The sequence below is a fragment of the Megascapheus bottae genome, chromosome 8, assembly GCF_031878675.1.
Source record: "Megascapheus bottae isolate mThoBot1 chromosome 8, mThoBot2.hap1, whole genome shotgun sequence".
Lineage (NCBI taxonomy): Eukaryota > Metazoa > Chordata > Mammalia > Rodentia > Geomyidae > Megascapheus > Megascapheus bottae.
The window spans coordinates 12,749,123-12,871,018 of record NC_143516.1 but is presented as its reverse complement, the minus strand read 5'-3'; the positions used below and the strand labels follow the sequence as shown (position 1 = coordinate 12,871,018).

The following is a 121,896-nucleotide window of genomic DNA, read 5'->3' as shown; positions in this document are numbered from 1 at the left end:
CACCGCCGCGGCCGGCGCTGAAAACCGCGCCGCTGCTCAGCCGCCACCGCTACTGCTCTCCGGCGGGGCGTCGAGGGGCCGGGAGGCGGAGCGGCTGAGGCGAGTGTGTGTGTGTGTGTGTGTGTGTGTGTGTGTGTGTGTGTGTGTGTGTGAGGGTGAGCGTGAGCGGAGCGGGGAGAACCGGAGGCAGGCAGCGAGGGCGGGCCCCAGCGTCGGAGGAAGGAGGCGGCAGCGCGGGGACCCACCCGGGCGCCCTGCGTGCGATGCCCGGCGGGCGGCGGCGCTGAGCGGCTGCCCGACGACGCCGCCGCCGCCGCCGACGCGGACGAGGAGGAGGAGGAGGAGGAGGAGCAGGCGGCCGCGCTGAGGGACTGCGGGTCGGGCCAGACCCGGGCCGGGGCGGGCGCGGAGCGGCAGGGGCCGCGGGGACATGGACACGGCCGCGGCGGCGCGGGCGAGCCGGGGCGGCAGCGCAGCGCGGAGTCCGCGCGCGGCCAGGTGAGGCTGGGCAGAGCGGGCTCCGGGCGCCCCGCCACGGCCGCCGCCCCCCTCCCGGGGGCCTCGGGGCCCAGGCGGAAGCGGCGCCACTGCGGCCTCGGAGGCGGAGGGCTCCCCGGAGGCGCCCGGCGGGGCTCCCGGCCGCCGTCGTCGCCGCCGCCGCCGTAGTTCCTGTGCGGATCCCCCTTCGGCTGCTCCGCCTCGGGGGACGGGGGGCGGGGGTGTCCCCCGACTCCGCTTCGTCGCCCCCCCTCCCTTGCCCTCCTCACCCGTCCCCGGCTGGTCTCCCGCCGTCCTCCCGCCCCCGGGGCCGCCGGGGAGCCCCGCCGCGACCATGAGGAAATTCAACATTCGGAAGGTGCTGGACGGCCTGACGGCCGGCTCGGCCTCGGCCTCGCAGCAGCCGCCGCCGCCGGCGCAGCAGCAGCACCCGTCCGGGACCCGGGAGCCCGAGATCCAGGAGACGCTCCAGTCCGAGCACTTCCAGCTCTGCAAGGTGGGCGCCGCGCGCGACGCCCTCGCCGCCGAGGCCGCAGCACACACCTTGGGGTGTCCACAGTTATTAGTTTGGGGGTCGGGATGCGGGGGGGGGGCTCTTCCACGGGTGACGATGTCAGGGGCTCGGCAAGCATTTCCTCGATGGGCTACTCTGCAGATGGACACCCGCCTTTATTATTATTATTATTATTATTATTATTATTATTATTAAGATGTTGATTCCCACACCCCACACCCCTCTTTTCACATGCAATAATCACAGCGAGGCGGTTCCACAGGCATTGGTTATTTGACCTTTAATTCGTACCCCGATACTGCTGTCCATAACCGGGGGGCCGGGGAGGGGCGGGGGGGGGCGGCGGGCCGGGGAGCTTTTTCTAGTCCACATTTTAGGATCCTTCACTAACTTCCACCAGCTTTTCCTTTGGGAAACCTGGTCTGATGATTGTCGTTCATCCGGAAGGCAAACCTGTTCCTCCAGATCAGAGCTCATCCCTCTTCGCTTAAAAAGGAGACCGAGGAGGAGACCCGCGCGGGTCTTTATCAGGATGGGGGGCGAGGGGGGGCTGAAAAAGTTACTGCTGTGATTTCTAGCCGGGGCCTGACATCATGATTGCCGTGGCCGTTCTGTAATTCAGAAAGAATGATGCAGCGAATTAATTCAGCAGCTGCTCAATGGGAAGGACAGACTCGTCTTGGTTAAATACCTGCCTTTCTCCGAAACAGCCTTGTATTCCTTCACAGTTCAGTTTCTTAAAAGTGTGGGTGCATGCATTTTTGTTGTTTTTTTTTTAGCTCTCATATCCTAAAATCATTACAGACTTAGTAGTGCATTGCAAAAATAGGGGTTTTTTTTGTACTCCTTTTCTTCTGTTACAATAGCAAAATGTTGCTATGTTAGGTTCTTTTACCAGATCCTTGACGAAAATGAAATAATTATATGGCAATGTACTCTTAGAAGTAACTTGGATCTAACGTTCAGATAAGGCAGTGGTGGACTGGAGATTAATTGCATTTTTATAAATGAATATGCATTTTGTAAGTGATGTTTGTATCAGTAACTTGGGGTCAGACTTATAAAAGTATACAGTTGTGAATAAGAAATTTTTATCTATAAAGTATCAGCGTTAGGGAAAAATAGAAATTGTGAAATGCTAGTGTAGATTGTGCAGGTAAATTTCCCTGTTTTTTTGTAAAGCAGTTTGTGCCCATGTTTGTGTTTTGTATGAGGTTTTCATCCTGATGCCTTTTGTTGACGTTTGTTTTGAAATTCTGCTTGCTGCCTGGGTTGCTGTGATGTCACTTGTCCATCCTTAGACTGTTCGCCACGGATTTCCCTACCAGCCCTCAGCCCTGGCCTTTGATCCTGTGCAGAAGATCCTGGCAGTAGGAACTCAGACTGGTGCTTTAAGGCTGTATCCTTTCTTTCATTTTACCTTTTCTTTCATTTTAATTTTCCCTGTTGTCTTTGTATTGCTAAAATTGATTACATTTAAAAAAAAACTTGCTGTTTAATCCTAAAGAAAGGGTGTTAATCAGGTATTGTTATGAGAAAATGTAGTTTTGTTGGCTTTTGTCTTGATTATATATACATATATTTGGTGCTCAGCTTTTAACTTATAGTACTGAAACACTTACTGAAACATGGATCTCAAGTTTTTTTGTGGTACCTGTAGAAGTTTCTAAAGGGAAATTCATCTGCCTATACTAGTAGTTTGTTGAATGAGGGATGTTAGAGATGAGGTTTGAGTACCATATAGTATGTTAGACTTTCTGATTGCTTTAACAAATTATTGTGCATAGTAGATACTGACCATTTGTTTACTATCCTAATGAATTTGAGATTGGATTCGAATTTGAATTTGGTGGGTTTTCCACACATACACCTAGAAACTTCATTAGTAGAAGATAAATGCAGCAAATTAATTTCCTATGTATGAAGGGTTAATATTTCTACAAGTTTTAGATCAAGAACTTTGTAAAATGCATAGGGATTGATTTTTATTTATGTGTTAGGTAACAAGTATTGTTACCCAAAGAATTACTTTTATCATATGCAATTTAAAGATTTTTTTCAACAGTATCTCCTCAGTCTGAAGACTATCTTATTTGCTTTATGTAGTGTTGAACTTCCTACAAAATTTGGTTGTTTTACTGTGACCTTTAATCACACTTAAATATGCATACTTTCAACTTAAAATACAGTTTTAAAAGAGAATACTTTGCTCATCCCTGTATGTACATCTGCTTCTTAATGAGTATTTACTGTATTCATGTATTTACTGAGATTCTAGATCAGTAATCATCTGAAAAACCACTAGATAACCTCAGGAGATTTGTTTGTTTCCAAAAAGAACTAGCAGGAGCTTTACTTTGAGTCAAATATATGCCTTACATTTTACTTACAAATTCTTTATGTTTCATATAGCATTCCTTCTTCAGTGTGTTTTTTTTTCAAAATGCTATCTGGTAGGCTATTGAACTTGGTTACTGTAGTTGAGATTGAAGTCTCCTTTACATAGTAAATACCAGTAGTGCAATCCTTTCCATGTAAGTGGTGAAATCTGACCAAGTTCGTCTGAGTCTGTTAACTGCCAGAACAGTATCTCAGCTGCTCTTATTCAGTGGTTTACATAGCTGAGACTCAAATATTTTTTGGTTTCTGTTGTTCAGATATTTTTATTCCTAAGTGCTGTTATTTGAACTCTGTAGTGTAGACTTCCTATTTTAGTCTTATGAAGATAAGGATAGTAAATTTTGTTGGTGTTCAGCAAAACAGGGTTGTGTCAAGATTAAGACATTGCTCTAGAAGGCTTTTTGGAACTAAAAGCAGTATTTTCTCTAACAGAAGAACTGCATCACTAGACCAGGGGGAAAATGCAAACTTGAATTTATTTTTAGAGTATTTTACTTTTCTTTAAAATGAGTTTTTGTTGCTTTCTTAGTGTGTCCTCAACAGTTTCATGGTATATGTTTTTGTAACAACCAATCTGCCCCTATTATAATTTAATTATAAGTTCTACAGGCAAGGCTGATTTTTATAAAACTGGATGTTATTCTTAGCTACTGCTTTTAAACCTAATACACTTGAGTAGTTACCAAGTATACACAAAAGTATAGTTCAATGTTAGGCCTAGTGTTAATTGCTAACTAAAAAGCGAGGACCAGATGTCCCAAATGATCACTTGCATCTGACTTTTAGTACTTACATTTTTGTAATTAGATATTGTATAGAAGTGGACTTGCAATTATCATTTATCATTTACAGTTACCTTCTCATTGTTTTTTTTTGTTTGTTTTAGAATCTCCTCACTGTACATTGAGGGTTTGAAAAATTGTTTTACTAAATGTCTGCTTTTCCTTTTTGTGAGATTTGTGTGAACATTCCAGAGTGACTTGCCCAGCAGTAATTCCAGGTAGTCATTTAGTCATTTCTTCTGTTGCTTTAAATAGATGAGCTTATGAGCTTTATTTGTTATGGCTCTGATTTATAGAAAATAACTAAGACCATTTTATTTTTATCTCCTTTTCTACATATGTGGTTTAAGATACTCCTTAGATTGTTGGCTAAATTTTGAAGTTGGACATCTAAACTTATAGGTTCTAACTTAACACTTTCATATTGGTTCAGCATACATATTTATTATGTCTATTTGTTGATTTTTACCATTGTGTTTGTCCTTGTTGCAGCTTATTTCTTTTCATCATTTCTCTTTTGTTTACCGTATTAGACTTTTACAGTCTGTAATGTATTTTCTCAAAAATGTGTCTTTAGGGGAGATACATACATCTAGATAAAATTTTAAATTAAATTTACAGCAAAAAATAGGAAAGGTTTTCAAAAGTACCCTTGGGCCAGCTATTAGAATTTCAAATGCATTATTTATTGTAGTTGCCTAATATACTTTTCTAAAGGGAGGATAACTTGATCTTCCTGTCTTGAGTTCAAAACAAAACTAAATGCAGTTCACCTCACAAACAAAACAATGAGGAAGCTATATTTGATACTTGTTTATAGTCCTTAGTGAAAACTTAAATTCTTAAAAAATACCTAGCCAATCAGCAGGCAAAATGGATTTAATCAGTTTGCCATATTAATTTAAGGAAATGAGTGATGGAATAATTGTGCTTGTCTAATACTCAACCTGTGTGTCTCCTGGAGAAACAGGAGGTTGGATTGTATGTCTTGATAAGAAACAGTAAAGCATTCTGAGTGCTGTGATCCTAGCTGCTCAGGAGGCTGATATCTGAAGATCACCTTTTGAAATCTGCTTATGCAGAGAAACACTTAACCAACAAAGAGCCAGAAGTGGAGGTGTGGCTCAAGTGGTAGAGTTCCACGCTTTCATGAAAAAGCTAAGTGAGAGTGTTAGGCTCTGACTTCAAGCCCCAGTAATTATACAAAAAGTAAAAAGAAGACGACTAATCAGGAAAGCATAACTATATATACCAAGTCATAAAGTACTTGATATAATTAATTTTCCAATATTTTTTGCTATGTAGACATATGGTTTATATATTTATTTATTTTATTTAGTTTGTCGGTCATGGGACTTGAACTGTGTGTCTGGGTGTTGTCCCTCAGCTCTTCAGTTCTAGGCTACTGCCCAACTCCTTGAGCAACAGCGCCACTTCCATTTTTGTGGTGGCTATTGGAGATAGGAAATTCATAGACCTTTTGTGCCCAGGCTGGCTTTGAACTGCAATCCTCAGATTTCAGTCTCCTGAGTAGCTAGGATTACAAGCGTGAGCTACTGCACCCAGCCACAGTTTACTTTTTCAAAGAATAATCTGGCAGTCAACTTTGTGATAAAACTATCTATTATCAATTTGTATTTGGAAACATAAAATAAAAAAGTCATATTAAAAATGCAGGTAGTTTTAGTGGTGCTGTTAGTGTCTTTACCCAGACTTGCACTTTACTAGTATTAAAATCATTAAAGAACATCACTTATTTTCTTTTCTGACTTGTAGAAAATATAGTGGAGTAGGCAGTCTTTAATAAGACATAGATCTTAAATCACAAACTATATTGCTAGATGCAGTTTTACAAAATGACTTTTATATCTAGAGTCCTTTACCAAGAACTTAAGAGTCAAACAGCTTTAAATTAAAAATTAAGGTTTGGGGCCTGGAGTTTGGTCTAATGGTAGAGTGCTTGCCTAGTTGCACAAAGACTCCTCGGTACCACATACATAGAAAAAGCTGTGACTCAAGCAGTAGAGCTGTAGCCTTTAGAAAGCCCAAGGATAGTGCTCAGGCTTGAGTTCAAGCCCCAGGACTGGCAATAATTATATATATATGTATATGTGTGTGTGTGTGTCTTAAATTCTGGTTCTTTTCATTAAGGATTTTTATGTCTTTGAATTATTTTGTTCTGGCTATAAAAGACTTTTTTTTTTTTTAAGACAGTTCTTTGATTTCAAGTAGCTACCTAGGATTCCGAGAAATGAAAATGTGATTCTTACCTCCTAACGGTTTCCACAGGATTAGAACTAGATGAAGATATCTGACATTCCTGCACATCAGTAGAGGAGTCAAAATGGTAGAGAGGAAGAAGTAGGAAGAATCTTCTGGGTGAGCAGAAGTATACATTTGTGCATAGTTTGACGGAATGCTAAAATAGTGACGAAGACAAACATACAGTGATCCTAATTGAGTTGGAGTAGAAAAAGCCTTTGGTGAAAGGCCATGAATGTGAACTTGGGTATCTACTCAATATGTAAACATGCTCAACTACTTGATTATGTTATTCAATTAGTAACCACAGTTTGATAAGGAAATGCTTTGTGGGAAGAAAATGTGATATTTAAAAAAATGTATGGTTACTGGAATATTGGTGTCATGGATGAAAAGAATGTACAAGTGAAACCTCGTGGTTACTAGTCATTATATAGGTAATATAAAGTAGACCTTAAACAGGTGTGGTCTAATGAACTTGGAGGATTTGATAATCCTCTGTGTATAAGGTTTTCAGGAGTGACTAAAGATGATAAAGATTTTTATATATAAAGCATACAGGGAATGACAACTCAGAAAGGGAAAACTTAGCAAACAGGTGGTAGAGAGGTATTGAGTTTGTAATTATGTCATCTTTTGCTTTTATTATGTAGATTTTTTGGTTTTTGGTTTTTGGTTTTTTGGGTTTTTTTGCCAGTCCTGGGCTTGAGCTCAGGGCCTGAGTACTGTCCTTGGACTTTCTCAAAGCTAGAGCTCTACCACTTGAGCCTCAGCACCACTTCCGGCTTTTTTCTATGTATGTGGTACTGAGGAATTGAACTTGGTCTTCGCGCATGCTAGGCAAGCACTCTACCACTAGGCCAAACTCCCGGTCCCTCTGATGTAGTTTTTAGAAGGCGGTTTATACTTATTACTTAGCAGAGAATTTGATACAGCCTACTTTTGATTTCAATTACAAGCTCGTTGTTGGTGATTTCCTGAAATTTGGTTTTGAATTTATATTTAAAATCATTATTAGTGCTTAGGTTTTGCCAGTTTATTATTCTGTGTTTCTCAATAGTTGGATGCAATTTAATTCTGTAAACTTTTTCAGAATATTTCAAAGGAATATTTAATATTCCTGACTCCTACCTTAAATGCCAGTTTTGCCTTCCCACTCACTGTGGCAACTGAAAGACTTTCACTCGCTTCAAGGTATGCCTGGTCAAGTTAAAATGGAATGGACATCTCACCTCATGTGACTGTTTTAAGAGGCCAGCATCACAGAATGTGTGCTCCTTTTAAGATTATTCTCAGACATTTTGGTGAATGCTCAGTATTATGATGAGTATTACGAGTTTGGCTTTAATTTTCAAGTCATTCATTCACATGTTTCTGCAACTACTTACTGAGAGGCCTCTAGTTCACTTGCCACTGTTTGGGAAGGACTCTTGGATTTACTGCTATAGTTGGTGCAGTTTTGAAGAAAAGATTTTCATAATTACTGTTTTTCTCTGTCAGTTTGTCCTTTTAAATAGCTGTGTTGTTCTCATCGACAATTTACAAAACGGCTATGTAGATGTCATAATACATATAAATTCCTTATATATAGTAGATCCTCAATAAATAATTATTTAATTTTAAGATAGCAGATCCTCAATAAATAATTGTTTAATTGTAAGATAGCAGTAGATTGTTTTAACTTATATTTACCAATTTCATTTTACAAAACATGATTTCTGCTATTGTAAAATGAATTGGAAATGACTTGTTTGACACAGTGAAAATTAGTTGAACTGTTATTTAGCTGTATTTTATGCAGCTTCTTCTCCCATCATGCTTTTTGTTCATAAAAATTTCATCATTTGAAATTCTAGCAGTAGAGGAGAAGGAAGGACCTTGGAATACTTTTTATTTCTTAACTCTTGGCTCTGCAAGAGTATTGAACTAGATGTAAGTTGTGTTCTTCTGCAACTGTGGAACTATAATAATGGAACTACAACCGGGGAACCAGCATAGTGATTGCAGAACAACTACAAGCAGAGTTTCTTGGAATCACTTCATTTTGTAGTGGATTCTTTGTGAAAGCAAATAAAATGAGATAGCATATGGAATTGGAAAGGATATTTTAAACTATTGAGATAGTCAAGTCTGCCTTGTAAGCTCTGTTGCCTTAAGTAAGATGGGTTTTATTACTTTTTAGTATTCTGTTTCTCATTTTGTTTTAGTATAATGTGTTGGAAGATTAACGTGTCACCTTGTCATTTTGAAGTGAAGGAGTTTTGGAACAATTGCCTTACTAGATTTCTGTTCTAGTTTTCAGACTATTTTGTATTAATGGCCTACAATCTCTGTGTTTCAATTCCTCTTTCTGTAACCTTTTTTTTTTTTTTTTTTTTTCCCCTAAGAGTTTGTCCATCTTGAGGATTTGGGAGTTCTTCAAACTGTGTTTGTCTAGAGAGGATCTTCAGACAAATTGTCATGAGTACCTGTTAAAGGGGAGAAGTATTAGATTCCTCTCTAACTTGAATGTCATGATTGCATCATAGTCTCTTAGTAGGTGTTTATTAAACAGGGCAAGGCTTTGTTTACAGAAGAGATCAGGGAAGAGTATATGAATAAGTATTTTTCTCAAAACAGCAGGTTCTTGTTAAATACTACTAATGTGGTAGGTCATAGTGTTTTTATTTATTTTTTTCAATACTAGAGATTGAACTCAGGTCTGGGCTTGTTAGGTAATTGTTCTGCCACAAGCATTTCCCTGGTATGACAATGCCATGGCCTAGGAAAGTAGGGTATAGTTTACTAACGTTCACGAAGCTTTCTTTCCTTGGTTATTAATGACTGAGATACAAATTTAAAATGTGTTCACATTATAAATAATACATAATTTTATTAATTTTTCTAAAGAAGTTCATTACTACAAATAGTACACAAAATATAATAGCACTGAATTTAGTATTTGTATAGTAATATGAAATATTTTAACTGGTAAGGGTATAAATGAATTACTGGCCTAGAATTGAACATCACTGAGTAACCAATGAGCTTATTTTTTTCTTTATGTGCCTGTATAGGGGAATAGTACACACTCAACTGGGTAACATCCCTTAGCTTTTTTGCTCAAAGCTGATGCTCTACTTGGTGTGCACTTGAGCCACTCCCGGCTTTTGGTGATTAATTAGAGATAAAAGTCTCATGGATTTTTTTCTGACTGGGCTGGCTTCAAACCATACTCAGCTTCCTGAGTAGCTAGGATTACAGGCATGAACCACTGACATGCCAGGCTAAGTCTTTTATTTTTGCCATTAATTTGGCTTTAATATCTAATTTTCATGCATTGGAAAAAACACATTTAAAAGAAGGTAATAATCAGAATGTCAGTGGTAGTTTGTTTTACAATGTTTATCTAAGGATTTTCTGGATTGGTTTGGCATATTAGCATCATCAGAGGGGACACTTAGTGTCTTGGGAATGAAGAGGAAAGGAGTAGATCTTTTATTTGCCCTATACAGAGAAATATCTTAGGAAGTTATGAAAAAGAGAGCATTTCGCTACATACTAACTTTCAGATCTGAATACCATTTATTAAGATACTTTTATAGTACATGACATACTACTATAAATCTTGGGAAGCAAACCTAAGTGATTGTTGACTGAATTTTCATGAGATAAATTTAGACTGCAAGAAAGTGCTAGATGGCCCTTTTTTTCCTTTATTTACTGTTGTTGTTGTTGTGCGTTTTGGTGTTGTTGTGGGGGGGGTGGGGAAAGGAGGGTTTGGTGCCAGTCCTGGAACTTGAATTCAGCTGCACACCTTTCCATAGCTGGTGCTCTACCACTTGAGCCACAGCTCTACTTCTCCTTTCTCCTTTAGTAACATACAACTAAATTGTTATCAGGGACAGAAAATGGCAACTCCTGATTTCTTTACTCAGATTTCTGAAGAACACTTCAACATCTATATAATTTTGTACTTTGAAAGTAGTTCACTGATTTTACATATAGCTACATTCTTGTTTTAATGTTTTTGAAGAATTTAAAAGTTTAGCTTTTAACCTTTTTCAGACTTAACATTTCACATTGCTTTAAACTCATTGCCCTTTAGGTTTTTGGAGGGTAATTTTTTGTGTTTATCATGGAGCTTGAACTCAGGGCCTGAGTGCTGTCCTTGAGTTCTTTTGCTCAAGACTGGTGCTCTAACACTTTGAGCCACAGCTTCACTTCTGATTTTTGAGTGATTGGTCAGTTGAAGGTAAGAGTCTCAAGGGGACTTTTCTTTCCCAGGTTGCTTCAAACCAGTGTCCTTAGATCTTAGTCTCCTGAGTAGTTAGATTAAAGGCATGAGCCACTGGTTCCCCCACGTCCTAATTTTTATTGTAAAGAACTTTTGGATACTAATTCTGTGTAGCATCTAACTTTTCTGTTTTCCTTCTCCTTCCCAGCCTCCCAGGTATGGGTGGAATGTATGCTGAGTGGTAACGATAAAAAGTAGAATTGTTCACTAGTAACAATTGTTTGTTAAACATTTATTATAGTTCACTGCTTACTACTTAATATTCAACACTGGGACATGCAGTTGGTGATTTCTTAAGCCTAGACTATTCTTTTCCCTCTTTTTTATTGACTTTGTGTCTAAAGCTTAGTGTCTTTATGATGTTTTCTACTTTGATTGCATTGCACTTCCAACTACATAGCCATCATATACTTAGCTCAGAATATACATTTTTATGAGTTATATCATGTAGACATTAAAAAGCCTGATAATAAACCTTTTGGGTTATTATAGATACAGTATTCTGTCATATTTTCTCTTAAAACAGATTGTCAGTGTTACCTATATGTGAAGATGCACTACAGTCCAAATAATTCACACCAGCAAAGTCAGCCAGAAATTAACGTTTGAATAAAATCAATACCCAGAAAACATTCAGATTCCTAATTGTCAATTTACATGTTCTCTAATAAAGTTCCGTAGGAGATATGTGTCACTGGGAGTGTGTATGTGTGTGTACACATATAATATCTCAATTTAGGAATCACATACTTTTTGAGAAGGACTAAATAGTAAATTATTTTAGGTATTATGATCACTGACAACTATTAAGCTATTAAACAACTACCACTGACAGCTCTGTCTATACAAAACACAATGACAACCATAGACGCATGTTTGTAAAGGAGTATCAATAGAACTTTGTTTTCAAAATCAAGAGGCAGGCTGAAGTTTGCCAGTCTCAGCTTTAGCTTTATTATATAATCCATGTAGAGTGGAATGTGCAAGAAAACATTACTAATTATATTTTAATAAGTTTCATAAATTGTATGTGTGTTATACCAGTTGAAATTTAACTTTTCAGTTAATGTTTTTTGTTTTTGTCAGTCTTGGGGCTTGAACTTAGGGTCAGGGCACTGTCCTTGGACACTTTTTACTCAAGGGTAGTGCTCTGCCTCTTGAGCCACAGTGCAACTTCTGGCTTTTTCTGTGCATGTGGTACCAAGGAATTGAACCCAGGGCTTCATGCATGCTAGGTGAACATGCTACCATTAGGCTATGCTCCCAACCCCTTAACCTTTTAGCTATAAATAAAAAGCATTTCTAGAAGTACAAGTAATAAACATGTCCATTCATATCAGAAATATGGAGTACCTATGTTGAAAGTTGAGTTTTTTCATGTTTTTCTTTATTCCTTGAGAAGGCATTATCTTAGTATAATAGTTAAGATGTTTAATTAGTCAACCTTTACAGTAGTTCAATGATCAGTTCTTTCATGGAGTATTCCATTTGTTTTATACCTTGGCTTCCTAATTGTAATTTAAAATGTATTTGAGTTTATAGCTTTTTCATAACATTTTCTCATATCGATATGTGTAGTTATATGTGTAGTTAAAATAAGTGAATAAAACATTTTACTGTAATATTTTCACTTGTTAAGTATGTGCACACTTTCATCAAAACAATTCTTTCACTTATGAAACCAAACAACCTGAAGAATGAATAAGGTGTTTACAAAAAGAGCCAAACCCAGAAAGGTCTTAGACACAGTTTCAGCTGCTTGGTTACTTGTTTTATAATCAGATATATGATAAGCTCCTTCATGGAAGAATGCATATGATACTGTAATTGGAAAATGAAGTTATATATCCTTTAAAAACTTTAAAACTACCCTATGCTTGCATCATTTTACAGTATTAACCAATGTAAAGTTCAGTTTCTCTAATATTAATCATTTTGTAAACATCTATGCATATGTGTACGTATATACATAAGATATGTAGATACATATACAACATGCATGTGACAAATTAGCAACATGTTAGCATACTTCTTTAATATATTGGTGCTGTGAATTTAAAGAAGTACTAATTGAGAATAGCCTAGATTCTCTTAAAATGGGGGACATAGGTAATACATTTTTTTGAAAAATAATTTTTGTTACGAAGGTGATGTACAGAGGGGTTATAGTTATGTAAATCAGGTAATGAGTACATTTCTTTATGGACAATGTCACTCCTTCTCTCACCCTCCCGAGGAAATATTTTTAATAAAAACTAGCTGGTAGTCTTGCTTTTCATAGTATTTAATTGTAATAGTTTTTTTTTAATTTCAGAGTATTTTTTGTAATTATCAGTATTGCTTCCCTTTTAAAAAGTTCATCTTTAAGATGCCCCATACCCCGGCGGGAGGTTTGTCTATTTAGTGATTATTCCTATCTTTTTTTCAAAGTACAACTCTTTCCTTGTTAGAGCAATACCTCAGATTTTTTTGATAGTAGGTCTCTGCTGGAGGTTACCATAAATCTGGAGGCCTCAGCCCTTGTAATACTTTCAGCTGAATTGATTTCCTCTATGTGTTTTTATTCTTTTAATCTTTTGAAAATGAGAGTCTTAGAACATTTTTTCTATCATGTTTTTATATTATATTTTTCATAGTGTGTTATACTTTTAAAAAATAATTCGCTTTTACATAAAGAAATCTACACCCATCACAGGAGTCACATTCCAGACAAGGATAGGTGAAAATCTATGAAGTAGCAGTGTTATGTTTATTTATATACATTTTAAACCTTTATAAATCCTTCCCATTTTCCTTTCCTATAAACCTTTCCCACTCTCATTAACTTTAACATTTATATATAGTTTTAAAAACTTTAGGAAAAGTAATTAGAATTATAAATATCATGTTAATATATACTGCAAATCTCAGTATATAGCAAAAGATGATTGTACTTGAAAAAGAACTTAGCCATTAGATCTCTGAGAGTGAATGCTAAGACAAAAGAGTGCTTTTACTTCTTTGTGAGAATGTACATTTCTTCTTATTCATTTAACCAAAACTACAATTCGTGATTTTGTTTCATAGTACACTGAACAAGTAGCTCATTTAAAAATATAAAAGAGGGCCAGGAGCATAGCCTAGTGGCAGAGTGCTCACCTAGCATGCATGAAGCCCTAGATTCCATTCCTTGGTACCACATACTCAGAAGAAGCCGGAAGTGGCACTGTGGCTCAAGTGGCAGAGTACTAGTCTTGAGCAAAAGTGCCCAAGGACAGTGCCCAGACCCTGAGTTCAAGCCCCAGGACTGGCAAAAAAATAAAAAATAAAATAAAAATGTAAGAGTATAGCAAAATCCATTCTAAAGTGTTACTTGTGACAAAATGTAATCCATTTTGACCTCTGTAGAAATAATGTTAACACCAAAAAGATGAATAATAAAAATGAGTCTATTCACCTACTCTAACTGGTTTATGAATAATAATAATATTTTTTTAAAAAAAGGCGAATTGGGAGAATGATAGCTGAAGATCGTGGTTCAGAGCCATCCTGGGCCAGAAAGTCCATGAGATTCATCCAAAACTGCCAGAAACCTGGAACTAGAACTGTGACTCAAATAGAGCACTAACCTTGAACAAGAATAACAAAACATGCCAGGAACAATGCTCCTGCCTCGAGTTCAAGGCCCAGTATTGGCACAAATTTAAAAAGTGTGGTAGTGGTAAGGGAACTAGATGTCAGATGCAGTCCTGCTACATCGTGACTTAAGATTTTCACCAAAAATTAGCTTTCATTAATTTCAACTTGAATAAGTATCCTGAACTGAATATTGTATCACTTGGAATATTTATTCTTTACATAACTTACAAATTTCTTTAATGAAAAACCCATACATACCATAAACTCCTTAATGGAACTCTAACAGCTTCGGTCGTCCCGGAGTAGAATGTTACTGCCAGCATGACAGTGGAGCTGCAGTGATCCAGCTCCAGTTCCTGATTAATGAGGTAAGCAAAGTGTTTTCTTCCCTCTGCTCGGAGCTGAAATCGGGCCATGTCTTGTTTCAGATTTTTCTTATGCATCCATATTTAAATATTTGAAAAAGGTAATTATTTCTGGGTCAGAGATAATAATAATTCATTTTAAGACATCATTACAAAACATTGTATTATATTTTCTCAAAAGAGTGTTACAAATAAAATGGTACGAGGTAAATATTTTTGTTACTTGGTACTGCAGTTTTATTTCAGGATTATTGAAATTTATATATTCTAAGTCGATAGTACAAGGTTTTTAAAATTGGATTTAAAATAGGTTACAAAATGCATTTTAGTGAGTTGCTTTAATATTCAGCCAGGAAACTATCTTCTTTTAGAAAATGATTACTGGTTCCAGTTGTTCCAGTTGTGATTATGATTCAAGTCATTGATTCTTTTCTTTTTTCTAAAAATGTGAAGTATAGACAGCTTGAGAAAACACCATTTTATTAGCATAGGAAACACTGAGTTTACATATTTTAAATATATATACTCACAGTCTGACTTATGGAATTATAAACTCTTTGTATACCTGCTTAAAAATTAAGTATATATAAATATATATATCCCACACTCATGCAAACATGCAGCTTAGAATTGATGTTTTATTGTAGATAGTGACAGGTATGGATTGATGGTCAAGGAAGGAAAGAAAACAGAATACTCAAGATAAACATTCTAGACTCTTCTGTATGAGGATAGTTGCAAAAATGATTTTTATTCCTAAATCCTTAAGATTCGTGGAATAAACGCAGAGGAAAATAGACCTAAGAGGATACTTGCTAGTGAAGAGGAGTGTGTGTGTGTGTGTGTGTGTGTGTGTGTGTGTGTGTGTGTGTGGACTTGTCTGTTTCTGTTCCACTTATGCTGTAGCAAAGTGGCTGCACAATAGAGCAATTCTTTTATAACTTTGTACAACTTGGAGAAACCATGTAAATCTTACTTTGACAACAGCTTTAAAGTTCCTGGAGAGATGAACAACTATTTAAAACAGAGAGTTAAAAAATTTTTAAACCTTTTTCATAATAATTTAAAGGATTGGACTTTTGAATCTTTTTTGAAATTAGTGCAAATTCTGCATGCTTTAGTGCCTGTTCTGGTCTTTGAGTCTATGATAAAGGTGCCCGGGCACTCTTTTAAGAAAAATACTTAGATGTCTTAATAAATCAATCCTTAGCCTAGAGATTCTTCATCTTACTTACATATCACAAGGTCCTCTTGAGATTCTAAAATTTTTTCCTACATAGCTCCTTGTTCTAAAACTTCCGATATCTTGTATCTGGTGAGACTGAGATATCTTAATGACTTTCCACACTGCTGGCCATTTTCTACTTCATGAATAATAGTATCATGTGTTTTTTACTTTCTAAATTAGATATCCCAACCACTCAGACACTAAGTTACAGTCTTTGTTCTCCATGCCATCTAGAATTGGAAGAAAATATGCATATTACTCTAAAAAATTTTGATGTACAGAGGGGTTACAGTTATATGAGCCAGGTAATAATTACATTTCTGTTTGAACAATGTCATCTCCTTCCTCTTTCTCTCCAAGGTTTTCCTTTACTTATCTCCTCTGGAAGTTGTATAGTTCATTTCTGGTAGGTTTCACTGCTGAATTGGCTCACCTATTTTCTCACTATTTCTGTGCTTCCCTTTCCCCTCCCCAAATCAGAAATCAGATAAATTTATATATAAGACAAAGGGTACAGAAATCGTAAGTGGCGACAGAAGGGAAAAAAAAAAACAAAGGAAAAAAAAGAAAGAAAAAAAGAAAAAAATGCAATTAAAAAAGTACAATTAAAAAACCTCTTGCTTCCATTTCTTGAAGTTCATTTTGATAAGCATTTTATATGATCATATGTACATAGATATTGAACCCTTGCAATCCTCTCCTAAGAATATCTTCCTTCATTCTCACTGTGTGAATGCTTAATTAATCATGTCCAGGTGTAATGATTTGTCTTTTACTATCCATTGGGTTTATTTAAAGATTTGTAGGTACACTCTAACTACTCCAAATGAGGGAATCATGCAGCCTGTTTCTTTGAGTCTGGCTTACTTTTACTTAGTATACATTTTTTCTAAGTCTTTCCACTTCTTTATGAATGGAGCAATGCCATTCTTTCTGATGAAAGGAAATTGTGCAAATTGTGTACACATACCACATTTTCTTGATCTATTCTTCATCCGTTGAGGGGCATCTGGGTGGATTCCTTATCTTGGGTATGGTAAATGGTGCTACAATGAGCATGCTTGTGCTGGTGGTGTTATGGGCATTCTGTTTATCTTGTGAGCTGTGTTCTTTGCCATGCAGAACTGCTTCAGTTTGATGCAGTCTCATTTTTCTAGTCGTTCTTCCATTTGTTGTGATTCTGGATCTTAGGAAGTTTCAACATGTGCCAAGGAGATTTAATATTTTCCCTCTCTCTTCTTATATTTTCATGTTATCTGGTTTCACACTGTGGTTGTTCATCCATTTGGAGCTGATTCTCTTGTAGGGTGGTATATAAGGATTTAGCTTCAGTTTTATGCATGTGTATAGCCAGTGGGTATTAATCTTTTATAACAGTCTTAAACCAAGCAAATTAAACTTTGTATCATTTTGCTTTAGTCAAAAAGTATGTACAGTAGTGATTATGTAATTTATTATCTTTTCTCTGGTTTTAAATAGCTGTCCCAACCATACCATATCACAAAATACAAGCATTCTTTTGGTTTGTTAGATAACTAAATTATGTTTGAGGTTACTGAAAATGTTAAAACATTTTTATGCACATCTAAGGCATTTGGATAAGTGTTCCTTAGAAATAAACATATTGGCACTGACTGGAAATCTGAGACGGTGTTCTGGCAGCAGAATGAAACACCAATGCTTGTAAAACTAATATTCTTTGTTTTCAAGGGAGCACTTGTGAGTGCCTTGGCTGATGACACTTTACACTTATGGAATTTACGTCAAAAAAGGCCTGCCATACTACACTCACTTAAATTTTGCAGAGAAAGGTAAGAATTATCTCAGTATTCCTCTGTATAGGATATTTTCTATTCTGTTTGGATGTATTCTTTTTGCTTTTATGTTTTCGTTATGGATTTCATGTATAATCTAAAAAATAATTGCACTATCAAAAGATATAAAATGAAGCAAAATTTCTTCCTCTTCAGGCTTTTGTTTTTCTTGGTCTACATCTTGCCTGAGGAGGCAGATGATTTAAGTGATTTATTTGAGTCATGTCTGAGCTTCAAGTCAGGCAGATGAGAAAGTGGAATTCATAGGAAAGATGGGTGAGGTAGGGAGGAAGAGTAGGTAAAAAGCAGGTTTCATCTGTTTCCTACCTCTGAGAACCACATAAATTTCTTTTGATTTTTCCAGAAATCACTTGTATCTCTACATAAAACCAAAAATATATAGCTCCCATTTCTTGTTTTTAAGGAAAACCATTACATAGTATTCATATATTACATAGTAATGGCTTCACTTAACAGCATAGTCAATAAAGTTACCTACATTGACATGTTTAACTTATTTTCAGTCATTTTCATTACTATGTACTATTCCATTGGGTATTGTTCAGTCTTCATCAGTGGGCATTTATATCATTTTCAATCTATCATTTATTTTTATTTTTTTGTCTTTTATAGCTTTTTTTTTTTTTTCCCCAGAGCCGGGGACTGAACCCAGGGTCTTACGCTTGCCAGGCAAGTGCTGTTCCGCTGAGCCAAGTCCCTGACCCCTCTATCATTTATTTTTATCATGTTACTTAGGTGTCTATATTCACATGTACAAATATATACACAAAATAAAATTTTATAAATGGAATAGCTTAGCTAAATTAATCTCTTCTAATATGACTTGTGAACTTTTAGGTATTGATTGAAATGACTTTTTATCCTAATTTTATTAAAACTTGTTTTACACATTTTTTTCTTTGCTGTGTTTTGCCTTGTTTCTCATGAGCATTTTAACTTCTTGTTCTTACATTTGAGCCATGCTTCCAACATTTTGTGTATTTCAGATAGAGACTCATGCTTTTTCACATGGGTTTATCCTCTACACCTCCTGTATAACTGCATGAATGCCTGGTTTGTTGAAATGAGAACCTCATTAGCTTTATGACATAGCTAATCTTAAACTACAGTACTCCCAATTTCTTATGAAACTCGTACATTTTCATGGTGTGTTACTATACCTTTATTCATATTGGAATTTATTTGATGTACAGTAAGTGTAAGGCTACTCATAAAGTCTAGCAATTCCCCCCAGCTTATGTGACTTTTTTTTACATATTATGTTTATAGACTTGGTATTGGAGACATTTTTACCTTTTGTCCAAGATCCTACCATACTCCTAGTATGATAAATGTAAGTTAGTCACCTGACAGGGAATATGTCTAGAATCATCTGTGATTCTGTCTTCATAGCTTATGCCTTCAGTGACCCTCCAAAATAGGCAAGCTAAAGAGGAAATTTACCCAATTGTCCAGACACAAGGACATACTAAATCCACTAGCACAACGATGTTCATTGCAGCACTATTTACCATAGCAAAGATATGGAACCAACCCAAATGGCCCTCAGTTGATGAGTGGATCAGCAAGATGTGGTATTTGTACACAATGGAATTCTATGTGGCTGTCAGAAAGAACGACATCACCCATTTGTTAGGAAATGGAAAGACTTAGAAAAAATGATATTAAGTGAAGTAAGCCAGACTCAAGGGAATTTAGGCTCAATGGTTTCCCTCATTTGTCATAACCAGTAGAAACCTTGGGCTCTCCTAGCAGAGATTTGCAATAGAGCAAAACCTAGATACATAAGGCCATATAGTATGATGCTAAATGAACGGACCTCCAGGATATTGAAACAAAAGCCATATAATGAGTGATTGTTGTCCATAATGTACTATGTTATCTCTCATCTCTCTTGCTGTCCCTTGGTTATCTTATATTGTTACAGTATCTCACTTTGTTATCTGATATATTGTATATATGTGGTTTTGGTTATTTGAAATTGGATAGGGAAGGGGGGGAAACAAGATGAGGGGTAGGGGTGGTGGGGAGGGAAATGGGGACCAAGACATGAGAAAGGGTATCAATGTATGTGAATTAACGCACCTCCTATCTGGCAAATATAATGTAACCCTTCTTTTAATTACAATAAAAATATATGAAAAAAAAATTAACAGTTCAGTTAGCTGAACTCCAGATTCTGTCGACATTATATGGTAGTGAGTGAGCACATAGACCAGACCTGCAATGAGGTCAGTATTGGTTTGCTATCTTAGAAGATGAATTATGGTAGTAGTAAACAAGGAACTGTAGTAATTTTGGAATGACTCCTCTGGATGAAATTCCTAGGATGTCTAGAAACCTGTGTGGCAGGGGTTATCCTTAAAATGCCAGCAAATAGGCCCAGCTTTCTTGGTGAAACCTGATGTACTTTCTCAAGGTGGAATATTTCATCCAGTGGCTACAAGGATAGGGGAGGCATTAGAAGGATTCTAGTTTTCCTGTGTATTTGGCTGCTAGTGGTGAGGGAAGATGGACTGAAGATTTTCTTTTCCCAGTTCTGGGGAACAGCCCATAGCAGCAGTATACATCTCTCCCCAGCCTGAGTTCTTGTTAAGTGCAGTACTTCTGTATTACTCTGGTAGAACTTTGCCAGAGCTCATTTCCTTGGCAGGAGAAGGGAAAGAACCTAGTTGTTCCTTGTCCACATTTCCACTCTTCATGTGTGGGAATCTCTTTTCTTAGTACAGACACTGTATCTGTTGGGATTTACTCTGGGCCAGACTGTGGTACCATACTCAAAAACTCAATGACATAATAGAATAATTTGGTCTAACATTGAATTAATATGACCAGTGTTCTCAGCCCTGTTAAAATTTTTGCATGAGATTTGAAGTAACAGTATAAAGTAATTTGAAACTGAAGACTCATTATGCATGTGTCGACTTTAGTGTCTAATATTATTGTCCAAATGCTTATATCTCTTGATCATATAGCTCTTTATTGGTTATGAAATACCTTTACATAGTTGTTATTTCATCCTAGGAGTCAAAAATTTCGATATTAAGTATTCTAGAATGGATTTATTTCCTCATGAGTATTGTAAATCTATCTGGTTAACTGAATGTTGGTACTGAGCTTATATAGTTCTAAAGATGTTTTTATAATTCTCAGATTTATAATACATATATATATATATACACCATATATAGAGGCACATACATATACATACAGATATAGTTATATAGATATATCCACATACACAAATGGCTGTTTCATTGGTGATTGATGCATTTTGAAAATTTTGAGAATAGACATATATGCAACTTAAAGGAAAGGAAAATACAATATTAGATGGAATATATATGTATAAATATATATATATGGGTTTGTTTGTTTTTGTCGATTCTGGGCCTGGGCGCTGTCCTTGAGCTCTTCAGCTGTAGGCTAATGCTCTACCACTTGAACCACAGCACCATTTCCCGGTTTTCTGATGGTTAATTGGAGATGAGTCTCATGGACTTCTTAAAAGAAATCTTGAAAAAAAAAAACTATTTTTCACTAGTGGATTAATGCACTGATAACACAACAGTGAGAGAGTATGCCTCCTCCTCCTTCCTTCCTTCCTTCCTTCCTTCCTTCCTTCCTTCCTTCCTTCCTTCCTTCCTATGGTTCATGGGGCTTGAACTCGGCCTGGGAGCTCCCTGAGCTCTTCAGCTCAAGACTACCACCCTACCCCTGGGCCTGGGCATTGTCCCTGAGCTCTTCAGCCCAAGGCTACCACCCTACCCTTGAGCCAAGCCCCGCTTCCCATTTTCTAGAGGTTAATTGGAGATAAGAGTGTCAGGTCCTTTTGTGCCTGGCCTAGCTTTGAACCTTGATCCTCAGATCTCAGCCTCCTGAGTAGCTAGAATTACAGACAGGAGCCACCATGCCCAGCAAATGTGTGTTCTTTCTTTTAAGGTGGTCAGGAACTGGCGGCTGTTCTGGCATCAGATTTCCTTAGCAACATAAATAATATAGAAACAAAAACTCATTCATTGCATTATACTTTTATTATTATGTATTTAAAAATTGTGATTTGCATAGTTTTAAAGCTTCTAATTTGTTCAGTAGGCACATGAATTGGGTGAAATTAAGATAGTATAAAAAATATTTGGCCAAATACCATCCGTAAGAACATCTATACACATCTTTCAAAGACTTTGAGTTAATTCACTGCATACATTAAGCAAGGGAAAATAATATTGGAACAAACATCTGAGATTACAGTTTGTGTGGAAATTATATCATATTGTCAAAATACTATCCTTTGATAGCAGGATAATGAAAAGAGTACAAGCATGAGACTGGTTTGACATGATGAAATTAAGAACTAGAATACAAAAGTGGAGTGATATCAAGGATATCCAGGAAGATAGACGGGATATACTCCTTTATTTGATCCAACAAAGAAAATTGGTTATTGCTGTGGAAAGGATGAGTTATTGTGGAAATTCTTTGTATTCAGACAAAATTTTAAAAGAAGAAAGAAAAAGGGGTTGGGAGTTTGGCCTAGTGGTAGAGTGTTTGCCTAGCATGCATGAAAACCTGGGTTCAAGTCCTTGGTACCACATACATAGAAAAAAGCTGGAAGTGGTGCTGAGGCTCAAGTGGTAGAACTCTAGCCTTGAGAAAGTCTAAGAACAGTGCTCAGGCCCTGAGCGCAGGCCCAGGACTGGCAAAAAAAAAAAAAAAAAAAAAAAAAAGAAGAAAGAAAAAATATTAATGTTCAGAGAAAAAGACTTTGACACTGGGAAAAGAGAGATGGTAAAAACATATTGGATAATTTTATAGTTAATTGCCTATAATAACTAGCAGATTTGGATAAGGAAAGTATTACCCCACACTTAAAGGCTACTGCCAGTGAAAGTACAGGAACATGAGTAAGGAACATGTTATTTGAAACTGGAAGAAGTGGTCCCTTGCTGTGCTAGGAATGAAAGCTGAACAGAACTTGCTCCTTCAAAATCTAAGTGATTAACTTGTATATTTAGTTCAGATTTCTAAGGAAAATGTTGAAGGTGTGACCTGAGATATTTTTTGTTTCTGTTTTATGGTAAATTGTGAGAGAGGGAGGGAGGGAGGAAGTGGGGGGATGGGTAGGCTGAGGGAAGACAAACTTGTTACTTGGAACAAAGACTTGGTTTGGGAAAATTCTTGCTATGAAGCTCTTGTCAAAAAAGAGATTACTTTTGAAAGTGTGATTTCAATAAAACCATGAGACTGAAGCTATGCAACTTTTATTAAAAATCTCTTGAAGGGGTCCGGGAGTTTGTCCTAGTGGTAGAGTGCTTTGCCTAGCATGCATGAAGACCTGGGTTTGATTCCTTGGTACCACATATATAGGAAAAAGCCAGAAGTGGTGCTGAGGCTCAAGTGGTAGAGCTCTGGCCTTGAGAAAATCCAAGGACAGTGCTCAGGTGCCGAGCTCAAGCCCAGGACTGGCAAAAAAAAAAAAATCTCTTTAAGATCAAAAAGGCAGGGTGTGTGGTTATATAATAAACTGATTGGATATGCTTAGATGGACCTCAACTAAAGTAGAGAAACTCTAGGAAGTTTAAAAATAGCCTACTGACATCTCAGCAGGAGCCAAATTAAGAGATTGTCCTGAAAGATTTGTGAGTATGACTTTTCTCTAATGAAATTCTGTGTATTTTAAAAACCACCACGTTTCTTGAGAAAGCATTTTAGTAACTATAGCAGCTTCAGCCACACAGGATAGAGGGAGTTAAAAAAAAAAAAAAAGGAAGCCACAGCCTCCTTTGATTAAAAACAAACAAAAAGTTGATGAAAAAGTACTCAGCCACAAACAAGTACTGCCTTCCATGAAAAAAAATGCTCATTTATTTTACTAGCTTCATGGTTGACATTAATTTTATTTTACTTCGAGTAGTGGTTCCCATACCTTACCTAAGTAAATGCTCAAAAAATATGTTCACTGACTGGTTAATACCAATTGCCTTTGTAAAAAGAGGGGGATCCCTCATCCACCAAAGCCAGAGAACTGCACTATTGTAGTGTTGATTCCCTGGGAGATAGGTGTGTAAGAAAGAGCCCTCGAACAAACAACAAAATATATTGGCTTCAGGCTAATTCTGATGTAATATTCCTTCAGTTAGATCCAAAACTAGCTTGGTACTTGATTTTTCTTGGTTCTTCATCCTATAAGATCCTATTATGTTTATTTGTTCATTCATTCATCCATTCATTTGTGTGTCTATTTATAAAAATAAGATAGGAGAAAGTTTTGAGCAAAGTTTTTCTTTTTACTAACCCAGTATTCTTGGAAGGTGTAGCAAACTTTCATCTGGTAACAGTTTGTGGTGATTTTTAAGATGGAGACGAAAGCTTTACATACTCTTTTTTTTCTCTCCATACTGTTTTGGTGAGAATTTGTAGAACAGTGTTTTGATGGTATTGTTAGTGTACCTTTATTTTTGTTCTCATTTTTTTTTTGCCAGTCCTGGGGCTTGAACTCAGGACCTAGGCACTGACCTTGGACACTTTTTTTCCATATATTTTTTATTGTAATTAATAGAAGGGTTACATTATATTCACCAGATAGAGGTGTATTATCTCACAAACATTGATACCCTTTCTCATGTCTTGGTCCCCATTTCCCTCCCCCCACCCCCACCTCTCATCTTGTTTTTCCCCTTCCCTATCCCATTTCAAATAACCAAATAAGCATATATACAGTATATCAGATAACAAGATAAAAATACTGTAACAATTTGAGGTAACCAAGGGACAGTAAAAGAGATGAAAGATAACATGGTACATTAAGGACAACAATCACATGGCTTTAGTTTCTATATCCAGGAGGTCCTTTCATTTAGTGTCATCCTATATGTGTCATGGTTTTGCTGTATTGTAAATCTCTGCTAGGAGAGCCCAAGGTTTCTACTGATTATGACAAATGAGGGAAACCATTGAGCCTATCTTCCTTTGAGTCTGGCTTACTTCACTTAATAAGATTATTTCTGTCTTTCCATTTCCTTACAAATGGGGGGCAATGCCATTCTTTCTGACAAGGAGCATAGAATTCCATTGTATATAAATACCACATCTTGTTGATCCACTTATCAACTGAGGGCCATCTGGGTTGGTTCCATATCTTTGCCATGGTAAATAGTGCTGCAATGAACATCGTTGTGCTGGTAGATTTAGTATGTCCTAGTTTCTTGTTCTTGGACACTTTTTGCTCATGGATAGCACCCTGCCATTTGAGCCACAGCACCACACCTGGCTTTTTCTGACTATGTGGTACTGAGGAATTCAACCTAGGGCATAGTGCATGCTAGATGAGCACTCTACCAGTAAGGCTACACTCCCAGTCCTTTGTTCTCATTTTTAATAATAATGCTTTACGATTCAGTAGATATTTTCTACTTATATAGTCTGTTGTTCTAAGAAAGAATTGTTTTCTTTAGAAATTGCTTATAAGTATGGGTGTCAGATTATTTTTTGGTCCGTCATGGGGTTTTGAACTCAGGGACAGGGCTCTGTCCCTGAGCTCTTTTGCTCAAGCCTAGTGCTCTACCACTTTGTGCCATCATTCCACTTCTGGTTTTCTGGTGGTTAGTTGAAAATAAGAGTTTCAGGGACTTTCCTGCCCTGGCTGGCTTTGAACTGTGATCATCAGATCTCAGCCTCCTGAATAGCTAGGGAGCCACCAGTGCCTGGCTGGTAGTTACATTTTAATTAAATACTTTTTAGCATTTATTTATATTAGCATGTCATCTTTTGGCTTTTGAAAACAATGGATTTAATTTATGATATGAATAGTTTCTGTAATACTAAGCATCCTTTTACTCTGGAGAACTTTAAGTAATGTTGGCAATGCTTTTATTATAGCTTTGCATGTAATTGATAATATAACCTTGAGCATTTTATTTCTATTTATGAGATTGGGATGAACTTTTCTTTACTGTCAATTTGATATCAGGGTATGTTTCCATCAGGATGAAGCCAGTATCATGTCTTTTTTACTCTCCCTTTCCTCCTCCCTTTTCCCTTCCTTCTTTTTACTTATTGTAGGACATAGAGGTTCACAGAGAAATCATCTATTTTGAAATATTTTAGAATATACCTATAGATTTTAGGATTTGACTTTTTATATATTTAATTCGTGTGTGTGTGTGTGTGTGTGTGTGTGTGTGTGTGTGTGTGTCATGGGGTTTGAACTCTGGGCCTGGGTGCTGTCCCTGAGCTCTTCAGCTCAAGGCTACTGCCACACCCTTTGAGCCTCAGCCCCACTACCCATTTTCTAGTGGTCAATTGGAGATAAGAATCTCACAGACTTTAGTGCCCAGGCTGGCTTTGAACTGAGATCCTCATATCTCAGCCTCCTAATTAGCAAGGATTACAAGCATGAGCCACTGCGCCTGACTGTATATGTAATTCTTAAAACAACTTGACGCATAGTTATTGGTCATTTTCTTTCTTGTTTAAATGTTATGATTCAAAATATGATGAATTTCAATAGAATTACATGATTATATCCTATTATATTATTGCATACTTATATTCACTTTTATGCTCACTGAATTTCTTTAGTGATGATATACCTTATTTCTACTAATATGGTTTGTCAGAGCATGGTCCATTTGTCTACGATAAGTAGTTTATGGCTTGTTGTGGCTCATGTCTATAATCCCTACATATTCCCAGAGGGAGGAGATTGGGAGAATCACTGCCCGAGGTTAGTCTGGGCAGAAATTTAATGAGACCCATAAACTAGATCAGTAAACTAGGCATGGTGATTTGCTTCTATAATCCTAGATCCTCAGAAGCTGGAGACAGGAGAGTTCTATTCTAGACTGTCACCAGGCCAAACAAACATTTGAAAAAAATAACTGGAGCAACAGTGACTTGAGGCATAGCTCAAGTGATAGAGCACCAACCTAAAGTTCAAAACTCCAGATCTTTTGCACATGCACATGTGTGCATACACACACACACACACACACACACACACACACACACACACACACACACACACAGAGTGCATGCAGGCTTTATTAGGTTTTACTGTTTGAAGCACTGCTGGGGTTTGAATTCCATGTTTTTTTCCTCTCTAGGTAGGTGTTCTACCATTTGAGCTATGATTCTTCCTTTCATTTATTAATATTGATTTTTACCTCTATTTTCTACCTTTTTATTGTAGTGATTGGGGTTTGAATTCAAGGTTTTTTGTGTTAGCTAAACAAGCTCTACAGCTTGAGCCATACCCACAGTTATTTTTAGTGTTCCTTCCTGATCAGGTGCCTGTCTGAGCCACCATCAATAATTTCAGGCTCCCTATTGTTGCTGCAATGACAAGTGGGTGCTCCACTGTTGAGATAGAGACTTGCAGAATTTTCTGTCTGGACTGGTTGAAACATGGTCCTCCCATTCACAGCCTTTTAAGTAGCTAGGATCAAAAGCATATATGGGTACCTAGCTTGCTTTTTGATTTTGACTCTGCTGATTAAGCTTAAAATTTCTTTAATTTAATTAAAATAAACACAGTGGGGCAAGGGAATGAATAAGATGAGAAAATCAGTGGTAGAAAAGAAGGAAAAGTGATTTCTTCTGGTTGTATGGCAGGAACATTTTGGTGAGGAAAATAGAACAGTGGAGGGAAGAATAATGATTAAAGACAAAACTGAAGACAATTTTGCAGAGCCAAGAAATCTTGACATTGAACAGGCTAATTCTTGATGTGTGTACATGCATGGTTTGTGTGTTCTGGTACTGGGATGTGTACTCAAAGCATTTTGCTGTACTCTTTTGCTCAAGTCTATAGCAGTTTACCACTTGAGTCATAGTATCATAGCTCGACTTTGGACTTTTTGCTGGTTAATTGGAGATAATAGTCTCATAGGACTTCCCCCTTCCTGGGCTGGCTTTGAAATGCAGTTCTAGATCTAAGCCTTCTGAATAACTAGGATTACAGGTGTGAACCACTGACACCAGCAAACTTGACATAATTTAATAGAATTAAAAAGGAACTTTGCAGTTATATTCTGATTGTCATTCATTGTCAGATGCCGTTGTCATTTGCAAAAGAATTTAAAAATATAACACATAGCTGATATTTCTGCCTTCAAGTGCTATTTTTTTTGTCCAAATGAAGGCTATAGAGCTAAATATGTATAAAGGAGTATAATATCTAAAAGAACAGTAAATATGAAACAAAACCATTAGAGCATGGGAAGAGAAGAATGGAAAAGAAGAATCAGTAATGATCAGGAAAGGAGATCAAGTGATGGGAATAAAGATGCATAACAGTTAGAAAAAGCACATTGGTAAACTATAATATATGCCACATTTCTTTGAACTTCGAGAGTTTTCAGATTATACTTAAAGATATTCAACAAAACATAGCTACTATGCCATTTATAGTAATATCCCTAAAATATATTTTCATAAAGTTAGAAATAAATAGGAGTAATGAGGCAGTTCATACAGAAGAATAAATATATTTATGTGGAGAAAATACTAAAGATTTATTGAATAGTGAAAGAATAAGCAATCAGTACTTTATAGGGAAGAAGAGTAAAAAGTTTAAAATATTACTTCTTTACAGATTAATCTATAAATTGAGTAATATTTCAATCATAAATTTAACATGGTTTTTCATGGTTCTAAAATTGACATGATATATAGAAAGGCCTAATGTCACCAAGACAGTTTTGAAAAGAATATGAGACTGGCATTTGTTTTATTTGATGTCAAATGTTTCGTGAAGCTATGATAATAGTAATTGCTAAAGGAAGACAAAAGGACTAAAGCACAGTATATGATATGCACATCTGCAAAGAGAGCCACACCCTAGATGGATGACAAGCCACAGGGTGCAGCTGGTAAAAGGTAGGTGACAACTCTTATTTAAATGAGAGTGAGAGCTATAGCATAACTAAAACCGTTCATTACTTAGCAACCTTATGGTGAAAACCCCATTGACAAGGAATGCTTAATTGGCATGTGCAGGGTACAAACTGTGATAAATGTCATTTCTGTGTCAAAATTTTAAATTTCTGTATAGTAGACTTAGCCATAAAATTAAAAAACACTACTTGACCAGGTGCCGAAGATAAGAGCACAAGATTTTAAATAAATTATATTTATTACTTCTCCACCTACAGTTTCTCATGGATTATTAACTTGTGTATTTTATGAACATGAAAGAATGATGTGGAAACATATTCCAGTTGTTAGTAAGACTCAGAACAGATTTTGGGGAAAAGAAGAAACAAGAAAAGAAGACTTAATTAAAAGAAATAATGTGTGTTTACTACCTTGTGAATATAACTCTAACCCCTCTATACATCACCCTGATAATAAAAGAAAAAAATTGTTTAACATGGAAAGTTCATTTAAATGCATAAATTAGATGATATTTGTGTGTGTGTCTTTGTGCACATGTGCACAAATGAGAAACGTTTTTGATGAAAAGACATATGCCAATAGGCCATAAAATATTGAGTACAGCTCTTTAATAAAGTTCAGTAAAGCATGTATAATAGAAAAATGGATAAAGGGTAACACTCCTCATGAAAAAGTGAAAATAAATGCTACTAACCCAGTGTCTGTTGTGTAATATAGGCCCATGGAGTTTTCATTTACCAAGGCCATTAACAAAAGAAGTTTTAGGAATGCAGTATAAAAAAGGGACAATTTCTTCACAAGTTATCATTTATTATTTCTGTGTTACATTCCTGTTTGATATTCAGTGTTGCACCTGTTGATACTTTGTTACTTTGATAGTAACTGATGTTACATTAGGATTTGTTCTTTTGTTGTTTTTTTTATTTGGGAAGGGGGGTCTAGGTGGTTGTTCCCTTGTTTTCATTGTGTCAGTACTACAGCTTGACATCAGGACCTCACTCTCTTGCTTGGCTTTTTCACTCAGGGCTGGGGCTCTACCATTTGAGCCACACCTCTGCTTCTGACTTTTTTCCAGTTAATTAGAGATTTCTCTGCTCTGGCTGAATTCCAACAATGATTCTTACATCAGGAGTGATCTATAGGTGCAAGGCCAACATTGTTTTATTTAATGAGAAAGAGTAATGTGTGGCTTTCCTGGAACTTCTAAAATTTTTAAACACTTAAAATATTGATGTTATATAGTAATAAAGAATATCTTGAAATTAACATAAATGTGAAAGTATGATTTTATAAATGTGAGGCTTTTAAGAATCTCTGAATTGCTTATTTTGTGAAACATTTACTTTAATGATACTGAGTTATTTATAGGATGAAGATTGCTTTAAAGTTGTTGTGACAGATTATCAGAAATGATACATGGTGCTGTACATAAAATGGAAATCATTTTAGCAGATTTATAAATTGTTTCGACTCGATGCTGTTGTTTTTAATATATTTCTATGCTCATTAATGCAGATGTAAATTTTTATTTATAACAAGATAGTCAATAACTGTACAATTAAGTGCATACCAAAGAATATGTACTGCTCTCCTACTTATTTAGTAAGCTTATTGCCCATACAAATATGATAAATTCTGGATCTACATAGATGTCATTGTCTAGGGAAGATAAAATGGCAAACAGCCATTGGCAGACAGTAGAAAGTATGATATAAATATAATGAAATTGGTTGTCTGAGATTTTAATTATTAAATAGAAAAGGATGCATCACTATGTTTGGGAAATTTTAAGTAAAATGTTTAGAAGCCTATGAGACCTGATTGAAAGATGAATAGGATCTTACACTGACAAATAACAGTGGAAGTTTATCATGTTCTAAAGCATAAAATCTCAAAGTTTTGACATGTATTTAGGGCACTGGAGTTAAGGCATGGTATATACATATTACAGAAAGAAAAATTTTGACAAGGTCAGAAATGTATAGTTTATACAGAAGCTTTCTCTGCAGTGATAAGAAAGATTCTCAACCCTTTTTGAGCTTTAAATCATTAAGCAAATATTTTAACAAGATTCATTTCAAGATGACATTTGATGGTCACTAAAAACTATAATTTAGTTAAGTCATGAATTAGATGCATTTCTTTGCTCTGTTAAGATTCAGATACAGGAACAGAACCCATTGTCACATAATTAGCATAAAGGTATTTGATACAAAGACCTGGCTGTTTACAAATGTTCAGGAAAATACACCCCATGTCTGGAATCCAGAGAGTAGGAAATGCCACTTTCATTGGACCTCCTGAGAGTCCAGGAGCAACCTGGGATTAAATAACTGTGTTTTGCTCCACTGTTGTCATGCATTTCTTATACTACTTAGGTCTCCACAAACAACTTTGTCAGTAACAGAAACAGCAGAAGGATGGTGTTGATTGCATTTGTTTACAAATCTCTTGCACATCCAATTAGTATGAATATAATCTCGTCCTCCATTTTCGCCACTCAGAGTCTAGGACATAGGAATTTTTAGCTTTTCAGCATCTGCAGTGTAGGATTAAGCTACTGACCAAATCTAGCATACTATACCTATATTTCTCCAGTCTTTTCTCAGAGGTATATAATACAAAGTAGTACTAACTATTGCTTAAGAACTAACATGGCAGAACATAGAAAGCCATTAGAATTTCAACAGGATCTCTCTTTTCTTTGAAAAGATAGCTCTTTTGACAGTTTGGAATGCATGTAACAGTCCGCACTTATAGTTTGAATTAGGTCTAGTCATGAGGGAAGAGGGGAAGTAATTTTTCTTATTTAGTTCATTTGCTTCTTAACCAATACTTACTAGTTATAAGATATTGTGATGTTTACCGAGAACATAATAATAGATTTCCTGTTGAATTACTATGATAATAATAAATCTACATACATGCTGTAGAAGGCACATGTAATTGTATAAAACATTCAAAATACAAATGCGTAAAACTTAAGTAATTCTCTGGTTAGAAGAATGAGAACATGAGTTATGTATGTGTTTAATTCTTAGGTATTTTCATTTGAAAATCCTGTGTAATTACTCTTTTTTATTTTATATTTTTTATTGTAATTAATAAAAGGGTTACATGATATTTGCCAGATAGAAGGTGCATTAATTCACATACATTGATACCCTTTCACATGTCTTGGTCCCCATTACCCTCCCCTCCACCCCTCCCCCCATCTTGGTTTCCCCCCTTCCCTATCCAATTTCAAATAACCAAATACAAATAAATCCAATATATCAGATAACAAAATGAGATACTGTAACAATATGAGATAACCAAGGGACAGCAAAAGAGATGAGAGATAACCTAGTACATTAAGGACAACAATCATTCATTATATGGCTTTTTGTTTCAATATCCTGGAGGTCTTTTCAATTAGCTTCATACTATATGGCCTTATGTATCAAGGTTTTGCTCTATGCAGATCTCTGCTAGCAGAGCCCAAGGTTTCTACTGATTATGACAAATGAGGGAAACCATTGAGCCTAAGTTCCTTTTACTCTTATGTTAATGGGAAAGGCAAATATTCTTCACAGTCTATCCTGCCTAGTGGTAATATTAGAATTGACAATCTAACAGTCATATTATTGCTGTGTATTATTTGTACACTTTCACCAAGAGTAATCTGAGTATTGGAATTAATAGCTATGGCCAAAAAGCTATGTTTGTGATGTGCCCGTGTTTACACAGTAGATGACATCCAGATTTGAAATGTCTCCTAACTTCAAGACTCACTTTCTTTTGATCCTACCTTACTGCTTACTATCAGGTCTTCAGTTTGATTTGTAAGTTGAATTAGCATAATTAAATGTCAGTCACATTGGATATATAAATCTGATGGTTGTATATTATTTTTGCCTTTTCTGAGTTACATGTATTTTGATTTCCCCTCCAACAGAGTTAATAAAATATACAGGCATTTTTCTAATCCCTTTTGGGGTGCCCTTTCTCTCACAGGGTTACCTTTTGCCATCTGCCTTTCCAGAGTAAGTGGCTCTATGTGGGCACTGAACGAGGTAACATTCACATTGTCAACGTGGAGTCCTTCACACTCTCAGGCTACGTCATTATGTGGAATAAAGCCATTGAATTGTGAGTCTGAACAAATACTTCATTTATGAAAGTATCAGTACCTTAGTAGGTGATAACATTATGTAACAGCCTATTGGTAAGTCCTGGTGGAATTACTATGCCTCAGGTATTTTTAATATTAGATTCACTGGTCTTTTGTAATTCTTGTCCTGTTATAGTATTTTATAAATTCAGGTGCTTTATATCTTCCAGTTATCTTTCTGTTAAATGTTGTTATGACCCAGAGTGGGTCTCCACTAGTGTTTAGAAAACAGTGATCTAAACTACCCTTTAAACATTTGGTTTTGTTGGAACAAGGTGCATTGCTGTGTGTCTTAGCCTGCACTCAGTGTATGTCTCCTGTGTCAGTCTGTTGAGTGCTAGGATTATAGATGTGCAGCTGCCATACTCTGCACTTGGTATGGTTCAATAATTAAGAATTTGCTTGCATGTATGTATGTATATATGCTAAAATTAAAATGCTACAGAATTAATTTCAAAACCAACTCTATTTAATTTGGATAAAATTATAATTTTTAAACTATATTAACAAATTGAAATCCTAAGGATGTATAGTGCTAACTTGCACTTTCTTAAAGTGTTTGTTACCTTATCTCTTTCTGCATGGTTTTTGTTTTTGTCTTTGCTTTGTTTTTCTTTGCTATTGTTTGGTGCTAGTAGTAAGGCTTAAACTTGGGGCCCTGAACAATGACACTTAGCTCTTTCACTAAAGGCTGGAGGTGAGGGCACTTGCCATAACTCTCCCGCCTGTTTTTTTGATGGTTAATAGGAGATAAGTATCTCAATGACATTCTTGCCCTCAGCTAGCTTCAAATTGTAATCTCAGCCTCCTGAATAGCTAGGATTACAAGGATGAGCCAACAGCTCTCAGCTCTGGAAGTTTTTGTTAGATTGTTTAAGCATAAAAATAAATGTTTAAAGTATTGGCAGGTATCTTAAATATTAAATATGTACATATTTATTTATTTTGTTGGACATAGAGTTTGAACTCTGGGCCTGGGCGCTGTCCCTGAGCTCTTCAGCTCAAGGCTAGCACTCTGCTGCTTGAGCCACAGCTCCACTTCCAGTTTTCTGGTGGATAATAGGAGTCTCTTGGACTTTTGTGCCTGAGCTGGCTTTGAACTGCGATCCTCTGATCTGAGCTTTCTCAGTAGCTATGATTACAAGCATGAGCCACCAGCGCCTGACTTAGTTTTTTTTATTTTTAAACAAATAGTTTTCAGTTGGATTCCACAGTTTTTGCATTTTTGGACAGCATAATTTTGTGACCTCTCATGTATATATTGGCATAGCTATAATATTGTTTTCCTTCTTGTGGCAGGGATGTTATTATCATATCCACCAGTTCCTAGGTACTATAGGTTTTCAATTTGCTGCTGAGTTGACCACAACATATAGTGAATCAAGCTGGTGCAAACGTACCTATAGTTTTGCCAATGAGTTTCATGAAGTGAAATTTTAACCTGCATAGACTATGAACAGTGTTATGCTTGTTTTCCTTGCAAAGGTATAAGTGATGTTATTCTCCATTCCAATTGAAGGTTAGTAAAATAAGATGCTAATATCTTAAATGCTGAATTGTTTAAGGATATTAACATTAAGAATTTTATGATGAAAATACATTTGCTGTGCTGACTACATTGAAGATTCTTTCTTACACAGAAAAAAATTTTTTCCAGTTGCTCTATTGATATATATTAAGAGTGATGTCCACTAATGACTGTTCACTGAAGTACTTCTGTTATAAATCTTTATTTTTATTGCAGTGAATATGTACCTATATTGAACGTTTAAGGAAGAAAATCTTTTGATTTCTTTTTCAGGTCATCTAAATCCCACCCAGGACCAGTTGTCCATATAAGTGATAATCCAATGGATGAAGGAAAGGTAAAAAAAAAAAGAGTTTCTAAGTAAATAATTGTTATTTAAATGTTTAATGTTTTCATTTTTCATGTTCAAACACTCCTCAGACCACAACTGAACCACAATGCTGAGATTGCTAATGAAGTTGGGCTGTCATAAACTTTATACTTGCTGACTTGTTGTTCCTTACGAAGAACCAGTGAAAACATTAGAATGATTTGTAACTGGAGGGACAAAATATGCTGAAGCATAAGTAAATTAAATACAATGATAAGTTATTAATCTGTACTTAATTCATTCAGAGCATATTCCCTAATTTTATTATAAGATTTTAGCACTTTCTGTGAACAATTTTTGTGATGTTTTTCATATGTTAGAACTACCAATGTATTTTATCTTTCTTGAGTTTTCTTTATAAGTAGTCCTAGGTAATAATGTGGAAGTTTTGTTTGTTTTAATGGTGCTGGTTTAAACTCAACCCTTGTGCTTGCTAGGCAGGTATTCTCCTACTTGAGTCCACTCCCAGCCCTTTTGTTTGTTTCTCAGATAAGGGTCTCATATTAGCTTTGCCTCAGCTCATCTCAGACTACAGGTATCCTTTCATCTCCACTTCTCGGGTAGCTGGGATTACAGGTGTGTACCCTCATGCCTGATCCTAGAGATTTTTTTAAATAAAATTCAATTTTTTTGTAATGTGAAACTATTTCAGAGCCAATATCTAACTATTATTAGCTTAAGCTTGTTACTACATTTAAAATCATGAATTTTATTTTCTGTGAATCTTTTATTTCCTAATTCAAACTGCCTTTCAAGGAGTTTTACTAATGATTTATATCTTACCTGGGTAGTATTATTACGTTAATCTGAGTAAGTACCAGGAAGCTTATTGCTGACAAAGATCAGTGAAGTAATACTTCATTTTGTAAAGGGATTTATCTCAAGTTTTCATTTCAGTTAGTGGGACAGGTCAACCTTATAAATTATTTAACACTTCGTTGGCACTTGGCAAAGAATAAGATCACTGGGCTGTTTTCAGTTAACATATAATCATGAAATTGTATGACTTGAAAGCAGTTTATTTATATAAAGCTGAATTCCCATCCCATCTTTTTTCATAGAAGATTTTTTTGTAAGTTAAACGTTTTGAGTGGAAACCATGGTAAGAGAATGAAAACATCCCTCCACTATGGGATTGCTTACCAAGATACTTCTATACATCCTGCAAGTGAGCATTCTTTCTCTGGTCAGCTTCATATTGGCTACCACAGTTCAAGCGCTGGTTCCAGCCAGCTGATTCTGGGGTGAGGGATGAAGAAATGCCCCTGAAGTCATATAATAGTTTTATTATTAAATACGTAAGAATCCAACACCACCATGGGATGAGGAATGGGTTAATCAATAGACATAATTAAACCCCAAAGGTGTCTCCCCAACCTCTGCTTTTGTGGGCCCAGATTGTCCCTAGGCTAGCTTACTACAGGAGTTCTGGATACATTCCAAGAGGCAGATAACAAATCAGGAAGTAATGAGGTAGGCAGTTTCAGTGAAGAGCCAGGATGCCAAGAATCACTGAGATAAATACAGAGACCACAGCGATGTTTCCTGTCCTCGTATGGGATGACTGCAGAAGGCCAAAAAGTCAAACACACAACTAGCGTTTTCCACTGGTATCCATCCCAACACTAATCAGATCTTCAGCATGATTCACAGTCAGATCTCCTCCATCATAGTCACCATAGCGTTCTAGGGCTCCCGCATCCAGATGTTCAGTCCATTTTTAATCACTTCCTATTTCAGTTTTAATTTTTAATCACTTGCCATTTCAAACTTAAAGTTGCCCACCTGCGAAGTTGCCCATAAGTCTTCTGTGTCTCACAGATTAAATGATATTTTCTTAGGATATATCCCTGTTTCCTTATCTTTCAGAACTTTTTTAACCAAATGGTATGCTGAAGCAAATAGTTATTTCTCAGATTTCAACTACAATTTTTTTGCTGCATTTGCAGTTCTCTCTCACCAATCTCTCAGCTGAATTCCTACTCACATGAAAAGGCCAGACTAAAAAGTTCTGTATGATCTCTTTCCTTACAGTCCTGACAGAAAGTATCCTCTCCACATCTTTATTCATTAGTACTCCAGTCATGTTTCATCTCACTTTTTAAAAATTCATTGCCTTTTTAAGAAATGTATGCATATCTCAGTTCTCCTGAATTTAAAAGACTTTTAGCACAGAGGTAGTTTTAATGCAGGTCAGTCTATATGTTTCATAGTATCCAGTATATTGTTATAATAGTATTATTTGATATGTACTTGATTTATGTAATAAATTATGTGTAACTATATCAGCCTCAGTTTTTTAATCTAGCTTTATATGCTTCGTTCTATGGTTTATTTTCATTGAAACGTTTTTGAAATATTAGAATGCTAAATATATTTTCTAGTCATCAGTTTCTTACAGAAAAGTGTTTCCAAAGATCTGACATTTTTCACTATAACCTCGGAGAATCATTTGGCTCTTTTCTCATATGTGCAAATTCACTTAGGAAAAAAGTATGAGTATGATACAAGGTGAGAGAACACCGTCCTTCAGAGGTAACCTCATGTTTGCCTAACCCCACATGAAGCAAATGGTCTAGGTAAGAAAGGTTAGACATTAGTAGAAAATGACTTAAAAAGCAATAAATACCATTTAGTGAATTTATGCATCAGGCTGTGTGCTATTTTAATAGCACAGGTCTCTTTTTTTTAAGATTTTTATTACACATACATTAGTTTTGCACAGAGAACAATTGGTTTTCCGTAACCGCTTGTTCAGTAGTTTTCAGTTGGTTCCTTTATGCCATCTCCCTACAATGACACATTTCTTTATATTATTTATCTTCCATCATTCATTTTCCCTCTTCTTTCTTTCTTTTGTTCCCATTCTCACAGTTATATTCATGGTGTATTGGTGGAGGCATTTTTATTCTGAAATTAAACAAAAACATTGAGTTAGTTAATTGGGCATATATTGCTCAATGATGATATCCAGTTGCATCTACTTTACTGTAAATGATCATTTCATTTTTCTTTATGACTTAGTAGTCCATGGCATATAGGTGTTTCCTTGTCCATTTAAATTCTTTGAACAGATTTTAAATTAGAACTCCCAATTTTCCCAGTGACAAATTAGGCATTCTGTGTTCCACAGTGCACTATGTACACTGACTTTGCTAATTTCACCATTAAATATTTTTTCTCTGATACAGATGATTGATAATATAGACAGCTGTATCCATATACAATGTACCCACTGATGCTGCTTTCTCAGAAATCTCTCTTAAGTGCTGAGGATTAAGTTTAGGATCTTTTCCATACTATGCAAGTGTTCTACTACTGAGCCCTAGCTCTTGCTTTATTAAGACAGGGCCTCACTATATAACCTCAGCCTATGCCAAGGTTCTCTTGTCTTAGCCTCCCATTATTTAGACCTTCAAATAGTACTGTTTTCTTTTTAAAAAATCAATTCTATTTAGGGTCCCTAAATATCAGAGGCAAGTAAGTATGCAGTGAAATGCTGTCATTTGTCATTATGTGGTTTGCTATCTATACAATTAATTATAATTTTATGCTTAAAGCATATAAATGACTTAAGCTTTGTTGTTATCAAGTGTACATTTTGTATAATAGTTATATTATTTCTTTTCTTTTTATTATAGCTTTTGATTGGCTTTGAATCTGGAACAGTAGTCTTATGGGACCTCAAGTCAAAGAAAGCAGATTACAGATATACATATGATGAGGTAAAAGCTAATAAAAGATCTTGTTATTTCTCTAATTCAGAGTACCTTCTCTAAGAACTTAATTTTTAATTTTGATGTAAGTTTAGTTGAGGTTAGGATTTCTTACAGATTATAGATTGTAATCACACAAAAATAGTTTAGGTGTTCTTGCTTCCATTTATATATTCAAAGTTCTCTCTAACCCCTCACATTTGTTCATCTAATTTCCTTACAATCATTACATTTCCAGACTCTGTTTTCCCTGAGAGATTCTGTGCATTTGAAAACAGATTCAAAAATATATTTTCCCTTTTATAGAAATGAGAATATTTTGTAGACATTTATAGTTGCTTAAAGATCCAAATGAAAACTCTGGCCAATAAATCTGAAGCCTTTTCCTTACTTATTTCTTCATTTCCTTCTTTATGGTTACTTATTTATTGAAGACAGAGTCTCCTAGATCCTGGATATTTCTGTCTGTCTCTAGTATCTTTCTTCCTCAGATTGCTAATACATTGGGTAGTTTACTAAGGCTTGATGAGATAGAGTTTCTTTATTTTTTTTCTTTTTCTTTCTTTCTTTCTTTTTTTTTTTTTTTTTTTGTGGGTAATGGGGCTTGAACTTGGCCTAGGCACTTTTCCTGAGCTCTTCATCTCAAGGCTTCCACTCTACCCCTGGGCCTGGGCATTGTCCCTGAGCTCTTCAACTCAAGGCTACTGCCCTACCCTTGAGCCAAGCCCCACTTCCAAAGAGTCTCAGGTTTTTTTGTGCTGGGGCTGGCTTTGAACCTTGATCCTCAGATCTCAGCCTCCTGAGTAGCTAGGATTACAGGCATGAGCCACTGCACCGTCACCCGGCTAGAGGTTTGTTTTTTATGTGTAGGAAAAGTACTTCAAAATGTTGTTCATGTTGTTCATACTTTTTTTTTTCCAGTCTTGGGCTTGAGCTCAGGGCCTGAGCACTGTCCTTGGACTTTCTCAAGGCTAGAGGTCTACCACTTGAGCCTCAGAACCATTTCCAGCTTTCTTCTATGTATGTGGTACCGAGGAATTGAACATGGGTCATCATGCATGCTAGGCAAGCACTCTACCACTAGGCCAAACTCCCATCCCATGTTCATACTTTTTTGATAAATGGAACCTACTCCTCTTTCAGCTGTTGCTGACACTGGAAGCCAGTATTACATAGGACCTGGGTCTTTTATGTATAGTAATTGCAAAATATATTCTTTACTCCTTGTTAGTAGCTGGGATACTTTAGTGAATGGAAATTTCCTATTACATGCTTTGTGGTTGTATTTTGGCTATATAGTAATGCAGTTCATAAGCCAAGGCAGGAAAAATGCTTAATTTTTTCAGTACAGTAATCTGAAATGTAAAATGCTCTGAAATCTGAAGGTTTTATCATTATTCAATAGGCTTGGGATTATTTTTTATTTGTGGATTAAGAATGTGCCATGGAAAAAAATTATGCAGGTATTTCAGAACCTGGGAGATGGTGACATTTAAAACACTTTTGATTCTGAGTATTTCAAATAAAAGATACTCAACCTGCATTCACTTCAGATTATTCCATAGTAATTTCTGAGGTAAACAGTTTATTTTTATTTTTAGTTTCTCTGTGTACTTAATGTTATGAGCACATTTTTTTTTTTTCCAATCATGGGGCTTGAGCTCAGGGCCTGAACACTGTCCTTGGACTTTTCTCAAGGCTAGAGCTCTACCACTTGAGCCTCAGTGCCACTGCTGGCTTTTTCTTTGTATGTGGTACCAAGGAATCAAACCCGGGCCTTTGTGCATGCTACGCCAGCACTCTACCTCTAGACCAAACTCCCGGCCCGATGTAAGCACATTTGATCCACCAAAGTTGTTTATTTTCAAATTGTCCAATCTCCTACCTTCTCTACCTCCGAATCCTTTGAATGACCTTATATTTCAGATAGCTTTCTTGTAATGTGATATCACATAATATGCCTACTAATTGTGTATATTCTCAACCAAACTTAAAATATAGTTTTTTATGAAACTATGGCTTCTTTCAGTGTTAAGTGGAATCTAGAAACCATGTTTTTAGATAGTGATAAGGTTTATAGTTTCTAGTTCAGTGACTGGAGCTGTTGCTAGGAAACAAGTAAGTTGTTTTTCCTATTTGTTTAAGATAAAATATTCTTTCAAGTTGAAGAATTTGATCATTTGAATAGAAGTTGCATTACTAATTATCCAACATAAGCATAGTAATCTTAATCAAAAGCTGTTTCCTTTCTCACCAATCAAGATAATTAAATTTTATTTATTTACTTACTCATTTATTTTTGGAGACTGAAAGTATGTGGTTCTCCTGCCTCAGCTAGTTTTATAGGCATTTACCACATGGCCATCTTTCAGACTGAAGGTCAGTGATAAAAATTTAGATCTCAGGGCTAGGAGCGAGGTAGCCTAGTGGTGGAGTAAACAAAACCTTTCTTATTTTGTGGGTCTCTTTACGAGGTTATTATTCAAGCACTGTAAAAGCTTGTACCACATAGGATTAAAATATGGTCAATTGCCTAAAAGGCAAAAGAGAATACTGTTAGAATATTATCACTATAATTGAATCACTATAATAGTATATAAAGGCAAAATATGGTAAGATGAACACTGTAGTGCATATCCTAAAGTAGCCATAGCATTATTTCCAAAAGATGAAGCAAAGGAGGAAAGAACCTTTTTTTTTCACTACACAAAGCAAAGCAGCAGAAGAAAAAGCCATGAAAGATTAGATTGAAGACATAGAGAACAATTTGTGTCATTATATCAATTTCTATAAGAAATCCACTTTTAAGGATACAGATGTACCATAAAAGGATAGAAAAATTAATATTCACGCTAATCAATAATAGCTGAAAGAGATATCAGTAAGAGTATGTGTCGAAGTTGTTACTTAACAACAATGTAACTGTACATGGACCTCTGATGAGACAGTTCATGTTCAGTGCCCTGAAGGTAATCTCAGCAACTTTAAAAAGATTTAAATAGATTATTTTACTGTGTTGGAATTAAATTAGTTATCAATTAATATAGAATACATAGAAAAATCTGTAAGTATTCCAAAGTGAAACATATACTTGTAAATATAAAGATCAAAGAAGAAACACAAATATTTTGAACTGGAAAAATGTTGTGAGGTATGTGGATTGCCACTGACAGGTTCATTTTAGCATTGAAAGCTTATATTAGAAAACAAGAAAGGTCACAAACCAGTGGCTTCAGAGTATACCACAGAAACTAGAAGATAAAGAAGAAATTGAATTCAGAGTAAGATGTTGAACTGAAATAGAGAACAAAGTTTATAAAATAGATAACAGTAGCAAAAATTAAGAAAATAAGTTAGATTTTGTGATGATCTTTAAAATTGACATAGTCAAAGTGATACAAAAAACAAAAATTAGTGATACTGGGCATGAAAAAGAAGTTATCACTTTGTTTCCTACTGAAATACAGAGGAACTAATGAGGAAATGCAATGGTGAACCATGACAGCTGTTGCCATCATAACAGTCTTGGCTTGTGTAAGCACACTAGTCACTGAAGTCAGCTAAGAAATTGGACAATGATGGATTTCTTAACATGGGTTAGTTTGTGACTGAGAAGCACAGTGAAAATAAATTCAGCATTTTAAAAGAAATGAGTCATGTCGCCAAATGCCTTGAAAGTATAAAAGCTTATTCTAAAAGAAATATTTTGAGCAACTGTGTAACATTTATCGCTATAGAGGAAATTGAGGTAACTTTGCAACTGTAGTACCTGTCCAACTGGCAAACTGCTCTTCCTTGATTATGTCAGAATGATAAATGACACCCTTTTTAATTTTATTTTATTGTCAGGGTTATGTTCAGAGGGGTTAGTGGTAGAGCACTAGCCTTGAGAAAGCTCAAGGACAGTGCCTAGGCCCTGAGTTCAAACCCTAGGACTGTTAAAAAAAAAAAAGTAGTAATTCAAAGGCATAGTGACTTTATTTTTTGTTGTTGTTATTTTTCTTTATTTTTTTCTTTTCTTTTTTTCACCGTACTCCTGAGACTTGGACAGGGCTTGGACATTGTCCCTGAACATCTTTTTCTCAAGTCTTGTGCTCTATCACTTGATCCAGCTTTTTCTGAGTAGTTTATTGGAGATAAGAGTCTCACAAACTTTTCTTCCTGGGCTGGCTTTGATTCATGATCCTCATACCTGTACCTCAGCCTTCTGAGTAGCATGAGTACAGACATGAGACACCAACACCCTGCTTTTTTTTTTTTTTTAAACAGTACTGAGGTTTGAACTACACCGGAGACTTGTTTTATTGACTGGCACTTTTACCACTTGGGCCATGCCTCTAGTCCTGCTCTTTGCTGGTCAATTTAGAGATGGACTTTGGTAGATTTTTCCGCCTCTGCTGTCCTCAAATGGCCATCCTCCCTATGACAGCCTCCTTAGTATCTAGGGTTACAGTGGAACCACTAGTGCCCAATAGGAGTAGTGATTTATAAAACTGAAATTTGAAAGAGAAAAGATACTAGAAAAAAAATCTAATCTTTTTTATTTATTTTTGTTGTTGGTGGTGGTGGTTGTGGGGCTTGGATTCTGGGCCTGGGCATGGTCCCTGAGCTCTTCAGCTCAAGGCAACCACCCTCCCCTTTGAGCCACAACCCCACATCCCATTTTCTAGAGGCTGATTGGAGATAAGAGTCTCACGGTCTTTAGTGCCTAGTGCCGGGCTGGCTTTGAACCAAGATCCTCAGATCTCAGCCTCCTGAGTAGCTAGGATTACAGGCGTGAGCCACCATGCCCAGCATAATCATATTTTTAAAGTATTTTTCAGATTATTTTTCTTCAGTTAGCTTAGAAATATAACTTAATTTTCCAGTTTTATCTACCAATGCATCTGATTTTTTTTATTCCCAATGGTATATTGGCGTAATAACCTGGCAGTTTATATTTAGGTATGATTTATTTTGAAAAAAAAAATCTGTAAAAGTGGTGCTATATATCTTTGTTGTGTCCTTGTACTGGCTCAAGGAGTCAGATAGTTAAAAGGAATTAAAGTACTCTCATTGTGAAATAAAATCTTTTTTATATTATAGAATGTAGAGTTAATGATTACTTTAGCTTGGAAAATACTTCATTTAACAATTCACATTAATGATAAACCCATTTAATAATGGAACCTTTAACATTCTTCTGTAGGCTATTCACTCTGTGGCTTGGCACCATGAAGGAAAGCAGTTCATTTGCAGTCATTCAGATGGCACTTTGACCATATGGAATGTGAGGTCACCCGCCAAGCCTGTGCAGACAATCACTCCACATGGTAAGAGTAAGTGTATCTAAATTGTCATGGACAGGAGATTGTTCTGTTTAGGTTTGCATTTGGGTTTGCTCTGTGGTTTTAATGAATGAATATTATTTTATTTAACAAAAAAATATAGTTGGGCACTAGTAATTGTTGCTTATAATCCTAGCTCATCAGGAGACTGAGATATGAGGATCACAGTTTGAAAACAACCCAGGCAGGAAAGTCCATAAGATTCTTATCTTCTATTAACCACCAAAAAGCCGGGAGAACTCTGGCTAGTGGTAGAATGAGAGCTTTGAGCAGAACAGCTCAGGGGACCGGGAGGTTGGCCTAGTGGTAGAGTGCTTGCCTAGCATGCATGAAGACCTGGGGTTCAATTCCTCAGTACAACATACATAGAAAAAAGCTGCAAATGGTGCTATGGCTCAAGTGGTAGGGCGCTAGCTGTGAGAAAGCCCAAGAATAATGCTCAGGCCCTGAGCTTAATCCCCAGGACTAGCATTTAAAAAAAAGAGAGAGAGAGAAAAAAAGAAAAACAAAACAAAAACAACTCAGGAAAAGTATCTAGGCCCTGAGTTCAAATGTTCATACATATATGTGTATGCATATAGACATGTATGTATATGTTTATATAGACACATATATGTATGTGTATGTAATATGTATGTACATATATGTTTATAAAGAAAGCGTTTGACATTTGCTGCAAATTTATTTGAAGTGAATGTAGCGGATCCCTTAGGCTAGATTTCCAGTTTTTCTGACTACATATTTTTTCCAATTAGTTTTAGGGTCCCTAGCGTTGTTAGAACTCCAGAAAGTACCTACACCATTTGATTTAGAAATCCAGTGAACCAAAAAAGCAAGAAGCAATCAGTTGAAAACTTTTCATTCAGTTGCATAAGAAAATAGAGTTAGTTGAATGATGGTATAAATTCATCAAGTTTCACATCTTTTAAGTTCATTTGCTTTTTATTTTATTTTTTAATTATTAAAAAAATCATTCAGCAGAAGGATTACTTAAAGAATAGTACCAGGAGTAGAGGTAGCTCCGTGACAGAGCATTTACTTGCTTAGCATGTGTTGAAACACTGGGTTTAATCCCTAGCAAGAAGAATCAAAAGTTGAAAGAAAAGATCAAGGGTCTCTCTCTCTTTTTTTTTTTTTAAATATTTGAGAGTGAGTTGTCCACATGGTGCCAGTCATCTCAGATATTCATTGTATATTTTCATTATACTCAGGAACATTTTCCTTTAGGTTTTGCCTTCTTTGAAATCTGCATGTGAAGAGTCTGTCTTTCGAATCCTTAAAACTGTATTAGCATCTGAGCTTTCATATCTGGTAAATATAAAAATTATAGGCCAGCTATTTTGTATAGAATGCTTCAATATGGCTTTGTTTGCCTATTCCTTCATAATTAAATTCAGGTTACACCTTTCAGCTGGCCTATCCCAAAACAACTGATATACTCCTTTTGCATCTTCTTAAATAGAGCTTGTTTATTTGTTTCATATTAGTGATTATTTAATTAAAATTCTGTGAACTGTATCTGTTATAAAGTTACTCTATTCCCTTTTAAAATTAATAAGCATTAGCAAAAGTCTTATTTGAAATAAATTTTTTAAGTTTGGGTATATGGTTCCTTATGAGACTTTACCTTCTTATCTTAACATCTGTTGATGTTTCTTGGCTGAATTAATTACTAATGTGATATTTCCAAATGAAAAAATATGGCTTAATCTTAATTTCTTTTTTGTGTGCCGTGTAGTTAAAATCTTTGAGAACAGACATTAGGAAATGATATAAGTTTCTGCAATGCTTTCATTGTGTTAGCTCTTTCTTAGTAGAAAGGAGTCACAGCTAAAATTATTTTTAAACTAGGTAGACAAACAGTATTTAATTTACAATGCTGTCTCAAAATTAGAAATGCAAGTGAAATGTAAGTAATTGATTTTTTTTTTCTGGTGGCCCGTGTTAAAAAACATAGGATGGCTTTTATATAAAATGTAGTAGAGTTTTACTAAATATTTCATTTTAATCATATAAAATAATGTACACTATAGTACTGATTAACATTCATAAAATATCAGTTCTTTTCAAGAATTGTAATATTTTCTACTTAATCATTAGTTTACTGTTGGTGGTAGATATCAAATCTAAATTTATGTTTATAACTGAGTCCCATGACAAGGCAATCCATTTTGATAAATCAAACTACAAACATATACTTAGCATACAACTATCAGGTGTTATCTCTTCTGTGTGTGACATATTTTATGGTATATCATTTTCAAAATATTTGCTGTCTTATTATTAAAATTTAGTTATTTCTTTCTCTTTGTTTTCTTCCGTTGTGGATTCTTGGTCTTAATTTTTAGCTACAATACTTATGGTAAATTATTTTAAATGTACTAGACTTTTTTTATATTTTTAATTTTATTTAAACTTATCTAATTATTATTTAAGTATCTGGATCTTTAAAAATAATTACAATATTACTTTGAAAGCCAGGAACTGATTGAATGTTGAATACTACTAGTACTTTACAGAATGTGTAGTATTTATGCTGTTTCATGTTAAAGTAAATTAAAACATTCTTGAAAAATGTATTCTGAAGACATATCAGCTTGATATGAAATTTTAAAATCAGAACACTTGTGACCATTGGAAAATGAGCTGACATTGCTAACTTTATAATTTTTATCTGTAAATGGAGATAATAATGAAATAATCTAGTCTTCTCTTGTGGCTTTGAGACATATTTATTCATTCAACAAATATTTGTTAGTTCTGTTATGTTTATAGATATTATCTGTATTGAACCACTATCAGATAAACAAATGTATCTTAAGAACTTAGAAATTATGATGACTATGTGTGATTCTAGTAAATATAAATTTGGGAATTAATATTTATTTGATAGAATAGATTAGTAGTTTTTTGTTGTTGTTGTTGTTGTTCTCTTTGTTATTTGATTTTTTTTTTTTTTTTGTCAGTCCTGGGACTTGAATTCTGGGCTTGGGCGTTGACCCTGAGCTCTTCAGCTCAAAGCTATCATCCTACTTCTTTGAGTCACAGTGCCAGTTCCCATTTTCTGGTGGTTAATTGGAGATAAGACTCTCAAGGACTTTAGTGCTTGGGCTGGCTTTGAACCACGATCCTCAGATCATAGCCTCCTGAGTAGCTAGGATTACAGGCATGAGCCACCAGCTTGATTAGTGTTTCTTGAAAATGTATTTCACAAGTATGTTTTGGTTTATGTGTTTGTGTGTGTGTTGTTGATACGTTGTAAGTATAAGAAGAGTTAGTTTAGCTTAAGAAGTGCCTCCTGGTTAATAACCAGTTTAGAACATTTATAAAGTTCAGTGTCTTACCATACAGAAAATAGTTGGGGCTATTTAAAGCAAAGCAATCTAACTTGGGGCCTAATTATAAATTTATTTTTGTGAAGAACTTTGTGGAGATAACATCTGTTCTCTAGAACTTAATTTTTTATCAAATTTAAAATGATAAGACTGAATAAGATGACTTTACTAAAGTATCAACTTTTGTGAAAATTTAGTTACATTCCACACTGTTCATTAACTCAAGACATTTATCATGATTGGCTATGGATTCCATATATTTTTATAGTAAGTATAGAGCAAGTTCTGCTTTTGTCTACTGACCATATTTTTTCCTATGACAAATAGGTGTTCATCATTTAGAATGGAATAATTGTGGCAGGCATTGCATCAGTAAAAGCCAGTTAAAATAGGATGAATCATATAAAGAATTTAAATTCTTTTAAATTTTACCAGAAGCATAAAAATAAAAATAAAAGTATGCCTATGAAAGGACTTACTAGAAACACATAAGTAACTAACTCTTCTTATACTTGCAAGGTATCAGCTACACACACACAGACACACAAACCCAAAATATACTTGTGAAATATATTTTCACTAATCAAGCTGGTGGCTCATGCTTGTAATGCTAGCTACTTAGGAAGCTAAGATCTGAGGATCGTGGTTCAAAGCCAGCCCAGGCACTAAATAAGGAGTTCACTTAAAGGTAGAAAAAAAAACTTAGGGCAACCTTTTAAAACATCTCAGATGCAAATTGAGTGGGCCACCAATTGAGTGGGCTTCTAAGAAGGTGCAGCAGAAACTTCCAGGAACACACATTAAATGATCGAGCCATTTAAGCCAGTCACTGTGTGCAAAGTTACCCAGGGAAGTTTCTATATACATCATAAACCAAGAATCAAATCCCAGATATGCAGGCATGCCTAATTCCTAGCTGTAAATGAACTGTTTCCAACTTCACCAAGCAAAGTACATTCTCTGTCACTTCAAACCAGTATTGTTCACATCAGCAATGTAATGTTTCCATTTTCATTTATTTTATTGTCGGAGTAATGTATAGAGGGGTTATAGTTACATTCACCAGGTAGCAGGTATATTACTTCTCATACATTGATAGCCCTTCTCATGCTTTTGTCCCCATTTATCTCCCCCCACCCTCTCCCAGTCATCTTATTTTCCCCTCATTTTATTTTTGTATAAAATTTCTATGCAGTCATGTGAAGTTGACTTGGTCATAGTAAAGACAGTAAAACAAGTCAGGTAAATTAATTTGAATAGTGAAATTATGTAACCTGAGATGTGCAAAAGCATTTCATTCCAAAGTCAAGCGTACAAATGAGACAGTTTGCATTGTTTTGTCCTCTTGAAATTCAGTGTGTATTTTCCTTTCACATTTCCAGACACATTTTGAGTATTCAGTAAGCACATGCAACTGTTGTTGCTGTATTGGATATTTGCTGTTTCAAGAACATAAATGCAGTATACCAGCTGTATTAGTTAGAAAATTCATCCTCTATTCTAAATGGCAAAATTTAAAGCTCAAGAGAATTTTATTAATAATCTTCATTTTTCAAATAAATACTTAATCATTTCATAGACATTTATTGAGTACCTCATGACACTTCTGGACCAGATATTAAATGCTGAAAATACATTGCACTTAAAGAGCTCAGAGCTCAGATTTAGTGAAGATGATCTATTAACTGAAAACATTGCAGTGATTGTTGATAAAGGCAAGCATACTATGATATAGAAGTAGAGAAGTAGTGTCTCTGGTTTTAGGTGAAGTACATAGGGTACTTCACAAATTTAGGAAAGCAGAGTTAAGTCTTAAACGAAGATGGTGCTTTAGAGTTTGACCTACTGGTAGAGTGCTTGCCTAACATGCATGAATATACCTGGTTTATTTATTTGGAATGGGGAAGGGAAGGAGGAAAACAGGGTGATTGGGAGAGGGTGGGGGAAGGGAGATAGGGACAAAAACATGAGAAAGGGGTATCAGTGTGTGAGAAGTAATGCACCTACTACCTGACGAAAGTAAATGTAACCCCTCTATACACTATTCCAACAATTTAAAAAAAAATATGTAGACTTTGTCCAGACAACCATGGCTCACACTTGCAATCCTAGCTTCTCAAGTTGACTGAGATGGGAGGATCACAGTTTGAAGCCAGCCCAGGCAGGAAAGTCCTTGAGACTTATCTCTAGTAAACTACCTTACCCTTTCACTGCCCCCTCCCCCAAAACAGCACCAGAAATGGTTTTCTGGATCAAGTGATAAGAGTGCTAGCCTTGAGCAAAAGAAGTTCAGGGACAATGTCCTGATCTTGAGTTCAAGAACCAGGACTGGTATGCGCACATGCACGTGTGCACACACACACACTTTATGTTGGACACCACATAAATGAGCTAGTTGTGAGAAACATAAAGATTACATCTCAAAAATACTACCTAATAGTTGTGTGTCAGATGACTGAGGACAGAAGAGGATGGCCATATTGGAAGCTATAGCATTAACCATATATGGCGATTTCAGTTATGACTAGAAATGGGAAAGGAAGATACACATGAATGAAATTTTGGAATTTGTGTCATCAGGATTTTGACCAGTTCATTGTAGCTGAATGGTTAAAAGCAATAGAAAAACAGGCATAGTAAACACCACTAAGAAAGCAGATGTGGCGTAGAGGATTATGTGATTTGTTAAACCAGGTTTTGTTATTAGGAACATGTTCTCAGTGATTTGTCATGGCCATTTAAAGGGATTTGTTATTATAATGGCAAAGTGTGAAGTAAGGTGACATCTAGTGGTGAAATCTGATGAGTCTCTAAATGTCCTTTAGAGGTGCTGTCTAAAATCATACCTTTATCACTTAATTCTATTTAGAAAATAATTAATATATGATTAGAGATGAATAACTAGCCTATATCAAGAGCAGTAATCAATGACACTTAAAACACTGAAATTGGGAAAGAATATCAGAATATTCGGATTAAAAGGACTTACTGTTCTAAGCACAATTGAAAAGGAACCATCACTGTGAAAACATCAACAGGAGGAAAAGGGATATTCTTATATGAAGAAAAGATTAGATGTTCCACTACTAGTTTATAGACATGAATTTATTCTTAAAAATTCACATAATAAAGGTCATATTTCCTATCAGTAGAGAAACAATGATAGTTCCATAAATAGTGCTGGTAAATGAATGATAGTGTCAGAACTCAATCTGTGTTTTTCAGTGTGTTTATTTTACTGCCCACAGTTATAACTCAAAACTATGGACGTTGAGCTGGGAGTTTGGCCTAGTGGTAGAGTGCTTGCCTAACATGCACAAAGACCTGGGTTCAATTCCTTGGTAACATATACATAGAAAAAGCTGTAAATGGTGCGGTGGCTCAGTGCTATCCTTGAGGAAAAAGCCCAAGGACAGTGCTCAAGCCCTGAGATCAAGCCCCATGATAGTTTACTAATTAGGACAAAGATACATTCCCTGAGCAAAATATTCATAATAAATTAATATAACAAATGAAACTATAAAACAGGTATGAGGAACCTAAGAAAATGGCATGTGATTTGGGTGGGATAAACCTTACTAAAGTATTAACTAAAAAGGCTTTTTTTATACACACACACACACACACACACACACACACACATTTAATCATCATACAAAAGTTACATCATAATACAGTCTCTTCTCCTGGGACTTTACCATGTTAGAGACCTACCAATATAAGTTAGGCCAAAACTCAAATAGACATTCTTTCAAAAGGTATAGATTTCTAAAATTAGTATGTATTAATATACACATAAGCAGGAGGTTTGTTTTATTGTCATTGTTTTATAAAATGAAGAGAAATCTAATTTTCATCCTATTCTTGTGAATCCACACTATTTTATGAAAATCCCCTCAGATCCTCTGATACAGCTCTAATTCTTTTATTTAATTATTTTAATAGGTGGTGATTTGTACCACTACTTACCGTTTCAAATTACTGTGTATTGACTTGGTCTCTAGCTTTTTATCATTGAAAATCAAGATATAATACTGTCCCTATATATATTCCCTTTATTCCTTTTCTTTGTAGGGAGTAAATATATAGGAGAACAGTTGCTTCTATTTCTAATAAATCTTAAACCTTCTTGTAGAAAACTGCCACCTTCATAAGCACAAGTAAAGCCATCTAAGTCTGGGCCTTTCTTTATGGGTAGTGTTTTTGTTTAATAAAATATTTATAGCTCTTTATTAGTTACATTACTTTTTAGATTGTCTATAATTAAATTGGTTCAGCAATAATGTCTTTCTGTTAATTTGTTCTTTTCTTCTAAGGTATCATTTTGGTTGACATATAGTTGTTCATAGATTCTTTTGTAATTTTTTTCTGGTTCTGCAATTTTGAGTCTTAGCTCCTTGTTTCCTGAGCAGTTACATAAATATTTGCCACTTTTGTTGTTCCATTTCAGAGTCTTGTGATTTTTCTCTTAATACTCTTTTAATAATTTTAATTTTTACTTTTTAAAGATGTCTCCCATATTTCCCCACTATGCATTTATAACTTTATTCTAATTTGATTGGCACATTGGTTTTTATATATTCTTTAAATTTTAATAAGGTATATTTTATAGTCTAACATATGGTCTGCTCGTTATGTTTTATCTACACTGAAAAAGAAAGATGTCTGTTAGGTCTGCTTAAAATTGTTGAAACTTCTGTTTTCTTGTGGATCTTCTGTTCAGTTTCTGATGTTATTGAAAGTAAAGTCTTAAAGTTTCTAACAACTGCTGTTGAATTATCTGTTTTCTCCTTACTTTTCATTAGCTTCTATGTATTTTCATGATTTGTTATTAGGTATACATTTTCCCATGTACTGTCCCTTGGCAAATAGACCTTCTAGACTGCTGATGGAAGTTCCAATTAGCACAAGCTTTCTGGAATTATCTCATAGAAAGTCATTAATTTATTCACTCGTTAAGCATTATTAGATGCCATTGTATACTAAGAGTGTTTGCCATGACAGTTACAACAGAATATGCATACATGTGTTTAAAAAACTTTGCTTTCCTGGAAAGCAAAGCCAAATGATAAACAAAACAGCTGAACTGTAAAGGATATTAGAGTGTGATATGTGCTGTGGAGAAGAAATAATTCCATGAGAGAGGACAGGTGTATTGAAGATGTGTTCAGGATTCTCAAAATGCACCCAAGTATTGTGGCTTGCCATAGTAAAGAAATATAGTGGTATTGAAAACAATCTCTACAGCAAGCTTTTCCTTTTTTTTTTTTCAGTTTTCGGTAGTTTCTATTATGAATCTCTAGAAATGTGTAACTAATCATTTGGATCATTAAAACACTTAAATGAGTTTCTGATACTTATAAAGGTAGATATGTTCTACAGTCTTGGTTAAATGGGTGGATTTACTTTGAGAGATTATGAATCAAGTTTTTTGTTTGTTTGTTTGTTTGTTTGCCAGTCCTGGGCTTGAGCTCAGGGCCTGAGCACCGCCCTTGGACTTTCTCAAGGTTAGAGCTCTACCACTTGAGCCTCAGCACCACTTCGACTTTTTTCTATGTATGTGGTACTGAGGAATTGAACCCGGGTCTTCGTGAATGCTAGGCAAGCACTCTACCACTAGGCCAAACTCCCAGTCCTGAATGAAGTTATTTTTAAAAGATTAATTTTATAGCTTATCATTTTGGTGAAGGTGAAATGTAAGTTTATTGTCTCAATTTTGTGGTATTAAAGTTTTTATTCATTTAGCAAACTGAAATTCTATTTTACTTAACTGTAATTAAGAACAGTAGAAAGACTGTAACTTTCCCATAGTAAGATTTTTATCACATAAATATTAAATTATTCAGCAGTGGATTTCAATTTTTTATTATTATAAAAATATTTTATACTAAGTACTATTACTGAATTATTTAAAATGTTTCATGGTAGATTTCATTATATTTCATTCTTATTGTATAAATTACAAATGCTAAGAATTTAGAGTAACTTAATTTGATGGTGAATTTAATTTCATGTCACTTTATATATAGTATTAATAGAAGAATGTAGAGTGACTTAGGACTTTAGAATTTAATTCAGGAATATGTATTTTAGGAAAACAGATAAAGGATGGGAAAAAGCCAGAGCCATGCAAACCTATCCTCAAGGTGGAATTTAAAACGACTCGATCTGGGTAAGATTTTCTTTCATTGCCAGTATTTGTTGTTTGTAGTTACTCAAATGGCATTTTACTATTATTGAAGACCTGTTTTAAAATACCCTGCCCTCGCCACTGGGAGTTTAGCCTAGTGGCAGAGTGCTTGCCTAGCACACACAAAGACCCAGGTTAGATTCCTTGGTACCACTTACATAGAAAAAAAAGCTGGAAGTGGTGCCGAGGCTCAAGTGGTAGAGTTCTAGCCTTGAAAAAGTCCAAGGACAGTGCTCAGGCCCTGAGCTCAAGCCCAGGATTGGCAAAAAAAAAAAAAAAAATACCCTTCCCTAATCTTGAGTTTCATTGTATCTTTACTTTAAACCAAATAACAAAATCAGGTAAATTTAGGAAGAGATACTTCTTTTCTTGTTTTTAGTAATCATGGAAAGTCATAATTATTCTTGTCAAACTTTATACATTTTGTTAAACTTTGGAAATAGAAAATTTTATTTCCTGGAGAAAAATATAGTATAAGCAGTTAAAAAAATTTATAATTTGATTTATGTATAATACATATGCTACTTTTAAAAGCTTCTCTCTTTAGCAAGTAAATCCCATAATAATACTTGATAATCACTAATGTAAATGCAGTATAATACAACAGGAAGTTTGTTAGTCATTTGAAGACATTGTCATTATGAGTTAGGTATGAGAATGAGATAAATTTTATGACAAAAAAATATTCTGTAGTACCCAATATTATATTTAAGTGAAAACATATCAAATGTAACTTTTTAAATTCTTTAAAAATTCTACATCTCTGGAGCAGGGAGCCTAGTGATAGAGTGCTTGCCTAGCATACATGAAGACCCAAGTCTAATTCCTTGGTACCACATAAATAGAAAAGCCAAAAAGTGGTGCTGTGACTCAAATGGTAGAGCCTTGAGAAAGCCCAAGGACAGTGTTCAGATCCCTGAGTTCAAGCCCCAGAACAGGGGAAAAAAATAGCTTATTTTGCTGATTCTGTGTCAGTTCCATAGGTACGTGTACATACATGATTCTATGGTTTGGGTAGGTGTCTCCCAAGTCCCATGTATGCGATACCGAGAAATCAAACCCAGGTCTTCATGCATGCTAGGCAAGCACTCTACCACTAGGCCAAACTCCTGGCCCCAAATAAGCTTTTATCTTTTTAAAAAAATTATGAATTTGATGCCAACTATTAGGGTATAGATTTTAAATTAATAATCATTTACATTAGAAATTTGTCAAAATTGTATTTCCTCCTCTGAAATTGAATTGAAATGTTTGTCTAAAAATGCTGAATGTGTATAAGATTACTAATATAAGCAGAAATGCAGAAACTGTCTATGAGATTGACCATTTAAAGCTTAATCCTCAATTTCCAATATATGTAGAGGAAGTAAATATCATAGAAATACTACCCATATTCTAGCAATTTCATTGAAGTCCATAGGCATTCATTTGGTCAGATATAGATTTAGAGGTGTTAATTGATTTTAAAAAGGCAAAATATAGCCAGGCTTGGTGGCTCATGCCTGTAATCCTAACTACTCAGGAGACTGAGATCTGAGGATCTTGGCCCAAATGCACCCAGGCAGGGCAATACAAAACTAAGAGATACTCTTATCTCCAGGTGGGGCTGTGGCTCAAGGGCAGGGAGGTAGCTTTGAGTTGAAGAGCTCAGGGACAGCACCCAGGCCCAGGGGTAGGGTGGTAGCCTTGAGCTGAAGAGCTCAGGGAAAGTGCCCAGGCCAGAGTTCAAGGCCCCCCCCCCCAAAAAAAAGGTAAAATATTTTTGATGGCTCTTATTATTTGACTCTTTTTAGCTTTATTGACTTTTGGTCTTGGTTCAAAGGATCTGTTTGATAGCATATCTGCCAAAATACTTAGAGGGAAAAAAAAGTTTTCAGGTTGATAGGAACTTACTTACTTTAGTGGCCCTTTGCTCAGTTGTCAGGAGTAATCTGTAGCAGATTCTTGATGTACCATGAAAGGTCAGTGCAAGTCAGACAAGGTGGCTCACACCTGTAATCCTAGCTAGTCTGGAGGCTGAAATCTGAGGACTGTGGTTCAAAGCCAGCCTGGACAATAAAGACCGGGAGGCTGTTTTGTTTTTTACCTTTTTTTGATTATTTGAGGTAATGTATAGAGGGGTTATGGTTACATTTGCCAGGTAGTAAGTGCATTACTTCTCACACACTGATACCCCTTCTCATGTTTTTATCCCCATTTCCCTTCCCCCACCCCTCCTAATCATCTTGCTTTCCCCCTTCCCTTTCCTATTTCAAATAAGCATATATACAATATGCCAGGTAACAAAGTCAGATACAGTAACAATATGAGATTAACCAAAGGGTAAAAACAAAAAAAAGAGAAATAGCATAGTATATTAAGAATATCACACAAAACAAAGCTCTAGTTTCCATATCCTAGAGATCCTTTCATTTAATCTCATCCTGTATGACCTTATGAACATTTGAGGTTTTGAGCTATTGTAATCCGCTACTAGGAGAGTCTTAGATGTGTACTAATTATTATAAATGAGGGAAACCTTATCTCCAATTAACCACTGAAAACCAGAAGTGGCACTGTGGCTCTAGGGGTAGGACAGTAGCCTTGAGCTAAAGAGCTCAGGGACCATGCCCAGGCCCAGAGGTAGGGCAGTAGCCTTGAATTGAAGAGCTCCAGGACAGTGTCTGGGCCCAGAGTTCAAAACCCAGAACCAACAAAAAACTAAAAAACAAACAAAAACAAAACTGGTCTGTGCATTATTTAGTGCATGACTGAAGACATTTAAGATTTTTCTGTGAGCTTTGTTGACCAGTCCTGGGAAGGGCCAGAGAAAAAGCCATACATTGATACTTTAACTACAGAAATCCAGACAAAAATTTTATTAGTATTTTCTGAAGGGAATAAAAGTAAAGTGATAGAGATGAAGAAATCTGAAAGTCAAATTGGGTTACCTATCATTTTTAATGATGTTTACTTTTTTTGTGTGTGGGTCATGGGGCTTGAACTCAGATTGGGCGCTGTCTCTGAACTCTTCAGCTCAAGGCTACCATTCCCCCTGGGCCTGGGCATTGTCACTGAGCTCTTCAGCTCTAAGCTACCACTCTACTCTTGAACCAAGTCCCACTTCCCATTTTCTAGAGGTTAATTGGAGATATGAGTCTCAGGTCCTTTAGTGCTTTGAACTGTGATTCTCAAATCTCAGCCTCCTGAGTAGCTAGGATTACAGCTGTGAGCCACCAGTGGCTTTAAGCTATTAACTTTTGTAAGAATTTACTTGGAATTTATGTAACCCAATTAGAGATTCCGCATGGGATTATTCAACTCTAAGGTGTGTAAACATCTAGATTTAAGGTTTCATTATTTTACTATATACAATTATGATACATCAAAAATTAATGTCTTTTATGCCAGTTTATAATCCTAACTCATTTTATTTTCAGGGAACCTTTTATTATTTTATCAGGGGGTTTATCATATGATACTGTAGGAAGAAGACCTTGCTTAACAGTGATGCATGGAAAAAGTACAGCTGTACTGGAAATGGACTATTCAATTGTTGATTTCCTAACACTCTGTGAAACTCCATACCCCAATGGTAAGCTTTGTGAATTTTAATCTCATTCTTTATGACCATTGGCATTTAAAACAAAGATCTCATTTGCCTTAAGTAGTTTGTTTAGCCTATCGTGCTAATTCTTTCAGGAAATAGATGCTATCTTAGACTGCAGATTTTATTTCAACAATTTGTTTTGATTAGTAAACTTAATGTTTAATATCACGGATTAGTACGGGTAGATTTATTTCATCAAAAGCTTAAATTACTGGAAATATAGAATCAGAATTTTAAATACTTTAGAATGAATAAAATAAAACCAAGTAGCAACTTTTTACCATCTATTTTGTTGTCCTATTACATACTAAAATTTGTTTGTGTGTTGTTTCCTTTTATAGATTTCCAAGAACCATATGCTGTGGTTGTTCTTCTAGAAAAGGATTTAGTACTGATAGACCTTGCACAGAATGGGTAAGAACATTGGGTGAGCAATTCCATGTAGTGGAAAAGATCTCGTATAGTGTAGGATTAGCTATTTTATTTCTTTGAAAACTGCATTTATATCCACAAACTTGTTATCTACTAAAATTCTAGACTGATAACCTAATTACTTGTTAAATTCCTCAATGATATTGAATCTCATATAATTTAAATTCTTTAAGTCAAATTTGGTTGAATTTCTGGCATTTTGAATGTCATCCTCATACTTCTATATCCTGATACTTCCATATCCTGAGTACACAAAATCAACATGTCTAAAATTGATCCCATCACATTTTATCTATACTAACCTTTTAGTCTTTCTATTACTGTTCCCTTTCTTGTGCAATGTGTTTTACATACCATTGTCAGATTAATTTTTATAAACATTGCTAATCTTGGCACTTGTCTATTTAAACTATCATTTGCTGTTGGATTTTTTTTTTCTATTTGCTTTTTTGACCTGTTACTTGAAAAAGTGATCTTTTCGAAAAAAAGAGATATTTACCATCTGGCCTCTTACTGTTTTTACGTAGTGACATTATTTCATAGGAAAACTGTTAAAGAGGCATCACATTTCACACTTCCATAATTGTCATCTGGCATGGACTGCCCCACCCAAATTGTTCTCCTATTTTATGTTAATCTCTTTCCTCCCACTTATATCTAGAGAGAGAACATTTGGTATCTTCTTTCTCAGTATGGTTTATTGCACTTAACAGGTTAATCTTTAGGTTCCTCAATTTTTAGGGGGGATGTATAAGTTTAGTCTTCTTTATAGCTGAAAACTTTTGTTATCCATCCATCAGTTAATAGGCTCCTGGGTGGATCTAAACAGTTTTTTTTATGAACTTCCTTTTCCTCCACATCCTTGCTAGCATTTGTTGTTGCTTTCCTGATAATAACCTAGAATAATTTATTGTAATCAGATTTTGCTTTTCTACTACCATAGGAAATAAAATAATTGAGTCTTTTCACATATAGTCTGCTCTGATCTGAGTCAAAAATAATACTGCCCGAGTAATGTGATAGGACGTTCATTTTATTTATTCATTAATTAAATACATGGAAGAGTAGGGTCAGTGAGCTAAATAAAGATTTGTCCTACTAATAGAAGAAAAGTTGCCTTAGTTAGTGCACATTTTGTTTGTGTTTTGCCCTCTATTTGAGGATAGTTGATTGTTAGGTTTCTTTGGTGGTCTATAAAGGACATTTCTTAAGGTATTTTCTACTTCTTTTAAATCACTGTCAGGGTAAGCTAATCGATATGGCTGTTAATTACATAATAGACATGTTTTTACTTTTAAAACATTTGAGCTAGTTCCTAGTTTTCAGAAATTTTTAAGTGATAACTCTCCATTCTAAGGTCTGTTACAAGTATGGTTAGATAGGCTTTCGCTTTAATTTTATAATTTTAAAGGGTAATTTCGCTTTATTGAATAAAATTCCTCATCTAGAAAGCTTTTAAAGTACACTGACAGTTTATATTATTAAACATGCATTAGTCAGTTTTGTTGCTATGACAAATACATAAAAACTTAAGGGAGGAAAGATTTAATTTGGCTCAGAGATTTCAGCCCATCCATGTGGGCCTGTGGTGAGGGAGAGCTTTGTGATGGGGAGTGTGTATTACAGCAGAGACAGCTCAAAGCCGTGAAAAGTAATCCCAGTACTACAGGTTTTCCTTCTTCACCATTTGTACCAGTATAGCTTCCAGCAAACCATATTTAGATCAAGTCTTTCCTTTCCAGATAATTTTAGGGAAAAGCCCCTCACAGAGCCACCCAAAGTGTACTTATTCTCCTAGGTATCTCTTAAATCCAACCAAGGTGACAATCAAAATTGTATCAGATCATATTTTGGTTTTAATATTAGACTACATATGTTGATGGGGAAAAAAACCTGAAAATCTATATTAGTTCCACCGATGTAAGAAGTGTATTGTTTTGTTGAAAACTATATAACTTAATAATTAAGAACAGAGCTTAAATTCTTCTGATGGTACTTTCTGGCATGCCTTTGGCACATTACTTTTCATTTGTCCTTCAGGAAAATGTCTTTATTCGTATAGATTTTGTGCAGTAAATAAATGAGAAAGAAAGATGTATATTTAGTCCTTGTGGGGAAGGGACCTTTTTATCTGCCAAGGACAATTTGGATATTTATAACAGCATTCATGGGACATACAGAATTATTGATACAGGCATGGGCTGCTATGGACAAGCATTATTAGAGCGTGTGTGTCTATCCAGTCCTCAGCAAATGATTTCTCAGTCATTACACAGCTCAAAGGCCATAGGCTTCCTATATTTGCTAGTGTATGACATGTGGTATATAGCTACAGTTTATTTATTTCTTGTTATAATTTAGCACCTTTTATTATTTTAAAAGCGTGTTAGTCTGTTTACAAACTATTTGTAGCAGAATGCATATTTGTAAAATGTTCTCGTGTCATGTTATTGCTCATTAAATAATGCTTTTCTTTTTCCTGTTATTAAAGATATCCTATATTTGAAAACCCTTACCCTTTGAGTATACATGAATCCCCTGTTACATGTTGTGAATATTTTGCTGACTGTCCTGTGGACCTTATTCCTGCACTTTATTCTGTTGGAGCTAGACAGAAACGTCAAGGTTACAGCAAAAAGGTATTAACAGGACTTTGAATACTTAGTGTGACATTTCATTATTTTAAGTTTATAACCTTGAGATGTGATAAAAAGAGGTAAATACAATCATTGTTTAATAAAAATGTTTTTTCTGTCTTCAGTTATGTATCATATAACACATCTCTATAGTACATATTAAATGAATATGAAAATATGTAGAACATATTTGCAAATAGCTTTATACAGTGACTTTTTCTTTTTTCTAAGGAATGGCCCATTAATGGAGGTAATTGGGGCTTGGGTGCTCAAAGTTACCCAGAAATAATTATTACAGGGTAAGTATATGTCTATTTTTACCAAGTAAATGACTAGTAACTAAATGTAATGAAGACTACCTGAAGCTTAGTTAATTTGGCTGATAGAGTTTTCTTTTTGGTATAGCACAGTGAGATATAAACTGTTGTCAGCAATCTGTCTATTTATTCAATTTTTACCTTTACTCATCTTGGTGATTTTGCAAGAAGAAGAAAGAGTGTTTTTTTTTTCTTCTCTTCACATTTTCAACCCCTTTGTTTTTTTTATAGGCATGCTGATGGGTCAGTTAAATTCTGGGATGCTTCTGCAAGTGAGTGCTTTGAGTACTTGTCACTTGGTCACAATTCATCACTTTCTCATATCTTGTTTTATAATAAGTAACAAGTATTAGCTGTTTTATAATTAAACTAGTATATGTTTTATAATTAAACTAGTATATTTATAGGCTATAAATTTAACTTACTAATTTATCAAGTTATGGGTTTCTAGTTTTAAAGAATAACAATACTTTTGAAGTTAACAGTGAATCAGGAGTATTTCTTAATGGAAGTATTCCAGTACTTCCTTTAAAATACCTTCAAACCTCTTCAACACCAGAAATAGGAGAAAGTATTTCAAATCAGTAGAAATTTCCATATTCTAAACTTATAATACAAATGTTTGCATTGTCTTTATGAAATATATGTAGTGATTTGATAATATCGAAAATGGAAGGAAAGAATGCCTTGACTATGTGTGCCAATCATACAGACAAGTACTCATAATAATGCATTTATTTATGATATTCTGTTTTGTTGTGTGTTGCATATCCGATAATACCCCATTTTCTAGAGAAAATATGTAGAAAATTAATCTCTTGATATTTTTGTTATATTTGCCTATTTTTCCAAAGTCTTTTGTTGCTCATTTTCTTCTCAGATTATCTTATCACTCATAATAGAGGATTTACTCTTTTTTTTTTTGTCATGGGGCTTGGACTCTGGGCTTGGGTACTGTCCCTGAGCTCTTTAGCTCAAGGCTACCACCCGACTCCTTGAGCCTCAGCGCCACCTCCAGTTTTCTAGTGGTTACTTGGAGATAAAAGTCTCACAGTCCTTAGTGCCTGGCTGGCTTAGAACTGTGATCCTCAGATCTCAGCCTCCTAAGTAGCTAGGATTACAGGCATGAGCCACCACGCCCAGCTAGGATTTATTTTTTTAATGAATATGAAGAGTACATCTTTTTTTTCCTCAGTGAGCAAATACATGCATTGTTTAATTGTATAATAAACTACTATAACATAGAGAGGGAAAAATAAGCTATTGGTTTAGATATTAATGATTTAACTAATTGATTCTTTGTACTAAAATGTGTAACAGGACATCATCTTTTTTCTAGTAACCTTACAAGTACTATATAAATTAAAAACATCTAAAGTATTTGAAAAGTCAAGAAATAAAGATGACAAACCAAGCACAGACATTGTTGATGAAGACCCGTATGCCATTCAGATCATCTCCTGGTGCCCAGAGAGTAGAATGCTGTGCATAGCTGGAGTTTCAGCTCATGTCATTATTTATAGATTCAGCAAACAGGAAGTGATTACTGAAGTCATTCCGGTATTATTAATCTTTTAAATTGATTTCCATGTCAGTAGTTTGATATTTTTTAATTTGCAAATTGTTTTTTCCATAGACATTTTATAAATATCTTGTTACTTATATTACATCTCTTATAAAAATATACAAACTGGTGTGGAAATATTACCCCAAAATCCTTTACCCTTGTATAAATAATGTGTGCAGATAAAACAGAAAGAAAGAAAAATACCATTTGATGTATATTTTGAAGTGAATGTTTCAGTTGTTAAGTATATTGTATGTTTTGTTTAAGAAAAACTAAAACTAATAGTAGCATGAGTACTAATTTGGTGTTCTTTAAATTGTAAAATCGTATTTGTGTATGGTATGCTTTATTTTTTAAAAGCCTAATTAGAAACTTTTTACTTTTAATTCTAGAAATCATGCCAATTTTTTATCTTTAGAAATATTTTTTCACTGAATTATAGCTTTGTGTGCGTGAATTAAAATAAGATGATGATTAGTAATTACTTTTATGACAGATGCTTGAAGTTCGATTATTATATGAAATAAATGATGTGGAAACTCCAGAAAGTGAGCAGCCACCACCCTTGTCAACACCAGTGGGCGGTTCCAATCCACAGCCCATTCCCCCTCAGCCTCATCCGTCTACTAGTAGCAGTTCATCTGATGGGCTTCGTGATAATGTACCCTGTTTAAAGTAAGTTATAAAAGAAATAGATCTCTTTTGCATTGATGTTTTAATTTAAGTTGTAGGTGCTACAGTAAAGCTACAGTAAAGTTTCCTTACATTGGAAGAAGTGGCATGAGAATGGCTATTCCTCTGTTCTGCTGTAGTTAATATGATTTATTTTGGCATTATAGGAATGATGGTTCCATTTAATATCCTTGAACCTTGATCCTCCAAATCTCACCTTCCTCCATAACAAGCATTACATGAGCCCCTGTCCCTGGCCTCATTCATTATTTTTAATTGTTACTTAGTTTTAACTGTAGCTTATTATTAGTAGGTATTATCCTGAGAAGAATCAAACTTTTAAAGGTAACGTATTTTCTCTTTTTCAGAGTTAAAAATTCACCACTTAAACAGTCTCCAGGGTACCAGACAGAACTAGTTATTCAGTTGGTATGGGTGAGTGGTGAACCCCCACAACAAATCACCAGTCTGGCCGTCAATTCTTCCTATGGCCTGTAAGTATTCGATGTTCTTCTTCATCTGTGTTACTGCAGAGAATGGATAGTTTATCTGCCAAGAAAAACAAAAACAAAAAAAACCAAACATGAAAGTCTTAATGGCATGGATCTGGAAAACAGTGATACAAAATGATTTTGTAAATAACTGATTTGTAACTATGTCATTCATTCACTTGTAGAAAGTGCAGAGACAGCAATACTGAATCAAAATATTCTTTTATACAGTGTTTTAAGTATTAATGTTTGCCTTTGAGTATGAAATGCTATTGATACATGATTTGTGTTAGTATGCAATACTTACGTAAGGCTTTTCTTGTTTGCTTATTCCAGAAATCAACACTGCAGTCTTTGGTACTAACATACTGTCACTGATAGCAGGTGTTGGTCCCTTTTATTCTCCAAGGTGTAACCTTAGAGACTCCTCTATCTTTTTCTTGATAGCTGTCTCCACCTGCTCTAATTCCTGCAGTTCATCCCATAGAGAATGTTACAGTTGGAGATAGTCTATTCTGATACCTTTTTTTTTTGTTGTTGTTGTTGGTTGTGGGGCTTGAACTCTAGGCCTGGGCACCATCTCTGAGCTCAAGGTTACCACTCTACCACTTGAGCCACAGTGCCACTTCTAGTTTTCTGGTGGTTAATTGGAGATAAGAGTCTCATAGACTTTCCTGCCCAGGCTGGCTTTAAACTATGATCCTCAGATCTCAGCCTCCTTAGTTCCTAGGATTACAGGCATGAGTCACTTGTACCCATCTCTATTCTGACATCTTTTATCTGCTGCATTACAATATAAGATCACTGGGTCTATAAAAATTTATTTCCCCAAAACAATAAAGAAAACAGAACATGGAAAAGAACCAATAAAAAAAATTTCAGAATGAAACCACGCATTGGTGGCTCACACCTGGAATCCTAATTACTGAGAAGGCTAAGATAGGAAGATCACGGTTTAAAGCCAGCTTGGCAGAAAAGTCCCCAGGAGATTCCTATCTCCAATTAATCTCTCAAGAACTGAAAGTGGAGCTGTGGCTCAAGTGGTAGAGTACTAACCTTGAGCAGAATTTCTCAGGAGCAGTACCCAGGCCTGCCTTAAGTTCAAGCCCCACAACTGGCCAAAAAGCGGAAATAAAAACAACCTTTTTCAAAATGAATTGAAAGCCAACTGATATTTTGATATTTTGAATACTCCAGATGATGATGTCTTCCAAGGTTTATACTTTTTTATTCCTGACAATAGGAATTACAAAACTTCCTCCAGTGTATAATTCCTTATTTTTCTAGTTAGATGGGACTGTCTTCCTCTAAGGTGCTTACAGTGCCTCTAGAACACAAAAATACCTACTTCATTGACTTCTGGGGAGACTCATACCTTTGATCAAGTTACAACTTCTGTGTCAATTTTAATAAATGTGGTATAATTATTTATTGATGTTAGATACTTAATGTGTGCAGATTTAAATAGCTCCATGAGAGACGGATGCAAACTCCATTTCTTTGTCTGTCTTGTTTTCTAAGATATTTCTGAAAGACTTGTCACACTTCTTTCTTTACCCATATGGACAGTATTACATTTTCTGATACCATTTGTGATCAATGTTTTCCTTTTTTTCTGTTTTCAGTGTGGTTTTTGGCAACTGCAATGGCATTGCTATGGTTGACTACCTACAGCAAACAGTCTTACTCAACCTGGGGACTGTCGAGTTATACGGCTCAAATGATCCTTATCGAAGAGAACCTCGGTCTCCACGTAAATCTCGACAACCTTCTGGAGGTAAAAATAAAAAAATATCGGGAGCATTAGGATTTCTATAAATGCTGACTTATTTCTGTCAATGCAAGTGATTCCATTAGATAAGTAGCTCATCTGATGTAGACAATCAAACATCATCTGATACAATTCTTACTTTTGTTTTTTATTACTGATTTTTGTTTCTGTTACAATATTCCAGGGTTTTGTTTAACAAACAAAGAACTTCCAGCCAAGTTATAATGTTAATGACAAAAATATTTGTCTTATTATTATACAACAGTTAATTTCCAAGTTTTGCTCTTTATATTATTTAGTTTCTGGAAGAGTAATAATTTCATTGTCTGAACCATTAAATTCACAGGAATCTAACATTTTTTAATGTGAAAGCAAAAAAGATCATAAATGTGTTAAGTATATGTTACATTCTTAGCTTGATTCCATGTAAGCCCAGGTTCATTTAAAATTCTAGCCATTACTGTGTCTGCTAGATGATGAGTCTTAATTAATGCCTCATAGAACAAATGCGTATAGTTAGACATTTATCCGTTTCTTCTTGCACATTTTTTGTGTCATGATTCATAGTACGTGGCACACAGGGCATATTAATGAGAGCTCTTGCAATAGCTGTCATGTGGCTTCAGTTTTGCCTTTCCACCAAGAATGACGAGAACCCTGTTTGTGACATTTGACTCATTTTTGCAGAATACTATATTGGTTTGGAACACTTAGGGAAAATGGTGTATAGTTTATCAGTCTCTCTAAATTAACATTCTCAGAGCTCAAGGTGTATAGCTTAGTGATAGAATGCTTGCCTAGCATTGATACACAGGAGTTCAAAGAATATAAAAGTTCTTATGTGAAATTTATTTTAGTTAGTCTCAACAATATATTAGATGCTAGTAGTGGTTATTAGCATGTAAAACAAGAAAGAAAAAGAGATACTATAGACCTTTCTGTCTTATTGGATTGACAATTGAAATTTTCTTTTTAAAGTTTGCTTTACATTTTTTTATTTGTGAGTCTGATCATTTGTCATGTGATATCTTTAGCAGAGATTACTATACCAGCATTCTAGTATCTCTGTCTCCTTTGTTTCCTTTCCCTTTCATTGCTTCACTAAGGTATGCTGAATGTGACTTGCATGTGCGGCCTTTCTAGCTTATATTCTGAGTCTGTGAAAAAGCTTCGTTCTTCCTTTTTGAGTAAGTCATTCATGTCTTAGCATGTTTGTTTTTTTGTAAAAATCATTGTTTTCTCTCATTAATTTTAACAGTATATTAACTAAAATATTTTATGTATAAAACACTACACCCATTACTTAAATTCATCTCATAACATGAATGTGAAAATAGCTGTTTGTTTTTTTCTTTCTGTGCTGGTACTAGGGCTTAAACTCATGATCTGGCACTTTGGGTTGGCTTTTTCCTTGGAAGGCTGGCTCTCTACCACTTAAGTCACACCTCCACTTCTGACTTTTTGCTGGTTAATTAGAAATAAAAATCTCAAGAACTTTTCTGGCTTACTAGCTTCAAACAAGGTTGAGATTTGAGCCTCTTAAGTAGCTAGGATTACATTTGTGAGCAACCAGCATCTAGCCGAAAGCAGCTATACAAGTGCTGTGTTTCTATCCAGTTTATTAGTCTTAAAATTAATTGCTTTCTCCTTTATAATTTATGATAGCTAACATGAAATTGTTAATAATTTAATGGCTATGTTATCTAAGGATAGAGACCAGTTTACGAATTTCATGGCATTGTATTGTATTCTTGTGTTGAATACCATAGTACTTTTGCATTACTATTTGCTTCTTTTTGTGTTATTAGATGTTAAATGTAGAACTGCTTGAGTTTTTCTTAATGGTTTAAGCTTTATTAGTTTAAGGTTTATTAGTTTAACCCATTGTTACTGTGCCTTAGCATTTTAACATTTAGGGTTTCTTAAGTAAACATTAAAGACTTAAGGCTGAAAATGGACAAAATTTGCTTGGCATGCCAAGCCCTGCATTTGGTCCCAGCACTGAAAAAGTTTTAAATTATGCTTTAAAATAACGTTAAGAAGGGGATGGGAGAAGAGAAAGTAGCAAAAAAGATAAGGGGTAACAATGTTGAAGAAGTAATGTACTCACTGACTTACAAATGTAACTGTAACCCATCTATACATCATCCTGATAATACAATTTAAATTTAATTAATTTATTTTTTATTTTTGTTTGTCGTGGGGCTTGAACTCGGGCCTGAGCACTATTCTTGGACTTTCTCAGGCTAGAGCTCTACCACTTGAGCCACAGCACCACTTCCAGCTTTTTTTCTTTCTACATATGTGGTACCAAGGAACCGAACTCGGGCCTTTGTGCATGCTAGGCAAGCACTCTACCACTAGGCCAAACTCCTGGCCCTACAATTTAAATTTAAAAAAAAAAACAAAACATTAAGAATATTTGAGCCTTGGGTCTGATGATACTGTTTTTTTTTTTTTTCAGATAAAATTAATTGTAGAATGATTCCTAGTAAAATTCTTCAAATCTTTTTAATTATAAGTCTTAATGGAGAATATTTTTACTGTTTATAGATAATAATGTATTTCTACTATGAATCTAGTGTCACTCATGCATTTATCTTACAGGTACTTACACTTCAGTATTGTGGTTTTATCTTATTACTGTTGAACCAATGGCTAAAATAAGGCCTGTGGTTTTATAATGAAAATTCTAGAGTTACTATTTAGTTGCTACAATTCTTGTTTCTATTGAAAGTGAACTTTGGATTATACAGGTCTTGTTTTGTTGTTTGTTTGCTTTGTTCAGAAAGTGAATGGAAAATAAGAGAAGTTTCTATTCTGCCTATAATTCTGAAACATAAGTAAGATGTTAGAGAGCTTGAAATAAGACTTGTGAGAAAACTGCTTGTCCTTGGAAGTTAACAACTCAAAAAAGGAAATAAGCTACCGAAATATTTATCTAGATTTTCAGAAAGTTTTTCAAAAATCTATGAGTAGAATGCTATGCAAATGAAAATTTTAAATTATAATTGCAATTGTTTTGAAGTCTTCAATGTTTTCAATAAAGTAGAAAAGGAGATATCAATATGACACCCAGAAATATAAGTTAAATTTTTTTGTGTATGTGGTGTAATTATGAGAAATTACAGGCCCTTTAGTAGATATCTGAAACCCTGGAATATGTCTAACCATATATATGCACCCCTTTGATGAAGTTTACTTTAGAAATTAGACACAGAAAGAATACAAAAATAATGATAAAAATTATTATACTATAATAAAAAGTACTATAATAAAAAGTTTGTATGTAGCTTTTCATTTTTGTGAGGGTATGAAATGATCTTAAAAAACTACTAGTGGGGCTGGGAGTTTAGCCTAGTGGTAAAGTGCTTGTCTAGCTTGCACAAAGACCCTAGTTCGATTCCTCGGTACCACATACATAGCAAAGAGCCAGGAATGGTGCTGTGGTTCAAGTGGGTAGTAGAGCTCTTGCCTTGGAAAAGCCCAAGGATAGTGCCCAGGCCCTGAGTTCAAGGCCCAGGACTGGCAAAAAAAAGCAAACAAACTACTAGTGGCTTTTGTTTACATACCAACATCACTACTCTTGTCAATTAATTGTATTATACCTGTTGCTTTCATTTGAATAGATCCATAATGAAACAGCAGTTTTTATATTATGCTGATATAATGGGTAGTGGTGTGTAGGATATTGAGAGGCTTCATCACTTAACTCAGAACGGTGCCTAATTTAAAACTCATTAATTATTTGTTGAATTTTCTCTGTAACATTTTAGATTGGTTGAATGAATATTCAAAACTGTAGAAAGGGCCACCACTGGTACCCTTAAATTTAAAAAGATATCCTAAATGGATAGAGATCAAATATTTTCCCGATCAGTTAATTTGGTATACAAAATAGTCACAATTCTAGGATGAGTTGGTATATATGTACTTTTGTGTCTGTGTGCATATAGAAAATAAAGATGGGGGTAGTGGGAGGAAAGTGGGAGAAAAACATGGGAAGGGATAACAATGTTCAAGAAGTAATGCACACACTACCTGGTGAAAGTAGCTGCAAGCCCTCTGCATATCACCCCAACAATAAATAATTTTTTTAAAGAAAAGAAAGATGATTAACTGATGGCAGCAGAATCACTACTGTGAATTTTGTGAGCAAAATCAATTTTACTGTCATAATCTTGTAACTACATTAGTGGTTTATGACTATTGACGTAGTATTTCCTGGAATTGATAACATATTTTATATTTAAAAATTAGGCAATTCTGAACCAATGTGACAGTAATCTCAGTCCCTAGTTTTCTTTGATGATTGCAGATTGATTAAACCTTGAGTTAGCAAAATACTATCTATGGACCATATCTGGCTCACAGCCTGAATTTTTAAATACAGTCTTATTGAAGCATGCCATTTTAATTTGTTAATGTATATATTGTGTTGTATAACACATGGTTCTGTATGTTGAGTATTGAAAGAAATCAGATTCCTATCTAAAAGAGATGGTAGATGTATCAAAATAGGCTCTTTTGAGAGGTTAATTATACATTCCATAGTAGAGTAGATTCAGAAAGTTATTTGTAAATTTGAAACTATATTTGCTTTGCTGGTCTTAAGTCTATGATACTAGGGAGATACTCTTCTTTGGCTTTGCCTCCTTATGTGAAATGGACACCATCTTTCTCCTTCATCAAGACAGTGTGACTCCTGGGCCAGGGGGTTTGGCCTAGTGGTAGAGTGCTTGCCTAACATGCACAAAAGACCTGGGTTTGATTCCTTGGTACCACATACATAGAAAACAAAAATGCTGGAAGTGGTGCTGTGGCCAAGTGGTAGAGCTCTGGCCTCCAGAAAGCCCAAGGACAGTGTTCTGGCCTTGAGTTCAAGCCACAGGACTGGCAAAAAAAGGAAATGGAAAGACTTGGAAAAAATCATATTAAGTGAAATAAGCCAGACTCAAAGGAACATAGGCTCAATGGTTTCCCTCATTTGTCATGAATAGGTATAAACCTTGGACTCTCCTAGCAGAGGTTTACAGTAGGGAAAAAAACCTAGATACATAAGGCCATATATTATGACGCTAAATGAAAGGACCTTCAGGAAATGGAAACAAGAGCCATATAATGTGTGATTGTTGTTCTTAATGTACTATGTTATTTCTCATCTCTTTTGTTGTCCCTTGATTATCTCATATTGTTACATTATCTTACCTTGTTATCTGGTATATTGTATATGTTTTTTTATTTGAAATAGGATAGTGAAGGGGGAAAACAAGATGAGGGGCTGGGGTGGTGGGAGGGAAATTGAAACAAAAACATGAGAAGAGGTATCAATGTGAAGTAATAGATGTTTTATCTGGTGAATATAATGTAATCTTATTAATCACAATAAAAAAGAAATGCAAATTAAAAAATAAATATGTGGTGTGATTTGACTTTTGTGTTTTCTTGTTGTTTTTAGCAGGTCTATGCGATATTAGTGAAGGGACTGCTGTCCCAGAGGATCGCTGCAAATCTCCAACTTCTGGTAATCTGTTTTTCATTTCACTAATAATTAAGACTTTTATGAAAACGAACATAGATTATCTTTATAGACAGACATGTGAAATAAGTCTTTGAGAAACTTAGGTCACATGTAATCTTAAAATCATAACTTTTTTCCATATTAAATAAAAAGAAACAGCTGGTAATAGCTAAAACTCCATTGATTTTTATCTATTCATACATATAATTGTTTCGTTTCATATTTATGCTGTTACAAGAAGATACATTTTACTTCTGAACATTGAATCACGTGCATTAAGTACCTGCAATCTTTGCACTTGGCATTCGTAGAGTTATCTGGTAGAATTGAATAAAATAAAATGAAAGTTGATGTAATCTGCTTTTTATACTTCTTGAAATGCCATGAAAGATTTCTATTTATTTATTTTTTCTGTATGGTGCTAAGGATCAAGCACCAGGACCTTGCATATGCTAGGAAAGTGCTCTACCATTGTGCTCTACTTAACCCCTAAATTCTGTAAAAATCTAAGAATGGGTATAGTTAGCTTTGGTTTGGGCTTTGATCAAAGTAATTTAGGATGCATTAATAGCTTTATTAAGGTAATTCTTTTTATATTAATGGGTTTTTTAGCATGTATTAATATTTCACAGGAACATGATTTCTAAGAATTTTACAATACCTCAAGATTATTTAAATGGACTGAAATGTTGGTATTTTTAATAAAGTTGAATTAACAGTTTTATTTATATTGGTTAAATTGTTATTACTGCAAATTTTTATCAAGTTTCTACTTGAAAGCTGGTTTGTAACATAAGTAACACTGTTTTTATGTTTTTGTCCTTCAGTGTGTTCCTTTTTTTTCATGTCAGAAAGAATTGTAAGAACAGGACATATTGAGAAGAACTTCCCTTCCCCCTCTTTTTATTTTGCGTTTTGCTAGTTATGTCTATAAAATTTTCTTTTTTTTGCCATCTCTGGGCTTAATCTCAGGCATTGAACATTGTCCTCGGGCTTTCCTCAAGGCTAATGCTCTACCACTTGAGCCACAGCACCACTTCCAGCTTTTCTATGTATGTGGTACTAAAGAATCAAACCCCCGTCTTTGTGCATGCTAGGCAAACACTCTACCACTAGGCCAGTCTCCCACCCCAAGTCTGCGAAATCTTCTGTGATTCTTTTTACAGTTGTTTTTTCCTTATGTTATACAACTGATCAAATGTATCCACATGTTTTCCTATTCTTTAAACTTCATCCTTAAGTTTTTTCTCAATTTCACGAACAAATATAGGCACCAGAACCACATTAGTATCCAATGATAAGTCTTAACCTTAGTAGATCAAATTTTCTCAAACTAGAGAAACTGCCTCTCTCAAAGTAGAGAAACTCAAGCATGCTTTGACATCTTAAAATATATTTTCTTTTTCTGGTCCATGTGAAATTGTTTCTTAGCAGTACTAAGATTCGAATTCACAGAATGGCTTTTACTAGGCATTCTGCCACTGAGCTATATGTCTGTCCTTTTTTTACTCTGGTTATTTTTTGAGATCGGATTTCAATCTTGCAGTGGCAAGGATGGGCCACAATCCACTTGTTTAGACTTCCCACTGTAGCTTGAATGACAAGCACATACCCTGCATCCAGATTTTGGGACAATAGATTTTGTGTTTAAAAACACAAAGTAAAATTTGATTTCGAAAAATAATTGATGAGTCCGGAACTCTTAATTATAGAAACCTATATTTTATTCAATTTAACCTATATTTTATTTAATTTAACCTCAGTAAACTCTGAAAGATTGAAGAATTCTTTGAGAAATTTTTATGTATCAGAAAAGATTCATTTTTAAAGAACTCAATTGTATGTAAATAGTTTCAAATGTCACTCAAGCATAGGTGCTATGAGTATTACAGTGGAATCTAGAGTGAGGTTTGAGCAGGTTTTCTGACGTTTGTCAACCATTGCAAATTCTACAAATGGTCAAAAAAATGAATGAAATGTACTTAAGGCAAATGTAAAAAGCCACAGTTTTTGTTTTTAGTAACATGTATTTTAAGCAAAGGCAAAAATACATAAAAATGGATTAGAACTGTGACTCCATAGTTTTTTGTTGAGGGTAGGACTGGGTCTGGATGCTGTCCTAAGCTATTCAGTTTAAGGCTGTTGCCTACCCCTTGAGCCACAGTGCCACTCCTGGTTTTCTGGTAGTTAATTGGAGATAAGAGTCTCAGAGACTTTTGTGCCCAAGCTGGCTTTGAACTATGATCCTCAGATCTCAGCTTCCTGAGTAGCTAGGATTACAGGTGTGAGCCACCAGTGCCTAGCTGACTCCATAAGTATTAAGAAAATAACATAATTGGCATGTAGTCACATGGCTATTATCAAAATGTTTTATCAAAGTTTTTACTGAAAAATTAATTCATAGAAATGATAAATGTTTAAAGTAGCTTTCACACTGCAGAATCTAGAAGTATAATTTTGATTGGCTACATAATTAATAAGAAAGGAGAAAACAGAAATAATAAATAGAGCTTACCATTTTTTAAGTTCCTTAAAATAAAACAATTATCTCTCTAAAAAGAAGTTAATTCTGCCTACCAGACCTACATGTATTAGCCAATAACAGTGGTGGCCTCCATTTGTCTTCATTTCAAAGAACTCAGAGACCATTTCAGTAATGATGGAATTTGTAATGCATCCATATGTATGTGTATAAGTGTACATTCATATAAAATGTTACAGAAATCTTTTCAGAAATCTGTTAGGTTATTTTAAACTGAAGGACTATATGTACCATGATACAAAGGTTGCCTAATGGAGTTTGTATGTGACTTGAGAAAATAAATAACCTGTGATGTTTTAGACTTAATTATATTAATTTGGTGATTTTATTCAAATGGTTGTGTTGAAAACCATCACATTTTTATAAGCTATCACATAAGTGATGACAAGCAATACTAGAAAATTTTAGTTAGTATAAAAATAAACCAGCTCCTTTGATTGACATTTAAAACCTATATTGCCTATTTTTATTTTGAAAATGAGAAACATTTTTATAATTTTTCATATATATATTATCCTGTTATTCCTCTAATATGAAACTTATTAAATAAAACTGATATCCGCTCTCAATACTTATGTGGTTATTTAGTATGTGTAATTATGGTAATATTTTAAAATGTGCAAAACATATCGTGACAATTTTTAAGTCTTAAGTTTTATTTATATGGAAAAAAATAGCTTACGTATAATCCTTCCTGGACATGTTATAAAGTTCAGTGTTGCTTTTGTAATGTTTTTGATATGAGATTTTTCAAAGAATAATCTTTGTTTTTATGTTTTTATTTTTGTTTTTTGTGCCAGTCCTGGGGCTTTCATTCAGAGCCTCGGGACTGTCCTTGAGCTTTCTCAAAGCTAGTGTTTTACCACTTCAGCCACAGCACCAGCTCTGGCTGTTTCTGTGTATGTGGTACCAAGGAATCAAACCCATGCTAGGCAAGCATTCTACCACTATGCCACATTCCTGCCCCATTAATAATCTTTTTTTGTTTTATTTTTTTCTTGGTGGGTCATAGGGCTTGAAATCGGCCTGGGCCTGGGTGTTTTCCCTGAGCTCTTCAGCCTACTGAAGTAGTGTAGGCTACTACCCTACACTTGAGCTGAGCCCCACTTCTCATTTTCTTGAGATTAATTGGAAATAAGACTCTCAGGTCCTTTTGTGTCTGGGTTGGCTTTGAACCTTGATCCTCAGGTCTCAGCCTCCTGAGTAGTTAGGATTACAGGCCTGAACAGACACCTGGCACGAATAGTCTTTTAAAGCTGAGTGGAAGTGATTGGATTCATTGTTGAGGTTTTTCTTGAACAGAGATTTTCAAGGTATTTGCAGTCAGGATAAATAAAGTATTATTTGGGGAGGGAAAACAGATAAGAGTATGTCAGATTTTTATCTAATTTATTATGCTTCATTACTGTTATAGGAATTGCTTTTAAGCCCAGAAAAGCAGCCTGTAATTAAATTCTAGTCACATTTTCTGCATTTATTTCTAGCTACATTTTGCATTTATTCAGCAAATATTTATAGGATGCCTACATATAAAACACTTCAGTGATCAAAAGGGGATGCAAAAATGGCTTAGTTGTCCTACCATAGTTTTTAGTTCATTAAGTGAAGAAAGGCATATATATGTAATTCAAAATATAGGATGTTAACAGTTATTTTAAAGTATTGCAGAAATTCAGAGGTAGAGAGTAATTCACAGTTAGGAAGATTGTATAAAGTATAATGGAGTATATGCAATTTTATTAAGTCTTTGTAAGTTATATTTTTCTTTGTTATTTTATATATCATATACACTGATTTTTGCCAAACTGTTGTTCCTTAAGGAAAAACTATTAGTTAATATTTGCATATGTTAATGTGTGCCATGCAAGATATTGTGGATCTGTGTAATCAGAATTGTTAGGAACTGTATAATTGGCCTCTCTTTGTGGCCAAATATGTAAGTGCTTACTTTCAAAGTTGCCAGGTCTTTTATTTGTACTTTTTTTGTGACACCTCAATGTTTGTGACTGACTATGTGCCTGTTCCTTCCATTGTCTTCATTTGTGTAGGTTCTTCATCACCACACAATTCAGATGATGAACAAAAAATGAATAATTTTATAGAAAAGGGTATAGTATCTTTGTTTCAAAATATTTTTATTTGTTTAATTTCTTTAGTTTACTTTGAATAGATTTTGACATTTTTATATCAAAATATTATTTTCAGTGAAGACCAAAAGCAGAAAGTTTTCCAAGATGGTAGCCAGTGATATAGGTAGGAAATAGAAATTTCTATTTTGTTTCTAATCCTTGCTATATGCAGTGCTAACCAGCAGCAGAAAATTATCCAGTGGATTGCATCTTGTATATATTAATTTATTGTTCTTATGCTAAGCAATAATCTCTTGGGCTATATTTCTTCTTAACTCATTGGGACAATAATTATTCAAATCAGTTAAATTGGGAATGCAGTTCTTTCTCTTGACTTACAGTGTGTTCTGTTAACTTTTATTTTTTGTTTTATTTTCAAACAAAACAGGGTTCAATTTATGCTATAAATAGCAAAGTTTTATACTCTCAGACTTTGAAGTTATATATTCTTTTTTGTTTTATTTGTATTTTTTCTACCTTTATCCCATAATTCCTCACATTTGGAAGACTCCAAATTTCAAGCAAATAGTTTTCCAAAAGTTTTTATTGACTTTTTTAGTTTATAATTTACACCAGTTTGCATTTAAATGAGATTTTTTTTTACCTTCCCTACATTCTCCAGGAAAAACACTGAGCTCCCTCTAGTTGCTTTTATGAATAGACTTTGGAATTAATTACTCCTCATATTCTAAAAGTAATTGATATTTATGATTCTCAAGTTTAAAGACTGACAAATAAAATATATAATAAAACTTGGAGGACTTGATCAGAAAAGTTTGAATATTTTCCATTTAATGCCTTAAAAAATACTGTTATAAAGAGGATATAATTCATTTTCCACAGGCCCTCTATCACGTATTCATTGATCGCACCTAAAGTAGATCCACTTCCACAGCTAGAAAACATTACCTTTTCTCAGCTCCCAATGTTTAAGAATTTCTAGAATGACAGCCATCTTGTCTGTGTGCTGTAAATTGAACCCTGTGTTGCCATATTCACAGTGGTGGCGGTAGCCCCTCCACACATTTTTTGGACATAAAGTGATTTATTCTTTGGCAAAGGGCTTTTCATTTAAAGAGACTCAATTACTTACCTTTACATATTTGTGTTCTTAAGTGAATCTTCTTATAATGGTTAAATCATTTTAATTATGTACTAGAACCATAACAATACTTTTCAACCAGTTTCCTTCTTGGCACGCTCTATCCAAAGAGTATGCTAAAGGTACTTTTATTGTAACATAATACAGAAAATTAAAACTTTTCTGCATATTTAAGTGAGCAGCTTTAGAATTAAATTACCTAGGAACTTTACTATAAATAAGAGGGACTTAGAATAATTAAATTTGTAAAATAAGTTTCAGCATTTGCTCTTTAGGTTATCTTTATTTAATGCATTAGCCACCTTCTTGTATTAGAGCTGAAGTATTTGAAACACTACTAACAAATTTACTACCTCTGAGGATATTATTGGAAGGATAGTTCTTTAGTAACTTTCTTGATTATTTTTCTATATTAACAGTGAATTTATTATGCCAATGTTTGTAGTTATATTTTTAGAGCCTATTAGTCTTTTCAAAGTTAAGTTAGTGTATATGTGTGTATGTGTAGTAATTTTTAACATATAATTTTGTTTGTGTTAAAATCTTCCTCTTTTATTTTTTGGGTGTATTTGTGCTGATCTTTGTACTTTTGTGATAACGGCTAGTACTGTATCACTTGAGCTACAACTCCATTTAGAGTGTGTGTGTGTGTGTGTGTGTGTGTGTGTGTATCTGTCTGTGTGTCTGTCTGTCTGGTTAATTGGAGATGAGATTCTCATGGACTTTCCTTCCCTGAATGGCTTCCAACTGTAGTCCTCAGATCTCAGCCTCCTGAGTAGATGGAATTACTAGACATGAGCCACTAGTGATCAGCCTCACTATGCTTTTCTGCCTCACTATTTAATCATATGATTCTGTTGCATAGAAGCAGAGCTAATGTCTCAACTTTTTCTTTTTTTAAGTGGAGGTTGCCCTATTTTTGCCTTGTCAAGTACTTTATAAACTGACATAGTTTATTTCTCTATATCCAATTTTGTGATAAGATTTAACATCTAGGGGCCGGGAGTTTGGCCTAGTGTTAGAGTGCTTGCCTAACATGCACAAAAACCCGGGTTTGATTCCTTGGCATCATATACATAGAAAAAAGCAAGAACTGATGCTGTGGCGCAAGTAGTAGAACTTTAGAAAAAAAAACCCAAGGACAGTGCTCAGGCCCTGAGCCCAAGTCCAGGACTAGCCAAAAAAAAAAAAATTAACATTTAATCTACTATTGAAAAACATAAATTGTCAGTGAAACAAAAGAAATCTCATAGATCCCCTGAAGAGACCTCTGTCAGGACTGGTTGGAAAAGAATTTTATTAAGTCAGTGATCTTAACTCCTCTATCACGGCATACTGAGAGAGAAATCTGAACCTAGAGTTACTAGAGGTAGTGCAGAATCTATAGATGTTTATCTCTGTATTTATACAAGAAAGACCCTAAAGGGATGTTCAGCTAATCTTATTTCTGCCTGGTAGAATGTTAAACAATGTTTTAAAACATGTGCATTGTTAAGCTGAGAGTTTGGCCTAGATGTAAAGTGCTTGCCTAGCATGCATGAAGATCGAGGTTCGATTCCTCAGTATCACATACATAGAAAAAGCTGGAAGTGGTACTGTGGTTCAAGTGGCAAAGCTCTAACCTTGAGAAAACCCAAGGACAGTAGCCTGGTCCTGAGTTCAAGGCCCAAGACTGGCAAAAAAAATGTGCACTTTTAAAATTCTTTTTACTAAGAATGAATTCGTTTTTCAAAAACAATTCTTAAAATGTACTTTGAGTTTTATTAATGACATGTCTGATTATTAGCCAGTACCTTGTTTAGTTACTTGAGCCATTACCATAAAATGAAGGAACATTAGATTACTTGAAAGTATAATGACAGCTTATTTGTGTAGTGTTTTATTATCTGTAATAACCCAGCTTATTAATATTAATAAGTAACATTTATTAAATAATTATGAGTCAGGTATTCACCTCAGTCATTTGTTTATATTGTCTTACAGAATCATCTCAACTTTCAGCCCTTATTTGGCAGATTGTTGAGGTCTAGAAAGTTAAGCGATTGGCCTAACATTGCATATCTAATTATTGGTTGAAGTGGATCAAATCTAAAGTTAATGTTTCCAAGCTCATTCTTAACCAATACACTTGATATATTTACATTTTTATCAAGCTAGATACTGAAGCTTGGCCATAAATTTGTTGTGAGCTTAATAAGTGCACACACACACACATACACACACACACCACAGTTTAATAAATTTGTCTTGGTTCCTACCCTGTAATTGTAATCTAGGGCTCCTTGTCACTTAAACCGGGGTCCACAGACCAACAACATCACCATCTGCTTGTCACTTTTGAGAAGTTCCTCTGAGGCCCTAGTGCAGAACAAAGTCAGAATGTACAGGTCAAGAAGATCCTGTCCTGTGATAGGTGTGCACATTCAAGTTTGAGAAGAACAGGTCCCTGTGACTCAGGATAAGTTAAAGCTGAGTTAGAGTTTGAAGAAGTGGCATCCATATCTTCTAGTTCTAGGAAAGCTGTAGAATGTGTCAGGTTGATTTTCTACTTCTGATGCCATTCATATTGTATAGTTACTACAAATTAATCTATGTATGTTAGACTTATAAGATTTGACACACAAAAAAAATTGATTTTTTTCCAACTCTTAATATTGCTTAATAGAGGACTGTTTAGAGATATAATTTTGTGTCTAGTTTTAAGTATATTGCTTATCAAATACAATAGCAACCATGTATGTGAAATCAAGCTACCATCAATTTTATCTACTTAAATTTTGTGTTGCATTTTATTTTTTAACAAAATTTTACTAAGTTAATGGAATTGGGGTGATTGATACATAAATTTGACCCATTGTTGTTGTTGAAGAATACTAATTAGGTTAATGAAGCTTGAGGTAACAAGGTGACACACCCTTGTCCCTGATCCCTTCCAATCTGCCTAATACCTCCTTCCTAATGCTGCATTTGTCATTTTTTTAGATGTGGAAGTTATATACTATGACTGGATTTCTCTTTGTTTACATGGCGCCCTTATGGACTAGCAGGGTCTGTGCTTTAAATATCTCCTAACAGTCCAAAATTTAACCAAATATATGCATCCGTATATTAACAAATACCTTTTCAAAATTTCATATCAAGAGCACTATTCTGTTACGCATGCACTACCACTAACATAATAGATATAGTGCAACAGCTGCTAACTTTAAATCACTTACAGATTAAGACAATAACTGATTTTAAGGATGGAAAGTGAATTATAGTAAGTTTACATGTTAGCTCTTAATTTTTCAAGTTCTACATAAAAATACTTGTAGTTTTGTAAGTACCATAATTTTGTGTTAAGCATGACTTGATTTTTCTTTATTTTCACTGTATTATAAATGGAAGTGTGAACTTTTGTCAAGTGATGGTATTGTCAGACATTTCTGTGATGTAATCAAGTAATTTGTAGATGTAGGTTTGCCCTATCTTCTAAAAAGTAACTTTAAAGAACAAGCCCAACAGCTATGAAGGTGACAAGTTGGGAAGATTCTGTTACATACCTGAGCTTGGTCTCATGTCTCTGTTGCCTTATCTGCAGCTTTTCTTTCTCAGTGGCTTTTCTCTGAGAAAAGTCTAGCACTTTCCTGTAAACCTAACCAGTAGCTCAATGTTAACATTAAAAGGCTCCCTTAAGAACTTCAAGACAGAAAGATATTACATAAGTACAACTTTTTGAAAGTTGGAAGTAAGATTTACTTTCCACTCTTAATATTATTAATCATACTTTAGTTCCTGTAGCATTTAGTCTTAGTATAAAAAGTTATTCACTTCTATCTGGAAAATTAGTTGGTATAATAAGTATGAATTAAATGTTTTTCTGATTTTATTAAAATGTATTTTATTTTTCAGCAAAGATGTCAAGGAAGTTAAGTTTGCCAACTGATCTAAAGCCTGATTTAGGTAAGTAAAACAGCTAACAAATATAGAAAGTAAAGGAACTGAGCTAGGTGAGGTGGCCCACACCCATAATCCAAGCAACTCAGGAGGCTGAGATCTGAGGACCTCTGTTCAAAGCCAGCCCAGCACTAAAGAACATGAGACTCCTATCTGCAGTTAATCACAAGGAAAGGGGAAGTGGAGTTGTGGCTCAAGGGGTAGGGCAGGAGCCTTGAGCTGAAAAACTCAGGGACAGTGTGCAGGCCCTAGGGTAGAGCAGAAGCCTTGAGCGGAAGAGCTCAGGGACAGTGCACAGGCCCAGAATTCAAGCCCTATGCCCCACAAAAAAAAAAAAGAAGAAGAAGAAGAGGAAGAAAGTAAATGAACTAACTCTTTATAACAGAAAAACTAGGAATTATAATGCAGATTATATAATTTAATGACATATAATGATATACATTATAGCAATGTAATAATAAACAGTAATTATAATTTTATAAAAGTTGAAGCAAATCAAAATAATACATTCAGCCCTTTCATCCTTTTTTATGTGAACATGATTGATATGAGATTCAAATTTGTGCAAATAGATTTTGATCAAAAACACTATGTCCATCCAACCACCTTAAACCTGTTTGGAAATCTATAACTTATAAACTTAATTTTGTACTAACAGAATATTTTTTAAACTAAATTACTAGTTTTCTCCATTGCAGCAAATTGCTCCTGGTAAAAGCCATCCTTACTGGCTTTGGAGTGAGAATGTGATAGGCACCATTTCTTCTTTCACAGCAGTTCTTCCATGCTACTTCTGGATTTTTGTTTGTTTGCTTTTGTTTTTGTTTTTGCTGCTGGGGTTTGAACTCAGGGTCTTTTACTTGCTAAGTACTCTACCATACCACAATACTTTTTTATACAAATAATTCATTAAATAAACAGTGAATATATTCACACATTCATTTGCTTTATATCCAGTATTAAAGTTTTGTACATATAGAGAAAAATGGTATTTCAGTAAAGCTAAAATAAAATTTCATGTAGCACATGGAAAGCAGTATTTCTTTTTAAATGCATTTTGGTTTAGATACTGATTTTGATTGAATAAGAAGTGTGAATAATTAAGGATGGTTTCACCCACCCCAGTCTTAAAAGAACTGGTTTTCTTGCATCCTCCTACCCATTACACTTTCCCCCTATTTATTTTATGGATTCTTTCACTAGGTTTTATTTCTGGGTATGTTTAGAGAAACTCAGATTGCTGTATTGAGATTCCACAATGAAGTGAACTAGTATGACATAAGGAAATAGAGCCAAAAAGTACATTGAAGCTATTTTGTGAGCATGATTAAGTAGACAAATGGAAGCCCAGAGAACTTTCTGAACCAAAGTAACAAATTTGTAACGGTGTCATATGAAATATAATTGGATTGTGCTAACTGTGAGAAACTAAAGATGTGTCGGTCTAGGTATATTTGCAATGAGACCCTGAACTCAGAGTGATCCAAGTCAATTGCTAATGGAAGAAAGGAAGCAACACTGAAATAAAATAGCCTATACAACTTGTCATCCCAGCACTCAGTAGATAAAATGGAAGAAAAGAATCAAATCTGAAATTGTCATTAACATAGGTGTTCGTTAATATCGTTACTTGTTAGTTAGTATTGACAAATTCATGAAAAGAACTCGGTGTTTTGGTTATGGATATGACTTGATCTTGCTTAGTATAGAAAGTAGAGGGAAAATGTCCCGTAAGCATTTGGAATGCAGTCCCTAAAGAAACAAGTCCAGGACTTGAGATAGGCTTGGGATTGGCCACAGAAAAGTAGCTGAAGAGAGATTTATTATTGTAATTTTTAAATCTCCACATTATAACAGTCAAAGCTGGGTAAAGGAAATATGCCTTGTATATTGAGATACCAGTTACACATGTTGATGAATTCCTTAGAGGGCCAGGAGTGTACTCTAGTGGTGGAATGCTACAAAGCCCTGGGTTCAATTTCTTGGTACCATATACACAGAAAAAGCTCAAGAACAGTGCCCAGACCCTGAGTTTAAGCCCAAGGACTGACCAAAAAAAAAAAAAATCCCTAGATAACTGTTTATATAGTTTAGCACTGAAGAAAACTGGAAGCTTGGACATTCTCATGGACAGATTGGGAAAAATAAGTCCATTGTTGCAGTACTTACACAAATGCATTTGGTAACAAACATGTAGACAATTGATTGGACCATTATTTTCCTAGTTTTACCTAATAAGAATAGAACATGATATCGGTGAAATTAGAGACACAAGAAAAGCAAGAAGCAGCCAGGATGCCAAAGGTCACACTCAAAGGTTCACTGGAAAACATCCTTTTCCATTCTAACTGTAGATTTATTTATTTGTATTTTATATTTAAGGTAAAGTCTGAGAGCATAAAAGTCTTTCTTTTCTGTTGACAAGAAATTAAAATCTGTCATAAATGTTCTGTTTTTCTTTTTACAGACTTAACTACTTGACAAAGTTTATACCAGAAAGTGTGATTTTTTTTTCTTTAACATGAGCAGTCTCACAACATTTTAAATCATTTCAGATGTAAAGGATAATTCCTTCAGCAGATCACGGAGCTCAAGTGTAACCAGCATTGACAAAGAATCCCGAGAAGCCATCTCTGCTCTTCATTTCTGTGAAACTTACACTCGAAAGGCAGATTCGTCTCCATGCCCATGTCTGTGGGTTGGAACTACGCTGGGAACAGTGCTGGTCATTGCCCTGAACCTTCCCCCAGGGGGAGAACAAAGACTTCTGCAGCCAGTGATTGTGTCTCCAAGTGGTATGTATGGTTGGTGTGCAGCTAGAGTTCCAGGTGTGACTTGCTAGGAGCGTAACTAGAAGCCTTTGCTTTTCATTATTGAGCTAAGAATTCTAAAATAAAAGCAAGGCAGTAAAATCTTACAGGGTGTGTATTTGTGTGTTGGTCCTGGTGCTTTAATACAGAGCCTGGACACTAGGGCTTTTCTGTGTGTGTGTGTGTGTGTGTGTGTGTGTGTGTGTGTGTGTTGGCCCTGGTGCTTTAACATGTAGCCTGGGCGTGTGTGTGTGTGTGTGTGTGTGTGTGTGTGTGTGTGTGTGTGTGTGTGTGGCGGGGGGGGGGGGGGGGTGGTCCTGGTGCTTTAATGCAAAGCCTGAACACTAGGGCTTTTCTTAGCCTTTCAAAACTTAAACTCTATCACTTCAGCCTGATCCAAACTCTAACTTATGGCTTTTTTAATGATTAATTGGAGATAAGAATCTCACTGATTTTTCTTCTCAGGATGGCTTGGAACTGCATTCCTCACATCTCAGCCTTCTGAATAGCTAGGGCTATAGATGTTAGCCACCAGTGCTAGCTAATCTTATGTTTTAAATAAAGAAATACTTGGAATATGATTTCAGAATATCATTTACACAGCCATTCAAGTTTTGCACTTCTTAAACCCTAGGCTCTAATGTAATATAAGAAAATAGGGGAAAATAGTATAGTAATATATCCTAATGGCTCAGATATTCTGCTTTATAACCAAAAAAAAGTATGCTATATATTTAGAGAAAAACTGAAATGTTTATTTCTAAAATTCTATACTTAGATGTAATATTTATTAAAAATTACCAAGTGTGAAATCTGAGAGTCTTTCAGGAAAAAGTGACTTATCGTTCATATTAAAAATAAGACAGAATTGTATCAAAAGTTATTGAGTTTATTAGGTATAGAAATAACTGAAATCTCTGGTTTCCATTACTGCTCGCTTGTGCTCATCCAAGTGAAAGTATCCATGGCTATAATGTACTTTTTTTCCATATATTTTTATTGTAATTAATAGATGATACATGATATTTGCCAGATAGATGGTGCATTAATTCCCATACATTGATACCCTCTCACATGTCTTGGTCCCCATTTCCCTCCCCTCCCCACCCCCACCCCTCATCTTGTTTTCCCCTGTTCCCTATCCAGTTTCAAATAACCAAATACAAATATATCCGATATATCAGGTAACAAAGTGAGATACTGTAACAATATGAGATAACCAAGGGACAGCAAAAGAGATGAGAGATAACATAGTACCTTAAAGACAACAATCATTCATTATATAGCTTATGTTTCTATATCCTAGAGATCCTTTCATTTAGCGTCATACTATATGGCCTTTTGTATCAAGGTTTTGCTCTATTGCAAATCTCTGCTAGGAGAGCCCAAGGTTTCTACTGATTATGACAAATGAGGGAAACCATTGAGCCTAAGTTCCTTCACTTAATATGATCTTTTCTAAGTCTTTCCATTTCCTAACAAATGGGGCAATGTCATTCTTTCTGACAGCAGCATAGGATTCCATTGTGTACAAATACCACATCTTGTTGATCCACTCATCAACTGAGGGACATCTAGGTTGGTTCCATATCTTTGTTATGGTAAATAGTGCTGCAATAAACATTGTTGTGCTGGTGAATTTAGTATGTCTTTGTTTCTGGATGATTGGGTAAATGCCAAGTAGTGGAATTGCTGGGTCATAGGGGAGCTCTATGTTTAGTCTTTTGAGGAACTGCCATACTGCTTTCCATAGTGGTTGAATGAGTTTGCTCTCCCATCAACAGTGTAGGACATTTCTATGATAGACTTTTACAATTCTTAAGTTTTATCATTTTAAAAGTACGTTGATTTATTCAATTAATAGTAGTATACTGCACATTTAGCTGTTATTTTGACAAAATAAGTTTATATAATGACATTCTTAATCTTATTCCTTATTCTAAGTAACCAATACATGTATAGGTATAGGGGAAAAAAAGAAAAACTTTGGAAAGGTGAAAATCAAAATATTAATACAAATTATCTCTGGTTTGTAGGATTTAGTAATTTTTGTTTTCTTCATTACTTTGTTTCTAAATTTTGTATAGCTGACATTGTTTTATGTAAAAATGTTTCCAATAAATGAAAGATGGATTTAATAAGATTTTACCTTTAATTATATAAAAAGTGAGCTGTTTTCCAACTTGCAGTAAAATTAACTGTAAAGTTACTTTGATTCAAAAAAATCTATATTTATCACAGCTAAATGGAACTTCATAAATTTCTTCCCAGTAGTGAAAGCTTTGAGGTTTAGTTTGTTTTTTCTTTCATGAGATGCCTATTGAAACATACATCATTGGCTCTCACATCACATTTTCTGTAGTGGAACTGTGAGAAGAGATGGAAATCTCAAGTAGATAGCTTTTTGCACTTAAGTACCTGGAACTGTCAGGTATTGTGATATGTATGTATAATTCCAGCTACTCAGGAAATGGAGATAGGAGAATTGAGGTTTAAATCAACTTTGGGTAAAAATAGCATAAGACTCTTATCTGGAAAAGAAAGCAGGACTTAGAGTCCAGATCAAGTCTTGCTTCTACCAAATTCAAGACCCCAGTACCTGGCAAAAATAAAGACATAATCTACTTTGTCACTCTTTTTTTTTTTTAAATTGATTGTGGGGCTTTAACTCTGGGCCTGGGCTTTTTTAGTTCAAGGCTAGTGCTCTATCACTTGAGCCACAGAGCCACATCCAGTCTTCTGATACTGAATTGGTAGATTAGAGTCTCACAGACTTACTGTGCCCATGCTGGCTTTCTTTGATTTGAGATCTTCAGATCTGAGCCTTCTGAGTAGCTAGTATTACCAGTGCCTGGCCTACGTTGTTTATTCCCACCCCCCTCTTTGGTTACCACTGGGAAACATTCTTAAAAATCTTGCCAACTGCAGGAAAACCATACATTGAAATGTCATTTGGGGCCATTTTTAGAAAATGGACATAATAGTAGGTCCATATGTGTACTGAAAAATTAACATGGATAATTCAGTTTGCCTCATCAAAATTTAAAGCTGAACTCTTAAGTAAACCAAATGAAAGAAAACTAGCTTTAAAATTTTAAGATTTACTATGACTCTATAGACATAATGTTTAATTTCATAAATTGATATGTTTCTATGACATACAAACCCTTAGCCTAATTTGGATTAAGTTCTAAAAACTAAGTCCCAGTGATTGTATATAGAGAATCCCTTCTTGAACTCGTTTGTTAAACTTGTCATTTGAAATATGATGTAAAAATCAATGTTAATAAATTCATTAATAAAAAAACTTTCAAAATTTTAAGATTTAAAATATCTTAAAATATAACTAGCTTTAAAATATTTTAAGATTAATACTTCTTAAAAAAGGATTAATACTACTTAAAACTATAATATTAAAATTACTCCATGTGTCTCATTTTCTACTTGCTAAATCTAGAGTCTTGTCATTACTAATGTTTAGTCAATAAATATATAGGATGTCCAGTCAAATTTTTGTTTCAAATAGCAGATACTTTTCAATATATTTTCTATACAGTGCTCAAAAGCAATGTATTTCAAACATACTTTTATTAAAAATAAATTTACCTGGAATTCAAATTTATATATTCTTTTATCTGGCAATCTTAAAGTAAAAAGAATTTCTTTAAAAAAATGATAATTATGAGAGGCGATATAGTTCTAGGTGACAGGATTTACTCAGATTGACCCTACTTAATTAAATTACTAATTGTCAGTCAGTGTTATTTATCTGCTACAGGTATGTAATGTTATCTTTGCACACTGTTACATTCTTGGCTTTTATTTTTTAATCTTGCCTATGATTGGTGTATAAATTCAGTTTAAAATGGAGAAGGGTTGTGATATAGGGTGACTCTGATCAAGAAACATTGTTCACAGACATGTTAAACCCCTTTTTACGTCTATTTGAAGATAATTTTAGAATTTAAAAAAAACTATGATTTATAAAAAATAAATGTTTTTAACTATAGAATCTAAACTTCTGATAAACATATTTACTCTGTGGATTAAAACATTTCAGTTATGTACTAAATTTCTATATTTTAGGTACTATATTGAGACTAAAAGGTGCAATCTTGAGGATGGCTTTTCTGGATGCCACAGGCTGCTTAATACCACCTGCCTATGAACCCTGGAAAGAGCATAATGTTCCTGAAGAAAAGGATGAGAAGGAGAAATTGAAAAAGCGGCGGCCTGTCTCGGTATCCCCCTCCTCTTCTCAGGAAATTAGTGAAAACCAGTATGCAGTGATATGTTCTGAAAAGCAGGCAAAAGTGATCTCACTGCCAACACAAAACTGTGCTTATAAGCAGAACATTACTGAGACCTCATTTGTACTCCGAGGAGATATTGTAACATTGAGCAACAGCATCTGCCTTGCATGTTTCTGTGCAAATGGTCATATTATGACTTTCAGGTAAGAATGAGATGTTCTTAAACACACATCACTTCTTCCACAGAATACACAGTATTTCCTCCTCGCCCACAACACTCCCTCAGATCACATACAACAGTTTCCTCCTTAGGTCATGCAGCATTTCCTCCTCAGCGAACACAAAAAAATTAAATCCAGTTTTAAAAATGGTCTTTGGTCGTAGCCTTCTACTCTGAAAATTCAGTTTCCTCCACCTAATAGTGAATGCTTGTACAAGGGATATAAATTATTTTCTCTTCCTTTCACTAAGGGCTGTCAGTCATCTAAATCACAAAATCCCAGCCATTTTTAACTTCCATATTAATTTATTTACAACTAAAACCTGTTTATCATTAACAATTTCTTAACATTTTTCTCAAGTTTGCCCAGTTTAAGGCCTTTGTTGGATGTATATTACTTACCCCTTACCAATATGCGGATAGCCAGAACGTTCTGCTTCACCAACAATGGACAAGCATTATATCTTGTTTCACCCACGGAAATCCAGAGACTTACATATAGTCAGGAGACATGTGAAAATCTTCAGGTAAATAAATAATTGTTTCTTCAAAGATGAAAGTCAAATGTGTAGATTTAATTAGAATTCCAGTGGGATTCATTTTGATGTTGTTTGTTGCTAAAATTGACCAACTGTTAGCCGGGCACTGATGTCTCACACTTAGAATCCTAGCTACTCACGAGGCAGAGATCTAGAGACTCCAGTTCAAATTTAGCCCAGGAAAAATGTTCTTAACATCCCATCTCAATAAAATGGCTGGGCATGGGAAGCCATGCCTGTCATTCCATCTGTATCAGGAAGCATAAGTATTACAGTTAGAGCAGCCTAGCAAAAAGTAAGACCTTATCTCAATAACTGGAGCAGAGTGGACTAGAGGCTCAGGTGGTTGAGCTTACCTAACAAGTTCAAGGCCCTGAATTCAAAGGCCATTAATGAAAAAAAAAAGTGTTTTTTTCTGACAATTTACTCTGAAAAGCAACAAAATTCAAGAGCCTTATTTTAAGAATCATAGTAAGGCTAGAGTAATCAAAGGAACATGGTATTGGCATCAAATGGACAGTTAAGTCAGTAGATCAGAATAGAGTATCCAGAAATAAATTATATGTATGTTTCTATGGACAACAGATTTTTGGAAAAGGCATTTCAACAGAGAAATACTGCCTTTTCAACAAATATCTCTGGAATTAATGGATGCTGAAGTGAAAAAAAAATGAGCTTCTATCTACACCTCATGCTATATACAAAAATATTCTCACAGGGGATCATAGTGGATCATACACTTAAAAAAACTATAAAACTTCTGGAAAGAAACAAAATCTCTTATTATTTTGGATATATAACAACTGTGATGTTAAAAGTATCACTTGTAAAAAGATAAATCAATAACTTCAACAAAATTATAAACATCTGCTGTTTGTAATCGCTTTTGAAAAGCCAGATATGATGATACATGCCTGTAATCCCAGCTCAGGACAGGGAATAGGAGGAAGAGGGTAGATTGACGCCAGCCAGGACAAAGGTCAACTGTCTCAAAAACAAGCTGGGTTATAGTAGGTGAATGCTGGAGGATTTTAACCCCAAGTTTGATCTAGGCAAAAATATGAGACTTAATTAGACACACACACACACACACACACACACACACACACACACACACACACACACACACACCATTGAACGCTAAAGGACAGGAGCATGGCTCAAGAAAAGGGAAGAGAAGTGGAATGGAGGAGAAGGAAGCTTGACAAACAAAGAGAAAAGAAAAAAGGGGAAGGAAGAAGAAAAGTAGAAAAGAGAAGGAAATGAAAAGAAGGGAGTTCATTAAACAACTAATAAGTAATGAAATATGAACAATAGTTTTAAGCGAAGTAAGTAAAACATTGTGTCCTATTACTCTGTGATAGGGTATGACTAACTCAAAAGTCTGGCAGTGTGGAAGGAGCTCTTACCAGCTTCCTGCTAGATTTCTGAAATTCCAGATATATATTTTCATAATTCTCTTCTTAGTAATGTTTATGAAGAAGGAAGCAAGTGTGTCTAAATAAGTGATTTTCTGACTCAGTTTAACTCTAAAACTGCATAATATCGTAACTACATTGAACTTCTTGGCCTGCTTAATATAAAATTTTTCTTCTTCCTGATGTAAGGACACATAATTAGTAACGTAATTATCAATTATTGATAAGTTATGTGAATACTTAGTGAAAAAAATTAAATCTTCATAGGCCTCATGTCACACACTTGTAATCCTAGTACTCAAGGAAGCAGAGACAAGAGAATGCAGCTCCAGGTTAGCCTGAACTCATAGTGAACACTGTCTCAAAAATACCAGCAACAAGAACATTGTCTTGTCTAAGTAGAAGTCTGCCTTTGCCTTCAATAAAAATACATTCATCCAGTGAAAGAAGAAAGCATCAAGTTCGTCCTAAATCTCAACATGTAATATTACAGGCTAACATGAAAGATTTTTAGAGTGGTTATTTTGTTATTTTAGTTTCCTGGAAGCTTTAACAACTACAGTTTCTTTTGATTTTAAAGGAAATGTTGGGTGAACTCTTCACTCCTGTGGAAACACCTGAAGCACCGAACAGAGGATTCTTTAAAGGCTTGTTCGGAGGTGGTGCCCAGTCTCTGGACAGAGAAGAATTATGTGAGTACATTTATTTAATTAAGATGATATATCTTTAAGAAAGAAATATTCCAGTGCTATAAACTTCTTACATGTATAAGTTTGGTTTCTTTTTCTTTTTTGTCACGGCAAGTAACATATCACACAATTTATAGTATACAAATACACTAATGTATAATATCACACATAAAATTATTCTGTCATTTTATTCCAAGTCAGAAAGAAAATATTTTTCTCAAGGAATGAGGAATAAATTACTTCAAGAAACTTAAAAAGAAGTAGTCACAACTTCAAATGAATTATTTATTTAGGTAGTATTTTCTTTATGCTACATATTATGTTATTTATTGATTGATTGATTGATTGATTTTTTTATTTTGTCCAGTCCTGGGGTTTGAACCCTGGGCCTGGTGACTGTCCTTGAGCTTTCTCAAGGCTAGGGCTCTACCACTTGAGCCACAGCACCACTTCTAGATTTTTTGTGTATGTGGTATCTATCAGGGAATCGAATGCAGAGCTTCATGCATGCTAGGTAAGCACTCTACCGCTAGGCCAAACTCCTGGCCCTTATTTTTATTTCTATGATTACTTTAATTGATAACTGTGTTAGATGTATGTTTCTTTGACAAAATTACCTGAGAACCATCTTAAAAGGAGGGAAGGTTTGTCTTGGTTCTTGTCTTCAGTCTGTGGTCAGTCTGTGACTCTGCTAGGTCTGTGGCAATGGGAGAACATGATGGAGCACAGCTATTCCTCATGGCATCCAGGAAGCTGAGGGGGTCTTCTGGGGAGGGAGTGGGAAGGTCCCGTTACCCGCTTCCAGAGCACACCACAAGGAACCCAGCTTCTTCCCTGTTCTAGGCCCTGAATCCTAAAAGTTCCACCAGTTTCCAACTGTGCCATCAGCTGAGACCAAACTGACAACACAGGACACCATAAATGATATTTAGAATCAAACTACAGCAATGACTTTAACTTCTAAAACATCTTCAGTATGTAATCCATCACACATAACCTCCAAAAATACTGGCAAGGATGTGGAGAAGTTAGAAGGCTACCTACTGTTAGCAATGAAAAATGGTGCATCCTCTTGAGAACTCTAATGATTCCTTGATGTTAAACAGTTACTTATGACTCAGCAAGCAGTTTCCCTCTTGGGAACAAAAATCCTCTGTTCACACAAAATCTCCAAATGTTCACTGATAACCTCATTCATAATAGGCCAAAAGTAGAAATTAACCAAATAACTATCACCTGATAAACTGTGACACTGTTCTCACCGAAAATGTAGCCACATAAGGCAACATGCATGATTTGCATGAAATGGTCAGAATGGGCAGATTTATAGAGAAAGAATTAATTAAGGGCTGGGAACATGGCCTAGTGGTAGAGTGCTTGCCTAGCATGCTCATGCCCTGGGTTCAATTCCTCAGTACCACATACACAGAAAAAGCTGAAGTGGTGCTGTGGCTCCAGTGGTAGAGCACTACCCTTGAGAAAGCTCAAGGACAGTTTCCAGGCCCTAAGCTCAAGCACCAGAATTGGCAATAAAAAGAATTAGTGATAAAGAAGCACTTGGAAGAAGAGGACTAGAAAATGACTGCTAAGGACCAGGAGCGTAGCCTAGTGGTAGAGTGCTCCCCTAGCATTCATGAAGTCCTGGGTTCAATTCCTTGGTACCACATACAGAAAAAGCTGGAAGAAGTGCTGTGGCTCAAATGGTAGAGCATTAACCTTTGAGCAAAAGGGTGGCCAAGGATAGAGTCCGGGCCTTGAGTTCAAGCCCCAGAACTGGCACAAAAAAAAAAAAAAAAAAAAAAAAAAAAAAAAAAAAAACCTGCTAACATGGCTTCTTTTGGAATTATGAAGTGCCCTGGAATTAGCCAGTGGCACTTCAGATTTGTGAGTTGTTTTTACCCTAAGGGACAATTTTATGGCATGTCAGTTATATTGTTTTATAAAAGAAACAAACATAAGCTTAAAGAGAAGGGGATGGATTGGAATAAATAAGCCTTTAATGACTTTTAAGACTTACAGTGTTATAGATGTTAGATATTCAGGACCTGAATTGTGAAGTGAAAGGAAACAATCCTAAGGTCTGTTTGAAGACCTGTTTGGTAAGTAAAAGATAAATGGAGACAGAAATACTGTATATCTACAGATGTGTGAGATTAATGTGGAGTACTTTTAGCTCTGAGGATAGTATGTTTATACAGCGAGAAGTTGGGAGTAGGCTCGATGTGTAGGTGCACACACCTATATTCCCAGCTCAGAAGGCTGAGGCCAGTCTTGGTGCCTGGTAAGAGACTTTTCTCAAAAGAGAAATAGATTAAAGCAAATCTGTATATTTAAATATAAATGTACATATTTGAAGTAAAATTAGTCCTCTAAGTTAATAATCTTTAGCTATATAAATTTTCATTTACATGTAGTTACTCATTTAAACAATTACCTGCTCATTTTGCAGTTCAAATACTCCTTCAAAGAAAAATTCTGCTATTTGAAGTACTATAGAGAAATATATTTAATGGACATTGTATTTTTCCTTCTTTTTTTTCTCTTTTTCTCTTTTTACCAGTCCTAGGGCTTGAACTCAGGGTCTGAGCACTGTCCTTGGGCTTTCTCATGGGTAATGCTCAACCAACTTGAGCCACAGCACCACTTCTGGCTTTTTCTATGTATGTGGTACAGAGGAATAGAGCCCAGATCTTTTGTGCATGCTAGGCAAGCACTGTACCACAAGGCCAAACTCCCAACCCAATATTGTATTTTTCTGTGCCTGAAAAGGTACCTGGAAATTATTAAAATCATCTTAATAAGAGTATGTTAATTATACTTATATTTTCAGTTATAATGTCAGTCAATGCAAAAATTATATTTTAATACTGTCATATACACATTTTTGTGTATGTGTGTGCGATTTTTGTTTCTTTTTTCTTTTTTCTTTTTATTTTGCCAGTCCTGGGGCCTGGACTCTGGGCCTGGATGTTGTCCCTGGGCTCTTTTTTTCTTTTTTTTTTTTCTTTTTTGCTCAAGGCTGACTCTGTACCACTTAAACCACAACACCACTTCAGTTTTTTCTTTGATTAATTGGAGCTAAGAGTCTCAGGGACTTTCCTGCCAGGACTGGCTTTGAACTGTGATCCTTGTATCTCAGCCTCCTGATTAGCTACAATCAGAGGCATGTGCCACTGGCACCTAGCTAGAAGGATTTTATGTAAATTTTCCACTTTTTCCTTTTTTTCTTTATTTTTTGTTTGTTTGTTTGTCTGACAATATTAGGATTTGAACTCCAGGCCTCATTTGTACTTCTTAGGCAGGTACTCTACCAAATGAACCCTCCCTTTTTGCTTTGCTCTTTTGTTGTTCACATCCTTTCAGTTGGAGAGTCATCATCTGGGAAAGCTTCAAGGAGCCTTGCACAGCACATCCCTGGTCCTGGTGGTATAGAAGGTGTGAAAGGAGCAGCATCTGGAGTTGTTGGAGAATTAGCAAGAGCGAGGCTAGCACTGGATGAAAGAGGGCAGAAACTTAGTGACTTGGAAGAAAGAACTGCAGCTATGCTATCAAGTGCAGATTCATTTTCTAAACATGCTCATGAGGTACGTCTGCCAGCAGATTTCTTAAAAGACCCTTGGAAAGGCAAACATTACAGTGAATGTATTTCTCTAGCTGTTGTATTTCTACACATCAACTTTCTTATGTCCTTGGTACAATTGCAGATTCCTTAGTTTTGCCACCAGAGGGAACCATTACAAGGACATCTCAGTAGTCCTTTGATCTTAGTAAAGTTTATGTATTTTTAAGAAATGTGCTCCCCCTCAGAATCTTTATAAACTAAACTAGCAGCTTTATAATCGTTTCTTACAGACTGCAATAAAAATACTAATTTTCCTTAATTCCTCAGAATCTTCCTCAAAATTTTAACCTAGAGAAGAAAATAATGTGTCTCTTTGATTTTTCCCCCTGGTAGATCAAAATATATTACAGTAGTAAACATTCCAATTGAAATAAAAATCTACTAAGTCCATGTTTCATGTTTTAAACTAATTCATATGGAGGGTTAGAAAATGCTTTTTGCATGAGCTCAGAAAGAGATGCCATAAAGTAGGGATCCCTAAATGACCTACTGACAGACATAATGCTCTTTAAAAATGGAACTTTTCAAAGCTTTTGTGTAAAATGCACATTTTTTAATTTTGGCACACATCTCCACTCCTTTGTGCTTTGCACTGGCTTACTTCCCATATTAGTTCCTAATCTGATCATTGGGGCTATTTTGAATCTGTTGTCTGAATCAGGCATATGAAGGTTATTTGTACACTGGAGAATCTAATTATGGTAGTAGTCTCCTTTAAATTGTTCAAACAGAAGTCATCTCTTTACTCAACAATGGCAAAAATTACAATACATGAAAGAGAGAACTTGATCTAGGAAATAAAGCCATGGCTGCAGAGATCCTTCTTGAATACTTGTACAGTGCCCACAGGCATCTCAGTTATAAGCTAAGGAAGGAATTTTGTGTTCCTAACCCTTTACTTTGCTGTGTGAGATCCCTAAGGTATATAGTACTTCAGTTACTTTTTTTTTTTTTTTGCTAGTCCTCGGGCTGGAACTCAGGATCTGGGCACTATCCTTGGGCTTTCTCAAGGCTAGAGCTCTACCACTTGAGCCACAGCACCACTTCTGGCATTTTCTGAGTATGTGGTACTGAGGAATCGAACCCAGGGCTTCGTGCATACTAGGCAAGCATTCTTCCACCAGGCTACACTCTCTCGCCCCAGTACTTCAGTTAATTTTTCAATCTATCTACATGCTTACGTAACAAAAGCTTTTCCCTTCTGTCAAATATTTCAGAGTCTAATGAAAACAGGACATTGAGACAATCACAGTCATAGTGATAGGTAATGGAATCAGTCTTCAAATGTGAAATTCCTCAGTTTACTTCAAATTAGAGACCTGAAAATTACCTTATTTGTAGAATAATATATTAGTTACCAAATTATCACAATTATCACCAAATTTTCAAGAAGAAAATCTGTCATGTATTATGTCACCTCTAAAATAGAATTTGACTTGACTAACATAGTGACTAGTTATTTTTTTCATAAAACTACTTACTACTTTCACTAAATTGATTTGAAGTAACCAATGTGGCAATTCTACAGAAAGTTTCAGAGTGATAGAGTGTTTTGGAAAAATATTAAAGCTAGTTATAGATACTGTTGTTCTAGCATTTTCAAAACATATTTTTCTTTTTTTTTCTTCTTTAGATGATGTTGAAATACAAAGATAAGAAGTGGTACCAATTCTGACCATCAAAATCCATTAAATCCAACTTATCCAGAAGGAAAGATCATTTTCCTTTCTATTTCATTGATTTACATAGGAAAGTTAACATTAATGGGGTGTTCATCACTGAAAACTGTTCTTTCCTAGCACAATCATGCACTGTTTTACCTCAGTCACGTGGCTTTGCCTGGGGAGTGTTCACACACTCTCAAACTGGAGCACATTGTGTGTGCCGGCCATGAGCTGACAGATGAAGACACAAAGAGAGATGTTGAGGAGGCATGCAGGGACTATTTCTTGGATCATTCCTGTATTAAACTTTCATATGCCAAAAGATTTTGTGCCGTTGTATCTGCCATCAGTGTTTGACCTGTTTCAGGGGAGAGGCAATAAGTCAGAAGTCCTAAGCTGAAATGGTTAAATTTGTGTCACTGGATTGGATTATAACAGCTGTCTTGGACTCTCCTTTCCTTAAACTGACTGGGCATCAGTATCATTCGTGAAAAAGAAACTTTGTTACCATATCTTTAGATTAAGCTGAATGGTGGGCTTTAAATAATCAAAACATACACATAGTTGATTTGTGTATGGGCTACTCTTGGATTCTTGTTATTAAATACTTGTGTTTCGTTTATATTTTGTCAAAAACAAAACAAAGTGATATGTCACTTTTCATTAAAAAGAAAAGTGTGGAGCATGACAGACGGAACTGCTTATCATTCTGGAAGTTTCCGTGTAGTGACCATGCAGTGTGGGAAGTGGGAAAACCTCCATTGTGGTGAGGAGACTACTTCGAAGTCCTTTGTCCCTTTTCTCATTCATTCAGCTAAAGGTGAATTTGGCCAAAACAGTTATTGGTTAAATTTGTAGATGAGTTGAAATTGGCTGTTTTTAATTTTGCTTGGATTTTTATAAAATGTTTAACCAAATGTATCTTTGCATTATTTAATTAAAATTGCTAAAACAACACTGTTTCATTATTTCAGTAAAATGCTGAGCTCCCTTTTGAAAATACCCTGTATTTGCTGATAGTTCTGATTCACTCAGGTGATGAGCAAATTAAATCTCACTGCACATGTGGTGTAGGAAATTACAAGTGTCTGTTGTCAATCATTCTATGTCTAATCTGATGACCTACAAAATATTTTCTGTGGAAATATACTATAAATATGTACATACCCTTGCAAGACTTGAATAAGCAGAAGGAAAGGAAAATATGTACACTTTGGTAACTAAATTATTCCTGTAATGGATTATAATGCTAATTGTCTACAACAGTGGATAGGGCATGATTGATTACTAGAAAGAAACCACTCGTGGATCTAGAAGTAAGCAATCTCTTCATGTGGGCTAATCTGATATTTGTTGTTAAAACCACAAAGAAAAAGTAAAGCATTAAGATCAGTGTTAATGACATTAGTCTCCTATGAAAAATTGCTTAAAACTATTAAAAGGTAATCAGAGGACAATTGATAGCTAACAAGGTTGCTTTTCTATTTCACGTGATTGTTAAAGGTATGTGTAAGACATTTTAACTTTTTCACATAATCTGTTATGCATCTTTTTCGCTTTACTCTTTTCATTAAAGCATTTGTTTACATTTTATAATATGCACTATTGGATATAAAAGTTTACATATAAGTTTATTTTAGGTATCATTGAGTAGGAAGCAAATATATGTGATAGACATAATTGATTCAGCCAAAAGAAATATTTTAAAGATGCAAACATTTTCAAAAGTTTTTGAATTTATAGAAAGTACCAATGACAACATTTCTGTCTGTTTAATGTCAGCTGTCTGATGAAAATTGGCAGTTTACCAATTGCTTAATGTGTGTCCAATAAACTCATTGTTCCATGATGTGTTTCAGGAAGTATTAGGTCCTTTTATAAATGTGTAGTTTTGTGAATATAAAAATCGAGGTACAGATTTTTTTAAAGTTGAGAAATATCAAGTGAGAAATATTAGCTGATTGATTCTCTATCCTAGTAGAAGGCCATATTAGTTTCAGTTAATTCACTGTCATTTTTTATTTGTATAAAAACTTTATCTTTACTGTCATTTTTTTCCTATTGTGTATAGATGGGTTAGACTTGTGAATTGTTTCCAATAGGGATGTGGATACTTTTACCTTAGGTGGATTTTATAAGAAAATCTTAAATGTGTTAATTATTTTGTTTCATTGTTAATCCACAAAATTAGCACAACCTGGAGATTCATAGGATTAGAAAGCTTAAAAGTATTTTTTAGTATAAGAAATAAGCTTCCTCAGAGCTAGACTTGATTCAGTCCATAGATTAGAGACTGTAACTCACCCAGGGACTTACTGTAATTTGAGAGATGACATCACTCTCATTCTTTTTTGTGTGTTTGTTAAATTCAAAAAGTAATAGTTACCAGCAAGATAGGACTTAAGGGAAAATAACATCAAAGAAAGAAAAACCAATATACCAGAAAATGTAAGATGGCAAAATTTTGGTATGTTTTCTCTACATCAACATTTTTTTTTCCTCTCCCATTTGTCTTTGACTCTAAAACTGAAATAGTGAAATGTGACTGTGTAGCCAGATAGAAGTAGATGGACCTTATGTCCAGAACATGTCACTTCACAAACTGGAATATATTTTTGCTCAGAATATTGTTGGAAATCTTACATTTTGACACTCTTCATTTGCATATCAGTCATACGAAGTGTTCCAATTGGTCATGGATTCAACTCTATTAGTAACTCCTTTACTTGAGGTTTTTGTGGATGTGAAAAAATGCTGCTACTTGTCTGTATTATTGTCTGTAAGTATAAATCCTTCTTTTCATTGTAGATTCCTCTGAGTTTACTTCTATAGATACATAAGGATTTGAAACAAGTCTGAAAGTGTTCCATGCTTCTAGGCTGCAGAGGGCACTGGGGAAAGTGCAGAGGAAAAGGAGTGTACAGGAAAGACGCCATAGGCGTCAATGTTCTACCCTGAGTTCTATAATCCACATATGCTTTACTTAAGGCACTTCACATGTGACACTACACAAGCTATGTCCAAAGGTAATTTTTTTTGTGGCAAAGATTTATTTTACATTCTAACTTTGGGGATTTTGTTTCTGCAAAATAAGGAGCACTAAATTTAAAACTTGAATTTGTCTGCATTTTTTTAGGTAATGAAAACTTATCATTTAATCCACATGGCTCAGTTTAAACCAAGTGATACATGTATATGACACCAAAACCATGAATATGCTGCTGGCTGTACCTTAAACAATCATCTGTTTTAAAACCTTGTGTAGGGTTTTGTGTAGTTTTCAAAGGTTAAAAAAAAGTAAGATTATTTGTTATATCTTTCAGTGTTCTTGGTCTTAAATATTGCAACACTTTCAGATTTGTTTTACAGTCATGCAGTAATGTTATATTTATAGTACATACTGCTAAAATATACTTTTAGTTTAAAAATGAAATTTTTATAAATGTGATCATTAATTTTAAAAATAGTGAACTTATTAAGTTATAAGTCAGAGTACTTAAAAAGTATGTATATTATCCATACAAGAAGTTACGTTTTATGCTTATAATAAGAAATACTGGTATCTCATATCGAGATACAACTAATTTTTTAAAAAATCATGCATCATTCAGAAGTCTTCACACATGACAGGAAAGTTACCATTATTTATGGTTGAGAGTAAAAAACTATTGAGCATTTTCAAATATCAATCTTACTTTGGAAGGAAATTTCCATACTAATAATTTCAAGATCTTTCTCAATAGCTACAGCTTGCTGTTAGATGCCTATCTTAACTATTGTTTTAAAATATAGATAAATATTTAAAATAGTTTTTGAGGTATTTTCTTCTACCTTTTTTTAAAAATAAATTTCCAAAAATGAAAACAGAATTTATGTATTTTTGTCAATGAAGGTTTTCATTTGTAATTTATACAATTTGTTCCTCATCAGTTTGATACTTGATCAATATTCCTAGACTTTTTAACCTGTATTTCCTTTGGAAAAAAATGCTCCTGTATCTTAAATGGCCTTTTTTTTCTTTTCCCTTTTAGGGCATTTGTTCTCTTGGATTGAAATTTATGCCCACAATTTTTTCCTTTTGCAAATGAATGTGAAGATGGTGTTTACAGCTTTTGTTAATTGCTCTTTTCATCAGTATGGTCAACTTCTATACAGTGCTATGGGAATTAATTTCCTGGATATTAATGATATTACTATTGCCTTAGAGGTCCTGGAGGTTCTTGTGAACAGAAAATATAATTGTTGCAACCAAAAAAGAATACTAAAGGAAAAAATTAGCTTACCTCTCTTACCTAAATTCAGTGATTATTAATAGCTTCCCAAGTACCAAGGTTAGAGCATTGCTTTTTTCAGTCATTAATATGCAGACTTGAATTATTAGGCACAATTTATTTTTAAATTGCACAGGAGTCTGTATATGCTCTCTTTATTTTCTCTACTACAGAGAAATGAATGTTGGTTTTGTCAGCATTTTGCAATGAGTTTCATCATTTAAATTAGAACCTTACAGTATGTAGTATGTAAATACATTAATACTGATTTATTACAGGTATTTAAAATGGGTATAGGTTAATGACAATGGACTCTCATTTTTTAGAGTTTGCTATTTTCTGTGGACTACACTTTGTTTCTATTGAAGACAACATAAAAAGTCACAAGCAGATTTAACAGGATAAATAGCGGTTACAAGCAGATTTTCAAAGAGAATAAATCATGTTTTTTTCTTTAGTTTTTGTAAATAAACTATTAATAATACTTTAGGTGTGATCTCTACCCAACATGGTAGATGAGAAAAATGTTTTGCTTTAATTATAGTATTGGTTTGTTGTAAATGCATAACCAAAAGTATTAAAAAAACAACAACTAAGAAGCAAGGTTCAATTTCCCTCAGTGTCCATGTCGTGGGCAAGCATGCTAGGTCTAGAGCTCTAGCTTATGTATACTTTAAACTGTACCTGGAGAGCTTGTTCACTTTCAGCACTTAAAAGAAAAATTCTTGCTCATTCCCAGTACCTATAATTGTTAGACATGCATTTGAAATGCAGTCTTTAAAATAATCTGTGAACTGTTTCTTTTTTTGGGGGGACACTATTGCAAACCTTGAAAAATGTGTTCAGACTTTGTAGTTATTTTGCATCCTTGTACTTTATCAGCAAAAAAAAGCCTGTTATCATAACAAAAGGTTTAAAATTAGGTAACGAAATATTTTTGTAAATACATACCTTAAGCTGGTATTTTTTTAAAACTGTAATAAATTAATGTTTCTGAAAAATGTTCAGATATATGTATATGAATGTCTCTTTATGCTGAAGGGCTCTGATTGGGCAAAATAAAATACATTAATCTCTCCTGAAACTAAACAATCCCTTTTTTTGGCAAATTTTGTTTTACTGTTTCTGAATTGTAAACGTTACCCATTATTTTAACCTAGGAAAATATATAATAAAATAGATGGTTCTGTTTCCAAAGGGAAATATAACTTAATCAGATAATTCAAATGAGACCAGCTGTCCTTCCCTGTCTGGGATTTGTGGTGAGAAGTACGCCAGTGGTAGGAGCAGGAACAAGGAGACAAAACGGAATTAAGGAGACAGGAACTGGATCTATACACAGTCACCATGGGGTCTTGCTAAAATGTAGGTTCTCATCCAGTGCCTATGACTAGCAGCTGCCTGATGAGGCATCTTTAGCAAGCTTCAACTAATACAAATGCTACTGGTCTATAGAGCATACTTCCAATAGCACAGATTATGGTATGGATCGTTACCATCACTGGCGTTTTGCTAGTTAGCTCATCAGTAGAAGTATGCAAGTACTCATACCAAAAATTGAAAATCCTGTTAATGAATCTAGGGTAACAAAGGAGAGACCAAGGTACTTGTTATTGTTTCCATTGTGTTTTAGAATAAAGAATATGGCAGTTCTCTTACTAAATTGAAATAGGCTTTTACTGTGGTGTCTTGTCATTTCCACACGGTGGCAGTCATGTTTTGCTATTGTGTGAGCCTATAACAAGTGCCTGCAATATTCATTTTAGTAGGGAAAAATCAGACAGGCTTTCCAACTTAATTTTCATGAACCATTATTTCTTTCTGACATACCGTAATATAGATATTTGGTAGTGGTCTGGTTTACTATCAAAACAAAATTTAGGGGGTTGGGGAAGGGAAATGGGGACCAAGACATAAGAAAGGGTATCAATGTATGTGAAGTAATGCACCCTCAATCTAGTGAATATAATGTAACCCTTCTGTTAATTACAATAAAAATATATGGAAAAAATTTAGCATTTTTGTAGGAATAGAAGCATAAGGTGATAAAATTTTGAAAACTGGATTCATGTCTAGCCATTCCTTTAATTTTTTTTTTTCCAGTCCTGGGGCTTAAACTCAGGGACTGAGCACTGTCTTTGGGCTTTTTCTGTAGCCATTCCTTTTTAGAGATAATTAGTTTTGAGTATATCCCGTGCCACTGGTACATTGCCATTCACTTCTTTAAACAGAAATGTCCTTGTATTTTTACCTCTTAAAAAGTTTAGATTCTGATTATCCTCCATTAATTTGAACATGCATTTGTCCCTATGCTTTCATGACTAATATTTTTGTCATAAGTATCTTAATTAAGGCTTTTAAAGTATTTATTAGTTCGACTAAGATAGTTCCCCCCCCCACCCCCCAGTCCTGGGGCTTGACCTCAGGGCCTGAGCGCTGTCCTTGGGCTTTCTCAAGGCTAGTGCTTTACCACTTGAACCACAGCATCATTTCTGGCTTTTTTTTCTATATATGTGGTACTGAGGAATTGAATCTGGGTCTTCATGCTTGCTAGGCAGGCACTCTACCACTAAGGCCAAACTTCTGGCCCTAAGACAGCTTTTAAAGAAAAAAGACTTCTAAGAATTTTTTTCAAATTTTATTTATCTTGCCTATGCTTTATGTTCTAACCACACAAAACAAAAATGTTCTCTTTAGTTTGGGCTACTTATATATAATCTTATGGTGTTAAAAAAATATCATAAAAATTAAGAACTTTTTAAAAAAACTGATTTTTAGAACTATGTAAGAGAAAGACACTACGCATTCAGTTCATAAAAGCAAGCTTTTAAATAAGAGAATATTTGTTCCTAAGCAAAGGAAAGATATCTCAGAATTTCATTTAAACACCAAGCTGTAGTTTTATACATACATACATACATACATACATACATACATACATACATACATACAAAGTATGTATAAGTCTTCCCATGTAAGAAGCCTCTTTGTCATCTCTCCCCAATAGGGCTCCTCTGAATCTTTCTCTGGCCCCTACATTTAGCTCTGTCCCAGACCAGACTTGCTTTTCACACAAGTGTGCTTCAGTAACTTTTACTCAGATACCTCCTTGCTCATGTAACAGGAAATGTTAGAAATTGTTACATTTCTCAGGATCAGCTAATGTTACATAGATTTGTAAATAGTTCTTAGAATCACAGTAATGCCATCCTTATTCCTTGTACTTTCCAGACACTCAGTTTCCACAAATAAAATAACTAAACACACAGAGGAACTGTTGAGGCAGTGATTGTAAAAGGTAAGTACTCGGAGGACGCGGGCATAGGAAGGTTCATTGCAGCAGCCCTATCTTTTAAAGTGTTTAACGGGCTGTCGGGGCTTTCAGGATAAAGCATACCAAGAAAGCTGGGCATGCAGTGGCTCACACCTGTAATCCTAGCTGCTCAAAAGACTGAGATCTGAGGATAGCGGTTCAAAGCCAGCCGGGATCTAAAGACTGTGAGACTCTTATCTCCAATTAATCACTAGAAAACAGAAGTAGGGCTGTGGCTCAAGGTAGGGCAGTAGCCTTGAGCTGAAGAGCTCAGGGACAGTGCCCACTTAACATTGTCTCTGACTTTGAAACTTTCTAGGAACTCTGTCATTTCTCTATCCTCCAGGGAGCTAACCCTGGGAGAAGAAGAGAGGTCAACTCAGAGCCCTGTTCTCTCTCTCATTCCAGGCCGTATAATTATCTAATCTGAACAAATAAAGAGAAAAATCATCTTTATACCTCGGCAGCCCCTGATGGTTAAACTCAAGCGGAAATTTACTGAAGTCATTTTTGCCTCAGAGTTGTTACATGTATCATAAACTCTAAAAGTCCATTATAAAATTTAAAATTACTAGTTTTGTTGTTATTGTTTTTGAGATATGAACTTGCTATATAGCCCGTGTTGACCTTGAAGTCACAATTCTTTTGCCTCAGCCTCGAATATAAGCTTGTAATTATATAAGCTTATATTCCTTGCCCTAGCTAGAAATTTTAATTATACAAATATTTATGGGACCCTGGGGGTGTTGCACACTGTTATTAGTATTGGAAATAGAAAAGTGAACAAAGCCAAGACCTGGCACAGGAAGGTACATGCAGTGACAGTGACATTTTTCTTTCTGTCCCTTTTGTCAGAACACTAAGTCCACCCAGTACAGTACAAAGGATAAAGTTGCCTAGCCATTTGAGCAAGAGGAAACAAGGAATTGATGTAGTCATCTGTGGGAGGGTAAGGAAATACAAAACAGAAAACACTGTCCCCCAGGAAGCATGGACTAAGCAGCTGGCCTCCAACACTCACCTTGTCATTCACCACTGTACCCTATCCTCCACACAAACGGGTCAGTTTTTCCTCTTTCCTGTTCATGGTCTCATTCTACTTCTATATCTTCTATTTGAATTATAGTTGCTATTCCACAATGATCAACCTTTTTCAGTCCTCCACATCCCTGCTCCAAAGTAGGCATTTCTCTTTTAAACCTTTCAGAGGAACATTAACAATCAGCTTTATAGATAAGAATTTAACAAACCCATAGGAGAATCATTTGAGTCTTCTTTCTCCTATTGTCTTTATTCACCCTATTAGTCTATAGAAGCTCTTAAGATCATCACCTGAGACTTTTATATAGGGAAAAATAGAAAATCTAATGATTTAAACTAATAAGAAAAGGATTTGAGTTAAAGATAAACAGCTCTTACCTAGTCTTTAACAAGCAACTAAATTCAATTGTGTCTTTGAACTGGGAAGAAAGTACTTGTAATATTTGGTACTGTTAGTTGACTAGAAGATTTTTTTTATAATTCCGGGAATCTAAAACTCTAGAAAGAGTTTCCAAGGTAAATCACGCTTTGTTTTGACCTGTAATATTAAGGCTTTTGTTGTAATTATAAGTGATACTAAATGAAGTTGTTTAAAGATGTTATTGCATCTGGTGCAAGAGGATCAAATCACTGAACAATCCGGTAACAAGAGGATTTCAAGCCTCCTCCTGCAGCAGTCCTGGAATCATGGAAGCACAGAGTAAGCATGATAAGTACAGCATTGCTTAGTGTACAATCCCAAGCCTTCGTGGACTATGGCCTCCCCAGGTAAGAAATACCTCTTCCTATCCCATCCTCCTTTCCCCTCAACCTTACTGAGATTCCCCTTGCACTTGCAGCTCCTCCCTTCATCGGGAACATCACACACACAGACGACTCCTCATCTTTCAGGTCTTGGTGTACCTGTCAACCTCCTCAGGGAAGCCTTTCCTGACTTTGATGTCTAACTTTATAAACTGACCTCACCCATTTCCGTTTATATCACTTCCCTTCCTACTATGGAAACTTACTCGATTTCTTCAGATCAGTCTCTCGATCAAAAGTATCCTATTTATTCATTCCTTTATATGCTCCCTTTCAAAGATCATAAATCCCCTGACAGCAGGAGTTTTACCCCGGTTGTTCGCTGCTATGTGTGAAAACCCAACAGAGAGCCAGACACAGGTAATCACCAGTTATGAGATGGACCCAAGTCTCCTGAGACCTAGTCCTCTTCAAGAAAGAAGATTAAGAAAGAAAAGTAGATTTAGAGATAGAAGGACCTTTGCCTTTTAACAAGTCACAAATGATACAATACCCTTTTTTGGATCAGGAAAGATAATGCCTTCTCTGAGACTGTTGAGAGGAAGAAAGTAAGTAATGCACACGAAAGTACTCTGTAAAATAGAAGCATATCACTTTACAAATAACAGGCCCAGAGATAAGAAGTCATTGTGCCTCAGGTCCCTTGATTATACAATTATAGTGGAATTAATAACACTATTCTAGTTCTAAAAGTTTTAATTCTCTGGTATCTGATGAAAAACCCTGAGAATCTTTCCCATTTGTTTATGTGTCACTTCGAGTGACATCCCCACTTCATATTTTCTTTTTTTGTTATTTCATTTTCCTGTCAGGGTGAAGTACAGAGGGGTTATAGTTACATACATCATAAGGTAGTGAGTGCATTTACTTCTTATTTTCTTAGCTAATTGTCACTTCTGGTTAACTTCTATGTTGAATTAGAAATGATACAGGCATAAAAGAGGTGATAGTACATTCAGTATGAAGGAAAGAGATTCGAATGTATTTTAAACCATACTCAAAAGTAACCAAATAGGTTAGATGTGCCATCCTACTAGAATTGGCAGGATCATATCAGAAGCCAGTCATAAGCACCCATAACAGTGGCACTAACCTGAGCCAAGTGGCATCAGGCAATGCTTTCTCAATATGCAGACCAAGCATTCATGTTCCTCTAAAGTTGCAATGGCAGGAACCTAAGTTTTCCACTTGCCCCATTTGCAGGGATCCAGTCATCCCCCTAACGTTGCTTGTATTCCAAAGATCAGCTCTTGTCACTGAACCTATTTCAGGAATTCAGCCTTTCAGTGTTGTCCAGGAGATAGAGCTTGCCTAGTTCAGCTCTGGAAGGCCTCGCTGCATGGCTACGTGTGCAGGTAGCTGCCTCTACAGACAGGGTGTTTTGCTGCCAGTGCACAAGAAAAAGAGACAAGTTCTGCTACTGCTGCCACACCAGGCGTCGAGACAGGCTCCTACAGCAAGGTTCATTTCTCCCTACATAAGTCTTCTCTGTATTTCTTCATATCCTTTGGACTCCAAGTGCCAGGCTTCAAGTTTCCTATTGCCCACTTCAGCTCCATGCCCACTTTAGCTCATGCCCACTCTCCATCTTCCCTGAGACCTGTAAAGAACATGCTTTCTCTGCTCTTTCTGAGCTGTCATATTTCCATCCTCTCATTTTCTAGTCTTGGATTCACTCCCCAATGAGTTCAAATGGGAACATGCTTCTTTCAAGAAAAACTCTAACCTAGCATTCAAGATACACACTTGTCTACACAGTTGCAAAATTCAGGATAGTCTCCCCCGCCCCCTTTCGTCGAGCTCTGAGCTATTAGATTTTATCCCCAAGGAACATAATTATATAGAAGCAAATTACTATAGGACTTAGTAACACTTAAAGTGTTAGAAAACAAGAGATAAAAAATAAGAAAATGTTAATTAGGGAATGATCATTTAAAAGCAGCTATATTTATTTGTTCTTTACAGTATACTGAGCTAAATATATCCACAACAACCTTTTGTTGAGTGTGGGAATTCAAATGTGAGTCAGCGCTGAATATGATGCACTCTCTTTCATCTTTAGAAAGATAATGAGAATTTGTGAGCAGCCTCTGAGGAAAACAAATCATGCTAAACAGAATGCAGCGATATGTAGGAAAACTGAAAGGGAGCCAACAAAGGAGGCAAGAAACCTCCTAAATGCCCATTAACTAAAGAATGGATAAACAAAACATGATATATCCAAACAGTGAAATACTATTTTCCAATAAAAATGAGGTAGTGATAAATGTTGCATCATGGATAAACTTTTGAAATCATTGTGCTAAGTGGAAGACGCTAGATAGAAAGATCACTTATTTATGTTATTCCATTTCTATCAAACATTCCAAAAAGGCAGATCCAGAGAGAACATGCACGTTGCTTTGCAGTTGCTGGGTGGAGGAAATAAGAAAAAGTGATTGCTAATGGAGACCAGATTCCTTTGGGAGATGACTTAAATATTTTACAATGAGATCATGATAATGACTGGAAAATGTATAAATATACAAAAAAAATCACTTGAGATAAAATTTATGGTAATGTAAATTATTTTTTAAAAGTGAATCAAGGAAACTTGTAGAGCCACAAGAGACCTTAAATAACTTTAAGAACAAAGCTGCAAGCATCATGGTGCCCGATTTCAATATGTACAAAAGCACTACAGTAATCAGCATATTACAATCCTGGCATACAAATCAACACAGAGCAATGCAATCAGCGATGCCAAAAATAAGTCCACCACTTTACTGCCAAGTAGTTTTTAACAACAGCACCAAGAAAACACAGTTATAAAAATGAATGCCCACTAGCAAAAGAATGATATTAAATACCCCACTCCATGTACAAAAATACACTCAACATGGAATAGAATTAAACCTAAGACCTAAAACAATAAAACTTCTCAAACATACTTTAGAAATGTATATGTTGAGGCATTTAAAGAAAGATTCAAAGGCATGGGAAGTAAACAAGTGGAACTGAACATATGTGTTACAATGCAATATGGAACTGGATGTTGTGCCTAAAAACCTACAATATGAAAGCATGCATGTGCAAGGCCAGCTGGGTATAACCTCCCATCACTGGCTCCGTAAATGTTATCTTGGCAATGATGGATTTCTCACTTGGAAGGTACTTGCACCATGTGTACTCCAGGTTCAAGCAGGCTTTCATCTCAAACTTATGGTCACACAAAGTTAACGGTGCCCCAGACTTCACCATCTCAAACCTGGAAAAGCAGATGTGAGGAGGACATCATCAACCAACCATGATTTACAGAATGGAGTTCTTGTTATTTTAAATTTCTGTTGGTCTAGGCAGTTTGGTGTCAACCCACCTTAGGTTGGGAGATACTGATCAAACGATATGAAGTGTCTGTGATTCCGGATGAGCAAATTCTGGAGATCTAATGTGCAGTATTATGACTACAGTTAATAATGGTGTATTATGTACCTCAGATCTGCTGAGAGATCTTCAGCCTTCTTACCACACACACACACACAAATAGTAATCTTATGGTAATTTCACAATGTTTACATATAGTGAAACATCACCATGTACACATTAAACATATCTAATTTTTAGTTGGCAATTTGACTCAATAAACCTGAAGAGGAAACAATCTTGAAATAAAATGGTTGCAGTTTCTTAGGAGGCACAGATAGAAGGACTGAAGTTTGAGGACAGTTTGAGACTATCTCAAAAACAAGGTGATTCATACCAGTGGTCTGGTATGCAAAAAGTAGGAAAATCACACGAAGTCAGCAGGAAGTCCTACCTGGATAATAAGCGAAAAGCACAGGAACTAGTGGTGGCAGAACTCACATGGGAAACAACTTGTCGCCAAGTGAGCCGCTGAGTGAACACCACGCTCTCACATCAATCCTCAGTTCTGCAAAACAAAACAAGAGCAGTAACACAGATGCAGATGCCTTCTGTGAGCTCATCAAGATACCATGCTGAGGAAAGCAGTCAATGAACGAAAAAATGGGGAAGTAGGAACTACCTGAGCTGAAAAACAAGGAAGGGAGAATCACTACCTTCCCAAAATGTAATTTTAAAATGAAAAATTTCTTAAAAACAACAACAAATAAACACCAAAACACAAGTCATTTCTTAAAAAATTGCACTAAGCAAAAGTTTCAAGTTTTTATATAAGAGGAGTATATTATCTAGCAGAAAGAGCACTGGGTAGAATATATATATATATATATATATATATATATATATATATATATATATGTTTTTTCAACTTATATGCTCTAACAGATGATTCTGTCTTTGGATGCTAGGAAAATGGAGTAAGTTTACCCCTCCTCATCTCTTCAATTACATAGAAACATTCAAAGCCAGCCTAGTACAAAAAAACTGAGACTCTTATCTCCAATTAATCACTAGAAAGGGGGAAGTGGGGCTGTGCCTCAAGGGGGTAGGGCGGTAGCCTTGAGCTGAAGAGCTCAGGGACAGTGACCAGGCCCAGAATTCAAGTCCCATGACCCACAAAAATAAATAAATAAAATAAAATAACCCTAGAAGTTTGCTTACAAATTTTTCTGCTTACCCCTGAATTGTATGTACATGAATTTGATCATAATAAACATAAATACACCTTAACTCTCATGAAACTCCGACAGAGTAAAAATCTTAAGATCAATAGTGATCAGGATAACTCTCATCCTTTGAAGATAAACTTGAAGCCCGGTTCCAGTCCCAATATTTAGATCACGTTTATTTATTCAGCATCAGGAATTGGATTTCTTCTAGCGATTCCATTGGATCCCAGTACTACCTCTTCTCATTCCCTCTGCTCATGAGAGAGCCTTGCACCTACAAACCTAAGGAGTTTTCTCTCAGCCTTGTTCCTAATTTTCCCAGTGACAGAAGTCAGGCTGACCTGGAACTCAAGTTCGTCTCCTGATCAGGCCTCCTTTTTTCACATGGGTCACTTCTGCCTTCACATCTTGTACAGAGCCTGCTTCCATTTCACTTTCCCAAATGAGTGGACATGATATGAAATACATGTGTATGCTTAGCGTGCTCTGCACAATTGCCTCCTCAGTGCCTCTCCCTCCATGCTTCCCTAGGCCTTTCACCCATCCTCCCACCTCTGTTCTGGCAGAGCCTTAGAGCTTCACTCATCCCCTTTCAACCTCATTCTCCAATACCCCAACGGTACTTTTAAAAACTAAACTAAAACCCTCCTTTTGTATGGCTTGCTCTGTATTTCATCTTGTCCTTTAAGAGTTTCATATTTACCACAGAGAAGGCAAGCAAATTCATCTTGATTATATTCCAGGCACTGCCCAATGTTCTCCTTTTATAATCTCCCTTCTCTTATAGAGGGCAATTATTGACTGGATAGGGAATGGTGAGGTCCAATGTCGTATGGACAATGTGGGTAGTGTTTAACTATGAAGGCAGACTTACCCAATTTTTAAAATCCTGCGATGCGTCCAGCACACTTCCTCCCAGATATGACCCATCTGCAACCCTCAAAGTGGAAACTACTTTTCCTCTACATGCCAGGTCCTTAAGGACTCAGTAAGTACAAGTAAGTAACTCTCCTGCTCCCACGAAAAGTCAATGTTAACAATCAGAGGAGAGAGCCCTCACCCTCCCATCAGAATACTTGCCCCTCACATGAAGGTTCTAGCCATATCGCTGTTACCCTTGACCACTGGTTTCTGTCTCTTCATCTACTGAAGTGCATTGTCTCTAAAGTCTCCCTCTCCCTCCTATCTCTCTTTTCACACAGACTTTAGTATCTCCTACATTTCCCTTAGGCCACCGCCTCCAGACTTACTGCCTTCATGGCTTTGGTTGCTTTTTTCTTTGGGGGCAGTACTTGGGTTTGAACTCTGGGCTTTATGTTTTCGGGTCTGGTGCTATACCACTTGAACCATGTCTCTAGCCTAGATTTTATTGATATTTTGGAAATGGAATCTAACCCAACTTTTGATCCTGGGTAACCTTAACCCGATTTTTCACATTTCAGTCTTCTTAGTAACCCAGGATTAAAGGAATGAACCACTAGTATCAACCAAAAACGTCTTGCTTTTCCATTTTTGGTGTTTGATATTGGGGGTTGAACTCAGGGCCTCATACTTACTAAACTGGAATGTTAGCACTTGAACAACTCCATCAAAACCCTTTTTTTTAATTAAAGAATTTATTAACATTGATTTTTGTATCACATTTCAAATGACGTGTTTAACAAGTATTCAAGAAGGGAATCTCTATATACAATCACTGGCACTTAGGTTTTGGAACATAATTAAAATTAGGCTGAGGCAAACCCTTGATTTCTTTAATTCTCCCCATTCTCATTTCTGTTATAAATCTATTCTATTCAGTGTCACTAATGATTTATGTGTTACCAAATCTAGTGAGATTATATTAGCAGCCTTTAAACTACTTTCTTCAGCCCAGTATCCCAGCACTTGAGAGGCTGAGACAGGAGAATCACAAGTGAGAGACCAGCCTGGACTCCATAGCAAGCCTCTGTCTCAAACAAAAACAAACAAAAGGGCTACCCCTCGGGCTCTGAAATACTGGTTTTCTTTCTTCAGGACTGGATCCTTCCTTCCTTCCTTCTTTCTTTATTCATTCCTTCTTTACTAATGGTAGGCTACCTTCTCCACTTGTTTACTACCTTGGTAATCTCATAAATGAGTGAATCTCATAAAGATGTCCATGTGACATTTGGAGAACCTCACTAAACAAAGTCAGTAACAAAAACACCTCCAAACACTATGAGAATCACAGCTTTGCACAAAATCCACTGCAAACTTACAGAAAGCATGGGCACTGGGAGGGGAGGGCACAGTCACGACCTGTCCAAACTTAACTGATGCCAACCTCATTACTGATCCTGTGTCCAAATGAAGTGTCAAAGTTTCTTGTGTAATCTTTCATCTTGTTTATGCTTTCTTGGGTATACCTGCACGATCCCATTGCAGCATTCTTTCCTAAAGAGATACATCATTTTCAGGGATCTGGTTTGTAGACTGACAATATTCCTAAGTTCACATGTTCAAAGCAGAAGTGTTAAGCCTTAGATGTCAATTTCACAACACTGTGGAAGTCCTAAATGGTACTGAATGTTTATATTATGTGAATTGAGATCAACAATAAAATGTTTAAAACCGAGACCTTCCTCTTCTCTGCCAAATCCACAGTGTTTCTCCGCTTGAACACAGGGAAAGAAGCACTTTCTCTCCTTCCCAGTTTTCCTTAGATCTACCACATGAGCAATTACTGTCACCTCTACCACTGAGCTCCTTTGCTATCCCCCCGCTCCTGGATCTCCACTGACACTGCCTCCTTCAGTCCTCTGCAATCTTCCCCCGAGACTCTGCTTGGTCTTCCCTCTTGCCCTTGTGCAACATCTTCTGAACAATGACTTCAGAATAAATGGTCTACTTAGAGATGGGTTTTGGTTAATTCTGAAATAATGAGCAAAAATAAATGCATTAGTCCTGGGCGCGGTGGTAGCTCATGTTTATAATCCTAGCTACTCAGGTGACTGAGATCTGAAGATCAAGGTTCAAAGCCAGCCCAGGCACAAAAGGACCTGGGACTCTTATCTCCAATTAACCTCTAGAAAATGGGAAGTAAGGCTTGGTTCAAGGTAGGGCCAACTTGAGCTGAAGAGCTCAGGGACAGCACCCTTGAGCCACAGCACCATTTCTGGCTTTTTCTATGTATATGTGGTGCTCAGGAATTGAACCCAGGTCCTTCATGCATGCTAGGCAAGCACTCTACCACTAGACCAAACTCCCGGCCCCAAATTTCTTTATACATGTAAAATTTTATTATATAGCCTAAAAGAAAAAATTTAAATACCTATAGAGAAGAAAAATGTAGAAAAATAAGATTTTAAAGCAACTTTTCTAGTAAGAGAAGCTCTTAACAGTTAAGAAAACTTCATAACTCAAAATAAGCAAATATATAGTTTCTAACAAGAGGTAGTTCTGATTTTACCTTATAAGATTTCATATTTAAGCCAGGCTGGTGACTCATACCTGTAATCCTAGCTACTAGGGGTGCTGAGATCTGAGGATCAAGGTTCAAAGCCAGCCTGGGCACAAAAGGACTTGAGATTCTTATCTCTCTAGAAAATGGGAAGTGGGGTTTGGGCTCAAGGGTAGGTTGGTAGCCTTGAGCTGAAGAGGTTAGAGACAAGACCTAGCCTGAGTTCAAGTTCCATGACCCATTTAAAAAAAAAAAGATGGGGCTGGGAGTTTGGCCTAGTGGTAGAGTGCTTGCCTAGCATACACGAAGGCCCAGGTTCCGATTCCTCGGTACCATATACATAGAAAAAAGCTGGAAGTGGTGCTGAGGCTCAAGTGGTAGAGCTCTAGCCTTGAGAAAATCCAAGGACAGGGCACAGGCCCTGAGCTCAAGCCCAGGATTGGCAAAAAAAAAAAAAAAAGATTTCATATTCACCTGTACACCAGTAACTGTAAAATTAACAATGGATTGCTGGTTTTTACATGTCAAGTTGACAGTACTTTTGATAAATTTTAAAGAGTAAGCTGATAATGACCTGGGAAATAAGGGGTCTGCCAATGGGATTTTTGCTTGAGCTAGCTTCTTATCATTCCTGTAAACTTGGCTGGATCTAAGTGACTTTCTTCAATATGGGTGAAGTGACTGCTTATATAAACCCATAGGCAAAGTTATAAAAAGCCTAGAACTGGGTCTGGGAGTTTGGTCTAGTGGTAGAGTGCTTGCCTTGCATGCATGAAGACTTGGTTTCTATTCCTCGGTAGCACATACATAGAAAAAAGCCAGAAGTGGTCCTGTGGCTCCAGTGGTTGAGCTCTAGCCTTAAGAAAACCCAAGGACAGTGTTCAGGCCCTGAACCTAAGCCCAGAACTGGTTGGAAGAAAAAAAAAAAGACTAGAACCTTTCACTTTGGCACTAAGACTGTTGTTTTTGAGATACTCCTGTATTGGGGATGACACAGAGAATACTCAGACAGAGATGTCTGCTGGTCCTCATCCAAGTCATTCCAGATTGGACTCAGACACCATATTCATCAAAAAACAATCAGACCCACTAAATTGTGCTCCAATACAGATTCTTTGTTGATATCTTTAGCCATTGAAGTTTTAGAGTCATTTGTCATACAGCAGCATGTCACCAGAGCAGAAATGAATTGCTGTAACCACTAACTAAAGTAACTAGATAACACTATTAAAAGAAAAATTGTGTGTGTGTGTATGAATGTATGAAACACTTTTTAGGCCTGAAATACCACTCTTTGGACCCTCGGCAGGGAAATAAAAGCACCAGTGCACAGGATACATGAACAAAAAAGTTTATTTCAGGAAGAAAAGAGATAAAGTCAGGTAGAGGTCCCAACACTAGAAGAATATTCAATGAAATATGAGACAAGTTAGAAAAGGATTAACAGCTCATGAAACTCCTTTTCAACCAGTAACTGGGCTTGTCTGCTCTCCCAGCTATGAGGGAAACACAATGGCCAGAGTACAGTGACATTCACCTGTCATTCCTAGTGACTCAAAAGGAGAATCACAGTCCCAATATGCCTGGAGATAAAGTGAGATACTACCTCAAAAATAACTAATGCAAAATTGGCAGGCAGATTGGATAAAGTAGCAGAGCACCTGCCTAGCAAGCTCAAGAATATTCAAACCCTAGTACCATTCCAAAAAATACCTTTTAAAACATTAATACACTATCAGTGGTTTTGGAGAAATTTCCACAAAAAGGAGGAGAAAGTAAACTGCAGAAAATCATCTAAAATGCTCATTTTTACATAGCAAAGAATTAAGGAAAAGGCCCACCAACATACATTTGTCAGCCATGTTTCACTATCTCAGAGTATAAGACATATAGAAATTTCAGAGTTGTTAAAAAGTATAATGTGTGGAGAGAAAAAAACATGTAGAAAAGCCATGTGCTGGTGGCTTACACTTAGAATCTTAGCTACTCAGGAGGCTGAGATCTGACAATCATGGTTCAAAGCCATCCCAGGCAGGACAGTCTGTGAGATTCTGATCTCTAACCCCCAGAAAAGGGTAGGAGGAGCTATGGATCCAAGTGGTACAGTGATAGCCTTGAGCAAAAAGAGAGCTCAGGGACAGCACCCGGGCCAAGTTCAGTTCTACAACACACACACACACACACACACACACACACACACATATAGACAAAGACTTAGAAAATTACTAAAGTTAAAGAAGAGTTCTTAAATTCTTCAACCATCCATATACAACCAAATATCATTTCAGTTGAATTACTTCAAATGCACAAAGATATAGAAACTAGTTTTTTTTCTTTTTGCTAAATGATAAGAAAAAGTATTTCACAAAGTCCAGATAACAAATGAAGACAAATGTGTCTATAATCCTCTTTCCATAAAAGTACACAGTCTTCATTTATCTTCTGGGATGACATCTATTCCTTTAAAAAATATTTCCTTTATTAGATGTGTTTTAATGTCTGACTGGGCCTCGCCACAATTCTTACATGTATTATAAACTGTCAGGCCCTCAAATCTCTCAGCTGAGACTGGGTTCTGCTGACTTCCTGCATTCCCGCTGCTGATGGATGAGCCTCCGTCCTAATGGAGCTGCCAAAAGAGCAAAATGCACAGATTGTGCTTTGGCCCATTGTGATTGTGGTCCAATAGGATTCTTGTCAAATACTGTAATTCACGTCTGCCCATGGAAGTGTATGATTGATTTCATAATGGTGTGCTTTAAGATAAACATAAATAGAATAAAATTGCATTCAGGCAGACTTTGGAATGTTATGTTTTGTTTTGTTTCTGATTCAACATCTTTTTTTTTTAAACACAGGTTTTAATATATCACTTGTTTCTACCAAAATAAAAGAGGAAGAATAGTGGTCAGAGACCTCTATGCTGGTTGATTTCGGGTGTGTTGGAGAGCATCCTGAAGGGTGCAGGTGTTTGATCAAACATTACTGTCTGGGTGTGTCTGAGGGGCTGTTTTGGATGGGACTCCTGCTTCCGTTGATTATCTGAGAAATACAAATGAGCCTTCCTCATGTAGGTGGACCTACAAGGTGACTCAAAGAAAACAAACAGGCCGAGTGCGAGGATGCCTTCTCACCTGCCTGACCACTTGAGCTGGGCCATCAGTCTCCTGCCACGAGACTAAAACATGACACCCTCTGCTCTCATTTGGATTTGGACTGGAATAATATATTTCCAGCTTACCTGGGTTTCCAGCTTGTTGACTTCTGACCTTAATACTTTTCAAGCTCCTAAGTCATGTGACCAGTTTTGTGGAAGGTTATTAGGTATATGAAACCTCCTATGATTTTCCTAGACCATTCCACGTCTACCACATGTATCTGGATGTGAAGGTCTTTTAATTTGATTCCACACTAATATTTAGTCTTATTTTGAAATTATATTACTATATTAATAGTTAATGTTACAGCATATCAGGCCCTTCATTCAGAAGGTGCTTTATTGACATTATTTCAATTAACAATATAGCAATTAAGTTGGCCTGTTTTTTATTTCCTTTTGTGTAGAAGAACCCTGATTCTGAGTAATTCTGGGAATTTAGCCTAAATCTATATTCTTTTTTGTTGTTGTTCTTGGTGGTGGTAGTCGGGGACCTTGAACTCTGGGCCTGAGTGTTGTCCCTGAGAGCTTCAGCTCAAGGCTACCACCTTACCCCTTGAGCCAAAGGGCCAGCTGTGGTTTTCTGGTAAATTGGAGATAAGAGTCTCACAGTCTTTAAAGTCTGGGATGGCTTTGAACTGTGATCCTCAGATCTCAGCCTCCTGAGTAGCTAGGCTTACAGGTGTGAGTCACCGTGCCCGGCTCTAAATCTATATTCTTAATGTGAGTCTATACTATCTCCACAATCTTCCAAATATAATCAAACAAAACCTTTTTCAATTCATTTTTGTCTCCATGTCTTAGAAAAGTAACATTTCTAAATCTTCTAATGCATTAGGAATACTTAAACCAGTCTGGATTTATTTTATTTATTTTTAATTCTTCTTAATTAAATCTGCGGTGCTCAGCTCTAGCGTTTATAGTTACAGTTACTCTGTAGTATGTTTCGGGAATATGCCCTTTAATGTTTCTCGTTCAATTTAGGAGGCCCAACCACGTTCCAGTCTCTGGGAATCAAGACCTAAAGTTGGTTGAAACCAGTTTCCTCTAAATTTAGTCTATATTTAAATGATCCAGAGCTTCTGAATGCCGGGCTCCCTTCTCAAAGTTTCTCTGTCAGTATCTTTGGATGCATGCAATTCTAATAAGTTCTTACGTGATTTTTCTACTGTTATCCCAGGAACCACGCTTTAAGAAACATTGGGTTAGGTTACATTCCTTGTTTTCAATATTTTTCTTTGTACCATCCTTCAATTCAAATTCCTGCTTCTCAAATCCTCCTGCATGGTCTACTTTTGAGCTATGATCATTTGGGTTTTATCTTTTTGAATGGCTAGGACTACAGGAAATTTATACCAGTTCTGGAAGGGGAGGAAGAGAGGGGGAAAGAAGGGAGGGAGAGAGGGAGAGGGACAGGGGGAGAGAGAGAGACAGAGAGCAACAGAGACAGAGACAGAGAGAGACAGAGAAACAGAGAAAGAGAGAGAGAGACAGAGAGAGAGAGACAGAGAAGAGAGAGAGAGAGAGAGAGAGAGAGAGAGAGAGAGAGAGAGAGAGAGAGAGAGAGAGAGAGAGAGAGAGAGAGAGAGAGAGAGAGAGAGAGAGCAGCCCTTCAGGGACTCAGCAATGTGAGACTTGATTGGTGGAACTAGAAGACTTGTCCCTGCAAGGCTGTGATTGGTGGAATTACAGTCTGGGCAATATCTATCCAGAGAACTGCTTACAGTGAAGGACACACAGTAGGTGAAACTCTGAGCTGTGTAACACTACAAGGCAGCTGAAGAGTTCCAGAGAGTGTCTTAGGGCTCTAACCCAAAAGGCTAGGCCGGAGCTGGGATGTAGCTCAGTGGCAAAGTGCTTGCCTAGCAAGTGCAAGGTCCTGGGTTCATTCCCCTGTATGATAAAAGAAAAAGACAAAACCAAAAGGCTAGGCCTTCAAAGCATCACATGAGTATTGAAAAGGCAACAGGCAGCAAAGAAGCTGAGAAAGCAGAAGGCTGTGAAAAGACAAAGGTAGGAGTCAAGATTATGAGTTGCCACATGTTACAGCCAAGGCTCAAATGCGATAACTCTAGCAGTGGGTATTGACACTCTCAAGCCACAGCAATGAGCCTCCACCCTGAGCACAAACACCAGTCAGACTCTAGTGACACACAAAGTAACAGCCAGCTTTGCCAGAAATACACCCTTCACCACAGACCTATACAACCATTTTACAAGCTTACTTTTTCTTCACAAAATATATGAACTGGTTTTACACACATTTATCAACACAAGTCAATACATATTGTTTCTATATGTGTACATATAAGCATGTGTATATATAAATATATATGTTCATATAGTAGCCAAGCATTCAGTGATTGATTATTCATTGCAATAGTAGACAGTATATAGTAATATATTCTTTCTTTCTTCCTTCCTTCCTTTCTTTTGTTTTTCTTTTTTTTTGTTTTTGCCAGTCCTGGGGCTTGAACTCAGGGGTTGGGTGCTGTCCCTGAGCCTCTTTATGCCCAATGTTAGCACTTTTCCACTTGAGCCACAGCACCATTTCCAGGTTATTTTTAGTAGTTTATTGGATATAAGTGTGCCATAGACTTTCTTGCCTGGGCTGGCTTTAAACTGTGATTCTCAAATCTCAGCCTCCTGAGTGGTTAGGATTACAGGCATAAGCCATCTGAGCCTGGCTCAGTAATTTTTCTTTCAAATGGAATTAGGTGGCATAATTTTAACTCAGGATATTACACATGCTAGGCAAATGCTCTATCACTAGAGCCAAGCCTCTTACCTTAGTTTTCTTTTCTTTTTTTTTTTGATAGGAATGAGATTTTATTTTATTTTTTATTTTATTTTATTGTCAGGATAATGTATAGAGGGGTTATGGTTATGTTCATCAGATAGTAGGTGCATTACTTCTTGCACATTGATATGCCTGCTCATATTTTTGTCCCCATTCCTTCTTCCCCACCCCCTCCCAATCATCTTGTTTTCCCCCTTCCCTTTCCTATTTCAAATAAACAAATAAATGTAGATACAGTATACTCACTTACCTTACTTTTCTTAACACAGCCTCAGTTTGGGGTCTAATAACTATACCTAGTCATGAGATTTGGATTATGCATATTTATGTTATCCTTCTTTTTCTATGGTCATGCTTGGTTTCTCTTTAGCTTTAGACATCCATTAGAAACTAACAGTTTTTAATTTTCAGTTTTATTATTTACAATAGGACTCTAAATTAAAGAACCTCCTTCATCCTTCTCAGAATTCAGAGCCTGTATTTGAAAACTTACAAAGAAGACTTAAAAACCTAGTCTTTGTTTCTCTTTCATCCTCATTCTACTTGACTGTACAGAGATGGGATGAAGAATGACAGCAGATCTCACTCATAAAATAGGCTAGGAATTCGGAGACTGTGAATTCTAGCGCTGGCTTTGACATTCACATATTTATAACCCCAGGGAAATTATTTAAGCTTTTTCACTGGTCCACAACACACTTGTCAACTCATATACAATATATGAGAAATGTCATGTTTGATCTATGGTAAATACTAAAACCCAAACATGGGGTTTTTCTTTGTAGCCAGATAAAGTAATTATCAAATTTATTTATTAGAACAGTAAATTGTGAACTTTAAATATAGAATTACCTTTTAGATCTGTGAAAAGGGTCAGATAGCTGAGTTACACTCTAGATCTGCTAGACTTGATTTTCAAGTAGTTCTGTGCATATATTACCAGGCCTGGAGAGCTGAGAATTCTAAGTCAAACTAGAGAACCACTTTTGCAGTGAACACTAGCCTCTGTCTCTAAGAGAAATTAATCAAACTTTCATGTTCCTGCCTGCTTTTTTGCTAATTAATGCAAGATGATCTTGTTTCAGTTAGCAGAGACTTGTCATGTTTTATTCCTTGTAATTCACAGGAATATCCAAGCTGTGGCATTGTCCCATATATTCTCATGGAATCAGACATGAAAGGTCATTATGTAAGACTCTTTGTTTAAAGAATAAACATAACTATAAATAAATCTACAGTCAGATAGAGTCAGTGTCACCCGTTGTATGCATTTGTTTTGTATTTCAAGACCACAGAAGTTTTAGGTGTAATAAAATTCAGCAAAGTTATTACCCTACCAAAAGGAGGACCTTTTGAAAACAAATCGAAGGTCACGGATGATGTGTTAGGTTTTGTCTCAATGCCAAATATGTGCGGGAAACAATTTAAAAGGAGGAAGGGTTTGTTTTGGCTCCGAGTTTCAGCAGTGTCAAGTCCTTGTTGGTTGAGTTCATTATTTTTAACCATGGGGCAAGGAAGAAACATCATGGAGAGAAGGCTTGATGGGGGAAAGCTACTCATCTCATGGCAGCCAGGAAACAGAGAGGAGATGCAAGAAAAGTCAGGGAGGAAGATATAACAGGTCCGTTCTCGTGATTCACTTCCTCCAGCTCGGCCCACCTTCCACAAATCTACCAGCTCCCATGAATCCAATCAAGTATTCCATCTGTCCGTGGATTAAACCATGGATGAAGTCAGAACCCTCGTGATCTAATTATCTCTGGAAACACCTGGACAGATACACACAAAGGTATGCTCTATTAATCTGCTGTTTTTCTCAGTCCACTCAAACTGAAAATCAAAATTTAACATCAAGCTGGGTGCTGGTGGTTCACCCTTATAATCCTAGCTACTCAGGAGGCTGAGATCTGAGGATGGAGGTTCAAAGCCAGTTCAGGCAAGAACATTCTGAGACTCTTACCGCCAATGAACCACCAGAAAATCAGAAGTAGTGCTGTGGCTCAAGGAGTAGGGTGGTAGCCTTGAGCTAAAGAGCTCAGGGACAGTGCCCAGGTCCAGAGTTCAAGCTCCATGACTGACCAAAAAAAAGAGGTTTACCATCACAGGTTTTTAAGTGTGCCTTTCATTACTGGGAAGTGAAGGATTTTCTCCACATACCTACCAGCTTACAGGCAACTCTCTTCAAACCCCAAAATACTACTTCCTTGGCACAATTTTTTCCCAGAAAGATATATTCTAAACATCACTTGCCATTTTCTGTGGTCATTTTTACCCTCCCGCTTGAAGTAATTGAAAAAATACTCTGTATTGGTGGTCTAAAGGGCCAGCAGGATTTTTATCTCTACTAATAGAGTCATGGATTATAATATAGGCATATATATGTATTTGTCACTAGACACCAGTAGTTTTTTTTTTTCAGGTCCTGAGCACTGTCCTTGGACTTTCTGAAGGCTAGAGCTCTACCACTTGAGCATCAGCACCACTTCCAGCTTTTTTTTCTATGTATGTGGTACCGAGGAATTGAACCTGGGTTTTCGTGCATGCTAGGCAAGCACTCTACTACTAGGCCAAACTCCCAGCCCCGACATTAGTAGTTTCTACCTATAATCCTAGATACTTGAGAGGTTCAGATTGGGAGAGTAATGGTTTCAGGCCAGCGCAGGCAAGAAAACTTGTCCTGACCTCATTTCAACTAAAAATGGGTGTTGTAGTATATGTTACTCTTCCAAACTGAAATTGCAGGAGGTTGAGATTGGAAGGATTATGTTTTGAGACCAATCTGGGCATAAAAACGTTCATGAGGCCCTATCTCACTAGAGACATGTAGGCATGGTGATATGCTCCATGGTTGGGAGAATTATGATCCAGGCTAGGCTGGGAACAAAGTGAAATGCTATCTCAAAAATAACCAGAGATAAAAGGCCAGAGGCAAATGGTAGAGTTACTGCCTAACAAACACCAGGTTCTGGTTACAATCCCCAGTAATACCCACCCTCCCCAAAAAAGTTCCACTTTGAACAATTTATTTTTTATTTATTTTTGGCAGTCACAGGGCTTGAACTCAGTGCCTAGGGGCTGTCCTTGACCTTCAAGGCTAATGCCCTACCAGTTGGAGCCAGAGTTGTACTTCTGGTTTTCTGGTGATTAACTGAAGAAGACTGAGTCCCTCAGACTTTCCTGCCTGGACTAGCTTTGAACAAGGATCCTCAGATCTCAGCCTTCTCAGTAGCTAGGATTACAGTTGTGAGCTACAGGCACCCAGCTTTGTTTTCTTCTTTAATCTCCCCATTCCAACATTTACC

The 121,896-nt window shown here is 35.8% G+C and overlaps 1 protein-coding gene across 5 annotated transcripts; it reads left to right on the top strand.

Annotated features, from left to right (window-relative positions):
- The first annotated feature begins 653 nt into the window (after positions 1–653).
- Positions 654–96,300, top strand: Stxbp5 (syntaxin binding protein 5). 5 transcript variants are annotated; one of them, XM_090337990.1, is made up of 28 exons: positions 654–994; positions 2,314–2,411; positions 14,637–14,718; positions 17,654–17,754; positions 32,671–32,805; positions 34,629–34,692; positions 38,367–38,450; positions 43,630–43,753; positions 53,197–53,275; positions 56,713–56,867; positions 57,224–57,296; positions 59,806–59,953; positions 60,182–60,249; positions 60,499–60,539; positions 61,607–61,827; positions 62,331–62,509; positions 62,875–63,000; positions 64,623–64,774; positions 70,230–70,292; positions 74,880–74,939; positions 75,037–75,084; positions 79,957–80,007; positions 82,557–82,796; positions 86,898–87,267; positions 87,646–87,811; positions 89,822–89,933; positions 93,294–93,514; positions 95,186–96,300. In XM_090337990.1, the coding sequence occupies exons 1-28, from the start codon at positions 833–835 to the stop codon at positions 95,225–95,227; spliced, it is 3,465 nt and encodes a 1,154-aa protein (XP_090194116.1). In that variant the 5' UTR covers positions 654–832; the 3' UTR covers positions 95,228–96,300. The 5 variants fall into 5 exon arrangements, with proteins under 5 accessions (XP_090194116.1, XP_090194115.1, XP_090194117.1 ...); XM_090337989.1 differs by having other exon boundaries at positions 70,227–70,292; XM_090337991.1 differs by lacking the exon at positions 75,037–75,084 and having other exon boundaries at positions 655–994; positions 70,227–70,292.
- Positions 96,301–121,896: the final 25,596 nt, after the last annotated feature.

Bases quoted from the DNA above. Each gene is read 5' to 3' on its own strand.
- Stxbp5 (XM_090337989.1), top strand. From the start codon at position 833: ATGAGGAAATTCAACATTCGGAAGGTGCTGGACGGCCTGACGGCCGGC. The intron at 34,693-38,366 runs GTAAAAAAAAAA...TTTTTATTATAG, and splicing joins ATCCAATGGATGAAGGAAAG to CTTTTGATTGGCTTTGAATC. The intron at 43,754-53,196 runs GTAAGAGTAAGT...TATGTATTTTAG, and splicing joins GCAGACAATCACTCCACATG to GAAAACAGATAAAGGATGGG.